Source organism: Hirundo rustica, chromosome 8, assembly GCF_015227805.2.
Source record: "Hirundo rustica isolate bHirRus1 chromosome 8, bHirRus1.pri.v3, whole genome shotgun sequence".
Taxonomy (NCBI): domain Eukaryota; kingdom Metazoa; phylum Chordata; class Aves; order Passeriformes; family Hirundinidae; genus Hirundo; species Hirundo rustica.
Genome location: NC_053457.1, coordinates 26,151,315 through 26,274,924, shown reverse-complemented (window position 1 = coordinate 26,274,924; position 123,610 = coordinate 26,151,315). Strand labels below are relative to the sequence as shown.

The 123,610-nt window shown below is 44.6% G+C and overlaps 2 protein-coding genes and 3 long non-coding RNA genes across 5 annotated transcripts; all 5 read right to left on the bottom strand.

Annotated features, from left to right (window-relative positions):
• Window positions 1-3,796: 3,796 nt before the first annotated feature.
• SMC3 (structural maintenance of chromosomes 3) lies at window positions 3,797-28,057 on the bottom strand. Its single transcript, XM_040070819.2, has 29 exons — window positions 27,819-28,057; window positions 23,897-23,972; window positions 22,301-22,339; window positions 21,430-21,497; window positions 20,990-21,061; window positions 20,724-20,803; window positions 20,090-20,168; window positions 18,618-18,735; window positions 17,894-18,069; window positions 17,202-17,282; window positions 16,774-16,938; window positions 16,496-16,617; window positions 15,932-16,145; window positions 14,228-14,331; window positions 13,913-14,012; window positions 13,310-13,470; window positions 11,871-12,012; window positions 11,417-11,567; window positions 10,217-10,369; window positions 9,159-9,310; window positions 8,783-8,941; window positions 7,998-8,105; window positions 7,493-7,601; window positions 6,753-7,000; window positions 6,420-6,632; window positions 5,527-5,718; window positions 5,187-5,364; window positions 4,576-4,682; window positions 3,797-4,270 (listed from the first exon to the last, which is right to left on the bottom strand). Exons 1-29 carry the CDS (start codon window positions 27,831-27,833, stop codon window positions 4,199-4,201), a joined length of 3,654 nt encoding a protein of 1,217 aa, XP_039926753.1. The 5' UTR covers window positions 27,834-28,057; the 3' UTR covers window positions 3,797-4,198.
• An 8,603-nt stretch (window positions 28,058-36,660) lies between these two features.
• LOC120755921 (uncharacterized) lies at window positions 36,661-39,722 on the bottom strand. Its single transcript, XR_005701935.2, has 3 exons — window positions 39,274-39,722; window positions 38,798-38,924; window positions 36,661-38,407 (listed from the first exon to the last, which is right to left on the bottom strand). It is a non-coding gene; the product is annotated as an uncharacterized LOC120755921 (long non-coding RNA).
• A 1,319-nt stretch (window positions 39,723-41,041) lies between these two features.
• Window positions 41,042-50,844, bottom strand: DUSP5 (dual specificity phosphatase 5). Its single transcript, XM_040071937.1, has 4 exons — window positions 50,339-50,844; window positions 46,065-46,207; window positions 44,463-44,682; window positions 41,042-42,677 (listed from the first exon to the last, which is right to left on the bottom strand). Exons 1-4 carry the CDS (start codon window positions 50,730-50,732, stop codon window positions 42,277-42,279), a joined length of 1,158 nt encoding a protein of 385 aa, XP_039927871.1. The 5' UTR covers window positions 50,733-50,844; the 3' UTR covers window positions 41,042-42,276.
• A 1,334-nt stretch (window positions 50,845-52,178) lies between these two features.
• Window positions 52,179-66,007, bottom strand: LOC120756139 (uncharacterized). The gene is made up of 3 exons (XR_005702033.2): window positions 65,806-66,007; window positions 56,096-56,324; window positions 52,179-53,261 (listed from the first exon to the last, which is right to left on the bottom strand). It is a non-coding gene; the product is annotated as an uncharacterized LOC120756139 (long non-coding RNA).
• Window positions 66,008-100,261: 34,254 nt separating this feature from the next.
• On the bottom strand, window positions 100,262-110,443 carry LOC120756043 (uncharacterized). The gene is made up of 3 exons (XR_005701992.2): window positions 110,344-110,443; window positions 109,250-109,332; window positions 100,262-101,647 (listed from the first exon to the last, which is right to left on the bottom strand). It is a non-coding gene; the product is annotated as an uncharacterized LOC120756043 (long non-coding RNA).
• Window positions 110,444-123,610: the final 13,167 nt, after the last annotated feature.

Sequence of the window (123,610 nt, the reverse complement as noted above, 5' to 3'; positions counted from 1 at the left end):
CATTTTGTTACTGGGAATGCTTTTATTGGCTATTAGGGAGACTGTAAAAGCGTCTATTGTGTCCAAGGAAGAAAGAAAGCAGATGCTGGAAATAAAGATCAATGTCTGAAGGCTCTCAGCTTGCAAAATCAGCAGCTATCTCCCCCCAGATGAAGAACTGTTATCCATCAGAACCTAGCGCTCCAAGTATAGAGCAGCTGCTCTTCAGCAGCGCTCTTGTGTGCCTATGGAAAAATGCACTCAAACAGGAGCAGCTGAGAGGATCCCAGCAGTTACTGACTTCAGCAGTCAGGGTAACTCACTTTGCACCTCCAATCTGACGAACGAACTTTAACAGGAGCAGCCCACCCTCTCTGATCATTGCTGCCTTGGGAATCATCACCTCCCACACCCACAAGTTCATCTGCACGAAGAGAACATGGATCTCATTCACTAGAAAGAATTGTTAGTAAATTCTCATAGAGGAACCAGAATCATGTACCTTTGTGATATTTTTTCCAGTTTTTACTTTACTTGAACAATGTTTATTTTTACATAAATTTATTTATACATTTTTCTAGACTGGCAAAGTTCTACCCAATAAGAACATTTTAGCAAATTATTAAAATCTTATAGGCTTTTATAAAATTTTTAAGCAAAAACTGTGAAATATTTCCATTTACTTACATTCATGTCCATGTAAAACTGTCTGTAACTAGTATTTCTCCATTTGTTCAGGATCCTCACAACAACTGCAAGAGTCTCTGGAACTCCAAAAAACCTCACAGAAAAGCTCTGATTTAACCCCCAACTTTAACAATAAAGCGAACTTCCATTTTGCATTTAGTCCAGTTTGGCTCCATCTCCTGCTCAAAGTTACAAACTACATATTGTAACATTTAGATAAGCTTAAAAATATGAACCTCAAAGGTGTTAATCTTACAAAGTACTTGAAGAATGTTTGCTAGAGATGAGAACTATCCTAAGATATTAGAAGTGATCAGTAACCCAGGTGTTAAGTTTCACATATTGATAATTAAGAAAGAACAACTGAACACCTATACTGGTGAAACCAGTGGCACTCTGGATATCTACCATTTCTGGGATGTCCCACATTTCTAAGCAATTGTGTAGTTCCACTTAAAATTCTGCCTTAAGTTACAGGTGGAAAAAACAGGACACTGAAGAAATTCAAGGACACAGTAACTTTCAACAAAGCTTATTTTTAAAACTCTAGGAAGAATTTCAAGTGCTGACAGACTGAAAAGGCAACTCGTAAATTCTGATGTTGTATGGAGCAGATATGAACCATCACAGAGAACACATGGTCATCCACCTTGAAAACATTACCCCAATCACTGCATTCTGGAGCAATCTGAAGCAAACAGCTACTCCTGACCTTAACAACAGGCTGGGGGAAAAAAAAACTCCTTTAGGTTATAAGTACTGGTGATTTTTTTACAATATTTTCACTTCCATATAAAGACTTCCCTTAAAAAAAAAAAATCAGCAAACAAAAGAGGTTCTACTTTTACTATGTTCATGCAGGTCTCTCCCCTGCAATTAATTCTTCAGTACAGTGGGCTGGGATGGATTTTGCTACATAATCTGCCTGACTTCCTCGCTGTTTGAGATCCTCTTTAATTCTAATCAAACTTTCTAACTTAGCAACCCAAGCTCACTATAGGGCATTCACTGCACTTTAGAGGCTGTACTCTGACATCTGGAGGAGGTGCTGTTATTTCAGCCTTTCCCATTCCACTCCCATGTGTACCAACATTCCTGCAACACACCCAGTACACCAGATGAAACAACTGGGGCCATTACTGGTGCCATTCTGTTTTTTCACACTGGCTACACAACAGAGAGGCAGCACAGCATTAAGGAGGAGCAGGTGGGAAGCAGCATGCTCACAGGGCAACAAAGTGTCAACTTAGAAAGTACGCTCACTAAAAATGCCTTTTCAAGGACAGAATGAACTTCACCAGCACCTAAACAAAAAAAACCTCACAACCCCACTCCAAACTTACCTTGAAGAGGGATTCTGAAAATCTTGAGAAATCTCCCAAATTTTGTGCAAGTAGTTCTAAACATTTTTCTTTAGCAGATAAGAAACTGAATGATAACTAAAGGCCTGCCTACTCTTCCTCTGCACCGTTAACAAAATACTGTTCAGTTGATGCCATCAGATTGCTGGTTACCCATTTTCCTACCATGCTTGTTAACCCAACTTAATGCTACACTCAACCCAGAAATTTCCTAACACAGCTGAAGTTGTTCGAGTTATCCAGCTGTATTTAGGCTTCACTATGCTGAGCATTGCAGAAAAAAAAAAAAAAAATCACCAAAACAAAACCCCTTGCTCTAATCTACTTCCACTTTAATGAGATTATGTGATAAAATTCATGATCAGTCTTAGATGGATTTAGTATAACACTTCTTAATAAGCACAGTAATAAGCTTCATGGCCTGTGAACTACTTATCTCTTCCAAAATTCAAACTAACAACTGTCACGCTGATATCCTAGCACTAGCAAGCCTAATGAGTTAGCTGAGAGCTCAGGGTGCTACTGCTTCAGCAAGTTATGTATCTGGTGGTCATGGATTACAGACACCTCAAGTGTGTCCTTACACACACTGCACCAAACTGCACCAAATCAGTAACCTGAGGTGTTAAGCTGTGGCTGCATTCTTTTGTTCCTTCTCTGAACTCACTGGCATCACCTGAGTCTGTAGCAGCCACCCTAAGGGCATATTCAGAGCTCTGTATGTAAAGGACAAACTTCAAAATCTTTAGGGTTCTCAGCTGTAGTCTATTTCCATGCTAGAAATTTTGGGGGCAGTTGGGACACTCTGTTTCACATTTTTTACTTCTCTCTTCACTGAGAGTAGTCTTCTCTGCAGCTAGTGAGTCCCTGAAACTATAGAAAGCTTTAGATCACAGCATCCTCCTCCTCCTGGCTGAAGACTTACTGCAGGCAGTACTTTCCCACATGTCCATCACTACCTGGGAAGTTGCTCCGTATCAGCTTCAGTACTCTTCTCTCACCCTGCCTTGTGATGCAAGAATAAGCACTCCTGAGCCCAGACAGCAGTTCAAGCTCTCCTTTCCTGCATGTCCTGAAGTTCTCAGTGGGGAGCAAGGGTGTGTGCAGATCAAAACCTACCAGAGAGCTTTATTCTTCTGCTTTTTGAATGTGCCCTACACAGAATAAATGTAATACACAAATCCACTGCTTCTCACTGTACTACTGAAAGTCACAAAAGGTATTCTTTAAGGTTATTATGTTTTTATAAACACCAATGGATTCTCTTTTTACAACTGCTTTGCTACCTACTAAATTCATGGTTTGTGATAAATCCTTAAGAGTTCCAGGAGAACACATCAAACTATTCAACAGCCCTTTGCCAAAACCCTAGACAGCAGGAAAAGATTTCACTTTTTGACTGGCTCAAGTTATGTTGGTCTTTCAGGCTGAAGGGATATAATGGAGGAGTTCTTACACAGGACAATGTACATGAAAAAGAAGGGGCTATGATTTGTTTTGACACAGTTCTAGGGTCTTTTCAGGATTCTGATACTTGCCTTTTTTTCAGTTCAATTACCAGAACACTATGGATTTGGACAAGCATAGATTTAGGGCAGTTTTCTTCTGACATTAGCAATGTGCAGAAGAACAAAGAAAGAAGAGTGGTTTGGAGAATTGCTTTGTCTCATTCTGAAATATGCCACTCCAATATGACCAAAGTGTTTATTCCATCTCAGTGGATTCCTCTTCAGAAAAACAATATAACCCAAAACCTTAATATATACAAGTTACAGCCATAAAACCAACCATTTTAATTGAAGCCATTTAAAAAAAAAGTGAGGCAATATAAATGATAAAACTATACTTAAGAAGAAATAGCTAGCACTTTCTGAAAAGCTTTAAAACAGCAACAAACACTTTACAAAAGATTTGAAGGACGAGAATAAAATTTCCAAACTACAGGTATTGTATAAAGGTAACATTAACAATCATCTTATAAAATACAGCAATAGAGACAAAATGGATACTCAAGCTCATCTGAAACTAAGCCTTCTGGGGTCTTGGTTAAAATGTGTGTTCAAAAACTGTTTTAAACAAGGACTAAATACTTAATCTTTTAAATGTACAGGTCCCTGGCATAAACATAGCACTATACACATCTTCCAAATATGCAGTAATTACAAGTTCCTTTAACCATGCGTGGTGTCGTCTTCTACAAAGTCTTTGGCCATTTCTGCTGTGATCACATCAATGTGACTGACCTGGTGGAACAAAGAAGCACTCAGTTTATTACAGTATCTCCTGCAGAACAAAACAGACATTTCTGAAGGCTCCAGGACTCAGCAACATGATCGATTTATAATTCCCTTCGAAGAATGTGACATGGGACATCTGCAGGTATTTAAATTTTCTTTCAAGAACGAGAGAACTTTATATAGAAGACTATGCCATAACTAGAAATTCATCAGCTGAAGTGAGTCTGATCCACTCTGAACTCTTGCTACATCTCAAATGCATAACTTATCCCCACAAGGGTATTTACCAAGAAGCCCATCATACTGCTTACCTTGTTTCTGAATTTTACACCATAGAACTTGTCAGCTGACTCAAGCAGCTCCGGCCTAAAAGTTGTTGTAATAAACTGAGCATGTTCAGCCAGTTCCATAATCATATCTAAAAAAGAACACAAAAATCCTTTATTAATGTAATATTTTCAGTAAAGTTAGACAAGAATAGCAAACTCTTTGCTTTATTCAAAATGAGGTTTTGGTTAATGAAGTAAAAACCCCACATATCAAGAAAGTATCTATACCAGTTTTATTTCCCACACAATACAAACAAATATTCTCATTAATTCCAGTATGAACTCTGACAAGTCCAGCCGCTCAGCAAACCTCGTATAGTATTAAAAACAGCATAAGCACTTTTCCATTTATGTTTAAAATCAAAGCAGACTTCAAAACAGGACTGTTCTTCAACACACTGAAGTGCAGTAAGGAGACCCTTTAAATGCAGTAACAGAACAGAGCTTCTATATAAAACCAGAAAACTTCCCTAAACACACACTGGGCTTCTCAAAAACATGTTTTTATGATTAAAAGCTTTACTCTTAAACATCAGAGATGAGAAGACAATTATCTTCAACTGCAATAAAGACTATAAAAGGCAGACAAGTACCTGACACAGCTTTTCTATGCTGGGCATCCAAGGCTTGGTCGATTTCATCAAACAAGTAAAACGGAGCTGGATCACATTTCTGGATGGCAAATATTAGGGCCAGGGCCACTAAAGACTTCTGTCCACCTGAAAGTTGTTGCATTTCTCTCATCTCACCCTGCTTCCCTGTGAATGATACCTAAAAAACCAATGCAATAGCAAGGTAATTCCAAAACACTAAACCACAACATCACTTGCTATTAAGGCAAACAGGATCAACTAAATGCTGCCTTTAAAAACATATAGTTAAAAGACAAACTTAACAAACATTCAAAGGACTAAAAAGCAAATTTTTCTTTACCCTTATGCCAACTCCAGTGAACTGATCTACAGATGGAACGCTGCTCTGAGATCCAGATCCCCTTTCGCTCTCGGTGCTGCCTTCACCTTCATCCTGGGACTGACTGCCCTCCACATCTCCTTTCTTCATCACTAATGTGGCCTTACCACCAGGTACTAACTTCTGGAATACTTCACTGAAATTTTTTGAGACCTGAAAAAGAAACAGTCAATAAACCTACTCATTTTTACAGAGTGAAATGAAATGCAGACAAATGTTTTTGCATGAACACAAAAAGTATCTGCTTCAAAGAAGAGATCCACATTCTTAAACAGAAGAGAGGAATGTATGCTGTACAAAGCTTGGCTTAAAACAAGAGCCAAAACAACTGGTTTTACAGTATGAGAAGTTACAAAATTCTTTTCAGGAAAGTGGTACAATCAAAGCATAGAACTGTAGCAAAAACATTTATTTAGTAACCTTCAGTTAAGCAAAATACCTTTAAAGAGAACAATTCACATATTTTGTAAAGATTCTTTAAAATTCTGTCCTAAAACATTAGAATTACTCTCACTGAATCTGGAGAAGGGATTTGGTGCAGTTTTTTGCCACAGTTCTTAGAAAGCGATGTACACAGTACACAGGAACTCACTTGACAGGAAGTATTTAAGAAGTTAAAGCAAAGCTAGAGTTGTATTGGAGATGGGCACATATTGAAAACAGTAGCCTTATTTATTTTTCAGTATTTAAAAAAACCTACAAGAAGTAGTTGTATGACACTGAAGTTGTATGACACTACCTTCTATTAGTATGGATATATTTAGTATTCTCCTCTTCCCATATTGCTGCTACACCATGGGACAACTTGATTGATTTCAGCACCAGAGTCTTTACAATTGTTTCCATTTTGTTACCTGTTTGAAAGTCAGCTGAATAGCCTCATATTTCCTGAGCTCAAGGACATTCATGAGCTCCATGATGGATTTGTAGCCCCTGTCCAGTTCCTCTTGTCTTTTTATCAATTTTTCCTTCTGCTCTGAGAAATTCACAAACTGATCTAAAGCTTTTTTATTAACATGACTGTATTTCTTCAGTTCAGTATTGCACTGCTCCAGCTTGCGGAATAGCTGTAAATAGAAAACATTAACACATCAAAGGGCCTGGCAATTCTAGCCACGCTGACACTCAAGATGCAGGTGACACTAATGTTTCAGGTCATAAAACATGAAACCAAGCACACTATTTACCTGCTTTAAACTTAAAGTCTGATACTTCTCAAAAGCCTCCTGTGGAAGTGAACCCAGCTCTCTTATTTTCTTCATGCATTCCTCTTTCTTCTTGAGAAGCATGCCTTGCCTATTTGTCATTTTTTCAAGTTCTTTTGTATCGTGGTTAATGGCATCCATATGCTCTTTTTCCATGTTCTTCCAGCGTTCCATGCTCTTCTGAAGTTCTTTAATTCCCGCTTCTGTTTTGTCAATAGAGTTATCCAGATCTGCAGTATTTGAGCAAGAGTACAAAATTCAAAGTTTTAAGTTTTACATGCCTGCATAAGATCAACAATTATCCAGTAAAATATTTACGAAACAAAAAGACTAAACAAGATCTATTAAGGAACAGAAGATTAAACTTCAGGCAAAAGGCTGAAAAATCCTTCTTTTCTTCCCCCAGCTTAAAAAACCCAAACAAATGTGCTACAGTCACATTGTTCAAGTCTAAGAGAAAGCAAAGGATGTTTCAAGCCATACAGATGTGACAGCCTATCTGACAGCAGCTGAGCTTTAAATGGGTTTGACAAAACTCAGGAACAGTAATACAAGATCTTGTCTGAAGGACAGTTCCCTCACAAGTACTACACCCTCAAGCTGGAAGCCCACTACCACCAACACAAGTTGATTACATTATGGTCTGTTTCTAAATCAAATATGGTATGTGTGAACTTTTAAATCCCATGGGAGTTTTCTTTCCAAAACATGATGTTACCAACCGTCTGACCGTGCCAGCGTATCCTTCACTCGTTTGTTGATAGCCTCAAGTTCTGAGGTTGTGGCAGTAAGAACTGTGCCACCTTCTGTTTCTCGAAGCTCATTCAGTTCCTATGGGATAAACAAACGTCACCAAGCTTCAGCATGAATGGGAATATAAGCCAGACAAACAAGCTGGCTTCTGCTACTCTACATATAACTTCATAGAACTATTATATACATATACTATTCAATATTTTCATGAAGTTCTAGAGAATAGTTAGATTTTCAAACAAATATGTCATTATGATAGTCCTGTTGATACACAGGCTGTGTATTTACAGTAGTTTTTGTCAAAAACTTACTGTGCTGAAATTCAAATGACCACTTAACTTAGTTTATACCTAGGGAAGCAAACCCCACCACAGATAATGCAGTGTAACAAATGAGTATTTATGATTTAATTTGTTAGCCCCAGAAATAAACCAAACCCAGACTGAAAAAGTACATTTAAAACAAAATCCTTACTTGTTCCACTTGGTCTAAGCGTTTTCTCAGATTCTCATTGAGATATGTTTCAACTCTTGTGATAATGCCTTCCAATTTAATCCTCTCATTCAAAAGCTGTCTGTTTTCCTGAAGACAGTAGAGAAGTATATTAGCTGCCTTACCTAATTAGGACTATTTTTTCCTTGTTATATTAAAAAAAAAACCACCCAACAACATAAAAACCCCTCTTTACACAATTCGTGTATTAAAATATCTCAATTCTTTGTACTGTTCCTCTAATTTTAACTGACAGAAAAAAAAAAAATTAAAAGGCGTATAGCATAAAAGTCGATTGTACAGATCAGTGAGTTTATTAATTTTTATTTGTATCTAAACCCAATTGTTAAACCTAGAAATGCTTTAGATAGTATACTTAAGAAGCAGTATTTTTCCAGCAACATGTGTATCGATCAGAAGCTTTGTCTCACCTATCACACACTTAAAGCAATTGTTTTCCTTTCTCATACTGTGCATCCTCCCTTCAGATGGTATTTATTGTTGGAAAGTCAATAGCAAGAGCAAGAAAATTGTCATGATTCCAACACAAATAGCCTTAATTCTCACACAATCAACTGGCAAAATTCACCCAGTGTTTGAGAAAAACTTGCAAACACACTCTGCTAGTGAGAGAACTTTAAACACACCTACCTACTACTGATGAAGCACTTATTTAGTGACACTAAAGCCTTTATCAACTTTTCATACAAAAGTTTATTGCTAAGAAAGGTACCACCTTTAATGCAAAGATAGTCTCATTTCCTTACTTGCTGTAGCTGTCGAATTTCATCATTAAGAGCATCCACACGTTTCTGATCTTCAAGACTGAGCTGAGACAACAAATCTGTCCCCAGTTCTGCTTTTAATGATTCTCTAGTGGACTCCATAGCATGTAAACTTGCCTCCAGGCTCTGCAAGCTACGTTGCTGTGGGACAGATATTAGACAGAATCACTCCTCAAAGCAATCTGTAGATTTATATGAAATTCACCTGTTCATACCAACATATTTTTGTAACAAGTCTCTAGTTACCTCTTCATATTTAATATTATGATGTTAACCAGAAAGGAATGCAAGTTTATCAGTAACATTACAAAACAATTAAAGTAAACCAAGTAGCAGCTTTCAATATCCCCACACCAACCTTTGGCATAAATGTCTTTTCAGACTGCTGCCTTTTCTCCTTCAGCATTTTCATCTCTGACAAAATACTGTCCCGAGAGGCTTTGAACTTTCTTTGTTGTGTTTCAATTTGCTGCATTTGGTTCATCAACTGGTCGATCTCATTATTAATCCATACTGTGGGCTAAGGAAAATTCTGTCCTTGTTTTATAAAGCATTTTATTCCTACTAGTACCTTCATTTTTTTTCCATCTGATATATTCATCTTTCATCAAAATAGAAAACAAACCAAACTCCACCATACCATAATAATCACTTGTAGAAGAAAAATCGAGAATCATGAACAAAAATAACGTGAGCATTTTATCAACCTATCAAGCACCTTATCACTACCAGGAACTAAGATGAATGAAGCTTTCCTTGCTTATTTTACAACATGACATTCAGAAGAACACAGGGGTACATCTGAACATGCAAGGAAAGCTCAAATCTTACAAAATACAGAACATATGCCTCTAATGCACTGATGCAAGTCAAAAGCAAAGGAGTTCAGTTTGAAGGACAGCATGACCTGGGTGATGTATAAGAAATACGTATAAACCTCCCTTACCCCCGAATTGTACATAATGGATCTCAAAAGGACACTGCAAAGAGACTGGAAAGACCAAACTGTCAAGCACTTCAGAGCTTTTTACAACACAGTGCTCTCCCAACTCCCCTCCACAGCATAAGTGGACTATGCAACACATCAATTCAGGACACAAGTGCTAAAAATAATGTCTGAGTCAGAAGAAGCAGTGAAGATTAACACAGATAACAAGAATATTTGGTTAAGGCAGTTACTACAACAGACTCTAAAAGGAATAGAAAGCCTCAGTCTAGGGTTTAGCCTACCTCTTAGCTTTAAAGATCAATATCAAATACAGTAACACAGAGAACCAGCCTGCACAGAAAACAGTCAAAACAAATGCCACAGATAATATGTAATAAGTCATTCTCCTGTTTGCCAATCTCTTACTGTAACCACAAAACAAAAGCTTTGTCATCACACAACCTTCCCCATTAACAACAAAAGGATATTTTCAATGTTTCTACGTAAGTTTTCATTGAGCTTTGCTTCGAGTTCACCAAGTTCTTCTTCTGCTTTTCTAACATCTTTTTGCAGTTCAAGCCGAGACTTCCTGGTGTCATAATAACCTCCAGTCAAAGCACCTCGATGGCTGACTTGATCACCTAAGAGCAGAACAGGATGAGATACAAACTGCACACTACATGCTTGCCATAAAGTCCAGCACAGTTTCTATTTAGCAGGTTATCCAGAACATTTCAACTGAGCTACAAAAGCACTGAATGTATCTGCAATCATGTATGTTTACAGTAATCAGGGAAATGTTTATTTCTGTATTCAATATAAGTGCTATTCCCTTTCTCAAGATCATCACAGACTGCTAGGAACTCCTTTAAATATTGACTTATTTCTGTTTGTTTTAATTAACTTCTGAAACCATGCAGCTTGATAGAAAAAAAAAAATACTTATAGTAAGGGAAAAATGCAAATGCCTAGCACTACCAGTTTGAAAAAAATCTCAAGTCTTCTATGAGGAAATTAATAGAGGAAGTAATTAGCAGCATCTGTGGCTTGTAGAGTATGCTGATACTGAAAAATTGATAATTTCCTCCTCAGACACCCTTAGAAGTTTTTTTTCAGATAGACTTTAAGACACAAAAAGACAACAATAAGCCTGCAGGGAATCTGCCCTCTTTAAAACAGGCAATTAACAAGATTTTTTTTTTTTTTTATTATAGATTTATTTAGAAGGGCAATTATAGATTATTTCAGATAACATAAGATGTAAACGTATCTGTTGCACAGAAGAATTCACATTGCCTTTATAAGGAATTAAGGCCATTGCTTCACACCCTAAACACTGGTTTGAGATTGGGAAAACACCATAAACACTCCAGGAAAATAAATGCCTGTTAAAAGTGGATAAAAAAACTGGATGAATGCAAACCTAATCTGTTCTGCAGTTCTCAGGATGGAGATACATTGCTACTAACATTTAGATCATAAGAAAATTCCATACCTTGTCAAGAAATCCTGTGTTTTTAAGCACTCTATTTAACCAAGTGCAACCTTGTACATACATCTCAGTCAAGTACACTATTATTTTTAATAATCTTATTTCGGCAACACTAAACAGACCATGTTTAATGAGCCCCACGTCCCCAGGAATCCCTTTTTTTACAATAAATAACTTATAAAATTGCAGTATTTACCTTCCAGAGTGATACAATCCATTGTGAAAGCTCTGGCCAGCTGGGTAGACACTTCCATGCTACGACAAATTAAAGTCTTCCCAAAAACATGTTTGAAAGCTTTATCAAATCTTGGATTGTATCTCAGTTTACTGATCATAGGAATAGCATCCTGAAGTGACAGAATTACAGTTCAGCAATTAAAGTAATTCTTGAGTATCAGGTTACAATAACAATCTACTTATTCGTATTGCATTTTAACTTGTAAAGCACAGTTAATAAAGAGCAGATACCTTGTAGGAAATAGTTTTTCTATAACACAGCTTTTTTATGTTCAGAAGTATATATTAGAAGTAGCATTTAACTGCAGACAAACAGAAAAGCAAGTGGTGGGCAACAAGCAATGCACAAAGTTCAAAACACAAGGCTTTATAGCTATGAAGCAGAGGTAGGTTCAAAAGTAATTCTAACTCACATTAGTCTCAGGATAAGCAGTATCTCTAACATCCAGCTTGTTCAGAGGGAGGAAAGTGACTTCTCCAGGAAGGTTCATTTTGTTAAATTCCATCAGGATCTTTGTGCTGACCTCATCAGAATCCACAATGTGATAAAACAACCTGTTTAACAAGCAAACAAGTAGGCAAAATTTTACTATGCTAGAAGGACAAACATATTTGTATACAAACAATATTGATGCAGATACCATTAAATAACACATCACTATAAAGCTGCATTGCATTTCCAATTCTATGCCGTAGAAAAAGCAAGTTGATATTCTTTTTACTTTGGTTAAAACAGGATTAGCCAACAACTTTACATTCCACCCTCCAGCCAGGAGCAACTCAAGACATGTACAGTGTCGCTGTGTCCACACCTCTGTCCTGCATTTCCGTTACATGACATTTTCAGCCCCCACTCTCTGTATGGATCTCCAGAGTTTGCCTCTGCTGCCTCCATACACCACACGCACAGACCACATCCACCCATCTCCCTGTGCACTATGAGGATGGCACCAGGGGGACTGAAATAAGCACTTTTCCTTTGCAAGTTGAACTGCAGCTTGCTTGCTACAGCTTCTTCCAAACTATGGAGCACAACAGGATCCAGAGAGAACTGTGAAGTGCTTGGAAGAGACACCCTCGTTCACACTGACACAAGTTTCAGAAGAGACCGCATTTCCAATTGTAGCAGCATCAACATTTCTATGTGACACTTTGCAAGGTCATGTCACCTCTGTCCTCTTTCCTGCTCTTATGCCACTATCTGCACTTCATTAGGGCAGGAACTTTTAGGACTGCTCATGAGTTGGAACTGATCACACAAAAGGATGATCTGATTTAATATGAAGGGTTAAATGTCACAGCAAGTAATGGATCACCCAACGGGCATTTACTTCTAGAAAACATTTTATAAGCAGGCTCATTAACACTCAGCATCTTTTCAGATAACTTTTAAATTGCAGCTTTTGACAGTTTAGAGGTTATTCTCAACCATGAGATTTCCTACTGCAAGTGAAATAATTCTTACTATTATTGAAACATCAGTTTTGCTTACTCTAGAATTCTACACACTGGAAGATGCAGTCCATTTTATTCAATATAATTCAATCTCACCACCAATCCCCCTGGCAAGTGTCAGGAGTGTGGGTCTGGGGCCTTTTTTGTTGGTTTATTCTTTTTTTTCCCTCTCTGGTTTTATGGTTTTTTTAGACAAAGTCAGGTACAGCTAGGATTAATATTTAAATAGGCAGAAATCTTCTTAGTTCCCTCACAAAGGAATAGCAGTTTGACCATGCTATATAGAAGGCACTTTGAGAAAAAAAGGCAAGGCATCCAAGTTCAAAAGAATAAAATTTTAGTAGCAGCTTGCAACAACAACTAAATTGTGACACTGCACTAAACAGCACATCATTACCTGTTCCCTGCAGTGACTTCAACACAGGTGTAGAATGCTGGTTCACATTCAAAGTTATTCATCACGATTCCATGATAGCCATTTAGAACATGCTGGTTTATGCCTTTTCGACGGAAGTGCTCCAAAACTTTGTTTATGCTGTCTATACCATTCAAAATGGCCTGTTAAAATACAACTAATTACTGTATTGCACTAAAAATGTGTGGGCACAATACTCATTCTAGCTTTAGCTTTGTGGCAGGCACAGCTTCCTTTTTTGCCAAATTACTGTTAACTAACCTACAGCTCTAACAGAAAATACCTAAATAAAAGTTCATCACTTTTCAGTTTCGTTTGGGTTTTTTTTAAACCAAAAGGTATCAGAGGAATTCCATTTCTGCCTAGTCTCCTCACATCAACTACCTTGAGCTTACAAAACTCATTTTCAAGTAAGTCTAGAGCTACAAATATTTGAAAAATTCAGCCCAGAATATGATTTGTCCATCTTAATTATGACAAAAAGACAGTAATTTTAAAAATAACTATCATATCTTCCAGATAAAACTGACTTGCCCTTTAAGATTGAGATTCCACAAGGAACTATCAAGAGTGAGGTTATCTTACCTTTCCTGTTGCTGCTCTGAGAAGCTGCTGTTTCTTTTCTAGATCCTCCCTCTTTGCAGCAAGAGCTTGCTGTTCTGCATTCTCTTCTCTCCATAGGTAACTGCAGAACAAAACCAGTAAAAATTTTAAGTGTGAATGCAATCTGAAGGTTTTATTATTATTTTCTTAAAGACTGCTAATCTAATGGGAAGGCAAAGCGCAGAAGTTCATACATGGCCATATTTAAAAAACATACCTACATGCCATGTTAACAACTACACAGTTGGGGTCCTTCACATTAAGTGAGATTGAGACATATTTCAATTAATTACTAACTTTCTTTCACTCTGTAGTTCATCCTTTTTATTTTTCACTTCATAGTATTTTCTGTCCAATTCTTCAACACGAGCCTTCACTTCATTAAGATCCTGGTCCAGTTTCTAACACAAAGAAAAGAACAACATGAAACTACTGCTCTCTATATTAAAAAAAAAAAACAAAAAAAAACCCCTTTATTTTATTCAATACTGAACTACTAAAAATTCAGAAAATTCCAACAAAAGTTTCAACCAGCTTACAAAAACTGCAAAAGCACTAAGAATAAAGACTGCCTTGTAAAGAAGCAGTAACAAGGTGTTGGTGCCACACAGATGACAAGGCAGGCACTGAGTTCAACTGTGCCTCTGGGCATTAAAGTGAAATGGATCCCTGTAAGTCACAGTATGAACTGGAATCAAAACAGTAACTAACATACATATAACTTCTGTGTAATCATGCTCTGAAATGACATTTGTGATAAGTACAACTAATCTTGTGTACCATGTCAACCTGCTATTAGTCAAAAGCCTTAGCCTGCTCTCCAGCAGTACGAGACTTTCAAGACAGCTGCTGTCAACAGCGTGCTGTTTAAGCCAATGCACAGACATCCCCCCTTTGCTCACTTAACACCTGCCATTTTCAAAGCAGTTCAGGGCTAGCACGACAGTGTTTACGTATTTATATGTGTACAAGGAGGAGTAACTGTTCTAAAAACACAGCCAGCTCGTTCCAAACTAACCTTGCAAGCCCTCAATCACACTCTCCCAAGACGCCTTCTCTTTCAACAACAAAAAGCCATACAGCTCTTCCCCTGAGCATAAATCAACCTTCCTTGAGGAGGAAAAGGAAGCCAAGACGTTTACAGAAAGGAATCAAAATCCACAACAAATTTAACCCTTCAATTCTACAGAATTACCACTGAGCAGTACAGTACAATTGCAGTCAGCCAGTGGTAAATGTTATTGTCTTCAATCACCAACTCAGAGAATCACAGCATTGCTAATGTGGGTGCTAGTCAAGCAGTACTTTAGCAGAACACCATCATCTTTGTACAGCTGCACTCCCAGACGGTGCCAGACTGACCCTCAATTTCAGCAGGTGTATTACACAAAGACCAAGAAGACCATCAGCATTGGCTCTGTATGTTCTCTCAATACAAAAGCATGGTTTTCACAGCTGGAGCTCCTAGCAGGAATGCTGTCTTTGTATTCTTTTTCTGCATTTGCGCTGCAAGAGCTATTTCTGAATGGAAATTAAAATCTAATTTATGCAGGTAACACATCAATCTTCTAACATGCCTAGGGATGTAACTTCTAACCAGCTGCAACCACAGTACAAGGCTGCATTGTCAAAAAAACCCTGTTGCTTGGAAAAGTGAGGGAAGTGGAAACAACTGACGCAGACTTCTCTAAGAACGTAACAAATTGTTTTCTATGACGTGGCTATGTTCAATGTAGACAGGAGCAAGGCAGATAGAAGCCTCTTCCTGATAACTCAGGCCAAACACATTGGGAAAAGTATCAGAAGGCAAAGCCAACATCCAGAGTGAAGACAGTGCAATGCTAAAAGTTTAAACTTTTATCTGCAGATGTTTTCCATAAGAATTTTTCAAAGACCACATCCAACCAGAAAGTCAAATCTTCCTTATAGGCATTGAAGTCTGTCCAAGATTGAGCATTTAACCCTTCTCCCAAAAAGACTGAGAATAAGCTGAAAACTTACACTGTACTGTTCCAAGTTTTTCTCTTTGTTTGCCTCTGTATCCTCTAAATCCTTGTGTATAGCTGCAATCTGCCGCTTCTTGTCATTGATGGCTTGATCTAAAGACTTCAGCTCTTTCTTTATCCACTTATCCCTTTCCTCTTTGGAAGTAAACTGGCTCCCTCGACCTTGCTTTGCATAAAGATCTGTTCTTTCTTGTGTAGCCTGTGCAAGTCTGTTTTGAGAAGAGAAAGACATGCTGTATTATAAAGAAATCTTGCATTAAGAGCAAACATTAAGAATTACTATTAGAATTTTCAAGAAGTCTCAAACCAGGCTCTAAAATTTGAGCACCAAATCAGTAACAGAAAGAAAAGAATCATGTTATAAACAATAAAATAATCCACAAGAAGTGGTTAAGCTTAGAAAGTCATTTTGTCAAACACTGTTGCCACCCCAACAACAAACAGGCTTTTTACAGACCATCTCCAAGTGCATGTAGCTACCCCAATCAAGCAACAAGTACAAGTTTTTGTTAACTACAGATGGACAGCATTGATAAAATTTGCATAGAATGTCACAGACCTAGCAATTCCCCTCTCTTCTTTTTCTTTTACGCTGTTAAATTTTGGCTCTGTTTCTGCCAATTCTTTCTGCTTCTCCTCGATTTTCTCAAGAAGTTTTTGCCTCTCTTTTAGCAGTCTTTTCTGAAAGTCAAGCAAAGCAGTATTTAAAGTTAGTATTTAAACTAATCTAACAAACCTTACAAAATAGTGACAGGCTCCAACTAAAACCAAAACTCCAGTGTACATGAACACCTCCTTGTGCCAGTGACATTTTAAGACTTGACTGGTGTTACGTACCCTCTGCTCACTGTTGCCAGCCAATTCATCCTGCAGATCTTTAGCCTTCAGCTCTAATTTAGTCCTCTGTTTAATCTGCTCCTGTCTTTCAGCACTCAGTTGCTCTTTCTCTTCTTTCATTGCAGAAATCTTTGTCTTCAATTCTCGAACTTGCCGTTCTATTTCCTATGGAAATTTAAGTAAGCAGTATTTTAAACACTGAATGAACTTTTCACTATTTACCAAAACTCACAAGATCATTATTCTGTAGATCACAACACACTAGACGTATGAAAAACCCCAAGTTTCCAAACAGGATGAAAGCATGCAATAGAGCTTTATATTGACACCACCAACCCTCATTCTCTCCCTCCCCACCTCCTCCAAAAATATCCCCAAAACCACAAAACAAAAACACATCTGGAGAGCCCTTTTAAAAGTATTTTTACCTCCATTTTATCTCTAGCATCTTGCTGTGCATCTCTCAGTTGCCTCGATTTTTCTCCACTTGTCTCTCGTTTAGCAGAAAGCTATATGGAAATATCACCAATAGTTTAAGTAGCCAGATTCTGCTTTAGCAGTGGTTCCAGATAGAAAAAAAGATATCTTTAGTGAAAAACAGTGATGCTGAGGAGTACGTACAGTGCAGGTAGTTTGGTGTGCAGATGGAGATTGCTGCAGATTAAGCTCTGGGTGGTGGAAGTCACAGTCTAGAGAACTAATGTGGGCACAGGAAACTGTGGCACTCAGACACAGCAGGACTTCCCTTCTACTGTGATGGGATAAAACCCCAGTTTCCTTTGCTGGGGTGCCTCCTCAAAGGCACCAGCTTGAGCCGCTCCTTTGTTATTTAGTTATTGCACCAAGATTAAATTATTTTAAGGATTGAGACATCTGAGACTCTGCTATGGGAAACCTGGTGTGACTGAGTGTGGTGCAGGGAGTCAAGCCAGGCACCTGTGCTGGGAAGGGGTTTCAGTCCTAGCGCAGGTGGTGCAGTTCTGACTGCCAGAGTGGCTCCTGGATGGCTGAACAGGAAAGTTTCCTTAGCACCGTCAGGATTCTATCAGTGTTCACAAGGAGATGGTAGCAAATACAAACCAACAGCTCATTACATTTTGTACTGGCCAAGATATTTTACCTCATCAAGCTTAGCTCGGGTTTCATTAAGTTCCTGATTATAAATGGTGTATTCTAATGCTCTCCTCATTTTATCCCATTTCTGGTATTGTGCCAGCTCTTCTTTCTCCTCTTCTAGAGTATGCAGTCGCTCTTCAATGTATTTCAACAACTCGTTGATCTTCTCTCGCTTGCCCTCTTTAGAAAACATGACAAGATTGAAATTGAGTTAAACACTGTAATATAATCCCCCATCTTTATAGACACTGAATCTACTCCAGTGGTCCAGAATTTGTCAACATACATGAAATCTAAAAAACACCCCATGTCCTGAAGCTCTCCCAAAAACCATCCCAACGGCAGAACTGTTGATACTTGTTATGTAAGGCAATACAAGCATATACTATCTTGGCTCATACACTTAATACAGACTGTACAACATGAACTCTAGTGTTTGAACAGCAGTAGGTATCCTGATTTTTGGAGCACTGCCAGCTGACATCACTCATATGTTTTGAACACTAAGTTTATCTGTATTAGCTTAGCTAAAAGGTTTTGTTACTAAAAGCACACAGAAAGTAACTTATTAAACCTTTTGAGATATTGGAAACTCAAGGAAGAAATATGACAAGCTCTGCATTGTTTAATATAACACAAACCGCATCCATCTAGCTTTACTGAAAAAGCTTGAAGTTTTAGAGTCAATTGAATTACTGTGGCATAAAGCAATAATTCTTAAAGTTTACCTGTTTCTTTCATTAGTGAAATGCTCTCCTCTTTACGTTCATCATACACTCTGGTACCAGCTACTTCTCTCAGTAACTTCAATCTTTGAGAGTCAGGAGCTGTGGCCATCTGGTTGATCTGAAAATGCAAGATCTATGACTTCAATAACCTGCTCTGGGTGTATGGCTAACCACAACAGAGCAAAGACCGCACTCTTCTGCTCCGCCTGCTCACATGGGGTTTTGGCAGGAAGATTCAGATATATAGCATATACCACACTTCTTTCCTTTTGAGACAATTACTTCAGGACAGCAAGTATTCTGCTAGTAATGAAATATGTTGCTTTTCAAATGTTACCATTTGTTGCTAAAACTCAGGATATAAGTACTGTGTACACTTAAGAAATCACAAACCACTCAAAATTATGTTTAGAGAAACTCAAGCTTTGGCTTTTAAGTCCCGGTGCTAAATCAAATAGTTTAAATGCCTCCATAAAACCGCTAAAATGCAGGGGTTATAAATCCTAGAATAATTCACGTCATGAAACACTCATTAATATGACATCAAATCAGTCATACAATTACACCCAACATAAAACTCACTTCCCTTCAATAGAATTTCAGTGGCTGCATGCTTTTCTAAGAAGGTAACTGTTTCTAATTTGTCTTATATTAAAACCAGTATGTGTATTTTGGCTGTTAAGTAGCATGCACCAATCCCCACTAGAGTGACTTTCCAGCTCAAGCTGCTTTTTTCAAATACCCACATTCAACTCTATAGGAAAATTTATCCTGATAAACATCTGGCAGACTGTACTACGGGTCATCATTCCTGACATCAAGTGCTCCTCAAGTCTTCTCCTCCTGCATTCCTCTCCAAGTATGCCTTCCAGTAACCTTAGGAGGTGACAGCTCCCAGTGTCCTTGATGATCCATCCCATGAGCCATTATGAGCAGTCTGTGCTTTGACTGCAGATGTGGGTGTCCTCTGAAAGCTGCATGGGTCTTGAAGACCAGTTAAGACAGCCCACACCATGAGCCCTTTTCCTGACGAGCGTTCATTTTCGGGACTTCTGCATTTTCCTTTCATTCTCCATTGACAGTATTTTCAACCTCTGAAAATTCTCTACCGTTACTTTGCTGCCTCATCTATAGGGCCAGAAATCTTTGAATAATTACACTGAAATAGTCACAGGAATCAAGTTTGCTTTGTATTTCAGTATATGGAAAAAAACCTGATTGTAAAGATCACCATGATAAAAACCCTCTGCTAAATATCAGCATTTACAGACATGATTTTTTTTTTCTTAGAATCAACATAAACTACTAAATCAATAATATCTGCCAAAGAAGCACCTACATACAAGAACTATTCCAAACTGAGACTGATTTAGGTTTTGCTTTACTTCTGAAATAACTGAACTAAGTTTGGCATCCAGGAAATGTGATACCCTTGACAATGATTCCTTCTACTTTGCGAAAAAGAATCTTACCTTTCCTTGTTTGACAATATAGTAGGGATTACTGCGAGAAAATCCAGCACTTTCAAGAAGATTCATGACATCATTTTTCCTGAAATGTTATTATGAATCTGTTAAAAACTTAAAGTAAAAGTGAGAGCTGTAAAAATGCAGTAAAGCATCACAACTATACACCACATAATGTAATCACTGTGTGCAATGCCTGCTCTGTTTGAACAAACTTCTTAATTTGAAAATGGCTAATTCTAAAATGAAATGAGAGAATAAAAATGGAAAATATCTAAAATACCATAGAATTGCAAAGAGACTAAGAAATAAGCACCTCAAAGCACAGAGGAGGGAAACACAGGCAAACATCACAAGGAGGGATATAAAACCACTGAGAGAAGAGTGGTGACTCTACTCTTTCAAAAAAGCCTGAAAGAAATACTATGTGAGCAGGTAAACACCATATTAATGGATGGATTAAACTGCAAATTCAAAGTCTGCTGTCTATTGCACAAGGACTGATGTTCCGGCTGTCAAACTACTGACACTCAGTATTACACAAGAGAAATAAATTATTTCACGCTAGGGATATAAACGTGTTCGCTCATTTTACAGAAATACTACTGTTCTCATTCAGGTAAGGAAAAGAAGTACCTACGTCACCATTTTCTTGTCTAAGAAATATTGGTCCTTCTTGGCTCCAATGACTCTGCGAAGTGAGACTTCCTCTTTATCAATCTGAAGAAAACAAAACCCAGTAATTACCCATTCCTCCTGCAAGCAACTGTAGCTAACCGAGATAGTTTATGGCACTTTTTACCAGAAATGACTGATAAGCAGGTGCTGTGCTGAAGCCCTCCATAAAACTGACATCCCTTGAGTCTGAAATGATAATCTATGTCCAAAGCAGTTCACTTAACTTACCGGCAACCTGTTGTCGGAATTGTCAAATATAATCTCCACAAATGCCGAAATAACACGAGGACCTGTCCCTTCCTAAGAGAGGAGATGTTTTGATTAGACAGCTGCCACCTTAGAAAAGATTTTGAACTCATTATTCTCCTCTATTCTCTGAGGACCCCACTTCCCCTTTCCTTTCAAGGACTTGAGATGCAAGAGCATCTACATAAGATCCTGCACACATATTTTTATTTCTGATAATCTTGGCTACACATTCACCGGTGTTCATTATCAATATAATGTAACACTGTGCAACAAATTCCCTTTTGCCAATGAAAACAAATGAAGTTACTTTCAAAATAATTGGCTTATAATATCCACAGCCCAGCAATTTAACGTTTTTGTTGTAGCATTCAAATGCATTAGTTTATTCTTCAGTTTTGTTGCTATACACCTCCACTTACATGCAACAAAGCCAGCCTCTGCTCCGGGCGAAGATGACTAAACTCATCACTGAGGACAAACTGAATTGCTGTAATAAAACAGTAAAGAAACAGAAAATTTATTCTTTCCTTCAGGTAGATATGCAACAGTTTCATTAACTCAAAACACACTGGTTTACTGTTGTATAATACAATCATGCTGTTGCTAAAATCTTACAATATTTCTTCATTAAAAGCCTTAATCTGCTGGATCTTTATCACTCAACCTGCTGTACAGGACTTATCTGAAGAAGTCATTGTTGCTACATTACTGGTTCACTGCATAATCATTAACAATGCTGAACAATTAGGGATTCATGAGCTTCCTTCTACAGACTCACAACACACAGGCTAGGCAAAAAATACTGTTAAAATACTTATCATTAGATAATTTATAAACACAACTGCCACAAAGCCTACTAACACCTGTAATTAGCATCTTTGCTCCTCCATTAATGCTCCCACCTCACAAAATCCCCCTCAAAACCTTGTATTAGAAGAACGTTTAAGCTGCCAAACTGCTATTTAGTAGAATTTAGCCACTAAGGAGTCTAAAACAACTGCAAATATTATAACAATCTTTCACATAGGACAGCTTTTAGAATCGGTTTCCTCCTGTAAATACCTTCGCCAGCTGAAAGTCTTAGAAGGCCCTTAGTAAGGGAAGCTGAATTCGAGGGAAAAACAGGGACTAAGTATTAAACAAGTGCATTGAGATCTGCCTTTCATCAATGTCAAGTGATTTCCAATCTGCCACTCCTTATTGAGGGGGAACATTTGCTAAATCAAGTTCTAGCAAAAACAAGCCAAGAAACCTGGTATTTTCAGCATCCCTCAGCTAATCCATGCTTACCATAAAAAAAGTTGCTTTTTCCAGATCCATTTCTTCCCACTGAAAATTAAAACACAAAGGATGACATAAGTTACAGCTGATATAGGGTAATGGTGCAATGTACCTTAAACACTACACAAAAATATTCCAGAGCAGAACCAAAAATGTAACACAGCCAAATGAAATCTCCAGGGAATGAGGTGAATTTGGTAGATGGATCACTGAGTACAGGACAGTAGCCCTTTGCCCACTCAAACCCATTACCTCGATTTACAAACTCCAGAACTATTCCACAACGAGAATAACAGTTAAACCAATCTTATTTATTGCCACCTTTTTGGTTCTTATACTGACATTCTGATGGGTAAGAACAGTAAACCTAAGTCAAATTTTCCTGGCTCCAGAACATTTATCCAGAGGAAACCACCTGCCTATACATCCAGGCTGACTATGAACTTCACATGGCACATTACCTTCTTAATACTCCACTTGTTAATCCAGCAGTATTTTTTTTAAAGACTGGAATAAGTACTACTTCTATATAGAAGAATAAAGTTGTAAGAATACAGTATTACACCAATATAATCTCAATGCTTATACCACAATGTTTCAGCAAGGCCCAGTGTCTTCTGTTTACGATCAGCACTCACTGTATCAGTTTCAAACCCACTTGTCTTCCAGCAGCAATGAACATTCCAGGCTTTTTATCCCTCCCTGCCTACATAGCATCCAGATTCACCTCATTCCAAAAACTACTTGGGATTACTATGATGTCTTTAAAAAAAAAAAAAAGTAAAAAAACTCTCAATGGAAAGAGATTTTTTAGTGTATTTTAAAAACATTAATACCTGGATAAAGTTTTAGCTCCTGCACAGATAACATTATTAAGCAAGACATTTATTCATGTCTTATGTATGGTTTTTATCCTAGTGCCAGAGTTAAATCCGGGCTAAGATTTTATGTCCAAAATTGACTGTTTGCTGTTGGGTCAGCAGTCTCAAAAGTTGCTGCACAATCACTAAAATCAATGCAAACAAAAAGGCACGGCCTGGCATCCATAGGCAGAAATAGAAGAGGCGTGAGAATGGTAGACAACAATATGCTATTAAAATAGGAATTATTCATGAAACTGCAGTTGAAAACTTTTACTTTTTGACAGTCTACAGTCCAGAAATTCATTCCTTTAAAACTGGAAGAAAGACTATCTTCTTTCTCTGCAGGAGTTTATAATTGCTGGTGTGCTTATTTATAAAAATGACAACACGTGCACAGACAAAAAAAAAATAAGAATCTCATACAAATTCTCTGCTGCAGTTCCTGCAAGGACAACCTTTAAAGGAGGTCTGGCTGATACAAAGATGTGCACCTAGGAAGGAGTTTATGAACCTCAGTTTCTGAAGACTCAGCTTGTGTCCCAGGAAAATTGAACATTAACAACTGTTTGCTGTAAGTCCCTGTGGTACGTTACAGATAGCTGTGCAGAAGTTTCCAAAACAGAAAATACAATCATCAAATGTAACCTGAATATTAAAAACTGTAAGGGAGACTAACATTAATATCATCTGAAATAAAAGTGCAATTTTAGCTAATTGATAAAAGGCAAGTATCAGAACTTACCAATGACATTGTGTTTGGAGCTGAATGGGTCCACAATGGTTTGGTCCCTGTAGCTTCGAAAGCCCTGAATGATTACCTGGTGAGAAAAGGAAGTTATTTGAACAAATTCTCTGTTCTTGAAGAGTTTTTCTACTGTAAGGTTTGATAGAATATTTATATCAATTATAATTAATTTGCCCTTCCTGCACACATTCAACTTTCCAGATCAAGATCAGAAACTTACATCAAACTTGCTCCTCACCTAAGCATTGATCTGGGGACAGATTTCTCCCCTTGAAAGAGATGCTGGTACTTGTGCAAGCCAAAGCACAGCAAGCAAGAGAGTTCCAAGAGATTTTTTGGTAACAAATTAGACAAGAACATGTATTTGCCTCAAGTATCATATACAGGAAAGAAAACTCAGTATAACAAGTACTTGTATTTAATTTTTATAATGCAATCTACTTACAGCATGAGAATTTTATTAGCAAGTTCTCCAAGAAGCGCAATTGCAGGCTGCAAAAACTGTACTAGACTGCCTATTTCACATGCAATAGTCTCACTTTAATGTGCAATCTAAAGGGAAACATAAAAAAGCAAGCTTGTCTTGGCTCCAATTCAGAGCCTAACAAGACAAATAAAAATGTACACAAATAACTTTGAGAGCTATGCAGCAAACAGTCATCTGGAAGCAGCACATCAAACTTCAACTATTGAATTTCAGCAGCATTTTGAGGTTTGCCCGGCCTGGCAATACACAAGTTACAGAGTTACAATATCCTAAAACTTCAGCTCTGCATGGCAACAAAACTGCTCCAACTTCTGGCACCATGCAACCTGTTCCGTACTTCAAAGCTGTGCTGGAAGCATAGCAGCCTTGCTCTGCTCAGTACAACACCAGAAAGGCAGCAGCCACCTGAAGGTTTGACATTTGCAGGTCTTTCAGCAAGAACACTTTAAACAGGACTACAGTTACCATTTAATAGCTGTATTCTTTGCCCAGCTCTTTCAACAGAAACAGGATACAGATAAAACACTGGCAGTGTTTCACTATGACAGCTAAAACACACTAAAAATTACTTCTTAAGAAGACACAAAACCAGCTTGCAAGATACTTATCAGTGTTATTACTGCTGAAGCTTAAGACATGAAATTACTTGAATTTTTTGTCTGTAAGGTCTATAGTCCCATCACCAATTTCTATTTCTCTGAACATGCCATTCCTTCTCTCACATCTTCAAGTATTAAAGTAGCCCATATTCCAGAATGAGCATATTACCTTTTAATTCAAGAAGTATATACAAAATTTCAGCAAAAAGCCTAGAAGTAGTACTGCAAACATTCAAGCAAGCCCTTCCTCACTACTACAAAAGCCTCTATTAAGTGTACACCCCAGCACCTCAAGAAACAACTACCTTCAGAACTGCATTCATATTCTGGTAGCGTTAAACAAACAGTGGGGAAAAAAAATCCTGCCCACAAAAAGTACTGGACAAAAGACTGGGAGAAGAAAATGCCTGTATTCATGTCAGTCTTCCATTATGTGACAAGTATTGTTATGGAAAACTCCTCTTATCACCTGTTTGTACTAATGGATTAAAACCATCTAATAGCTAATATTGAATGAAAATGTCATGTCAGACAGCAAATCAAATACTGGGATTTATAAAAATCAAAATTAAATTAAACTTTAAGGTACAAACTAACTTTTAGTCAGAACTCAAGAGAGACCTTCTCTTCCCAGGCACTATGGCTTTCTTGTCAAATTCTCTTCGCAAAATTATTTCACAATTGGAATCTGAAGCTAAGAATACAGGTAGGCAGCAAATTACTAATCCTGACCATCAAACATCTGACCAAAGAGAAGCTATTCTGGAAAAGGAATAGTGTTCTAATACAGCTTCCCTCAATATTCTGCCTACCTAAACCTCTTCTGAACTGCAATTGTCTGTGCTCCTCTCCTTATGCCAGAGAGTTTTCTTTAACCACCTGCACTGGAAGCAGTCAAGGATTTCAGAATTCAACAGACCAAAGTGCAGAAAGCAAGTTTAAGACAATGCACGGACTGAAGACAAGCCAGGCACTGTGAACGCAAACCCCCGACCTCCCCTAAGGAAATCACTCTACCTCATCTGCCAGATGGAGACTTCTGCAGCAAGCTCAGGGCCAGCAGCTTTCAAAGGAAAGGCAGGAACAGAGTATCTTACTCAGGTCTTTCTTGCCACTCACCCTAGGTAGGCCACGGCAGCCATATTCATTCACTTTAACATATTTAATAAAAAATATTTTAAAAAACCCAAACATTTTGAGACAGTGCTGCTTCCAAACTCGCTAGATGTGAAGGGGAGAAACTAAAAAATGGGAAAAAAAAAAGTTGGTCTCTACTACTTTTCGTTTTTTACATAATATATAAAGAACATCTAAATTGGAATAATTCATTTACTTGATTCTCATAAGAACCTGAAAGTCTCTACAGAATGATGAAACCAACCAATTAGTATTTCTTGAATATTTCTATAGAAGCACAAACTTTTACCACCCACATACTTGGGCACCACGGGAGTGGGATACTGGCAGACTGAACACCATCATCTCCTCTCCAAAGCTTTTCTCTAGATGGTTTATCACTTCATCCATCCTACATATTCTGAAATCTCATGACTTCTTCATTGCCTTGTATCAACTCAGACTAACACTTAAACATTTTCGATGCTCAAACTCCAGGAATAACTTCTGGAAAGCAACAAAACAGGGGATACTCATGGAATCTAATTCATTCTCGTTCTTTTTATTCTCATATCCACACATTGTTACACTTTCTTCTATAGCTCCTATAACACTATTGGTTACTGACCACCCAAAATTTCCTTTTTGTTTTCCTCAAAATGAAATATTTCCCCTGTTCTGAATTAATTTGGACTTATCCTATATATCTCTGTTACAAATGACTTTGTTTTTCACATCTCCACTACTGTTTGCTTCTGAGAAATTCAAATCTGGAGAACAAAAGCTCTTATTCAAAGTCTTTAAAGCCATGTGCCCACCTGTGATGATTAAGAGTGATTTACAAAAAGCACGATCAAAAGGCGTTTGAAACACCGCCCAGTCAGCCAAACAGTAGATGAAAACCTGGTATCTGTGTAGAACATGTACTTCCAAAGCCAGTATTCTTCTTAAGAAAGACACCCGCTGGGTGTCAGGAACAGGTCAATCTCGAGTCCACCAGGAAATGAGAATCCTGGTCGGCTTTGTATGAACACACACGTGCAGCAACACGAAAGCAGTAATAAAAATCCGCTGTTAAAGCGGCTGCAGGGAAACTGCAGAAGTAATATAATTATGACCTCGAAAACTTAAAAAAAGGTGTATACCAGAACCTTTTAAACTGAGCACCAGCCATAGATCGTTTGGCAAGGGTGAAGCATAACTGGTGAAATGATTCATGCCCGGGGACCTGAGAAAGCATCCCAAAGCAAAGAGACCCCACAACTTGAACAGCTGAAAGATGACTCCGACAGCTGAGCAGAGCCCTTTGTTTTGGGTACGAGCCTCCCGCGGCCGGGACACCGGGGCTGGCGTACAAATGGGCCCCGCGAACAAGTCTCGGGTCCATGAAAGAGAGCGCCCAGCGCCGCTTCACACCTGCAATGAATGAAAGAGGAACACAGAAGGAGGGAAAGCGCCGCCATCCCAGCCAGCGTTAGGACCTGACCCGTGGCTGGGCCGGGGGCACCACCCTCAGCCTGGACCTCGATCCGCCCCCCGGAACCTAAAAGATCGAAGCCTCCGAGCCCGCCACAAGCCTGCCGGCCCCCGGCTACGGGTCGGGCAGATGTGAAGGTGCAGAGCCCCTAGCCCCGGCGCGGGGCGGGCTGGGCCAACCCCCTCGGCCAGGCCCAGGCCGCACCGCACACTGCGGACGGCGCGAATCCCGCCGGCTCACCTGCTTGATGTACATGTTTGCCGAGGATGGGGTAGGCCCGCCACGCTGTCGCTCAGCCTGCCCTCGCCGTTTCTTTCCGGTCCGAGCGCTCGGCTTGACCGCGGGTCTCCGCCGTCGCTTCCCGCCCCCTCAGCCGCCCCCTGCTTCCCGCACAGGGCCCGCTCACCCCCTCACGCAAACAAAATGGCGGCGGGCCCTCCCCGTTCCGTCCTGGCCCGAACCATTCAGCGCCACTTGGAGGGTGAACTGCGGAGCAGAGAACGCGCTCCTGTACCGCCGAAGAAGCGACACCACGTGGAACCGCGGGAATTTCCTTTTTCCGATCTTCTCAAGTGCCTCGGTGGTCTTTTGGAGGGCGCTGCGTCGCTGGGAAGGCAGGCCACTCTGCCTCCCGGGCGCCGGGATCCCCCCAGGGAATTGGGAGAAGTGGTTTCTCCTGTCGAGGGGCGGATTGGGCGCCAAAGGCAAGTTGAGGCGAGCGGAGCGAACGGCGGCGCGCGCCTCTAGGGGGCGCTGTGGGGGACGCCCTGAGGGGCCGCTTGCGCCGGAGGTCAAATAAAGGCTCGGTCTGAAGTCCGGGCTTCCGTTCGAGGATCTAAAAATAACTTTTAAAAATAAAAATTATAATAAAAAATAGGCATCAGGAGCCTTAGGGCCTTCGCTGACGCACCCTTTGCCTCAGCACACCCGCTCCCTCAGCCACTTCCTCCTGGCTGTGTAGGGTTGGGAGCCAGGCTCCACATCCACAGGGAAAAATTCTGGGCGAAGCCAAATCAGTGCCCAGGGTGAGCTGGGCCAACAGCGATGGTGAGAGGCATCCTCAGGAAAGCAGCTTGGCTGCAGTCCGTGCCCACTCCTTCGCCTCAAAGAGCCACTCTCCAGCTCCCCGGAGGAGCTGTCAAACACGCAAAAATAAGCAAAATGGTGGGAGAGAAATATTAATTTTCACCTAACCTCTTCCACTTACGGTGATCTCAGGTGGTGTTGAGACAACAGTCGGGGTGCGACATCTCTGAGAAAACACAATTTTCAATTTGATGGTGCTCCTTCAAAACTGCAGCCGTAGCCAGCACTCCTAGACATGCAATAGTATTCCTCCACTGAGCCTCTTAACACTATTAAAAACTAGACTTAAACAGAAAGGTCTAGTTTCTACCTCTTCTAGAATAATAGATGGATGAATTACTTCTCTCCCCTAATGGGAAAATTTCTCCAGTCCCAGATATTCTTAAGTGCCATGTAATTAAATGGTTTTACTAACGGCCCTTCAAGAGGATATTGTAACAGATTTTACCAGCACCTATAAAGAAATGGTCCATTGTTTCTTCAGAAACCATAGAGCTTAAAAAACGAAAGTGCTTAATTGTTGCTCCACAAATTTCAAAATGAAAATTTCCCGCCAATCTTATTTGGCTTTTAAATTGCTTAGTTCAATGGGACTCTGGGGAAAAATATTTTCTGTATTTGCATTTTCAAAACCCCTTTCATCTTAAGATTTCAGGGAATTTTAAATCCTCAAATAAGTCTCACAGTATCTTTCTGGGATTAGTTTGTGATACTAAATTTACTCTTCTTCGCTTTTTCTGGGGTAAAGTGAGTTAGAGATGCTGGTAGTTCAAGTCCCAGATGCCTGGCCCATCCAAGGAGACTCCTGGCAAGGGGGAGAAGAGAGTTTAAGAAAATAAATAAAAGTCAGACTCCTCACTTTTCCTTACAACACAATTGAACAATCTTGTACCTGGATAAAAGAATTATTTACATCCATTTCTGTGTTAACATTATAATGTAAATAAATTGTATCCATTTACACAGCCTAGATTACACAGATTTACACGTTCTAAATAAACCTGGAATTTTCAAAACCACCTGAAAACACTCAGATAGGAGAACACAGAAACAAGTTTTGCATATGTCTTGGAGACTGTTGGCAGTCCACAGCAGGCAGTGCAGTCCAACCTCTGCTGAGAGATGGCAGCAAGGGTTTTGTCCCAACAAACAGCCAGGATATCTCCTCACTGACAATCTTCTCCTGCTAAAGACACAGGTGGATGTGGATGGACCACTCCTGTTTCTCAGGACATTAACAGGCATAGAAATGTTCAAAAATTGGCAGGTTCAGAAGTTTATTCATCTCTGTCTTCTGTTTTTAGAGGTACAGGATGCCTTGAGTTACGTTTTAGAGATTTTCTTTGCAGTTCAGAATCTTATTTTCACTTGATCAGAGACTCCCAGAGCAAGGAATTAATCTTCCTGCCTGAAAGAAAGGGTTCAGAGAAAGCAGCTGAGGAAAATTTGCCTTTTTTTCTTGACTGCTGCCATGACATTGTTGTGCCTGAATGCACCAAGTCTTCTTGAAAACCCTATGTCAAGCCAAACAGCCCACATCTGGTGTTCCAGACAGCTTCCTGTTGTTGAGGTGCACCAAGGAGTGCATCACTCTATTATGAACAAGCACAAACAAGGACTTGGGATCTCTTTTATCCCCAGGTGTTCATCGTCTCTTGAGCACTTTGGATATACAGCACACTCCGGCAGTTTGGAGAGGGCTCGTGTGCATACAAATGTGCACAGACAACACAGTATATTTATTCATAGGAATAAAATCACGTCCCACTGATATTCCATTATCAAACACTCTCACCAGCATGACGTGCTTGCAAAAATAGCAACTGTATTCATTAAGGATTAAGTGGCAAATGATTGTCTGTTGCAAAGAGTGTTTCAAATACTCAAATAAGGCCCCTGCACACAGGTTTTGCCACATAGCTTTTAGAGAAGGTACTTGAGGCAGTGGAGTGGTGGTGTAGATATTATATTTTCTGTTATTCTTTTAGTTTTTGTAGTACTTGCTGAAAATATGCTTCCAACCCAAGTGCGATGCATGTAATTTTCATTCTCTCAAGCTGCTGTGGCTGTAGGAGTGCAGAAAGCTGGCAGCTCATAAAACAGCGCTCTGTATTCAGAACCTGCAAACATATTACTTGCGACGTGAGGAATCTACCTTGCTTCAGTCGGTGCTGCAGAGATTTTTTCCACGGCCCTGCTTTATAAGCAGTATTTTTGTATAAATATGCTAGAATTAGACATTAGCACCAGAAAGGAGGAAGTGGGAACACTGTTTAAATTCATCTAGGCTTCATCAGCATAAAAAATACGTCAAACTTTTCTTTCATGAAACTTAATGGGAACATATAGATGGGATTTCAGTTCTGTAATTTTTTTTCCCTCTCTTCTCAAATAGTAGAATTTCTCTCAGAAAAAAAAAATGTTAAACCTATTGTGGGGAGGGACAAAGCACTTTAAGTGTTATTTCACCTCTTCTATTACCACTTTCAGTTGTGAACCAACACGTGTATGGGCTGCTTTCATTCATGAATAGCTGCAATCACTGAGGTATTTAGTGCCTATTTAAAATGCCTGTAGAAATCAGTAGGTTCACTGCAACATCAATCCCTTGTGCTTCATCTCTTGAAATCCTTAGGGGAGGCATACCTTCTGGAGACAGTTCTCCTTAGGGCTGGTGTTGCAACAGAATCTCAGGAGCAGAGTGGGGAACTTGGATTTTGGTTGACAATTTGATAAAACCCTGCAGGAACCAGCGCCCAATAACATTTTAAACTCACGAACAGATATTCTGATGTTTCACTTCCAGGCTGGGAAACAAAGACACTGAGAAAGTATCTTGCCCAAGGTCAAGCAGGGTAACAGTGGGACAGCCAAGAACACCTCTCGTCCTAGACCACCCAAGCCTGAATCCCAAGGCAGCAGGGCCATAATGTATCTTTCTCTCACCTTTGAACTCATTGGAGATTGCAGCAGGCAAAGTGAGAGAAACCAGTGCTTTTTTGACTGACCCCGGCACACGCATCCATCTCAATGTAGGAAACCCACCAAGCTTTTGAGGGACAAGGAGCACTCATGGTGAAAAAAAAATGCAAGCAAACCAAACATGGGCTTCCTTTCCAACAATTTCTTTTTGTTTTTAACGAATTACTGAGCTTTGTTGCTCTCAAACCCTGTGGTGACCCATGCCTTGCAATGCACAGTCTGAACCTGCAGAAATGTCTGTGATTTTGACAGTGAGCAACTGCCTGCCACAAAACTTAGGAGAGAGAGCCCTAAGCCTGCAAAAGCCTTAAAACAATCTCAGTTTGATAAGGGGTGGATGTAAATACGGGTTCAGATGCCAGCTGCACAGCACTGGCCAGCGACATCTCTGTTCCTTGGTGGGTGCCTGTTTCCACCAACTGCAGACCCTTTTCTTGCTCTTTGTTGTCTCCTGCTCCCTGCCCCTAACACACGAGGTGCTGTGTGTGGGGGAATTGGCTAGGAGGCATCTATATGAAAAATACGCATGAAAAGCACCAGACGGGGGGTTTTTGCTTCTCCTTTTCTGACTCAGTTTCTAGTCACTTAAAGAAACTCAAAACAGTCAGACAGCCTCTTTTTAAAAATAATAATAAAAAAAGTTTCTCTCGATCACTATGATCCTTTGAATGGCTAAAGATAAATAAGTTTTGTTGACTGTTAAGTATTCACCCATAAAACCTTAAATCCAACAACATTTTAAGAAAGCTAACATGTTTGTCAAGGAGAGTGGTGGGGTAAAACATCAGCATAAAACGAACAACGGAGAAAGGCTCCTTTTTGAGAAGAGCGTAGGTTATTACAAATAAATCTGCCGCAGGTTTACTGAAGAAAACAGTTATTTTGCTCATCATCCTTCAGACGAGCCTCTCTGTGAATAAAATGTGGTTGTGGCTGAATGAATTTCCCTCTCTTCACCAATTTCGTAAACGAAAGCGTTGTGCACAGGCGGAGCGAGCGCCGCGCCCGGGGCCGTGCCGGGAGCGCTGCCGGCAGATGGCGAGGGGTGACCGGGGTCACATCCTGCCCGAGGGGCGAAACCAGCCCTGCTTTGCTTTGCTGCCATGCAACAAAAAGCTTTGTTTCATTTGGGTGGGGTGCTTTTTGGTTTTTTTTTTCCCCCCCATTCTTCTTTTCTATTTTAAACTTGCATTGAGCTGTTTACGGGGTCAGCTGTGCTGGAGGGCACACATCGATGCAACTCCAGACCTGGTTTTGGATGGATCAAACACGAAGCAGAAGCATGTCCGGGACGCTGGATCCCACAGATCTGTTGCACCCAGTAGCTGCCCTAGCAGTGAGGGTGGCAGCCCACAGCATCCCTTGGCTTCAATAGGGCTTGCCCCGAGGAGAGCCTGGGTCAGCACCACCTCACAGGCATCAGGGCAACCGGGTGGCTTCTTTCAGGGGGCTGCATGACATTCCTGAGGCCAGCACCTGCCCATCCATCAGGGGGGCTCAGGGACAGCCCACGGAGATCAGGATCAACTGGTTCTCATGAAAATAAATCATAAACAAAGGTAGAAATCCAAAGATCTGTTTAATCCCAAGCTCCAGGTGAAAGATCACCAGCTCAGACAACAGTGCAAGACTAGGAAACTGGGAGGTGAATTAAAAGCAGTTAATTTTACTTCCATAAAAATCTCCTAATGTTCAAGCAAGCAGTAAATGCAATCCCAACAGCAGGGGAGCCACACAGACATAAATACCTGTCCCTTATCTGCAGGACTGGCTGCTTGCTCTGAAGGTGTGTCTGCAGGAAGACTGATTCTTGTTCTTACACAAGAGGAGATGAGGAGCCAAGGGGAAGCAGCAGTGCCTTGGCCCTGGAGGTGTTGCTGGTTTGATGACATAATTTACCAAAGGGATATTTTGCAACCTGTTCCCAGGAGTGGCAGGACACAGACTGACTGAGGGCCTTGGAGACTCCTTGGAGAAATTGGGGGATGGATGCCGAGAAATCTCCGAATGTCTCTGCACTTTGCACATGTATGAGCCAGACAGTGGGGCAGAGGCAGAGAGAGCCTGTGTAGATCTGTGACCCAGACTGCCTCATTTTGGGGCAGATTTTTCAGTCTTTGTGGCCAGTACAAACAAAATTACATTTGACAGAAACACGAGACTGGATATCTGACTTCCACAGAGCATCCTGAAATTCTGAAAAAACTCTTTTCCCTTGTCTCTGCTCCTAATTAGCACCCTGGAAAGAGGTGGCTGCAGTAAATTTTTAATTAGATTAGAACTAAAATAGTTATTTAGGCTGACCACATCCATTCAACAAAGTAATACATATCTAAACTCATCAGAATCACACTCTCTGGACTGTACTCTCTCTTTAAGCCATCTCTTTACAGACTCAGGATCCACAAACAAATGTGATTTAAGCAGAGAACCTAGAAAAGGCAGCCTCCTTTCTGCAAGGCATTTTCACACTAAGGCAGGTGAGTTGCTGACCTTATGGCATCTGACTGACTTTAACATGCTGGAGCGACTTCACCTGACACAGGGTGGCCTCCCCTGAGTGAGAAATTCCCCCCTGTGCTTTGAAGATCAAAGGAAAGCAAAGATAACTTCCAGTTTTGTCATGGAAACTAAAACCACTGCCCCAGGGACTATCTTGGGCCTCACTCCCCTTTAGCGCTCAGCATTTCTCAGGCTCTTCCCAGGCAGAGCCCGGGGACAGCAGGACATTGTCCTCTCACACCCCAGCGGGCAGGTTTCACCGGTGCAATTTTCACCCTTCGGTGCCGATAACAGATATCTTTGTTATCTTTTCCAGCCCTCCAAGGAAGTGTCTTGCTGTTTATTCTATGCGATCTCTCCTAGCCCTGGCCTGCTGTGCCGGCTGCCTCTTGTACAGAGGGAGGATGGAGAAGGAAATGAGAAGAGAACCAAGATGGGAACACTGAAGCCTCTCGGCAGCCTCCCCTGCTGTCTGCAGGCATTTCCCGTGCGTCCCCACAACCTTCCCCCGGGATCGCACAAGCCGCAGCACTGAGCACGGCAGTAGCTGGCCATGTAGAAGTTTCCCCCTTCTCCATGGCTGGAGCATATAACCATCAGATCTCACAGACAAGTCGAGAAAAACTCCGCTCGGCTGGGTTTAGTAATCAGAACTGCCAGGAGCCACTTTAACACTTAGCAGCGCAGGGAACAGCTATCCCTCCCCTTCTCTCCACTGGTGGTCCCTGATCAATTCTCTCGAGCATATCCGCCTGTGTCTGTCATGCTGACTGCCAGAAAACCAGCTGCTCTTCACAGCTGGATTTAGTAAACTGAACCATGTCGATGCTTTAGCACTCAGTAGCACACAGATTTCCTGCCACCCACCCAGGGCTCCCATCGCCTGGCAGAGTGGCTGTGGTGGCTGTCTGAAAGTGCTCCACCATTGGTTTTGTTTTTAACTAAATAATACATTATATCCTGGGGGAAAAGAACAAAAAAAAAAAAAACACCCACAAAAAAAAAAAAAAAAAAAAAAAAAAAAAAAAAAAAAAAAAAAAAAAGCAAAACCCCACAACAAACTCTCTCTTCTAATAAGGAACATATGGACTCACAAGCACAGTACAATAAATACATCACGGTAACAAGATTTTGTGCTTAGGCTAGTCTTTGTCATGGGTCTAATGTGCATTGAGAACATATGAAAAAAGCTTTATGCCTTTCTCAGAATGAGATTGATATCATTATCCCTGATGCAAGACAGGATGCAGAGACATACAGATAAGCCTGTGAGAAACATTTAGAGAGACATTCAGGTTCACTCTAGGACCAAAATGCTTCTCGCATGAGCAAAGCCACATCAGCAAAGCTCTGTTTCAGCAACAGAAATGAAATATCCTCCGCAGAAGTGAGCTGTCCTGTGGAAAACACTGTTTTGCTGCTGTAGTCCTTTTCTATATACTCAAGGGACCCATCTGGTCAGCTAGGTCAGTCCAGGTCTCACTCACTTCCTTTATGCTTTTGACAAATGTGGCTGTGCCAGCAGGAGCAGCCGCATCACTTGCCCTGGAAATCCACAGGCAGAGCCCACAAATAGATCCCAGACTGCCTGACCCCCAGGCTCTCTGTTAGCCGCAGTAATTACTCAGGGCAATGTGGGCATTGCTGGGGAGACCTCAGGCTGAAAGCATATCTAGGAGATGAGCACAGCTCTGCTCCGTCCCTGTTGGGAATCTGCTGCACCCTGGCCAGCCGCTCGGGGCCCAGCCGGATGGAAGTGAATGGTCGTGCTGGAATTCGTGTCAATTGATTTTCCAGTTAACTTGACTTTACGTGATTGGAGGCATTAGAGCAGAGAGGATATACCCCTTGTTCCAGTCGAGTCCTATAGACCTCAAATGTCATTTCAATGCAAAAGCAAGTCTTAGCTCCAATTAGAACAAATGGTTCCTTAAAATAAAGATTTAATGGAAAGATTCATCCAGGGCCTGATCCGAATCCCATTGTGCCATTGTGTTCGGGGGCCCTTCTCCCCACCGAGGCAATAGGCTTTGGTTCAGGCCCTGGAGGCAGCTCACAATGTATGGGCAATTTAATAACGAGAGATGACTCACACACTGTCTGCTTTACAAAGGAATCTCAGAAATGGAGTACCACTGTGACAGAAATAAATCACTATTCACACACAGACAACACCCCCCCACACCCTCCCCCCCCCAGAAAAAAAGAGTGCCCATAGAAACTACATTGTCATTTCCCTTGGGAAACAAAAACCTGGTCCAATTAACACTTACTCAAATGTTTAACTTTGTTAACATGATTAGCTCAGAAAACCAAATCTGGAAATATGGTTATGTCAAGGGGGTTTGAAGTTTGAATTGAGGCTTTTATCAGTTTGCCTTTCATTTCTGAGCCTCTAACAGTCCCAGAAGATCAGAAACCTTTATGTGGTGCCTGTTCTGAAGTCCTAGTCATGACTGCAGCGAGCATGGGCTGAGGCTGGGGCAGGATTTATACTAAAGGTCTTTCCCACTTCTCCTCATGCATGGCATGTCTTGTGGATCCATTGGATCTCATGCAAGCTTGTGTCCTAGAGATTCTTTCTGCCCACAATCTCCCCAGAACAAGTCATATTTTGGGATATGAGAACAATCCCTGACAGAAATATGGGAGTTCTCAGGCAATGCTGTCCCTGAGGCCCTTTAAGATTCTTTCCCCCTTTCTATCTACAGTGTTGACTCCTGATCTTGAGTTACTGCATTTATGGGTTTGTTTGGTGTCCTTCTAGGATTCCCAGAAGCTACAAAAAACAGCCAGTGACTTCCATGGGGTAGGCTAGTGCATGAAAGGGATATCCAGGGGCCACACTCTTCAATAGTTAGACAAGGCTGGAAGAAGTGCTGAGCATTTCAGCCATTGCTGCAGAAGCCATTTCTCTTGGTAACCTTTACATTGCCTGCAAGCGTTCATAAGCAGGACACATAGGAGTGTATCACCACTGCTGATGGAAAACCTGAACTGATTTGGTAAGCTTTACTTAGATGTCAGAATACCTTGAATTTTGAAGCTGAAATAAAAAGGTTGAAATGACCCTGAAATTTCTAATGCAATGGTAAAATAAAGTAGGACTTTACAACTGAGGCCCTGGTGTCAGAACTCCATTTGATTTTCTCTGATGACTCAACCTATTTCACAAGCTATTTTCATATTCCTTATTTAGCAAACTTACTCATGTCTCAGTAAAAGCCTACAGTGTGATAAAGCCAAGAAACCATAATGTGTGGTACTGGTAACACCTCCCACGTAAAAGAAAAATCCTACTTCCATATTTATGTGGCTCTGCAAATTGGTTCCTGCCTTCTTCTCCCCAGAGAGTGAGCTGGCAGTGTGTCTACTCTCCAATTAACATGAAGCTGTGAAAAGTGGAGATGGAGGGTCAAATTCACCATACCTGGGGCCTCACACATTTTTTTTTCCGTGTTACAGGCACATTTGGACCTTTGACTTCCCTGCAAGGCAAGTGTTGTTTTTAGCACACAAATGACAATGCCTGCAGAATACCTTCTTCATTTATGCTTTGCCTCCTAAAAAAAGAAGCTCCCATCAGAAGGTAAGAAGCTAAGAAGAGCTGCCCACGTTGTGGTGCACAGGGACTGCTCAGGGGATGGGCACCTTTGCACCAACTCCCCATGGAGCAGGTCAATTTTACCTGGGTTTTACTGGTAAGGATGTAATTTCTACCTATTGGAAAGCTCTTTAGGCAGGAAGAAGAAGAAGCTGGAGAAAGCCTGTGCTTTTAACGAGAATAGACTGCAAATCACACCGGCAAATGCATGGACTAAAAAGACCCTTGGGGACACTTAAGGACAACACCCACTCATCCAACTCCACCCTAGATTCCTCCCCAATCTGATTTGCAATGATGTAAAGAGATGTATTTTTTGTGGCAGTTTCTCGAATGCCTGTTTCTCTTGGAGACAGAAAGGAGAGGCAGCATGTGCAAAGCAGAGCCAGAGGCTGAGCAACTGCTCTCATACTTGCAACATAACTGCTCCTTGCAAGCCTAAAAGCAAGGGACCAAAAGCTACATGGCACGAGCCCTGTTCAGTCCCCCAGGATCTGAAACATGTCTCGAAAGGCACCAAGCTGTCCAGGACACAAGGGTGCACCATCAGAAGTGTGAATGGAGAGATGTCACATGCCAGCACAGCTCTTGCACTTCCATAGGCAACTTGCAAAGTCCTCTTTTCTCTGACATTTCCTCTCATCTTCTGTGGGTTCTGGTATCATAAGGGATAAGCTCTAATTAAAGCTTTGTCTCAGAGTATACCAGTCCTGCCATCTTTCCCTCATTTGCCTCTTCTGAAGTCTAATAGCATCCTGAGAACAGCTTCCCATTGCTGTTATAGCTACAAGGGTCTCTAATTTCCATCCAAATCTTGTTTTTGAGGCCTCTATTCCTCTGTGAAGCTTAGCTTCACAGGCTATGGACACAGGCACATTGAACCAGGTAGTTCAGCCTTCCACTCTTCAGCTCTGACAGTCCCCACACACCTGCCTGATCTGAACTTCCACCCTTAGCTGTGGTGGGCTAACAGCTGGCCTGAAGGCCTCACAATTATAAATAATCCCAGTTTTATAACTGAAAATATAACTAAATAGGTAAGTACCTTGATGGTGTAACTCGAGCAGTGTGGGCTGTTGGAGAGCAGGCTCCGTCCGCTGGGGACACGAGCGGCCATTGGCCGGGTGGCAGCTGGTTTGGGCAGTGGGGATTGACCACACAGACCTTCAGATCTACGTAAGGAAAAGAGCACTCAATAAAAGTTGTCTGTTGTGCACAAACCTTGGCGTGTTCTGTCGTGTTCCTGTCTCCAACACCAGCCACACTTAGCAATGACCCACTTGAACCCAAGCTCATCTGGGCTATAAAAACCTCCTAAATCTTGCATCCTACCAAATCTGGTGAACTTCCTCAGTGCACAAACCACAAAGCACAGGTGGACCTGTTCCTTTCCCTAAGGATGAAGGTATCTATTGAGTGTTGCTGTCTGGAGGCAGAGAACCAGGGGCCCTGCCCTGCACATGTGAATTCAAACACATTGCCTGTTCCCAAGTAGGTGCTATCCCAATCTGACACACTTACCTTCATACATTAGTGCTCAGATCCTCAGCTGCTTCTTTCCCGTGGGAGCAGCATGGCCAGGGAGGGAGGAGGGCACATACTCTCAGCCCAGAGCCCTACAGTCAGATGGCTGTGATGTCCCCTCAGAGAGGTGGGGCCTGCCAAATTAGCCAAGGGACTGAGCTGGGGGCAGAGGTCTCACACTAGTGCTGAACTAGCAGAGCAGGCACCAGCACGAACATGGGAACACAACCCATGGAAGGCAGCATTTGCATCCCACTCTGACTCGGATGCTGAGACTTCCTTTTGCCAGCAGCAAAGGTGGATTAAGACCAGCCAAGAAGAGGGGACCCCTGCCCTGAGCAGGAGCATAAACATCGCTCTCCTGTGTCCAGGCATGACAACAACTCCTCTTCAGGCTTCCACAGGGCTGTGGCTTTCTATCCTTGCTGAATCCCAGCCCAGCATCTCCCCCTGCTAACACTATCCACCAACACACTGTGCTTGAAGCCCAGGACAAGAGCTCCCTTCCAAACACAAAGCAGCTCCCTTCCCTCTCTGCCAATTACCTGGCTCCTCCACCTGGCCTGTGATCTCTTCCAGCTGTCTTGGTCAAATCTGTCGAGGTCAGCAGTCCCTCTGTTAACCCCTTCAGCCCACTGCCTTGTGCCCTGCAAATATTCCATCATTGACTCTGCATAGGGTTTCAGCTTTCCCATCCTTAAGAAACAAAGCTGGTTGTCCACCCAGAAGGGTTCAATGCGGTTTTAATGGGAAATATATGCTCTGTTTCTGTCCAGGTTAGGTCTCAGTACTCTGGACATGGACACTCTCAATAAGCTCAACAGCCTTTCTGCTTGGGTGCTGGTGAGGCTGAGAGGCAGAAAGCTCTTTCCAGAGTTCTCCAAGGGGGGCCAGTCAGGTCTTTCAGAAAATTAATTGATCTGCTCTTACTCGATCATCTGCCTTACCTCCCTGACTGCTGGTTCCCATGCTCAGCTTTCCCAGTGCCCAGGCAGGGCTCCTGACGCATCCCTCTGACATTGGAAAAGAAATCCAAGAAATCCACATCTCCAATAAGACCTTCTCATCTGTCACATTTGCTTCCCTGGGGGTAAGAAGTTACAAAGAGATGCTGCATAACCCAGATACTTGCCATAATTTTTTTTCAACTCGATAGTTTGGAATTGCAGATCATAAATGTGCTGCAGTGATGAGCCAGAAAAACCCTAGAAAATTCAAGATGAAAAGGGGCATGAAATGCATCAGACATGGTGGTACTTCTATTTTTTTTTTTTTTTTTTTAATTTAAAAAAGTGAAAAGATGAGTGTTATCCACATGCCCCGGTTCCTGGCACCCAGAGGTGCTGTGTGTCACACACAAGCTTTGCTCAGAAGACCAGGGCACGTAGCACCCCTTGTCATGGGTTGGAAGGAAGTGGGGGCCGTGCCTAGTTCAGATTTTCATCTTCAGCGAGATGGTAAATCTTATATAAAACATGCATGAATCAAAACAGAAGTGCCTGCAGGGCTGCTGGGAAGTGACGCTGCCATGACTCATGTCATTCTGTTTAAAACAATCCTCCCCCTCACCCTCTCACCTCTGTAGTGATGCACCTTGGTGGCTTTTCAGCACACAGCACCGTGATACTTTCCCATCTCTTCTGCCTTCTTACTTCACTTTTACACCACGGTGTTTTTCTCAGGTGACCTCTCCTGCCACCGAGCTCTCCCAAAGCACTCTCACAAATCACTCCAAGTAAAACAAACAGATTTATTTTCCTGGCATTTTTTTTTCCTTTATTATTTTTTTACACACCATGAAAACCATTGCAGGTTTTCTTTCACATTCACGAGATCTCCTGGAAATTATTGCCATTTCCCATACTTATCACATATTAAAAAATAATAAAAAGGTCAACAGACAGAGACACTCACTCTGAACTCCCTGTGGACACAGAAGCCAATGTGAGCAAGACAGAAATAATTTTTTTTCTGGACAAAGGCTGACTAGAGGTGACCACACATTCTAAGCAAGTCACATAACACTGAAAAAGACCGCTCGATCACGCACGATACACAATGGGAACACTTGGGAAGGGATGGAGAAAAAGTTGTCTTGGAGCTGAAAGCTTGTCAGGTTTTTTTGGTGTGAAGTCCAGCAGTTACAGTGTTTTACAGTGTTATCTGATGGGAAGTGGATGTGATGAGAATTGTGGAGACATTCAAGTATTCTAGGGCTGCTCTTAAATAACAGATGGGAGGATAATAGCTCAGCAGGGTAGCTGATAGACGTTAAGTCCCTGCTTTACTTAAAAGCATATCCAGTACAAAGGCAAATACAGGAGTACAGGAAATGCCACACCTGAATGGACCCACCGGTCGGGGTTGGTATCCAGTTACACTGTGGACAATACCCGACACTTCAGAGGCTGGAGCACAAGGGGGGATTTTCGCCTGGTTGTGCAAGTGTCCTGGGAAAGGCACTCCCTCTCCCCACTCCGGCCCTTTGCTACCTGAAACATGACACAGGAGAGGGGAGGAGGAAAGCAGGAGAAAGATTTGAACAAATATTCACTCCCACCACCTCTGTGGTTGCAAAGGTAGCGCTTTTCATTTTGCTTGCTTCCCTGCTGCTGCTGTTTATTGCTTGAAAACTTTAAATAAGGGTCTTTTCAAAAATAAGATTGGAAGCAGATGGGAACTGAGAACATACTAAATGGATTTCTCATTGTTCCCCAGGAATCTGGAAATACAGTAGTGGGTGCACGTTTTATGGTTAAAACCCTAAAAAAGCACTTTGTATTTTTTTTTTTTTTTTTAAAGGACAATAAAAGTTCAGAAAACCTGTCATGCTTAGATCACTTGCATCTTACAGTCACAGCATATGGGAAGATGACCCATGACAACCACTCCATCTCAGAGTAAGCGGATGAAGTTTCTCTATTGCACATTCATGAAATGTTCTTGTTGGGGATCACAGTTTGGATCAGGACCACAGCAGCTCCGGGCTCCCCACGCTGTTCAGCAGGACGAAGACGCCGTCATTGGGCTGAGCTTCAGCTGGTGGACAGGAGAGTGGATGGGCACAGAACTCAACACTGAGGTAGGAAAGGCAAAGCATGAGCCCTCAAAGTTTTTGCCTAAAGTCAGTTCCTCCGCAAAGAAAGATGCGGCTTCTCTTTTGCACGAGGCGACGGGGGGGCTGGGGGTGGAAGACAAGATCTCTGACTCGTATTGTAGCAACTGGCCCATGAAACCGAAGTTTGGTGAGATCAGGCTCCGGCGCTGCTTGATGTAATCGAAGGCTTCGTCCAGGCGCAGCTTCTTTGTCTTCATGAGATAGGCCATGCAGATGGTGGGGGAGCGCGAGATGCCCGCCTCGCAGTGCACCAGGACCTTGCCGCCGGTTCGCCTGACGTAATCTGGGGGGAAAAGCCATTGCAGACATCAGTCGTTGTTGGGGAGGGAGAGGACGCTGCCACGCAGCCAGCGCGCCAGAAAGGAGAGGCTTGCTCTTCTGTTGGGTACTAAGGGTGACGTGGAGGTTAAAAGACAAGGAGGACAAAATCCAGCTTGTGACAAACCTGAGCTTGGTTTCAGAATCTGTGGATCCTGATTTGGTTATTTTTGCATTTTTTAGGAAAATCCATTCCCATCTCCTTTCTTGTGCCTACTTCTCTTTTGGGACAACTGACATCGAAGAACATTGTGAGGTAGGCAATGCTGTACCTGCATTTCTCTGCCTGCAGCTCAAAATGTTGTGAAGTTCAGCCTGGCCAGCCCTCCCACTACCTGTTCACTCAAAAACTGCAGGGGCTCTCATTAACTTTGCTAGAAAAACAGGGTTTTTCTTCAAAATCCTAACTCCCTGCTTGGCCAGTTGGCAGCAAAGAGCAGTACCAGGAGGTACCCCCGGTGGAGAGGCTGAGCTCAGTCCCTGGGGCCTCACCACAAAGCACACAACCACTGGTAGGCAGTTGCTAATTACAGCCTGGTTAAAGGATGCTTGGACTTAAGTCAGGATATGAAAAGCTTATGCAAAGCACCCATTTTACACAACAGGAGCCACTGTGGTTACTCACACAACACAATGATTGTTATTAGATTAAAGAGAATGTGCTTAAAATAAGCCCTTTCCACACAAAAACGCTGTTCAAAAAATAGACTTTTCTCTGCTCTATTACCTTGAGCAACATGTTCAAGCTCCAGTTTATGGATAACTGTGAGTGTAGTGCTCAGGGAAACACACAGAGCTGAGGAAGTTATCATTTGCTTGCCTTCAATTGTCTGCCAGGGGACTGTCACCACGACCAGTTATATTTAGCTACTGCACAAAATAAGGAAGACAGGGATTTGAGTCATCCTCAGCATCTACACCACATGCCCAGTTTTAAAAGAAAGTGAAAATTAAAGTCATCCTTAAAATCTGGGAAAATTTCAAGTGGCTCGACATTATCAGAAAGGGTTGAGGATAGGACAGAAAGGTGCCATAAATTATTATTTCCCTGAAAGGTGTGAGGTGTCCCTTACTGGGAAGGGGAAGGACTCAGAGAGCACCCTCAGGCCAGGTTTTTGTAATTCTGCTTCCACTGTTGAAGGACTCAAACTCAGCTGAGCAATTAGTCCAGTGAGTCTGTAACTGTGTTTTATTCTCTTTCTCTCTTGAGTATTCCTGGAGAGCAACAGCACCAATTTCAAACATCATCTCCACTCAGGCTCAGGCTTTTCTCCACCCCACTAAACCATCTTGTGCTTCTCAGGGAGAATCCTCCTCCTGTGTTCCCTGGCACAGCTCGTGTTCACTCCCCACTCAGCCGAATGCAGGAAGATTTGAAATGGAACAGCACAAACTTCTCTAAAGGCCTCCTCATTTTTTTGCCTTGGGGTATTTGATTAAAGGGTGAGATACCAGTATGATCAAAAGGAGGGATGGAAAGAGCTCTGTGATAAGGGGGGACAATGGATTTGTAAGACCCCACCTTTGGGCTATCTCAGCACAGTAAGGCAATAAGCTGATTCTGCTTCACCTGGTTGTTACTGAGTCTGGCATGCAAGTCCAAGGAACTGGGGTTGTTTTCTTCACAAAATTTAGTAGACTTCGATGTGCATTTTATTTTAAAGTTAATTAAATTAATTTTTAATTGATTTTACATTTTAAATTAGTTTAAAATACATAAAGATCTGAAAATTTGTTCATTTGTACCTACCAATGAAGTCTATGGCTTCCTGGAAGTGAGAGCTGATGTCTGCTGTGTGGCTGTCCTCCACTGGGATCCACTTGTAGCAATACTGGTCTTTGAAGGACTCTGAGCTTTTCCTGGAGACATTTAGCAGGGCTGTGATGTGCAGGTTGGCAAGAAACTCGCACTTGGAAGCGTGATAGGCACTACCAAGGTAGAGAAAAGGCAAGATTTCCACTGGACCACCCTGGAAGAGAAGAAGCAGAAACATGTAATTCTTTTTTCAGAAGTCCTGAGACCTAAGAGTGAACAAGGGAGCCCATGTGGGTGCCTGCTCCCTCCCTCTCTGGCTTTTTTGGGCCACAGTGCTGCTGGCCAGTGAATCAGTCCCATGGCAAAGCCCATGCAGGAAAAATATTTTCGTTTTCTTGTTCACATCTGCGAAGTACAAAATCAGACCCAAGCCATCGTGTGCAGGATGTTTGTGGCATTCTCTAAAGCGCTGCCCCTTGCAGTGCACCCAAAGTGCTTTCACAGAGGCAAGGCAGGGAGCCACATCCAGCAGGGAGGAAGATTAGGATGGAGGAAGAGGCTGCTTTGGCTCAGCCAGGGCTTAGCCCCTCTGGTCACATCTCCAAAGGGGAAACAAAGCAAAAAAATCCGGGCACAGGCCCCTCATGTGCCTTCACCCCACACCTCTGTGGAGCACAGCCCCTTCTGCGTCACCCACCCTGAGACGTCATCTCAGTTCCTCCTCCCCGAGCACGAGCAAAGGCTGGATGACGAAACGGCGGAAGAAAAGCCACCGAAAAGCCACCGTCTGACACAGCTTTCTGAGCTGGCAGGTAACTTTCCATGATGCACAGGAGCTGCCGCCACCCCCCAGCTGCAAGAAAGCGCCTTTCCACTCCCCCTGAGCTGCCCGCACGGTGGGTTCCCGAGCATCAGGGACAGCTGGCAGGCAGCCAAGGTGGCAGGAGCAGGCCCGGTGTGGGAGGCGCTCCCAGGAGGGCACAGAGGCATCACAAGGGGACTCCCCTGAGCGGCAGGAAACGCACGCCCTGGCGGAAGCGTCCTGACCGCAGGGTGACATCTCGGAGCACACATAATCCCCGGGCTGGGTGGGCGCACGATGACTTCCTCTGTGGAAACCCCACTTCCCCAGTGCAGAGGTGGGTCTCTCTTCTCAGAGGCACCGGCCCCTCGCCAGCCTCAAATTCCTCCCGGGATCTCAAAGGTGTCATGGGCAAAATGTGCTCCTTTTTCTGCTGGAAGAGCGACACTCCTGGCGGCCCCTCCCCTGCCCATTCTCCATCTCCTGTGGAGGTGTGAGCTGCTGATGGCTCATGCTGTCTGGGCATGTGATAAGAGAGTTCAGAAATACAGTTTGGGGGCTCGATACGGTGTTTTTCCTCCTTCTGTTTCCTAATTTTGAAGCCAGGCAGAGGTGATGCTGATCAGCAGCACACACTTATTCAGCACACAGGCTGTCAGCCTGGGCTGTGACAATTTATTGACAGCCCACGGCAGCAGCAGGGCCACTGACACCCTGCCAGCCTCCAACAGAGCCTGGTGGCAGCAGGGAGAAGTCTCAAGGGGAGGGTCACCCACCACAGCCATGGCACACACCTGGTCATAAGCAGGTTTGTGGTTGGCACTCTGCTTCTCACAGTGGCTGGCAAGGTTTCTCTCTGCCTCCGTCCTCTCTGGGGAAATGAGTTTTCCATTCACGCAGCACTCAGGATATTGAGAGTTAAAGGTTTCATATCCCCCTGGGGAAACAAGAAAAAGAAGAAGATATGAGTATTTGCCCTGCCAAGGACTGGTTTAATTCAAGTGAAGGACAAACGAAGCTCCAGTGCTTGCAATGCAGTGGGATAGCAGTGCCCAGCCATGAGCTCCAGGGGAGGGTCAGTGAGGGACAGTGCTCCTCTGGGAAAATGGGTTTGCTTAAAAGATTTTGGGCACCCAAGGAAAAATCTCTGATACACTGACAATTATTAACTTGCCAAAACCCAGGGAATCCAGACTAAAGCTGTTAGCAAATGTAATTCTGTTGAGTCTATCAAACATTAACTCCTGCACAGAGGGGACTAAACTCCCTCCCCCCAGGTTTGATGCATGAGCACTAATTCCAGCATTTGAGGCAGAGATTTCTGTACTCAGGAGTAATCTTTTCTAAACCTGTCATTAATATATATACTGTGACAACACACAAAATATTTTATTTGCATTTTTAAATGGACACAAACATAAGAGGGGGGATGCTTGCATCTGTCTCATTAATCACCACAACGCATGAGACAGTGAAGTAATGAAGATGGTCCCACTGAAACCAATCTTCTAAATAACAGCTATAAAACTTAATGAAATCCTGTGACAGCATTTGACAACTGAATAGCCCCACATGAGCTATTCTGCACGGTTAAGTACTGCATTCACTTCATTCAGTGCACTGCTAATGAAAAGGAATTAATCCTATTATTACATTGTTACTCAAAGTTTGTTGTCAGCTAAATTGTTGCCTGTTTCCAGGCTGGGAATATTCTGCATGGAAGCACATCATCTCAGAAACGAACCTGAATAAGTCAGGTAGCAGAAGCAGCCTGGAAATGTCGGTGGTGTGCCACGTGTCTGCCACCTGTGCTTTCTCAGGGCAGAAATGAATGGCTCATGAGCAGCTACATTCAATAATCCTTCAGCGTGGCCCTCAAGTGAACAAGGCTTGGAAGGCAAAGCCTCCCCTTGTGATTCATTCACCTGCAAATGTTTCACCTTGATAAGCTGTGTCGGTGTGGGTGCTCTGGTGCAAGGAAGGATTTTGAAATGAGGGGAGTGCTGAAGACCAGAGCAGCCACAGGACCCTCACCAGCCTCACGGCCAGGGCTGCCTGGTACAGCCACCTCTGACAGTTCTGCCCCACAACAACAGTGTCTCATCTGTTTGCAGTGTTTGAGCAGATGAGTGCTCAAATTCATGACGTGGTACTGTCACCTACTCGTTCCTGCCATGGGGTTCTCGTGTTGCAAATGGTCAGCATGATCCAAAGCCCGCTGAATGTGATGAAAGTCTGTTTTCCATGACAGAGGGCAGAGGAGCTCTGCAGTAAATGGGCACTCAGCCTTGCACCTTTCCTTCTACCCCCAGGCACATTCTGCCAGCTCCTCCCAGAGCTCAGAGCATGAGACAGTTGTCAAAGCCAAGTGACCGTGGACACCATGGTGGTGGTGGGAGGTGTTTGATAAAATGATATCCACAAGAACTGGGTTGAAAAAATGATATCCCTAGCAACTCACAGTGTAAAAAAACAACAAACACAAGAAGTTCTACACAGTTCCCTGATCTCCAGCTGCCCTTCATGGGGTGAACTTTTGAATCCTCTTGTTTTGCATAGCTGACCTTATCTTCCCCCAGCCCCCCAGTCACTGCCATCACATAGGAAAAATATGTCCAATTTATAGAAATAACCATGGTCCCCATTTACGCCCTGTGTTGTTGTTGGTTTTACTCTTGAATGAGCACAGAAATCTGCCCGAGCCAAACCTGCGTGTGTTCGAACAGACATGCGTGTCTTGTGTCTCCTGGGGCAGCTAACACATGCAGCTGGTGAATGGTTAATTACAAGCCTTGGGGATCAAGATATTTGCAGGCCATTCTTACAGTGAGTCATCTGCTCATCCCATCCTCCAGCAATCTCCTCTCTTCCCCCTCCCCACTCAACCTACCTTCCCTGAGGTCATTTCTGCAAATACTCTGTTGCTCATCATGGAGAGCTGAGCTGCACTTCCGTTTTAATCAATAAGTAATAGAATCGTTATCAGCACCGAGGGAGGACCCGTTATTTTATCTTTCTTTTTCCCTGACACACAACCACTCTCACCGTGCTGAGGCTGAGCTCACCCAGAGTGAAACTGCACCTACACAGATGAAAGATGTGACCCTGCAAGCCAGAAAGTGATGGAGGGAACTGGGCCTGGCATGCAATGACTCGGTTCCAGCTGCTCTCTCTGAGACCATATCCTCAGGATCTTGATGACCTCCTCATATCTTATTGCCAGACTCCCTTACCACTTAAGTAGCCAATGCATCCTCCCAGCTCTCCATGCCTAGGGAGAACAGGAATATAAGGGGAAGCCTCAAAGAGGATTTTTCCTGGTGGTTTTACAGCCTACTATTTGCAAAGCTGGCAGTGGAGGCCTCCAAAGGACCCTTTCTCCTGATCAGAACCCAGTGTTCCAGGGTGATTTATACCCCCACTGTGCCAAGGATCTTTCCCCAGGCCACAGCAGCTTCCTGGGGGTCTGTTGCCCCACTGAATCACAAGTGCTGCCCACTGAGTCATGGGTCTGAACCTGCAGCCCCGAGCACTTCCAGCAAAGCAAAAGGAAACTGCAGCAGGAAAAGCAGGAAATATTCTCATACACTGAGAGGAAATATCTTCAGCCTCAAATCAACAGGCTTTCAAGGTAACACACTTCACAACTCACAACATGTACAAAGCAGAGCCTACACTAACCCCTCACCCCGGATAAACTGCCCACAGCCAGTCACCACTTCAAAGTGTGAGGCTGGTACACGAGGAGGAAAGGATGATCCTGTGGCTAAACAAGCAGTTTGGGAGTCAGCAGAGCTTAATTCGGGCCCTAGTTTACCGCAGACTTCCCACCGTGACCCTGAAGATATTTCTTCATCTCTAGTTTAGTGTGGTCCCTAAGGATTTGAATGACACAGCACCAGTATCTCTACCCTCCAGTAGCAGAATTTTGCTTTTGGGGTGGCTGTCAGATCCAGCAAAGGCTGATAGTGGCTGGACAGAAGCAGGGTGGTGACAAACAGCCGGGCAGCATCCCCCTGCTCCAGTTCCAGGCAATACCCAGGCTGAAGATGTCTCTGTCCCAGCGGGAGCTCATTACAGAAGGCAAAAACTGGGCACATCAGGACAAAAACTAGTGAGAGAAGGCTTATTAAAAGCGAATTAACCCTGGCCCATTAGAACACAGGAGTAGGCATTATTCAAGAAACGTCGCCTGGTTTTCCCCTCCCTTTTATGGCCTGACGGTATGGCAAGGGGGTTTTGGAGAGCGCAGCCTCGGCGCGGCGCGGCTGCGGGAGCCGCGTGTGCGGGGCTTCGGGCGGGAGCGGCCCCGCTGCCGGAGCAGGTGGGGGCTGCGCTGGGAAAGGACAGAAGGACAAAGGCGCTGCCTGAAGCGGGGGGGCGAGGCAGGGGCGGGAGGACAGGGAAAGGGCGGGCTGCTATGCTCGCTATGCTATTTATCGTTTTATTAGCCCGGGTTACACGGAAGGAAAACAAAGAACCGCAATCGAAGGGCTGTAACACACGTGAGGGGAGGAGGTATTTCTGTCCCCCGACGAGCCCCGGAATTTCGGCTCGAGGTTTCCCCTGTCAGCGTCAAAGTGCCCGACGGGGAGAAACCTCTCCGCCCTCGGTCCCAGAGTTTCGGGCGCCCAGCACGGGAGTGAGCCCCGGTGTCACCGGGCGGGGAGCGAGTAGCGGTGGCCTCGTCTCTCCTCATACCCGCAGGGCTGATTTTGTTTCCCACGCAGCGCCAATGTCATCCCCCCCTTTGATAATCTTCAACTTTTGCTGTTCTTTACTGATATTTCCTGCTTTCCCCTCAGCCTCTTAAACGCGTGGCGGGGGTGAGCGGAAAGGCATTTCGGCTCAGCCCGCAGAGTCTATCCGGGATTTATTTCCAGTAGGTGGAAAAGAAACAAAATCCCGGCGTTACCTCCCTGCCCTCCGCCAATAATCAGGTTCACTGCAGGGCGAACGAGAGGGAACGGGAGCACCTCGGAGCCGCCAGCAACCGGGGGAGGGGGGAGCTTCGATCGCACCGCTCTCCCCCGGCCCCTGTCCCTCGGATCCCCGCGACCCCTCTCACCTTTCAGGAAACAGACTCTGGTCCCGGCCTCCGGCAGGCTGGAGAGCAGGGCGTTGAGCACGATCTGGGCCGTGCTGTCCTTCTTCAGCTTCTGCCAGTGGCCCGTGTCCTGGTCCAGCACCACCACGGCCGCCAGGCGGGCGGCCCCCGCCGCCCCCTCGCCGCCCAGCAGCAGCCGGGCTCGGGCCGCCGCGTCGGGCACCACGAAGTGGAGCGGCACGGCCCCGCCGCGGGCCCGCCGCATCACCACCGAGTTGAGGTTGACGTTGAGCGAGCCGCGGAGGGAGGAGGCCGAGTAGGACAGGTAGGGCCGGCAGTCCAGCACCAGGCAGCGGGAGGGCTCCTTCCGCAGCAGCTTCCGCAGCTGGCGGCAGTCGAGGGACGTGACTTTCATGCCGGCCGAGGGTCGCGCCCCGCCGCAGCCGGGGCAGGAGAGCAGAAAGCGGCAGGAGAGCGCCCGGTGCTGGCGCGGAGCCGGCGGCGATGGGACGGGACGGGAGGGACGAAGGCACCGCGGGGCCGCACCAAGCCCGGGCAGGGAATCCCGGCCGGCGCCGCCGGGCATTTATATGAATGAGAGGCCGGGCCGTGACGACACTGCCCAAATAAGGGGAGTGACGCGCCCGCCTCCCAAACATGGACATCCCCCGCCCCGCGCACCGCCTCCTGGCGGGGATCCCCTCCCTCCCTCCCTAGCGGCGGTAGGTCAGGATCGGAGGCAGAGGAAGCTGAAAAACGCTGCAAAAATTCTCCACTCATCGACTGAGGCTCATCCCGACATCACCCCCGCCTCCTCCCCAGCGCGTCAGGAAAGTAGGGAAGCGTGCTGGGGGGTGGAGGAGAAGGAGGGAAGGGAGGAAGGAAGGAAGGAAGGGCAGCGCTGGAGCAGGCTTCTCGCACCGGGTTACGAATGGAGTTTCAGTTCCCTTTATTCTCCCCTCACTGTCTACCCTCACCCCCAGAAAAGCCTGAGCCCAGGCAGACCTGCCTGCAAGAGTTATGCTGCTCGAGGGGCGGGAGCTGCCCGCTCCTAGATCCCATCGGGAAGAGTTGGGTCCCTTACTTAGGCCATGGTTTGCATTAGGGCAGCTTCGGCAAGCGAGTGATCAGCGAGAACTGCCTGGGAAACGACTCCGAGGAGGCCACTTAGCCCAAGCTTTACAGCCTAAGGAACAAACCAAGAGTAACAGACTGGGACAAAGCAAGATGTGCCATTTCTGCAAAATTAGTGAATGCCCCGAAGCAATGGGGACAAGGATGAGAGGGCCACCTGCAACATGAAAATTGTTGGTATGGCTGTATGAGGGGAGGGTCCCTTTCCCTGTAGCTATAAGATTGTGTCTCAAGGACTTGCAAGACTTACACCACAGATCGCTGACTGTGCCTGTGTCCAGAAATCATGACACCAAGATGCACAGGAACTGGGAAATTTGGCACTTGCCCTTTCATTGTAGATAGCTGTGTAAAGAGGGTAAAACAATGAGTGGAAGTTCCTAGAAGAAGTGAAGCAAAAGGATGAACTCCAGTCAAGCTCATTACAGCCCGGGCAGATGACAGTGGAGCTATCTAAGAGCAGGGTGTCATTTATTGTGATGGTGCCCTGAAAGAATGCTCACCTCAAGAGCAGGCAGGAAGTGCCATCCCTGCCTCGAATGGCCTGCAGCTGAAACAGAGAAGCATGAAAGAGGCTGTGCAAAGAAAACGTTCAGTCTGATTGAAAGAATGGCAACTGCTGGTTTTGAAGCAACTCCTCCTCCTCTTCCTCTTTTAATCCCCCTACAGACCTCCCATCTGGCTCCTTCTAACCTGACCCCCCCTCCCCCCCTCTGAGTCAGCCAGGGTATGAGATGGAACAGAAATAGGAGTAGCTTGTGGGTAGGGGCAGATGTTCACAGCGCATTCAGCGTGGGTGTTGTCTTCACCTGGCCACTGCCATCACGGCAGCCCGGCTCCCTCCCTTTCCCTGCACCCACCCTGGGAGGCAGCTGGGCTTTGTGAGCTACATGGCTGGGTGAGACCCACGTGCCAGCACGGTTCCGGTCAGAACTGGATCACCACAACTGTGCCAAAAACCTTCACATGGACTAGATGGGAAATCTGGCATGGGTAGGGGTGCTGTGACCTAGTCCTGCTCACACAGAAAACCTGCACACCACCTGAACACAACCTGCCTTCCCTGACTCTCAGTCCCCAGCTCCAGGGGCCACCACTTCCTCTGTGAGAAGCAGCCTGCTTCCCTCGGGACTCACACCCCAGTAACAGCTCAGCTGGCAAACTGGTCCCAGTGGGGCGTAGGGAAGAGGTGCTGTGAGCAGATGCTGGTGTGCTCCTCCCTCCCGAGAGGAAGGAGGGGGCCAGCACAGTCGCAGTATCATTTCCTCTCAGGAAACCCAACTGAAATGTGAAGGGGTGAGAAACAGAGCTTTTTCTCCCTCCACACTCCTGCCAAAAGTGAAACCTCTGAAGCCGGGGCAAATTACCGCAGCCCAAAAAAATCAATTCTCTGGAGAACACCTGAAGTTTGGGCCGTGCTGGTGGCAGGGTGTATATCACCAGACCTGACCTGCAGCTGACCTTCCTCCTTTTACACGCCTAATGCTGAGCATCCAAACAACTGCCTTTCAGTAGATTACAGCTCTGCTTTTGTTTCTTAATGGAGTGAGTCATGACCACCTTTTTATTAGGAGAAAATAACAAGGCTAACAACAGCAGTACTAATGCTTCCTCCGCTGCAGGGTGCTGGATGCAGTGTCCCTGACTTCTCTGCCCACCAGCAAAATGTCTCAGCTGTACTTGGAAACAGATGAGCAATCGGGGCTGATGCTGTCAGGGCTGTGGGATGGACACGGATACTTTTTCTTGCTGGAGCACCTCCTTCATTTGTTGGGTGCTCCCAGCCAGAAGAAGGAAAGGGCCCCGATTCCTGTAAATGGAAGTGGTTGAGTAAATTAAACCACTCTCTGCCTTAGGTAGGGAACTCCCCTCCTCCCTGCAGCATTTTACATCGTTCCCACTTAAGTTCTGCCGCATCTCTCTGCTCCTCCTCCCACTTCCCCCTATAACCTCCCAGGCTCTTTCAGCCTTTGTCTTGGGCTTTTATCGGGACTTTCAGATCAGCTGGTCCTTTCCTTTTCTTCCAGGCTGTATTTCCCCTAACCTAGCTCATTCTTCCCTTCTCCCCTCCCCACCTCCTCCGGGCCCTGTGTTTCTGCCCATTCCCAGTGCTGCAAAGGGAAACTCTCGCTGCAGCTGGGGAGTGACCATCCCATCTCCCGAGGGGTGCAGCTGAACCTCCACCCTAGGCAACAGCATCCAGAAGGTATTGCCCAAGAGTAAAAAACTGCCTTTTGGAGAGAATAAAACTCAAAACGAGCTTTAAAAGGAGGCTTACATGAACAAATGAACACCATTGCTTGGGAAGGAAAAGAGACAGGCTCAGCCACATTTCTAGGGCTTGATTTGCCTCAGCTGAGACATGGGATGCCCTGTCCTGGATGTTACAAATGTGCCGGTAACTCCAAAGAGTTCAGACCAAACCTCGGCAAGACCAAAGGTGAGAGAAAGCCAGAAAGCTCCTGGAAAGGAGACTGAGGAGAAGGCAGACCAAAGATCATAAAGGAGACACATCAGGGAGGTGTTATAGAGAGTAGCCTAAATGCCATGGAGTCCTACTCTGGAGCTTGAGCTGCATCATACCCCTCCTGGGGAGCAATCCTGAACCCACATCCTCCTGTTGGTTGTGAAATGCAAGAAATTCCTCGGATGAACAAAGCATAGCACAAGGCAGCAGAGAAGATGGGTTGGCATTTCTTTAACGTTATTAAGTTTTCCATATCATCAGTTGCTAATTTTGGAGTGGATGATGTCAAAACACTTACAGGACAAGCAGTGGCAGTGAGATAAGTTTGTGCTGGTAAACGGAGAGCTGCAAGACACTTCAATTTATACCCAGGGCTAAGGTCAGCTGAGCAGTGGCACTTGGAGATTGTCAGACTGAGACCTCACTGATGTCGTGACTTGGTCACTCATGAGATGAAGTGTAGGATCTAAGATCTGATTGTGATCACTCGTCTCGTTATGAATTTCTCTCAGTCTCAACAGAACACCTGTTGCCAAAAGCTGATTCTACAGGGTGAAAAGCACTATCAGACACAGACAGGAGTTGCCTGCACTCAGCATTTCTGAAAATCAGGCTGAAAGGGAATCTGTCTTAGTCTGATTTTCACCTGACTCATGCCTACGTGACTGCGACTGCACTGACTGCTGGAAGCTGCTGTCAACAGCCAGAGTCAGGGGTGAAAGAGGAATGAAGCAAACCTCCTGCCACCTTCTAGAAGCCTCTGTTCTTTCTGTTCCACTAGCTAGTGGCTTAACCCTGCATACAGATGGAAGATAATTTTTAAAACAGGGAATCCATCTATCCACACAATCAAGTTTCAATTTCTCTGCTGCCTGATATGACCCACAGCATCATGAGCCATACTGATGGAGCACTCGCCAGACACAGTTATGAATGTAAAGAACCCGTCTTTCCATTTTCAACCACATACTATCCCTGGGGTAGCTGCAGTAATTGCTTACATGGGAAAATGATTTCTGTAGTTAGCTGCCTTTAATGTGAGACAAAGCCCTTTTGTTCTTTTATCAACTTGCCAGTTCTCATTTGTTCCTTTCTCTTCCTGCCACTGCTTCCCCACATGCATTCTAGCCTTCTCATCCTGTCTCTTCCCCTTTTCCTGGATGCATTTCCAGGAACCTGCTCCTATTCTGCATTGGCAGATCTCCCTGCACTAATACAGCTATCACCAGCCTGGCCGGGCTTTCACTCACGTCTCCCAGCTCTTCCTGCCTTTCTGTACCCAACTAACCTGTCATACTGCAAGTCCTTGCGTGTGGTTATTGCTTCTTTAGACTGCTGTGAGACACCAAGTAACATAAAATATTCCTACATATGCTGTTTAATTGGCTGTTAGGACAAGCATATCTCGAAGGAATGCTGTATCCTTCAGTCCAGATCTTCTGGAAGCAAATCTTATCGTCGCTGAATCTGATTCCCTCTGCCTTGGTCTTTCTGACTGACTCATTTCTTAAGCACCAGGTTGTTGCCTAGAGGCTATAATCACATAAGTATAATCCACTGCACAGTGTGTGTTACTATGCCCACTCCACTGAGAATGAGTACAGCTCCTGGGTACAGAAATGACTTTTTGAGCTCAAAATGGAACAGCTCATGTTTTCAGCCGAAAACGTTTTGGAGCCATTTCAGTAGGCTACACATATCTATAAGCAAACAAGCACATTCAGTAAAACCCCATACGCCTCTGTTATCTATAGCAGTGCCAGTAAGAAGAAAAATACCCAGCCCACAGCCCCTGCTTGTTTTCAGGGGTCCCCAGGCATGACACAGTCAGGACAGGGCAACCAGTGGGTCATGGTGCAGGCCACAAACCACCTCACTTACCCCAGCACGAGCATGGCATTGCACATCCCATGTCCAGAAAGCTCTCTACCCCACCTTTGCAAACAGAAACCACACATAAAGTGCTCTTGGCTTTGGGCTACCCCCCGCACATCACCCTAGATGGTGTTTCTGGTGCTGTTTGGGTCTGCTCAGGGTGTCTAAAAGGCAGCTGTGGGGAAAGGGGAAGCAGCTGGAGGCAGTGGGCTGGGGGAGGCTGTGACCACCTGGAGCTGTGGAGGGGAAGCAGATAAAGCAGAGCTGGCTTTTCCCAGCAGTAGCACAGGTAATGGGCTTACAGGAAAGCTGAGTTCTGGCACAGGGGTCGCTCCTCTGGCTGCGGTTCTCCATGGCTGAGGGCTCCAGGAACAGGCTCGGCAAATCTCTGTCCAGAAAGACTCACACGCGATTGTACCTCAGGGTACAGGTGGGCTGGATGACCTTTCAAGGCGTCCTCATACAAATCCCCGTTTTACAGGATTATGTGGGTCACGTTCAGGCACACATGCCTGTGACTTGGTAACTGTCCTAGAATTAAATGGCAAAGTAACCTGAATTAAAAACTTGATAAATTTATTTCTTTTTACTAAGTGTCCTCTCTGCTCAAGTTGCTCTGTGGTTACTTCAAGTATAGTCTCCCTCCCCTGACACTGAATCATCCAGAGAACAAAAAAAATAACTTGAATGAAATATTTTTTTTTCCAAAATAAACCCAGTGAAATAAATTTGTAAAAGACAGGAAATAATTTACTTCTTTTATGTTCCTTTCTCCTAGGTTCCTTCTTACTTAACCCCATTTAAACTTTGTATCAGCTTATTACATCCGGTGAAAGTACACTACAGCTTATTAAAATTTAAAGCTGTTACTCCAAGGGAAAACACTGAAAGCTCTTTTATGGATTAGCCAGGCTGGCAGGATGTGGCTTCGACTTTGTATCCTTTTGATGGCATAGCTCACTTGAGCATCTTTATAAAATAAACCTCCCCCATCACTTTGGGCCCATTATAGTTTTCTTTGCACCAAAGTGTGTTGTGAGAGTAGGACTACATTCCAGCCCTGCATTTCACAGGCAGAGTAAGAGGGTACCATACTTAAGGTAAGGTAAAATGGAAGTAAATACCAGCAACAATGCCATTCACTTAAAAACAGGAGAGCTAAAAATAACAGCCAATACCTGCCATGCTTTTGCTCACCTCTGTCCTGTAGGAAGAACAAGATCTGAGACCAGCAGGACGTGAGCAATAATTTGCATGGGTATTATCAAACACGCAGTTGTATCACTGCAGCATCTTGGTTTCTTTTAGGTCAACTTTGTATTGGAAACCCTTGCCAATACAATGCTGCTGCTTATAATATGAGCCCTCATCACAGTTTCCTACTGACAGAAAAGAGCCTGTGGGGTGACACAGCTGATTTCCTCTGCAGCTATGGCAAAGGGCCTCTTGCACAGGAGCTCTTGCAGCAGAAACTGCCTTGCCCATCAGTGTGCAAACTGCACCCCAGCAAGCAGCGCTTGGATCCTCAGTGCTTTGATCCCTCAGCTTCTAGCCTGTTTAATCTCACTTCCTATTACTTCCTCCCTGAAACTTGGGAGTCTGGAAGAGGCCAGTGTATCAAATTTAAAAGGGGGATTTTCAGGTTTATTAAGAGTCTCTTGTTTGTTAAAGAAAAAAAAAAACAAAACCAACCACACCTTCAAAGTCAAGCACTCCTCATCACCCTTCTGAAGTTTCTCCTGGGAAATGACCCTTCTGACAGAGACTGCTCACAGTGAAGGATCTCTAGGGCTACTTTATAGCCTACAGCTAGCAGAGGGTCCCATCCTACAAATCTGATAAAGTAACAGCCAGTCCTTCAGAGCGGAAAGAAAATGCTCCCCCTATAAACTGCGGCTTGCTCCACCCCTTTTGCACCCAGCAGATTCAGCTTTGCTTTCCTTTGTCAAGATATCAGCAGAAAGGTCCCAGCAGAGCCAGTGGTTGCCATGCTGGAGGGGCTGAACCATCCATCACCATCCCTTACTCCAGCTCTGGCATGAGGAGGGTAAGCGCTGGCTGAAGATCAGCACAAAGCCTCACATACCATATCACTGCAGCTGTTTGCTGCCTGACTGTGTGCTGGAGGTCCCGTGAAATGTGGCTTTGGGGCTGCAAGCTTTGGCACTCTTTGTTATTCATGAACTGTGAACAGGGACTTCAGTCACTCAGCATCATGCTGCTCTCTGCCCACACAGAGGAAAATCTAGAAATCCAGGGGCAGAAAATGTGCCTCAGTGCAAACTCACCATCCCATCAGTGCACCACGACGAGGGCATTCGGGCTGCTCTGGAAGCATCTGTGTAGGCAGAAGTTGACTCACAGGGAAAAAAAGGTGGGAAGAGAACGAGGCTGAGCTGGGAAACAATTTGTCACTTGCCAGAACATTTGTCCAGCATTACTTGCAGTGATACTGGAAGTCCAGCTTAGGAGTGGGTGGCAAAGTGAGCCTTCATGGCAGTTGCTCATCTCTCTTCCCACCAACCTCCTCCTCCAGGAACATGGCACAGACATGAATGTTTCCTTTCCTGCACCCCTGGGATCTCTCAGGAGCCCCTTAAGAGACAGTGCTCAGGGAAGCAGTGCTGTATGGTGAGTGTGGATTAAGGGGCAGTGCCCCAGTTGGGAGGGCTGGTCACTGGGACGTGCCACCACCAAGACCTCAGCAGCGCTGCTTTGGGAATAGGGACATCTGACACATCTGCCACTGGCTGAATCACTGACAGTTTCAGTTGTTCACAACACATCTTTTATCTACCAGGAAGGGGAAAAATATACATTTGGACTGATTTGGAAAGACCTTGAGCACCTGGAGCCAAGGGGCTTAAAGATACACAAAGCCAGGTTTTTGTAAGAAACCATTCTGCCACGGGAGGTCAGTCCTAGAGACACTGTTCACTGTGCAGACGTGGCACTCCTGTTGTACTACTCGAGCCTACAGAAAACAGGCTGCTCAAGCTGCCGCTCCTTTTTTTATCCTAACAACCCCAGGAAGTGCCTACCCGAAAGGAACAACTGAAGCTTTTCCAGGAATAAAACAAATTTGTGATATTGCAAGTCTGCTCCTGGGGCCGTGCCTGGCACCACGTTGAGCTATGAATGTGTGGTGATAGGGACTCTTTTCCACACCTACTCCACATGGATCAGAGCAGCACCCTCTGTACATTCTAGCTAGCAAGAAATACCATCAGTACATAAAGGTATCCCACCAAGAAGCACACACATGATGTGACACCTCCGAGCACAAACCTCCAGAAGCACAGAGGGAAAGCAGAGAGAGACATGCAAACAATGAAGTTTCCTGGGGCTTACCTCTGCCTAGTCCCTTCTGGTGGTGTGGCAGCAAAGGGTCCACAGAAAGGCAGTAACAGGCTGAGACAGGTCTGGAGAATCTCAGCTCAGCGTGGTCTTCCTGTATGGTGACTACTTTATCACAGGGTTAGCATGACAAGACTGCCTGTGTGTCTTCTCCGGATGTCTTTAAAGAGGGGAGAAATCACCCTCACTGCAGCAGGGAGAGCACAGAAGATCTATTTGCATATTTTGGTAATACCCCAAGTTCATTCCTGAGGGCAGGTTTAAGTATCTGCTCCCTCTCCCACTGTGGGCCCAAGCCTCTCCTCAGGGTGTCCTGGAGCAGTACAGAGCTCCCTGCAGGGGCCGTGAGCAGAAGTGTGATGAGTCCTCCCCGCCAAGTGCAGACCTACGGTAGGTTTGGGACAAGCCTGTGGAATTTCTCTTGGATTGACACAGAGAGAAAATATCTCTCTGCTGACTTTTCCAGAGGCCTCAGCTTGACCAGCTCACACTTTGGCCCTTCTTTGCCCTTTCCGTGCTGCAGCTTTAAGCCCAGAGTGATGAATTTGCTTCGTGCTGGCTATTCACCTCAGTGTGGTGTAGGTGGCTCTATTTTAAGATAATTCTCAGGTTTAAAAAAAACACACACCAGGTGAGAGGTAGATGTGTCAACTTCTGCTGCTCTTGCTGCAGGGATGGGTACTGTGGGCAATCCCTCCCTCCACGAACACTCACCTTGGCACCATTCACATCAGAGGCTGGTGCTGGAAGGTGCTGCACGCTCAGCCCCCTCCCTCCAGGCTTATTCCTTAACAAGAGAGCATTGTCCCTGCCCGAAGGAGCCCGGCCTCATGATGCTGAGCAGGACAAAGGCTCGATTTACCCTGTGAAAGAGCTGGAAACCAGGAAGGGGCCAGAGGCAGCCAAAGCCCACTCTCCCTATCCGAGACACTTTGCACTTTGGTGCGGTGGGTTGGTCAGCTGCAGGCACAAGTGCTCAGGCTTAGAGCTGCCTGCCTTCAGCAGGAAGTGCTCTGGGACAGTGTGGAAATGGGAGGTGATGGGGCCTTATTCAACAAGAGGAGCACGTCAGATGCCTCAGACATGAATATGCTCATTTTGTGTTTCACTTGGCATTTAAGTAAGTCTCCTGCATTGCATATCCACCCTAGTGCACAAGAGGAAAAGTGGGGCCTGATAGTTGGAAAAGCCACTTATGATTCTCCAGTTTTTGCTGCTGGCAATGCTCTGCCTGTTTCAGAGGAACACATACAGTGTCTTGTTCTTTACAAATGGTTTCTGCACTCCAAAAATACAGAAACTCCTGCCTCCTGTCATGCACCAAGGTAACCAAGACAGGAATTATGGGGAAGATTCAAACATCCTTCTGAATGCAGACCTTCAGAGAGGAGGAGGAAACCCATGTCCAAAGCCAAACAACTACTTCTTCCAGGGCAAGTCACACATGTTAGTCAGTGACAGAAGAAAGACTCTGACTGACTTCCAGGAGGGTGGAAAGGACCCTTTTTTTTCCACCACCTCTGGTTAAAAAAGACAAAAAGGGTTGAAATCAAGAAGATAAGGGGAAAATTGTGGCCTTGTCTAAAGAATGTGCAACCACTGATGACTTAATTCATCCTGGAGAGGGAGGAGCTCAGGGAGCTACACAGGCATCTAGCATGGAGAGTCTTGAAACTCTGTGAGAAATGCCTTCCTCCAGGCAGAAATGAAGCCGTTCTGTATCACACCAGATGGTGGTTTGGACAGGTTGATCCTGACATCCTCCAGGGGGCTGTACCTGGACACAGGAGCACAGACAAGCAGAAAAGCCTTCCCCAACCAAAAAGAAAAAAGAAATCCCAACTCCAAAGCATTTAATGGTGGCCAGTCTTTAGGACCATTTAGCACCTACCATTTTTCACAGCAGGCAATTCTATCCATTTGTTTGGCTTCAATTCTTTGTCGGCAAATTCAGCACTTAGGCAGAAGACATTTCTCCAGTCCAGTCACAACTGACAGGATCACCACAATATATGTTTCTCATTGTGTTTTGTAGCTGTCAGCCTAAATTGGATCATTTTGGACACACCAGGAGAAGGCACAGTGAAGCCTGTCACATTGGCTGCCATGCAGAAGTTGTCTGGGGAGGCAGGAGGTGATGTGACATGCTGAGCTCAGTGCAGAAGGAGGTGGCCACACAGCCACAAATAAACCCTGTCTGGTTTATTTCAGACATTCATTAAATACTTGGCTGCAAATGATTCCCAGTCCTCCCAGGCACCCTTGTCAGCTGGACACGTTGGAGAAAACCAGAAGAGCTATGGACAGGAGTTTTGACTCTGACATTTGGGTTTAGGAGATGCTATGAGAGAGGCACTGTCACATCAATATCATCCCATCAATTCTGCAGTGAGCACCGGTCAGTGGGAAATGCAGCCCATCAACAGGCAACAATTGTAGTGATATTTCCTTGCTGTTGAATGCTAATAGCTCAGGCTTGTAGGACTGCCCTGCAAAAACATCCAGATACAGAAATTCTCTCTTTCACCTCCTTAAAGTTTTGTTTGTTTGTTTTAGATTAGAGTTCAAGAAGGGCTATGGAAGTAGAGATAGATTTTATATCAGATTTTGGTTACATCAGGCTTTTGTCTACACAATTAATTGCAAGGTTGTTTTAGCTGAGATGTGCATTGCAAAAGATTTATAAAAACAACTGTAACTGAACTCCTATTGAAGCACTTTTCTCTTGCTTCCAAACACAAGAACTGGATTGCACCTCTAAATAAAGCTGCCAGCTATCTTATTCTGTGGATCTTAAAAAGGTTCCCTTGCTGTCCATTGCTGTGGGCCTGATTTTTGAAAGGTTCCTCCTAACAGTGCAATCTCAGCTTGATTAGCCAGAGTGCCCATTCCTGAAAAGGGATTTTTCTGTGTTAGTTTCCTCTTCCAGCAGGGGATTCCCTCTTAATCAGCTGCAGAAAAAGATTGGAGAACAGAGTTGGAGGCAGAGAGAGAAGAGAGTGTGGGGGTCAGTTCTTTACAGTCAGAAGGGTTATTTCTCTCCAGCTGCTGCAGAATATTTTGTCCATCACTTTCTGGAAGAAAATAAATTCCAGTCCTCTAGAAATTTAGCAAGATTATTAGAATTTGAACTTGAGATGCTCTCAGTCATCTGTCCTACTTCCACTGCACACACTGGATGAGACTGGCACGAAAGGCAGCAATGGGAAGCAAAAGTCAACCAAGTTCATGTGAGAAACGAGACTCACATTTTTTAGTAGCAAGAATTATTAACCACTGGAACAAACTCCAAAGGAAGTGGAGGAGTTTCCCTATCCTGATGTCTTCAAAACAAAAAAAATACTCTTGTCAAGTAGGAGTTACACGGTTTGGACCAGGAATTGCTGGATCAGCTCATCACACCTTAAAAAGGATGAACTGTTTGTGCTGTGCAGACGCAGGGGTCACAGGGCTGGCCCGTGATCAGACACACTGCTTTGTACCGGTCAGCAGCTGGCTGCGGTGCAGCTACAAATGAGGAGTTTGTAACAGTTCAGCCTGGCCCCTGCACCACTGCACAGAGAGGAGGCAGGAGAGCACATCCTGGGACCGGTGTGCTCACCCAGGAAAGCTGCGGCTTTACAGCTTTGAGCGTTTAGAAGCTGACCAGGGCATCTCCCTGCCTGCTTGCAACACCAGTTAGCAAGCAAATCAATATCTTTAAGGCAGACTTGAAACATGTCAACAAAGTAACTGATAACTTGCAACATCAAGGGGGAAAAAAAAAAAAGAAAAAAGTATCTGGGAACACCTGGCTTTGGCGCTGAATCCACCCAGAGATCAAAGCACTTACAGAACGGAAATAGATAAGGAAATGGACACCGTCCTGCAGAGGGAGGAGGGATCAGAGCCACCAAGTGTGATCACATGTGGGGCTGGAGTCAGTGATCCTACAGCTCCTGATGCTGGTGTCTGCACCAAGCAGCGCTAGGGGACAGTGCCACCAGTAATCTCCGGAGAAGGAGCTGACCTCCCTAGTCCTGACAGTGGGAATGGGGGTCCCTAAAGATACCACAAAGTCGGGATTCCACCTCACTATAGCCACTGTCACCTAAAAGGATGAGGTCCATATACAGCTGATAGAATATACTTGAAAACTTCTTTCAGCCTCAACATGTCTGAATGACAGAGGATTGGTTCTTGGTCCCCATGGTCCTCTACCTGCCCCTCTGCAGCCCCAGGGCCCAAACATGAGGATTGAAGTTCAGATCCTCAGACAACACAGAAAAATGGGGAGAAAGTTACATATTTATATCTCTTGTGATTATAGCCCACTTGAGACCAACAGCTGTCGAAACAGTTTCTGAAGTACAGCTCTGCTTCCACCCAAACCAAGGACTACCTTGTCCTTACAGGGAAGTCATGCTCTCAACTACTTGTTGCATCTCTTGCATCTGGGGCCAAGAGCACTCAAATGTCAGAGCACACCAGTCTCTTGCCTGTCCACGGATAGAAAGATCACCAGTACACAAACTATTAACTGAATCTATACTAATTTCCCACGTCTAAGAACTTGAGTGGGTGCAATGTAAAATCCTTCACAAGTTATTCTCTATCAAGTAGGATAAATCTCCTATTGCCATACTAGAAACAAACACAAAACCCACCTGGGTTATGTTTGCACTTCCAACCAAGCCTCAGCCAGCAGCCAGGATAACAGGGATGATACCCACCCAAAGGTCTGGCTGCCCCTGCACTTGCACCAAGACGCCTCTGCAGCTCTGCCCGCCTCCATCCCTGGTCCAAGGCCAACCTCCAACAGGAGAAGAGATTCTTAAGTGGTCCTCCAGTGCCAGCAGCTGTGAGGGCACATATTCTAATGACTGACACCTCAGTTACTTTTGATTTCACTCAGGAAAATTTAGGAGGGTTTCATTGTTCATCTAGGGCTCAGTGTTACTTACAGAGCTGTGTCAGCCTCCCAGATCATTTGAGATCATTGGTAGGGGGGTTTTTTGCAAACACCAACCCTTCTCACTTTAATTCAGGTGCCTGTCAGCAGGGCTGACATGCTCTCCTGGGCAAGGGAAATGTTTCATTTTCCCCAAGGCTCCAGCTTGCAGGAATGCTGGAGTTTGAACAGTGTGTGTAACTCATAGTTCCCATGGTTCTTTCAGTTTCCCAAATGACACCAATTCACTTTGCCTTCCTACTCTGGAAAAGAGCCAGAGAAGCTCAGCCTGCAGAGATCCAGGGCACCATGGAAAGTCCTACCAGGGCAAGGGATCAGAGACAGCAGCAATCATACAAACATTTGAATCTGTTTATCATGCCTGATAAGATTTCTTCAGCCATGTAAACTTTCAAGAATGGGATCTCAAAGGTATTGATGGAGGGGGTCTACAAACCAAGGTGATCTCCAGGACATCTTACTGCACCCCCTCCCCACATGCTGCTGCCTGGCCACATCCTCATCTGCTCCTCACCATAGATCATGCAGCAACTGCTCGCCCAGGGCAACAGCAACAAGATATTACATGGCTTTATGAATCTCCTGATGCAATTTAAATGCTGGAAACAAAGCAGAAGAGTGTTCTCCCAAAAGTTTGTGGTGTTTCCAGGGATCATATGCATATTGGAGTTCTCCAGTGGGCTCTGCTTACACTTTGTGAGCACAGAATGAAAACATCGCTAGTGGAAAGAGACGTGGCGGGAGAGAGAGAGGCAGTGCCAGAGATAAAATGATAAGAAAAGCAGGGTGTCATCATCCACCTGATCCTGCAACCATTATCTTGGATAGCAATTCCCACTGCTTTCATCAGGTACTCAGGCAAAAGGAGGAATGTGGGACCTGGCCCAGCATGTGTGATGATATCAGTGGCTCATTGTCACGGAGCTGGGAATTACTGCGAGCATGCTAACAGACCCTGCCACCCCCACTTTTATTCTGTAACATCACACTCTCTACAGAGTCCCTTGCTGCTGCTACACCCTGCTTAAAACACCATGGGAAAAAGGTTTAGTGGAGAGTCCCCGGCTTGGGGGCTCCTCCTGCCAGTCAAACCCCTTTGAGCTCCCAGCAAACCAAGCCACAGGGCTCCCATGTGCCAAAAGCCCACGGCAGGGCTCAGCAGCCAGAGGCGTGGGGAGGGGAGATTAGTCAGCAGGCAGAGTGGCTGGGCTCCCCAGCCCCTTGATTTGTTTGTCTGATTGCAAATATGATGCAACCTGACAGCAGCACAAGGGTGCAGGGGTTTCATTATACACCCACACACCACCTACATTTTCTGCCCCTGACCCACTGAGGTCCAGCACACCTGCAGCACAGACAAACATCAGCAGGTTTGGGAGCACTCAGCCCACAGCTGTGTCTCTTGGCACTACACAGATCACAGCCAGACAGCCTGATTGCCTTCTGTAAAAAAGCCTGAAGCATGTAAGAAAGAGGAAAGAGTTTTCATCATCGTTCACCATTCATACGTGGGCTTTCTATCTCTCAAGGCAGAGGTTCTTGCTCCTCCTTGCCTAGGGAACCACAGCTCTTGCTGAAAATCAACCTGGGGGTGAGGCTGGGCTCCAGTTGTGGACATATGCAAGACACTCACACAGAGAACAAACTCATGCACCACCAATTCTGCTGTTGTTATGGTTCTGGGCCTAGAAACCTCCCTCATACCTGTTAATTAAGAGGGACTGATAGCCCCTCAGCCCCCAGAACTTCAGCTCTCTTTCCAGTGAGGAGAGATGCAGCCACATCACCGGTGCAGATGCAGCCTTCCCAGCACACTGCTTCCCTCCGAACTCTTCAGTAATGCTCCCAACGACTCCACAGTGAGCAAACAGCTCTCGACGTGAAAGCAAAGAGGAAAGGACACAGCCTGACTGAACACCCTTGTGGCCAACAGCACTACCGCTCTTTATATGTAAATCAACCCTCCATTTTCTCCCCCACTCTTCCCAGGTGGCCTTCCTCATGGGTCTGATAAGAGCCTCACCCTCATTAAGGCAATCAATTAGATGGAGAAAACACACCACTAAAGAACCCAAAACCCAAATAAACTTTATATTCTCTTTCAGTGTTTCCTGTATCAGGTTTTGCTGAGATCTCTGTTTTTCTGCTGCATTTACAAGTCTCTCCTGCTGGTTTCACCCCCTGCCCACTGATCCTCAATGGATGTACTTAAACACAAGGGCAAGAAGTGGCGTTTCTTTAGGCCAGGTTCTGTGTCAGGGCTTTCTGAATGCTCTTCCAGTCAAGACCCCGTGAAGCCCTGTGTGGCGAGAGGCTGCTCCTCAGGCACTGGGGCCTCTGCTGAGGCAGAGCCCTGGTGTCTGGCATGACACATCTGCCACGGGACCCACCTTCTGCTGGCCCACCACCAGGCTGCCCAGAGTGTTTGAACTCAAACAAATGTTTTTCACCAAAACTACGCTGCCACCTGACCAGCACCCAGGCACTGCAAAGTTCAGTGCATAACTGATGCCTCTTTGGTACCTCAGTACCTTCCCAGATCTGGAGGATCTCTCCCTGGTTCCCCCTCCTCTGCGAAGCACAGTGGAGAGAGCAGAGTAACACACCATAAAAGCCACGTCCCTCCCCTCCAAGGAGAGCTCTTTCACAAAACTGCCTAAAAAAAATGAGATGTTTTGGGCCCCTTTGCATTGCATCAACAGCTCTCTGGGGCAGCACTTGGACCAGTGAGGGCAGCATGTCCATCTCCTGGGTGGTCTAGCCTTCTACATGCTCCAGTCATGTAAAGAATTAAATCAGGGGGGTGAAACCACAGATGAGAAAACATTTACTCGCCAAAAAGGATGTGGGGGAGGTTAATTGGAGACTGGACTCTGAAAGCAGATGAGACAGGGCAAATGAGTGGCTGCAGAGAAAGGGCTACCTTGGCAGAGAGGAGCACTCTGGATGGGGACAAGTATGTCACCTGGAGACTTGCAGATCAAGGTGAATGAAACACAGGCTCTCAGAGCTGAAAGAATGTGGTAGGTAAACAGAAGCTGGAAATAAGCACAAGCCACGGGTTGCCTTTTAAACCTGGTATTCAAAATGAGCAACACAGCAAAGTCAACAAGCTCCTGAGAGTACCTGGTTTCCAGGCAGTTGTGTCTACAAACTCATAACGCACTCAGGCACTGTGGGAGAGCTGAACCCAGACTGAGGTCAGTGCTGTGCAAACACTGCAGGGATCAGGTAGTGAAAAGTTCCAGAAACCAAGCCCCAGCATTTGCTTTGCACTGGAACAATGTGAACCCGCAGTTGTGGCCCTGCTCTGCCATGTGTGGGGCTTTGTAGGGGCACCTCATGCTGTCCCCTCCAAGCACATGTGACAGCAGAGTGCCTGGGCAGGGTGTGTGGGGGACAGGGAGCAGTGGTTCTCCACCAAACCCTGCCCACCACCTGAAGATAAGCAGCCTTCCACAGAGCTGTGGCTCCGAGAGGCGTTCTGCAGCCCCTGCCCAGGTGTACAGCGCCTGGCTTTCTCCTCACTCTCAGCGAGGGGAGCCAGCAACGCACTGAGCAATCACCCAGAGCAGGGCTACAACCCCTTCAGAGGAGAGGAGGTTTTCCCTGGACACTCACAGCAGGCTGAATGTGTTCCACATCTCCTGCTGGGTGAGCGCTCATCGCTCTTCCATGCAGGGAGGTTACGGCTGCCCTCTCACCGCAGCACCGCAGCAGCCCACAGCCCAGGCAGGAGCTGGTCTCATTTAAGCCCAAACCATCTCAAGGGTCCTGTCCTTTCCAGTGCTGATGGAGAGAGCCCATGGGGGCAGGCCCTCCTAGACAGGACACCACAGAAAGGACATAGTCTACTTTCTCCCTCTGCCCAGTTGAATTCCTGTTTCCTATGTTGTTTTAATACCCCTAAGGCAAACATCTAAAAAGTGGGATGATGTTTCAGCCCTCATCCACGCATGCAAGGGAAGCCCTAAGTCATGCCATTGCTTACTGATTGCATTACTGTTCAGATTGCTCCATGGCTGCTGGTGGGCTTTGACAGCTTCTTCTTGTGGCAGGGGTCCCCTCCTCCCTGTGCCCCTGCATCATACCCACACAGTCCTGAAGATGGGCAGCAAGCTTGGGAGCCTCAAACACTCACCCCAGGCCTCCACACAACCCCGTGGCTCTAACTGGCAGCAGATGAATCCAGACTGTTTCCAGAGAGACAAGAGTTTCAACAATCCCTAAAGCCTCTTAGGCAGCAGCAATATCCTAAATGGGAGCTTTATTCTCCTGCACTGCTCAACAGAGCCTGTATTCAGACATGAAATCCTGGAACATTCACTCAGGAGCCCCTCAGGACAGGAAACCTTCCCTGTAGGCACGGGGTGTCCTGGGTCATCCCTGGGGAGCTGCAGAAAACTGTCCTGCTGCTGAGCTGTAAAGGGCGGGGGGAATGGGATGCCCCAAACCAGAAAGCTCCTTGGCTTCAGAGGCCCCCCTTGAGCTCTGGACTTTCAAACCTTGCTGATTCTCCCTGTTGACGGGGGCGAGTTTTGTGCCCTGACCTGTCCCCTGCACAGGGGACAAGGGCACATGGACATATCCAGAGCTGGTGGTGAAACCCAAGAGCATGACCCTTGGTGCTTTCTAGGAAGCCAGAGGCTTCTCTACACCTGCGAACAGGGAAGAGGGAGGGCAAAGCACCCCACTGTCCCCTGTCTCACAGAGGGCTTATTGCTGAGGGAGGGGCAGGAATGAATCTGCGTTCGCTGCAGCCACCTGCTCCGAGTTTCACACACCTCATGACCCTGTTCTTGGCCTCCTCCTGGCCAGGGATGCACAGTCCCTGCTGGGAAGGGTGAAGGGTGAGTGAGCCAGCAGCTGCCAAGGGTTCACGTGAGCTCGCAGCATTCCTCCAGAAGCTCCTCTAATCTCCGTGACCTCAGTGGGTGGATGGCAGCCAATTGCCATCACTGCATCCTTAGCAGACCTTGGCTGCAAAGCCAAGGTAGTGTTACCACTGGGGGAGTTAAAGAGGGGGGAAAAAGAAAAAAAAAAAAAAGAAAAAGGAAAGAGAAGAAAAAAACAACTTGCCTGGCCAGTCTAACTGCATTTGGTTGATCTGATTTCAGGCGTCTGCTAAGACACAGCATGCCTATTTATCATAATCAGCTTAGGGCACAAGGACAGTGTTAACCAGGCTTTACTGGATTAAAACCTGCCAACTAATTCATAGCACCTACCCAACCAGTACTAGTGGGCTTGTGCACAGTCTCTGCTTTGTCTTAAACATTTAAACTGGCATTAAATAAAAGCACCTGCGTGAGGTGGAAGGGTACAATGGCCCTATTGATCCATCAGCATTATGAGCAAGAAAAGGGCTCAGGAAATAGAGTCTCATGGTCCAAGTGCAGGCAGGTTAACACAGAGCAGAGCTGTAAAAGCACGAAGCACAAAGGCTGTGTCTTGATGAGTTGCTGCCCATTCAAAGTGGTCAAGGCTCACTCTGAAATCACCAGCAATATGCCTCAGAATCAGCTGCAGGATTCAAACTAGACTGGAATTTGCAGATAAAACTTGGTTAAATCAGCCTGGAAGTGTTAATATAAATGGATACTTTGAGGATATAGCTATAAAGCATGCAATATCTATTTTAAAACCCAAAGAGCAAATGTTAACTGCAGCAGAGCCACATCAGATAATACCAGTGTGAGCAAAAAGGGAATTTCACTGTTCCTACAAAAGGAAATGTAAAAATAGAAATAATGCTTACAAAAATTCATAGGAGAAATCCCCACAGTGGTCTATGGCTGGAAACCCTCAGTGTCCATGACAACACCCTGAGCAAACCCAAGTCTCCCTGCCTGCTGGGCTGTGGAGCCTTGCACATATTATAACCTGCCCCCTCAGACTGTTTAGAGTGCCTGTAAAGCAGGAGACAGTCAATTTAAATATTTAAGTTGCTTCCTGAGAAGGTGATTACACTATAGAGAATTGCTTCATATTACAGCAAACTCCTGCTGGTCATTTACAAAGGAGTCCTTGGACCAATTGAGATAAGTTTCTGACAAGAGCCATTCCTAAGTGCTAGGATTCCTGGCCAAGAAAAAAACTCAACACCCCAAATCCAGACGCCTTCCTGCCATGGATATTATCTCATCCATCATCTTCAAGGAAGCGCTGTCCAGACCACAAAGTGGAAAGGGCTGCAGCTTTGTCAGAGTTACTCAGATGTGCTGGACCCCTACCCAACCCTCTCATCACACCTCCACTTGTACACAGGGCTTTTATCCCCAGTTTTCTTATTGCTGCAGGGTTCTGTGTATTCGACCACAACATCCCAGTAACCCTTGTGGCAGGACCTGACAAGTTTTTGACTGGCTTGTGAGATGCTCTGCAAGCCCAGCTCCTGTAATCGGACAGGTTACCTCAAGGCAGCTGCTTTGATTAAAGACAAATGCAAAGCATGTCCCCTGAAGGCTTCAACATAAAAAGGAAGCAAGAACCCCGGGGTACTCTCCTTGCATGGAAAACCCACACTGGGGGACAAGGGGAAGTGGGTTGTCTTGGGATTTTTACATGTTTGAGGTCAGCAGAGCTGGTATTTGTGCATTGACACATTAGATAATTAAATGCAGGCAGAGTCAGATGTTAGCTGTAAGCTTCTCCTTCCTCCATTTAAGCCTCCACCTCCTAAAACAGGAGATGACCTTTGATTTCCCAGCAACACCCATATCCTTATTTAAAGGTAAGAGCTGCTCCTCACTGGGGTGGTCAGGGGGTTACTGCAGCTCCTACCCACATCCTGTAACACAATGACTGGCGACTTCCCTCCACTGGGGAATGAACGGGGTGATGTTTTGCTAATGTGTTAATAAAAGTGTTTTTGTTTTGTCTTTTGCTGATGTGTCCCTGCTCCCTGAGCTACAGAAATCCCTGGATCCTGGAACAGAGAAACGAATGTAGATGAATCAAAGTAAAATGGTGCAAAATGGCAAAACAAACAAACAAGTGGCCCAGGAATGTATTAAGCCATTCTAAGGTTCTATAGGATGACCAAAGACTTAATGCATCAACATCCCTCTTTAGCCAGCTGAGTCCTTAGAGCTGTCAGTGCTGTTTGTCTTCATCCAGGCACATCCCAGCAGGAAGTGTAGGAAATGGTGAAGGGGAGGATCATAACCAGGCGCTAAGCCTGGCATTACTGACTCCGTGAATCCAATCTGCACGTTCCAGACTGTGTCCCTTGGCAAGAGCTGTCAGGAGCCAACTCAAGGACTGAACCCTATCACTTGGCTCCTTTTCTTTTCAGTGGGACTCTGCCATGGCAGATAAATCATATTTACTGCCAACTCCCCGTTTGTCCTGCTGCTTAATTTGCACACACGCAATGTACTGAGGCAAAGTGTCCAGCTGCTGCCCCTCAGCAGCAGCCAAGCAGCCTTTGCTGCAGCTGGGAGGAGCTGTGGGGAGATGATGGGGCCGGGCCAGAGCACGAGGTGGATGGCACCACCCCAAATACTTTTTCTCTCCCACACACTTATGCTGCTACTGGCACATTTACTCCTGCAAGCGCTGATCCCTTGTGACTCAAGCAACACAAAGCACACCTGGCTTCTCTGCAACATGCACATCCAACAAGAAAGTTGGTCCCTGTGTTAGGCCCCTTTCCAACAAGAAGCCTTCTCCCCCATTCCTTGGCTCCTCACATTCCCCATTGACACCTCTGCTGCCAGTGCCCCCAGTGTCTATCATCAGCGAGGGCAGTGCAGCTGCCATGTCCAGGAGAACACATCCTGCTCTCCAGCCTGCTCGCAGCGGCAGGTCAGAGCCATGTCACACACAGCTCAGGCAGCTTGCTAAACCTTACCTGGGAGGTTCCCAGGACTTAGAACACTGTGATGGGGAGCTGCAGGGCAGTCAGCATGACCTGAATAAGAATAAAGGTCTGAACAGTGGAGACCTTTTTTCCTCTCTTGCTTTCTCCCCAGCCTGCATCTCATACTAAGGGGTCAGTGGTGCTCAGAGCACAAGCCACTGAGTTGGCAAAGTGCTTCTTGTGGAAAGCTTGAGCACTGCACAGGAGACATTTACTGCACCTCAAAAGCAGCACGTGGTACCTGATGTTTAATATGCATGAAAAATGTCTGGACTTTCTGAACTGGGTTGCTCTAAAGTCACACCCTGCCAATGGATCTCCTGTATGCACCGGTACTGCAGAAGTGTGGGAGGACTCATCGCCCAGTCATGCAAGAGGCTGAGGATTGTTATGATTAATCTTTCTCTGTGATGTGGAGGTACTAAGGGACTCCAGCCTCTGACCAGACTGGCAGGAAACCAGATCCTGGATAAACACAGACCCAAAAGACCATTTTTGTCTCAAGGCATTTAAAACCTAAGATGCTCAACAGGAATCATATATGCAGCAGTGGAGAATCCAAAGGGAAGGTGTAGTAATTACATATTGAATGTGAGAAATACTCTGGGCCACTGCCAAGTCAACTTTGTATACCATGGTGGAGAATTTTGGGGCGATAAAGCCAATGGAAATTTGTAATGCCTATGTAAAATGGATCCAACCTCCTTCCCAGGCTGGGGCTATGCACTGCAGCATTCCCAGGGGTTCAGAATACAAAGCACTGGTTAGCCCTTCCAGAAACCCTGGCTAACACCTTCTGCTGGCAGAACATGCTCAGCCAGGCAATCTGCCCTCCCACCACCTCCTCCAGCACTGAGCTGAGCACAGAGCCATCCTTCCCACCCAAGAGGCTGCAGATGGAGGACACGGACACCTCAGGGGGACGTTTTGTAGCTGCACCGATTTAGCAGCCAGTGGCTTTCCCCCAGCCCCAGCACAGCATGAACTCAGAGCCAACCTCTGTGCAGCAGAGCAGAGTGAACCCAGCTCCTCTCAGCCCACAGACTGAAGCAGGTGGAAAAAGATCCTCGACAGCTTCTGCTCACACCAGCATCACATGAGCCACACTGGCAAACTAGGCAGCTACCTAGCAGAAATGAGTATGTACAGCAGTGAAATTGTACAGATGGAAAGCTCCTCTTTTACCTGTGGCACCATCCGGGCTTGTTCCAACACTAGACAGAGATCACTTTTTGTTGGGTCCTTTTTGATGTACTCTCTTAAAAAAAAAAAAAATCCCTTAATAACATCCTAAATTAGACTACAGAGAGGAAGGCTTCAAAATAGGAAAATTCAAACCACTTCTGCTTCTTAGTTGCAGAGGAACTTTTGAAGAAAAACTTAACCCCAACCCAAAAGCAGTGTACTGTCCACCTTTCATATGCGCTTGCATGGCATCTCAGGCGCTCAGGTACCAATTTCCTCTCCTAAATGTGGCTTTCCCAGGGCTGAGTAGGCAAGCTCAAAATCCAGTCAATCACTCCATCACTGCTGTGAACTTTCTGAAATCTCTTACAAGGCAGTGATTTATGAGAATAATTCTTTCACCTGATATTTGCAGAGGGGGTGGACAGGCTGTCAGATGACCAATGCTTTGGTCCTGAATCTGTTTGTGACTCCGTATAATTTTTATCTACCTGTCAGTAACCCACTTTTTACCTCTCCATTTCTGTCACCTTTCCCTAGTTTTCCTTTTTAGATGGGTTAAATGGTCTCATGCCATCTTCTCCATAATGGGGTTGAGCTGTGGTTCCTGGAAGCTGCTGTACTGCTTTCCCTTTCCAGATGAAAGGTGGAACACAATTTAATGTCCCTCCATTTAAAATGTCATAAACCCTCTTAATTCTCCTCCTTTGAGAGCTGGGTGCTATTTTCATGTCATAAAATAGGTACAGTGAGAGAATAAGTCTTTAAAAGTCATCACTAAAATCAGAGGGATGTGGGTTTGTAATGGCTCAGAAAGGCTGTGTAAGATCACTTGTCTCTCGATGAAGGGACCATACCTCTCCTAAGCAGAGATTTTAGCCATGCTCCAAACATCCTTTGTTCAGAGGAAACCCCTTTCATTAACACCTTATACAACACAAAAGCCTTTTACTTTTCTTATGGTGGTGGGGAGAACAAAAGTTATTACAGTTATATAAGCAGGATACCAAAATAACTTTTCTTTTTTTTTTTTTTTTTTTCCCCATAAGGAAACATGAGAATTGGAGGCTTTTATTTTTAATACAGAAAGAACCTCAGACTATCTAACAGAATACAGCATGAAAACAATCACCCTGAGAGAGACCAAAGACCCTTCTAACCCAATATCCTGTCTCCAGCAGCTGTTTAGGGGGAAAGTGTGAGGTGGAACAGGCAGCAAAGCTTCCCCAGCACGCTCCCCCCTTCCGTGCCCGAGGGTTTCCTGAGCCAGAGACACTGTGCTGATGTCTAACCACCCGTGAGGGACTAGTTTTGCTCTGACCCATATCCCTGCAGACCCTGGGCTGGTGAAATGTGAGATGCAGAAGGGCAGGAGCATGAGAGCCAACCCTTTGTCCCAGGAATGCTCCTACTGTGCTCGAGATGCTGCAAAGCCTCTGCTGTGATAAAACCCCTCTCATACCTGCCCTCCACCTTCTAACACGAGCCAAATCCCCATAAACCATCTGACATTTCCCTTCCTGAGGGCCTCCCTCCTCAGCCAAGCTTCAGTAGGAATAGACACAGGTCAATACAGAGAAACTACTGAAAATTCCACCCTTCATTAGCAGTTGCTTATAATATTGGCTCATCCTGAGTCATGACATAGTCCTACCCAGTAACCCACATATTGTACACAGGATATGTTTGCACTGCAATCAAAGAAATAATTATTGAGATGTTTGCTACAAGCAGACGTTATATAATAGTTGTGGCTAGTCTTACTGGCTACATTGGTCACATAATTCAGTATTTCCATGCTGATAACATAAGAGTAACAGGAAACAAACAAGCAAAACCCCCACAGAAACCCAGTCAATAAAAACCTCTCCAAACATGCTTGTACCAATGCTGCTGTTCTGCCTCCCAGCTTCCTCCTCTATATCTCACTAGAGCATCTGGAGCACTTGCTGAGACCATCTCTGACCAGATTTTGAAAATACTTCAGTGCAGAGCCAGAGCAGGATATCTAGTCAGGGCTTCTAAAGCACTGGACTTTTAAGATTAAGAAATTGATAGAGTAATTTTAAGCTTGGGTTGAGTTCCCAGAGGAGCTGTGCCATTAGGGTAGGATTCCTCTTCAGCCCATGGCTGGCACTTAGGAGTTTCATCTTTCCCTGTTGTGTAAGCTCCTAAACAAAGGTATCTCCAGAGAATGACTTATTAGTTTTTAAGATGGCAGCTAAGAGGATAATGGAACGGACTTTTTATTTCTTCTCTCCTTTAACTACAGGAGGATTTATACAACTGGTTTAAACCTCATGTTTGGGTGATTAACTGTAGCTAGGAACTCATTACTAGGTGCCCACAGTTGTGTTTTTGGATGTGATTTGAGTACTGAGGACTTCAGGTCTGCTTTTAAATAACAGGAGCTTGATTTTGAGATATTTTTGGAAACAGTCCTCTAAATATGTATTAACTATGACTGCAGTGAGGGATGGGATGCAGTCTTCTTGTTCCATCTTTTGCCCATCAGAGCATCCTGTGAGAACGCCTGCCAGCTAATTATGGGTATGTACACAGGCCCACTGCATTTGGTTTTGCCGTGTTATTACAACATTGTACCTGACAGGGTGAGCTGGGAGGTCAGGGCTGCAGATTTGTAAACAGGAACAAAACTGGGAAATCTTGAAGACAACTATAAAGCAGAGTTTTTCCACTCAAAGTTTGATCTATTATTGTAATGAATGTTGCATCCTGCAACAGGAAGGTAGAAAAATAACAGGAAGGATTCCAAGGAGAAGAGGACAAACCTGCAGTCAGAGAGAGCTGGGCAAGGAAAGTCTTTGCAAGCTCATCAGCTTTGACTGAAAAATGGCTTTCAGCTCACCCTGCATAATGTGATTTGTATTCTGTCCAGAGCAATCATTAGGCAAGGTAGTTATCTGGCTCTGCTATGTATTATACTACAAGTGCAAGGTCTGGAACCACATATAATTGCTGCATATATCTAGATTTAGCTTATCATCTTTTTTTCTGGTAGCTTTTCAAAAGAACAGAAAGAGCTTTGCAGCTGCCCAGGGCTGGGCTGGGCTGTGCAGCCAGTGTCACTCTCTCAGCAATCCCCCTGTCAGGGTAAGGAAGCACAGTGGGCTAGCAAGTCCTGAGAAGGGGATGCCCAGCTCACACCGATGGGGAGTGCTGCACTCAGCTGCAGACTTCAGCCACACCCAGTACTTTGAAGAAGAAAAAAACAATAAACAGATAAGGACCATTCACTAGCTACCCCTCTGAGTATAAATGGAGCTCCTTGTCTTTGGGTAACTCCACAGCTTCCCTACCCTCCAGACCCCCTCACAGCCAGACCCGTGTGGAGACTGATGCATGGAGAGGACATGGGGCTTGCCCAAGGTCTCGCAGAAAGCAGTGGCAGGGCTGGTACTGTACCTACGTGACGTGAACCCCTGTCCCAGGCTTTAGCCACAAAAACATCACTGTTACGTACTTAGGCCGTCTTGGCAAGGGGAGATCAGTTTTGTTTAAAAGCTGCTACGAAAGCCATGCCCTTGAGGCTTGTTTTGGCAGGCACATCCCAGGGAGATGTTTGCTGCAGCCCGTGCAAGGGGCACACGCGCCCGGCGCTCAGCCAGGCTCTCCGGCCGTGCTCCCGCTGTGCCCTGGCACAGCTCACTCTCCAGAGAAGTGCCAAATCCTGCCGGATACTGCTCGGGGCAGTGTGTCACGGCGTCCTACTAACCACAGCTCACCTGCCCTGGCAGAGTGACCCACACTGCTCTAATCTGTAAATCGTTCAGTCTAACGCAATCCCCACTGGGATGGCCAGTAATTAACACCCTGCCAACCATGGGTGGAGTGCAGGGTGGAACCTCTGGGCAGGCAAATAAAACCAGGACACTGAAACCAGGCTGGCACCCTTCTAGCAATGTCACCTCTGCAGCCAGCAGCCTGATTTCCCCATCGGGATCCATGGATACCCTGAGTTTGCAGCTGTGACAGAGGTGACTCATGTGAGCTGGACACGCTGACGTGCTTGATGTGAAGAAGGCCTGGCACAGTGCAATCTAAAGAGCACATAAATCACAGAATCATAGAATGGTTTGGGTTGGAAGGGACCCTAAAGTTCATCTGGTTCCAATTCGCTCTTGTCCTATGCTTTACTACAGGACTCTTGTGAAAAGTCCCTCCTGAACTTCCTTGCAGCCCCTTTAGGTCCTGGAAGGTGATAGAAGCCCTCCCCTGAGGCCTTCTCTTCTCCAGCCTGAACTACTCCAACTCTCTCAGCCTGTCTTCAATGACAATTTACACATGAGCAAAACATCACTCCATTCACACATGAGAGGTCAGGCTCATTGGCTACCACCTACCCAGGACCAGGTCGTGCAGAAATAGCCCACACTGTCATCCCGTAAGATTTTCCCAACCCCCAAATATCCTACTCCAATGGCATGAAGATTTCAGTGGGGGATGAACTTCCTTGCCACCACTGAGCAAAATTCTGCACTGAAAGCTTCCCCCCAAGCAGGGAACTGCAAATGATCTATGGAAAGATGGTGATTTTTGAAGTGGGGTGCTGTACCTGTGCCAGGGACAGGCTGTTCTTAGGGCAGCCAACCTGTTTGGTCATTGTAGGCAGGCGTCCTGTCTCTGACAGAAGGCTGTGACAGATGCCTTGGGAAGATGTAAATGACAGGAAAGCCTGTAGTGACACTTCCCCAGAAATACCAGAGACTTCCTGAACTAAAGATACTATCTCCATACTTAAAGTACATTTTTCATTCACCACAGTGTGCAAGACAAATTGTGTGAAAAAGCATACCCTATTGTTCTACAAACTGCTTGGATATTTTAATCTGATTCTCCCTAGTATAATGATTGCTCCCTCATCAGCATTCATCTGCTGGGCCACCCCAGATGTCACAGGGCCTGGAGACCTCCCCCAGCTGTTTGGAGCTTGCCTACTTTGTGGTTCTTTGCTCTGCTCTGCTCTCAAAGAAGCTGCTCTGGTTCTTTGCCCTTTTGTGTCTCAAATCTGGTACCCTGTGGAAGACACCCCCCAAAAGAAGTCAAGGGAGGACCATGGCTGATAATGTCTTGGACCAGGTCACAAAGCAGGAGAGGATACAGCATAGATCAATGCTTCTCAAAACTTTTTTTAATATGGCCGTGCACAGTAAATTCTCTGTTAGCACCTGAGATTGTTTTTCTATGATGACTGCAAATGAGGTTTCTGATAGTGACGCTCATGAAGGTCAGGCTCCAAAAAGACCTACCAATTTTCTACCATTATGACTGAAAGTTGGATCAAGTCACAAATTATCTGTCTGAAATGATGAAGCATCCCCCACAAGAGAAGAGCCCTGCCTGTTGCAATCACAGCACTACATGATTCAGATGCAGGTAACCATCTTTAGTTTCTTCTGACTTTGCTCAGGCCTTAAAAACATTGAGTCAGCATAATCTCTTACCATCTTTTTTTTAGTGCAGGAAGATGCAATCGCTCGGCACCAGAATGATGACATAGAAATCTGCAGCAGAGGATCAAATGTGCAATAATAAATTGATATTGGAACCACCTCCTACAATTGATAGTTGCTTAGTCATTTCTCTCTCCATCTCTGTTCGGTCCCAATGCTGCCACCCCTTCCACAGCTCCTGGGACATCCCTAACAAGGTCTAAAAACATCCGGCTGTGCTCTCAGGAAACTGGAGAAACAGGGAAAAGCTGAGCCTGCTCTGTGTGTAAGCGTTATTTTTAAACCATCATGCAGAAGGATGAGGTTCCCATCAGGCAGGGCACGTCTGAGCTTCTGTGAGACAGGGCTTTACATTTCAGAAGGCAGAAAATGTGGCATGTGCTACTGCTGTTGCTGTGGCTATGCCCATGGGCAGTGAATGATGTAGCCTAAAGCCACATGTTAAAGAAACACACAGCTACAACACAGAGTAAACTAGTCCAAAGCAGCTGTTATTTAGATTGTGGACTTTTAAAAAAATTATATGTTTTCTTTGCAATATTTCTATGAGGAGGTGGTGTGTGCAAAGTCAATCTCAGACTGATTTATTTGCTCTCTCTCCTCTGCAAGGCTGGAGGACTTGTGACCAGCTGATTCATTGAGACCGAGAGAAGCGGGGCTAGTGCTGGCACTGGCACAAAGGATCTCACCTGCTGCCCATGCTTGTACTGTCAGGGTAGTAAAAAAAGTTGGGGCACACACAGGTACATGGTTGAGTTTTATGGCAGGGAAGGAAAAGGAGGAGAGAAGGTGCAACAGGCACAGAAGATAGAATGCAGAGAATGATCCTGGATCCACTGCCTAGGCTGGTCTCCAGCCCCAGGTAATCCCACACTGTGAATCTCCAGCAAGTGGTGATCTTCTCACGGCACAGGCTCCCAGGTCAGGACTCTGGCAGCAGCCCACCTGTGAGCTCCCATTTGATATTACCACGAAGCATTTGGGTTCACAGGAGATGTGAAACCCCAACATGGCCCATCAGCTCCTGACCTTTAGGATATGTCTCACTCTTCATAAAAGATGAAGCCATCTATAATTCTCCCTGCAAAGGTCACTCAGTTGCACAGGCACTGACTGAAGTCTGTGGACTTGGTGGAAAAGAGGGAAGTACTGTACCACTGAGGAAGGGAAATCCTCTTTCACAGGGAAAAAGCATTGGGCTCAAGACCTTACACCACTAATCCTAACCCTAACCCTTACACTTCCTTCTCCAAGCTCACAGACAGCACTGGCTTCCTGTCACAGCATTATTTGTCAGTCAGCAGCTCTGCTCTCCTTCTCCTGGCATACTCCCATGGGGCCCCTCTCCAGCCATCTTATCTTGAATGGCATCCAAAAGCTCTTCCCTTCCCCTTCCTCTTCCCCTTCCCATCCCTCTTCCTCCTCCCCTGTACCTTCCCTTCCCCTTGGCCTGTTAATTTCCAGTGCCACCTACTTTCTAGCTCTACATTTCCTCTGCTTAGCACAGGGATTTTTGAGGATACCACATAGTATAAGGCATGTCTTTACAGTTCATGCAATCCCAAAGGCACCTCAGATGTCATAGCTATGCAAGCAGGTGCATGGGATAAGGCACTTGGAGCCAAACAAGTCAATCACCCGTGTGCATGTGTGTGCGTGTGTGTGAGAGCTGGTTTGCATCTTTACTTTGTATTTTATAGGGAAAAAGGAAAACACTGCTAATAGTTCCTAAAAAGAGGCCTAAATCAAACCTCAGCTTCACTTCTTCATGCCAACACAGGCATTAGGTCATCACCCTGTCCTGCCAATAATTGCTGACTGCCCACGAAGCCCTGCTGAAACAGGTTGGGGAGCTTGAGAAGCTAAATCCTCCTCCAGGGTTTTGAACAAGTTTCACAAGATGGTTCAAAGCCTCAGCAGCTGGAACAGTGATACACTGCCATGTGCTACAGATGAAGTGTTAATACTTGTCCAAAATGGATTTGCCAGGATGTGTTCCATGTTTGCTCCACCTGTTGCCCCTCTCTCTTGGAATCCTCTCTTCCCTGGGATTTCGTCTTCGTAACTTAAGATGCCTGTTTGTGGGGAAGTGGAGCTTGGATGATCTTACAGTTTTTCACCTTACCTTCTTGTTTCATTCTGACACAAGAGCTCAGCACTTTCCAGGAGCAGCATACATGGTCTGGGAGAAGGAAAGCAGGCACAGCCTTCTCTGAGGCTGTTAAGATAACCAGCTAATTAAAACCTTGCTGATTGCACTCCTAAAAAAATACAGTTAACAGAGGACACACAGCGTATATCTTCTCTGCCATAAGAGACGGCTGTAAATGAACTTAGATATTACACAAAGCAGGATTACTTGATTTGATATGTCATGTAGTTATCTGGACCAGCTGGTGGGGAGAAATCATAACAAAAATCAAGTTCCTGCTCAGCTGCAAAAATGGGATTTCTCTTCTCAGATTCCAACCTTCAGTCCTGGTCCTGACACTTTTTCTACATACACAGAGTTGGTATATTAAATGAGATGTCTTTGCTGCCTAACATACATGAACTCCAAGAAGTTTATACTTGCAGGAAGAGAAGAATAAAGTTTGCACTGTAACTAGTCAGCCATTCTTTCAAGCATATGCTCTCAGACAATTTGGAGCTCAGATCCTCTCCCCTGTTCCCTGAGAAAATTCATTTTCTGACCTCAATTTTTCCTCCTAGAACACAAAAAGGTACCTGATGCTTTGTCCAAACTGCCCATAAGCTACTCAGAACTGTCTGGGATCCTAGGTACTTAGATTAACTTGGTGAGAGTCGTACCTTAAACCACAGGTAGTCACTTAAAACCAGATTAAAATCCAAAGGCACACACCTGAGGTGACAAAGATTGTCCATGGCCAAGAAAGGATCTAAAACCAGGGCTCTAGTTAATCATAGAATCTTAGAATGGTTTGAATTGAAAGGGACCTTAAAGATTCTCTAGTTGCAAGTCTCCTGCCATGGTGAGGGACACTTTTCACTAGACTAGGCTGCTCAAAGGCCCCTATCCAACATGGCTTTGAGCAATTCCAAGGTATCCACTTTAGGGATGGGACATGCACAACTGACTTTGAAAGTAGCTGGTCTGTGCCTCCATTTCCCAAGCTATGGGGTGAAAGGGACCCCCCTCTCTTACAGGCATGAAGCAAAACTAAACATGTTTAGATATTGCAGTGATGTATAAAGGACCATGGGCTGGGAGTAGTAACAGGAATCACTAATAAGAAACTAAAATTATCTTTAATAGTGAAATAAGCCACAGTACAAGCAGGGCCAAATTTCTTCAAAGCCCAGTTGCATTAAAGCCTGAATTAAAGGTTTGTGATAGAAACATTACGGGGATATTTCATTCTGGCAACTAGCAGTGAAAAGGAAACTGAACTTGCTCCCACATCACAGCCAGAGGCCAGTGGACTAAGCCTGACCTTCTGTAAAGGTATTATGTTTAATACGTCAGTCACTGTTTCCTCTCAAGCCTTGCAGCTTAAAACTGACTGAACCACAACCTCCAGAGAGTCTCAGCTTAACTGGCTGCAGGAGAGGCAATGGTCCCAAAGGTCAGGCCCCTTCTGTACGAGTCAGGAGGTCCGGCTCAGGTCACGGCAACTGTCACTGGAGGTGGAGGAGGAGGCGACCGCCTCTATTTCCAGAGGAAATCACACGCTGGGTTCGCAGCCCGTCTCACATCGGCGCCTCCGTGGGCTCTGTCAGGGCAGCGGCGGAGGTGGCCTGGCACAGGGGGGGTGTCCCGGCACACGGGGGAAGGCCCGGCACACGGGGGAAGGCCCGGCACACGGGGGATGGCCCGGCACACGGGAGAAGGCCCGGCACACGGGGGAAGGCCCGGCACAGGGGAGAAGGCCCGGCACACGGGGGAAGGCCCGGCACAGGGGAGAAGGCCCGGCACACGGGGGAAGGCCCGGCACACGGGGGAAGGCCCGGCACACGGGAGAAGGCCCGGCACACGGGAGAAGGCCCGGCACACGGGGGAAGGCCCGGCACACGGGAGAAGGCCCGGCACACGAGGGATGGCCCGGCACACGGGAGAAGGCCCGGCACACGGGGGGAGGCCCGGCACACGGGAGAAGGCCCGGCACACGGGAGAAGGCCCGGCACACGGGTGATGGCCCGGCACATGGGAGAAGGCCCGGCACACGGGAGAAGGCCCGGCACACAGGGGATGGCCCGGCACACGGGGGGAGGCCCGGCACACGGGAGAAGGCCCGGCACACGGGAGAAGGCCCGGCACACGGGGGGTGGCCCGGCACACGGGAGAGGCCCGGCACACGGGGGGTGGCCCGACCCACGGACTGTGCAGCGGCCCCAGCACAGCGTCCGGCGGGGCCGCAGCAGCGCGGCTCCTGCGGGGCGGGCTCCGATGGGCCGGACCCTGCGGCTTCCCAGAGGAACCGCGCACGGCCCCGGCCACAGCCGGGTGGGGCTGTGAGTGCCCGCTGCTGCGGCAGGAAAGGGATCTGTACCACACGGCTGAAGTCACCTCTGACTGAGCGAGGCTGAGAAATCCACTCCCTTTCCCTTCAGCTCAGTATCCCCCCGCCCCCCCCCGCCATTGCCGTCTCACTCCCCCCTCATTGCTTCCCCCATTCCAAAATCGCTTCCTCTGCTGCGACCAGTGCAAGAAGTGGTGGAACCGTGCTCTGGAGCTGATCCAGGACCGTGCACACTGAAATCCACCCAAGCCCAAACCACAGCCTGTTTTATTTTAGCAGGGCTATTTTCAACCCCCACGGCACAACAGAGGGTGAAAATGACACGTCATGGTGGAGTTGCTGTGGCCAAAAGCGTGAAATGCTCTTCCTCCTCTCATCCCTGCTTGTCCCTGTTCCCATTCTCACTCCCGGGAGAAGTTCCCATTGCCTTCTTTGTGTTGGTTTCAGGGCTCGTAAGACCTGCTTCAGCTCATTAATCCAGCAAAAATTATCTGTTTTAGCTTGTTGGGTTATTTCTCTCACTGGGGTGCCATGTGAACCCATGTTGAGCCCCTCTTTGTACCTTCCTAAAACACCCCTCTGATGATTTCAGCAGTTGGGGTCACAGCACAGGCCGCCTACGTCTGCCCTGCGTGGGGGGAACAGCACACAGAAGTGCGTGGGCACAGCTAGAGCAGGGATGGGGAGGGGAAACCTCTCAAACCAGCCTGAAAATCTTAATGACTGGGAGCAGACTTAAATAATTTGACAAGATGGTCCGCAGGGAGGCTTGCAATACTGTGAGAAAAGGGGACCTAGATTTTTCACAATTCCCAATGCAATAGAAAGGTTTTCAGAAAGGTCAAGGTTCATGACTGACAGTAAAATAACTGACCAGGTCCTGAACAATGTTGAGTGCTTCTTTCTCCTTCTACCTAATTATACAACTCACTGATAAGATTATTAGTATCCATTTAATATCTGATTGTTATGCTTCTGTTGCTGTTGCTGTAATATTTTTGCTTTTTAAAATTCCAGAACTTGGCGTTTCATGAATGACTGAGTGTGGGGAGAGAAATCTGCATCCTTGCTAGGGGCAGAAGGGTATACTTTAGATATGGACTGCTTAAAATCTCCCTCAGCATCTTGTTGCAGCTACAATAATTTCTGTGTTGTTATTGTGTAGGACCTTCTTAGTTTAGAAATGTCCTTCTAAGATAGAGTGGTGCTACTTGCTTTCTTTTCCTGCCAGAAAACTTTGTTCAGGAACTGTAATTCAAAGGTCTCTTCTGCACTTGAGATGCATGAACTGGGACCAAATTTCCTACATAACTCAGACCAGAGAATTTCACCAAGTAGTTAACAAAAAAGAAGAGAAGATATAGGATACAAATTACTGTGGCTTTGAGGAACTCTGGTTTGGTCTTTCTTCATAACACTAGGATATAGATTTCTGTCTGGATGGTGCTGTGGCAGCATGCTTGTCCCCCTACTGAAGAGCAGTGCTGCATATGATTTGCTGTTCTGTAAGTGCTTTGATGCAAAATAAGAATATATTGAGGAGCAACATCTATAAGTGTCAGACATCAACAACCAACACAACTGTCCAGACAGGACCCTGTTTGAATTCTGTACTGGGGTGCCCATTTGTCAGTCATAATTTGATCATCTGTTGTCTCAGCAGTGTTTTCTTCACACACCAATACTAATTGTCATTAGGCTCTGCAATGGCCTTTGCTACAATGGACTCAGCTACTCCCCAGATGTCTTGGAGACAGACTGCATCACATAAAATTCCACAAAGCTCCCACAAAAATCTCATCTGAAATCATCAAAAAGCCTGCTACAAGCGTGAAGCCTTCCCAGGAATCCCTTCAGGATAGGCAATCCTCAGGAGGATTACACTAACCCACTTACTCAGCTATGCTAGACCATGGTACAGTGCTGTGCTAATCCTCACCCAGAGATAAATAACTCATACCATGGGAATGATGTGATGCAAGTGTTCTGTCAAAATGCAGTAAAAAAATGCTGCCAATGCATTATGAAGCCCAGTTATGGGTCGGTCCTACAGATGCCTCTCAGGCAGAGCTGCTAATTACAGTGATTGATTTACAGTTGAACAAGCTGCAGTCAGGCACACACAGAAGACCAGCTCAGGAGCTCTCTGATTTCTCTGTGTTCATGGCCAGTGTTCAGCACAAGCCTTCTGCTGCTGCCCCTTCTCAGTCTGTGACAGACTGTGAGACTGAGAGTCTCAGTTATGATGTCCCAAGCTGCCCAGGCACTGTAGCAGTACAGTCTCATCATATTGGGGATAAGTCGTTCTGCTCCCCCAGGCAAACTTGAAAAATCTCACCCTCATTTTAATATTCAAAATTTTCAGTTTTGTGGAGGAAGGTTAGCTGATATTTCAGAAATGTGAACTGCTTCCTGATCTTGTAACTGTGGAGCAGACAACAGCTCATTAGAAAGTGGGAAAGGATTGTGAGGGAGTTGCACAATTCCCATCTAACTCCTGTGGGCTTCGAATTACAATTCAGAAGCTTTTACAGGCTTCTACCACAGATCTTGTAATATAAGGTGTCTTCTGCGAAGCCCATCTTCTCAGGAGTTGGAGCAAGGGCTGAGACCCTCAGGAGTTATTATCCAAATTAAAAGCACAGGTTTCTACTTCACAGACTGAGAAATGTGGGCAGTAAGAAGCCTCAAAACCCAGAACAGGCACCTATCAGAAACAACCACCCTGAAATCTCAGCTTTTGCTGTTGGTTTTGAAGGGCGTAGCTAAGTGCTTTTTAATGCTTGAACTTTGACTCCCAAGCACATTGACTACTGATCAACTTCCCTGAATGCTGCCTTGGGAAAGAAAAAAGAAATTATTGTCTCACGTGGGATAAATTTAGCATGTACATCTAAAGATAATGCTTCCGGGTCTGTTTTGGAAAGCCAGGGAGAGACACAGAATTAATGTAGCCTTTCTAGTCAAGCTGTGGTTGAGGTATACAGCCCATAGCAGATCAGAGAGTCTGTCTCCTTCTCACACTAACATCAGCCTTTTGCCTGAGCAGGAGTAACAGGGCTCTTTCTTAGGCAGTGGCACCTCTTCTGGGGAAATCCCACCCATCTGTATCCGGTTCCTTGTGGCTTGCTTGGTTTTTCTTAAGAAACTTCCCATCAATTGAGAGCCAGCTCTTCTGTTGGACTCAGGCTGGTCCCTTTCAGATGGGCATAAGGCAGATTAACAAATAAATAAACAAGCAGATGATGTTTTGTGGTAGAATTCACAGTCTCCTTTCTTCCTCTTGTCTCAGCATTTTGTACAAAAAAAGTATCTGTCAGAGATCTGGTCACTCCATCCAGCGTGTACAGATCTTTTCTGTTACAATATTGTTACATTTCATCCACTCAGAGGCTTTGGAAGAACATGATACCTAAAATATTTTTGCTTGGAGCAGCAGAAATAAAGTAAATACCCCAGTTGTAGACAGCTCTTTTTCAAGTTCACTATCAGTTGGATGTGTTTTTTCCTAGGGATTTTTTTTTTTTTTTTTTTTCTTAAGGCAACTATAAGGGAAGGAGAAAAAGGCCTGTTAAGTAAACCTTTTCTATCCAACTGTTAAATTTCTCCAAGTTACAAAGCCACAGTGGGCTGGTCACAAACTCCATTATAAAGAGACAATTGTAAAGAGTCACTTTGGAAGTAATTAATCTTATCTAGGTCCTTAATCGTAAATTCATGAAATGATAATATGCTAAGCTTGAGGGTGTTTCATTTGTTGTTGAGTACTGGTAATAGGATAGGATTTGCGACACCTTACCGATCTGTGTTTACAGAACACCACCGAGGAGAAAAGCTTAAGGGAAGGACTACATTTCCTTTAGTAAAGGATATGCCAACTGCCTTCTGATGGCCTGACAACAGGGAGGAAGGGGAAGAGCTTGCTCCCTTTGATTCAGAGATACGGGCTGTGCACAAGTCTCCATTTCATTAAAGACAGAAGATTTGCAGTCAATATCCTCCTCTTTGATATTCTTCCTCAAGAATTTCTGGAGGGAACAGGGCAGACTAAGGTGCCAACTCTATCCCTATCCCTGGCCACACCTAGCTGTGTCCCTCTAGAAAAGAAGCGGACAGGGAATTAATTACTGTTTTCCTAACAGCATTACTTCTCTTCCAGCTCGGTTTCCCAGAGTCACTAATTTTCCAGCCACAATGCCAGTGCTGGCTCGAAGGAGAAAATGAGACAACAGCAGCTCTGACCTGCAACTGCACAAAGACGCTGTGATGCTGCAAGTCGCACTGCTGTGTCTATGAAGGCTGTGCCTGTTTCGGATGTGCCACGACAGAGGTGAGGAGCTCTTCAGCAGGAAGAATAATTGCCTTGCACACATGGGTGAGCCGAGCACACTGAGAGCAGCCCCAGAATTCAAATCAGAAGCCATAGCTACTCTGACTGGAATGTGGAGAGGCTGGCAGTCATTTCCAGCTGAAGAGTGGAGTCCATTCACACACACATTCTCTCTCTCTCTCTCTTCCCCTCCTTCTCCCAAGAAAGTCAAGGCCACATCTTTTGTATTTCTTAAAATATCCTTTGTTAACGTAATGAGGCCATTGACAGTAATCTCAAGTCAGCATCCTACCATGATTCTGACAATTCAGCAGCATCCTCAGTGCTCCAAGGAATTGGAAAACACAAGCAGAGCAGAAAACGCAAACATCAATGTGCAAAACAAACACATTCGATGTATCAGAACAGCAACAAAGAGCCTCTAGAGACTGCAGGGAAAGCACCTATTTGCTGGGGAGAGCAAACTCAGGGGACGTAATGAGCTGGTGAGGCACGGTTCAGCTTTGTGGGATTCAGAAGGTAATTAAACAAGGCAAAAGTCAGCAGAATAGCATATTACACCATGACTTTGTTAAAGTCATCAGCACTTACCCCCACTGAGGAATCTTCTTTTTCCCTCTACCCACAATCCCAGCACATTTTATTACCAAAACCCAGGGTCACCTCACATGAATGGGGAAGTTAATCTGAAAACTTGTTCAAAATGCAACTTGGAATCTTTGACTTTCTGTGTGGGAAACATATAGAGGAAATAAAAGAAAATCAAGTTAGAAGAAGGTTAGTCAGACAGTGAAATGAAATGAAACTACAGTGGCAAAACTTAATGGATTTTTATGTTTGGGGGAACCCAAAGCAACATTCTGGTCTCCTGCCAGCACAGGCAGCGCAAACCCCACCATAGGATTCAATCAGTACATATCTGCCACAAGGTCTACTGAAACTGGGCCTGATACCTAGCACCAACACAGCTCTGTCCTGAGTTCAAAACAAGTGCTTATTTTAACAACCAGTAAAAGAAAAAAAACCTACATTTGATTGCCATAATCTACCGATGGGAATGGGATATATCTGACACTGAAGAGCATGCAGGGCTCAAGGGCTGCTTTCAATCCCATATGGTTATATACTTCCACATTTTAAGGTCCTTGGAGATGGAGATTTGGTAGGAGACTTTGTTCCCTCTCATTTGCTCTTTCATTTTCATTCACAGCTAAATATCATCTGTGTGACTGAAAGTGGACAAAGCCTGCTGTTATGAGAAGAACTGATGCCATGGCATTTCCGAGCAGGCAGGCACCTGGGCAGTGCAGCAGCGTGCTGCCTTTACTGCGGTAACCAGAGGGACTGGAGATCTTTCCAGAATGACGCAGGGCACAGAACAGCCGGCATGCCCACGCTGCTCTGCAAGGCCGGCACCACATGGCCCAATACATCATCCCAGATGAGGCCAGACCCTCTTTGCAAGCTCACATTTCCAGAAAATGGAAAAGATCAAAGCTGTGGGAGTACTTTTAAATATAGAGAGAACTGCCTCACTCTGTTCTGCTGCATGAGAGAGGGACTTTGTTGGAGAGTTAATTGCTTTTATGTCAAGAGAGTAACTTCCACTGCTTCCACCCTATTCCCAGCTATGCTGACCTTTGTTATACCTTGACTCTTTCAGCCCATCTGGTTATAAATTAGGACAGACCTGTTACACCCTTTCCTTCTCCTGTAATGCACATGAACATCTCAGCAGTGCTATTGGCACATAAAAGCTTTTGCCCTCTGTGTTTCCCTCCCTAGATAATGAGCCATCCATTAAGTAGGCAGATGCAGCTCTATCTGGTGATATATTAAGTAATATTGTGGGTGAATAACAGACAGAGCAGAAGATGGCTGAAAAGCCAAACAGGCAGAATCTCCAGAGCCCCAAGAGCTGTAATGTCACCAGTGCTCTTCCCTTTGGTACATCCTCACTACTGGAACATGCAAGAAAATGTTTGCTGCCCACAACTCCCAAGCACCTGTATTGTATTGGAATAACTTTATATAAGCCTCAAAGTCTGGTCTACCCCAGCAGTGTCAAGTTCCTACATCAACTAGTCCAGTCATAGGCCTCTCGTCTGGGAGTTCATGCAGAGGAACAGGATTTTGTCTGAGATCTCATCAATCCCCTACTCTTAACCACCAGCCCATTAATATCTTTCCACTTGTTTGATTTCTTTGATATAATCTCCACTGTGATTTTGTGTGCTGTTCCTTAACTTGTGCCTATATCCACTAACATTCTCCACACAAAACTCATATAACTAAGGCTGCAAACAATTCTTTTTCAAGCAGTAAAAATTCCTGTTGCTTCTGAACAGAAAACAGGAATCTTGGTGTCAGATGGGAAACAAGTGTATAAAATACTGAAAGAAGTTAAAGCATTTTTCAGATCTCAAGAAATAGGGGTAGAACCGTCACAGGTTTGTGATCCCAAACATTGCTTTGCCTCAGTGCAGCTCTGATTTGTTCTAGATCAGGTTGCAAATTGACCTCGAGTCTTCCCAGCCTTCTGATCTGAATGGCAAGTTTGGCCTCGAGATGAAAAGAAAAGGTTTTGGGTTAAGTTTTGGGCAAACTGCTCCCGATCTTCTAGTTTTGTTATTTTTACTCTGGTTACTCACCCATCTCTACCCTAAAGCTGACATAAGCTTGGCTCACAGACCTTTCCTCTGGGATCTACTGGTAGCTGCCAGCCCTGCATGCGCACATTAAACCTTACCTAATGAATAATTACCAGGGGACTGGGACACTTAATTCTCCTGACAACAGCATTCACCTCAGGGAATGGAATAACGTTTCGAGGCAGGACACAAATGCACATAATACAAAGATATGGTTTACCCCACTTGACAGTTATTGCAAGGCCCACAAAGACACAACACGATGAAACAGATGGGAGAAAAAGTGCTCTATGGGGCTAGACTCGGTATATTAACCTGAGAATATGCAGGAGTACTTGGTGGCAGAGCTACAGATGCTTTTCTTCTTTGTACTTATTTCTTGATGCTTTAACTACAGTATCTTTCTTTTTAGTAGTGGTATGTGAACCAAAGTTCAGGGTGGGGAGCTCTGTTTGCACAGGCATTGCTGGAGCAGTAAAGGTCACCCAGACTTTCAAACAGAAACTGGAAATCCAGCATGGACATCCTCTCTCCAGCCAGGGGCTACATCTCAGCCCCTAGCTCCAAGAAAATAGGTGTTCTCCTGGGATACTCACTCCAGAGAGCTGTTACACTCCTTCCTCTTCTGCAGCAAAAGCAGATATGAATGTCTGCCCATTACACAGCCACAGACAGCCTTTATGTCAAATGTGGCTGCGTCTCCCTAGTCTCGTTTTTATTTCATGCTGGTGAAGAACACTTGGCTGATTGCACTGGACTCTACTTACTCACATGCCAGAGCTGTGGAATGTAATCAGCCAGTGCATGTGCACTGGGATGTACTGGGCCCAGCTTGAGGCTGGAGGGGCAGTTTGGTTCCCATTGTTTACTCCCACATTAGCCTCTCAGACAAAAATGCAGAGAAAAGATTGCCAAGTGGAAGAGGTCAGAGAGGCAGGCACACACTTGTCTAACTGGATTTACAGTGGCACTTCTCACCCACAGGCCAGCGCACTGCTGCTGGTGGTGCAGAGTTGATTTCCCTCCTGCCAAACAAACCCAGATTTGCATTCAGTAACATACTGTACTCTTTGCTTCTAATTTCTTGCATGGCTGACTCCTTTGCCCACTGTGTTACAAGGGAATTTCAGTCCAAAATGTGAAAGAGCTCTCATGCAGGAGGCAGAATGATACTGGGGAAAAGAATACAGGATCCTGTAAATAAAGACTACATGAGAGGAAGCATTCAGAAAAGGTGCTAAATTAATGTTATGGAAAACTTTAAATTTGGATGCAATTTAAATAGGTACATAGAATAGAGAAGTGAATACATTTTCCAACCTCTAAAAAGCATAGTCTATAAATAGACTTTTAAATCTATTAAAGGATCTTTTAAGACCCACTGAAACATTCAGCAAATACATCAAATTATATTTATTCCTCAAACTCACCACCAAATGGCTACAGCCTTACCCCAATTTTTTTCCTCTTTGAAAAACAGTAGGAAACAAACCGGTTTATCTTATGGCACCTGCTGCAAATACCTTTATGGCAAGGTAATTGCTAAGAGCATCGTGTTGAACAATTCATTACTTTGTTACAGGAACGTTTGTCATGCCCTTTGGAGATAGATAGCAGAAGAGAATTCTCCCGTGACCTTTGAAAAATGAAATCAATGACATTACTCAGGAGCCAAATTCAAAGTTTAAAAACAGATTTAAGAAGGGTTTCCCATGCCTCCTGAAAAAGAGACAATCTGCACTTTCACCGGGAGCCTAGCTAGATTATTCCAGTCCTTTTAGACCATTAATGATTTGTGCCTAATGAGCACTCGGAGCAGTGATTCACTGATGAAAGCGCTGCAGGGCTCCCTGTCCTGTGCACAACTCTGTTCTCGTCATCACAGCAGTACAGGACATAGCACCGTGGGCTGCCTGCACTGGAGAGAAGATCATGAGCTCGATTGTGTGCTACAAACAAAGGGAGAGCCATTATCAGACGCTGCCTTGCCAGGCTGCATGAAAAACCGCCTCTGCAAATTGCATAATGCCCCTGGATATTCCCAGCAGTGCTATGGCAGGCCCACGGGGCTGGCGCTTGGACAGGGAGGAAGCCGGATCTCCTCCCTCCCACCTTCCCTCCCAGCATGGGAAAGCTCAGGAGAGTTCTCGTGTAGTCAAAAAACCCCCTCACTTATCTCCTGGGAAAGAGCTGTGCTGCTCTGGATGACATCTGACGCACAGCGTTGTGGTCATGGATCAGAGGAAAGTCGGCACGGTGGGAGCCTTGGGAAGCACCTGGAGAGGGAAACAGGAGAGGCCTCACACTTGTTCTCCTTGAGTGGATATCACATCTCTGTCCCTCATCCTGTGCTTGTCTTGCTCATGAGACAGTGCATCCCAGTTTTGATCAGTGCCGTGCATTACAACAGGAAAGCATTTAAAGGGCAGGAGAGGGCTGTAAACGCAAAGCCTGTCCATGCTGCACAGCCCACCTGGCAGTGTGGCAGAGCTTCAGTTTAACAGCACAGAGATGCTGCTGCGATACCTTGTTCCTCGCCTGAACCAAGGAGGAACAGGGCAGGCACAGCTGGGCAGAGGGAAGGGGCTGCTTGATTGTGTGAGAGGTACTGTGAAAATGCAACATGAGGGTGAAATCTCCAAGGAGCACAAAATTCCCACTGAAACAGCAAAAATGGTGAGAACCCCCGCCGTTGTTCAGTGGGAAAGATTTCACCATGAGCGAATGTGACCACGATAAGCAGCCTGTGTGACGTACCCAGCTTCATTTCCTTTGCCTGAGAATCCATATGCTTGGAATGCTGCCCCCTCCACCTCTTCCTCCTCCTCCTCTGCCTCCTCCTCCACTCTTGCTGGTGGCACCAGGGATTTACAAGGCAGGAGGGAGCATTTCCTAATATTGGTTGGGTGTAACTTTCCAGCATGACTGATTGTGCTAGTAACTGTGGCAAGGGGAAGAGCACAAGTGAGCAGCACGGGAGAGCGCTTCAAAACCTGGAGATGAATGATAAGTGATATTAAATAGTTTTATGTATGCAAAATAAATGTTTGAAGTTTGCAAGGCTATTGTTACAGACATTGCTGGGTTTATTAGAAAAGGGAAAAGTTATAGAGAAAAGTGAAGAATATGTAGAAAAAAAATTAGATTTGTGTAAATAAGACAGAAAGGATCTGAGACTTAATGGAGTCAGAGTTTGAAGAGTTTTAAATTAAACACAGGGTAAGGGAGAGGTGGAAGAATGCACAGTTTAGCTGAAGCTTTCAAACTTCTCTGTTAAGAAAAAGGATAGGAGAGAAGGTAATGCAGATAAATGGAAACAGAAAAAAGAGGTTTCTATAAAAGAAGCCCTAATTAAGTAATATGCACGTGCACACACAGAGAAAAGCACACAGAAATAGCAGCTAGTCCACAACCACTCTTAAAACCATTTTGGTACAAATGGTAGTGATCTGAAAATAAGGGATGGTGAAGTAGAATGCTGGAATTCAAATAAGTATATGGGCAATCTACGTATCTGGGAAACTTTCTAGAAAAAACTAATTAGTAAAATACTTTTATACCAGGTTTAAACAGTATAAATGTCAGAACAGTTCATGTCAGAGAGAGAAAGATAAAAGTGACTCAAGTTTTTGTAAGATCTATAGAGATTGAATATCAAGCTAAATGTTTGGCTTTAGAAAGGGAAATCACATAGAAGTAATGAAATTCATTGAAATCAGTAGCAAAAACCAGTAAAGCACTTTTAGATGACATCAGATTGTTTAGAGACACTATACAGCAGGCTCCTCATCAAATAAAAACTATTCAAAGCAGAAAGAAAAAGTAAGCCAAAGTGCTTACATGATTAAACCATGTAACCCTTCTGAGATATAAAAATAATTTCTTTAAAAGATAAGGAGTTATGGAAGATGCAGAAGAGCACAGTCTGACAAAGTGGGTGTGAAAGAACAATAAAATGCAAGAAAATGAAAAGCAACTCACTAAAGGCATAAAATAGAATGATGGGACATTTTCAACCACAGCAGAAGCAGGAAGCTGACAGAGACTTAATGGGGTCTGTGGATGAATAGGAGCACATGAGAGAGAGGACATAGTAGAAAATCAAATTAAATTTCTTGTTTAGCTGCTCCCTCTGGAGTGCTGAATTACTCTTTAAGGGGGATCAGTCTTATAGGGCAATTTCCTGACACCTTCAACAGGACCACGCTGAGGCCACTGTGACTTGGTCAGGATCTCCTGCCCCATTCCTTGTGTTAGTGCTGGTGCTTCCCTGTTCCCATGGCTCAGGCACTGAAGGCAGACCCAAGCAAGTCACTGAGGGTAGGGGCCATACTGCACAAAGCCTGGGATTCCAGAGACACCCCACCTCAGGCTTATGAACTATCAGCTTCCCCAGGGAGAAGTCTGATGAGGATCTTCCAAGATCAGGGGGTGTGTAATGCAAAATAACCATCTGGAATCTCAGCCCAGCACACTACATCAACAGACCTTGGACTGGGTCTCTTTGCCAGAAAATGACCAGGCACTGGAGGCACCTCAGGACTGTGCCCCATCCATAGATGTGTTCACTGTTGCACACAGCAGGCGGCAAATCTCACCCTGCTGAGCACAGAGCCAGCACAACCCATCAGGTGTCCTCGCCACGCTGTGTCTGGGTGACATTCAGCAGGCAAGGAGGATGTGGATGTGACATTTCTGAGCTGTGTGGTTCAGGGACAAAGCAGGTGGACATCAGTCGCCCCACTGAGGTATTCCTAGAGGCTGCTAAGGGCTGGTATCCTTTACAGAGATGACACAAAGCTATGCTGTGCTAGCCAAAGGAAAAAGAGATATTTTGTACTTTATCCAGACCCAAGGATAGGATTCTCTGAAATCAGCCACAGAAATATAAATAGATGGCTGTCACAATATCTAATATGCTAATACTAACTAAAAAAAATAAATTAAGATAATGAGCCTTGATGATTGCCTCTTTTCCTGAAATTTGGTTATTTGGAATTTCCTAGCCACATGGATCTCCCAAACTGAAAATTCAAGTGGTTGATTTCTTTTCCAGCTGTCAGCATGTTCTATTTCAAGGCACTGCAGACTTTTCAGAGAGGTATGGTTGGAAACAGTCACCTTTCCATCCTATCCAAGCTCCTGAGCCATGCTGGTACAGAGGGAAAGGCAAGATCACAGTTCAGATTCTTCTGACTAAAGGTAGAAATCTTGGCAAATGCTTTGGATGCACTGGGTGCTTTATTCCTAGCATGTCTCCCTGAAACATCGCATGGTCCAGTCATGCCATATGGTCGAACAAACAAGCTTAGGGTTTAGGGTGTTGCTGCTTTTTCAATCAGACCTTAGGTCACCATCCATTAGGCCTTAGGCACTTTGAAGCTCATGCATGTAATTAAATCCAGATAAATAAAGGCTAAAAACCATCTTGTTTTTATACCATGTTGAGTGCTGACCTGAAACAAGCTAATGTTGTGTTTGTATTCTTCAACGATCTCCACAGTGGAGATCAAACACACCCCATTTCTCATGCTGGGATTAATAAGTGACTCCTGGCTCATAAAACCTTTCAGCTTCCATGATGCCAATACATCCAACACTCTGATTTCCAAATATTTTAGCTGCCTGCATGGTTGCCATTACTGCAGTGTCTGATCAGTCGAATGTGTCTATACCCATCACACCTCCATGAGTGACAGCTGCTCTTTTGCCAAGAGTACAGACGGACCACTCTAGGCCAGGGAAGGGAATATCCCACACCGTGGCAGACCCCCTCCAACCCCTTGCAGTCCTTGGCTGCTGACACAATCACTGCACCAACTCTTTTTTCCCATTCCCCCTCTAGCAAAAGACAAGGGCCAAATCCCACTGGCATCTATAAGCATCTTACTATGGACGTCACAAACCTTCTACTGACTACAGCAAACTTGGCTCAAACCTAATTGCTTCTGCCAGCCTTCCTATGTTCCTGGACCTTGCAGGGTAACTGCTAAGGATAGAAATAAATTCTTTGTTTACTCTGGTAACTGGAGAGCTGCTTTAACCTCTGGCTAAAAACAGGTGCATTTTCCTATCAGGTTCATGAGTCACTCGTCCCAGGAAAGACTGGTGAACTTGGAAAGCCCAGTGCTCATGGAACAACAGGAAAGATGACTTCTTAATTGAACTGTGGCAAATCTCATAATCTGGTTTTCCTGCGTAGCTTTTTCTTCTTAAGTCGTGTTAAGTCATTAGTTCAACACAGCTCAGGCCTGTTCCTTGCAAATTTCTGGTATTTAGCAGCACATCCAGTTTGGGATGGAAAACACTACTGGCGTTTGACTCCTACAGGAAACAGCAGGTGTAATGTGTGACTACATAAATGGTGCAAGCAATCAATACCTCCGTAATAGATTTTATGTATGGTCCAGCATAATCAGGTCTTTTAGCACAGGAACTTGTATTTATTTTTCTCTTCTCTTTTCTTTACAGATCTGTTTTCACAGAAAACAGTATTGCTTCTCACATACCATCTGGTCAGGAACAGCCAAGGAATTCTTAAAAGGTGACTTTCAAGGTGACTTCTTTTTGATGAATTAAAAAAAACCCAAAAACCAACAAACCAACCAATGAAAACCAAACCTGCAATATCATTCCTCTCCAATTTTAACACCAGAAATTCAAGTCTAACCACCCTATTTCCCACAACTGTAGACTTATGATGACATCCTGAGAAGCTGCTTAGGGGATATTTCTCCACTGCACACAGTTAACTCATGTTCTGACTCAAATTAAAATCAGTGTCTCTTGCCATACACAGAAGAGAAACTTCTGACGGGCTGGAGCGTGCTCCTAGTCTAGACCAGATTATGTGTTTGGCTATAGAGTGCAGAACCTGGGACTGAACCTTACCTCTTTTACCCTTTGACTGCAGACAGGAAAATGAAATAAAAATAATTTAAATTCTGGTGATTCTCCAACACACCTCCTCTGTGTCAGCCAAGGGGCTGCAAAATAAGCACACAACCTCTGAGCGCCAGAGAAGTGTGGCCAGACACACACAGATTAGCACAGCATCATCAAGGTCACAGAAATATGGGCAGGTCACTGCTTGAGATGGGGCCAGGTTAACTGTGCAGTAAAATCAAAGCATGGTGGGGGAACAAATTTTTGTGCTACATCTCTGATGACTTTGCTAAAGATGCTTCACTATGTTAAGTGTTTTTGAAATAAGGAGAAGTCACCTGGTCCCTGCATGGAAGGGATGTCCAAAAGAGTCCCCTCTTCATGTCTGTGTCCTTTGAGGACATTCAGTGCATGAATGGTAAGGAGAAGACTCAGCATTCTTGGCACCTTAAATTAAGTGGATAAGTATATCTTTGGTGTAATGGAGGAAAACATAAATAAAATCCTCTCAAGAGACATGCAGAGGAGCATGACCAAAACATCTCTCCCTTTACAAAAATCAAAGACTTTCTTTGTTTGATATAATAAGCCACAAATATTTCCAGTTCCTGCCCATCCCCACCCCATTCCTCCCCCTCCCCCTTTCCCACTTGAGGTCGCTTGGAATGACACTGACACTGCTTACAAAACCAGCAGAAAGTCAATTACTCACATATATTATTGCAGGGCTAATTTTTAACCTCTTCCAGCTGCACAGTCAGCTGGCTCATTCAGACCTGTTCCTCCAGGCAGCTACCAAGTGACAGCTTTCCTTTCCTTTCCAGTCATGCACGATTTGAAGGATCCTGCACCAAGTAGAGTCTCATAGAGCTGCACAATGTGCTCACCTCCCCAACCTGAAGCTATGCTAGGGAAAAAGAAAAAGACCAGAGGACTGCAGAAGGCACATGTGCCCAGAGAGCTGCAGGAATGGATGTCAGAGGGAAGGTGAGATGAGTGCAACACAAGTATCTGAGAACAGTGGCATTAATTTGGTATCACTGTGAGTCTTAGTGGTCTGCAGGAGAGGTGCCAATGTCACAGCCAGTGCTGATTCACCATGACCCAAGGCAGTGTTTACAGGTTCTTGGAGAGCACAGCACTGGCTAGCATCCGTCCTTGAGGTCACCAAGGAGCAGAGCACTGGCCAATGTAAGTCCATGAGCTCTCTGGGGCCCAGACTTGGAGAAGCAGACACCAGCACACACTACACTTGCTCCTTGCTGTTAGAGAGGATCTGCAAAGCAGAACCAAACCCTGGTGGGACACGTACCTCAGTTATTACTTGGTTCATGCAAGGACCCACAGCCTTGCAGTAGCAGCACCTGACACCCAAGGCACAGGGACAAGTGAGTGTCATGTGGGGCCCCACAGCATGGTCTGAGCCCAAACAGAACAGATCCTGCTCTTCTCTCAGTGCCCAGTCATATGCTCTAGTTTATCCAGCTTGCTAGCTCTGCAAGCTCAGAAAAATGTGAAAGAAAATATAATTTATAAAAAGGGAGGAGCAGATATTTTCTAGCATAACAATTTAACCAGCCCACTCAAAGCATTCAAGGAGCACTATTCGAGGAGCTGTTGGAAATGGTGGGAGAAGGTGACAAAGACCTTTGGGTGGGCTGGGGGGGAAGATTTTCTGTCTGGTGATGAGTAGTTGCTAAAATGCCTTGCCCTATGAAAAGAGCCACACACCTCTAGGCTGTATTGAGGGAACAGCCACTTGAAATTGCAGATATCTAAGACAGGTAGTGCCTGCTCTCTCCCTGGCTCCCTCCTTCAGCCTTCCCTGCAGTGGTACCCTGTGTCCCCACAGCCACAGGGCTGCACCAGGACTAATGCTGGCACAGGGGAGAACAGGTTAACACCGGATCCAAGTGTCTCTGTGCCATATGGCTGTGGCAGGAGTCTAACGGCAACAAGGAAGAAAGATTTATATCTTGCTGAGAAACATTTTTTAAAGTGTGTGAAGCTTGTCAAGCCTCTTTCTGGAGCTACATCCTTTGGACTTTTCATTTGAAAAGCAATTTTCTCCTTTTCAGTTGAAGACGTATTACCAGAGATATGATCAGCTCTGAAAAACACCCCTAACCGAGGAAAGGCTCAAGTGTAAATACTTTCCCCACAGATGTAGTTTTGAACAGAACTGGGTTTGAAAAACATAAGAAAAGAAAATCAAAACAACCAGGTTGCTAATATCTCTGAAGGCAGTGAAGTCTCAGCCTCCAGCCCCTGCTTCCAGTGGCCAAGCTCAAGCATGAGAGAAACTTTTCCAGCTAGATAAGTCTAGAAGGGCAAATTTTAACAATTAACCTGCCTAAACAATAGCCCCAGCATTGCTAGAGCAGAGTGTTTGAGAAGTCAAGAGCAAAAATCAGAAGAGCGGATGAAACAGAAGTGGCAAGGGAACCATGCTCAGACATAAAAGCAACCATATGTTCTACTTAAAAATAATTATTCTGAGCTCAGCTGTCCTCAATACCACTAGTATTGGAGCTGGTTATGTTATTATGTGTTCCTTTTATGATAAAAGAAATAAAACCACTACTGTAAATACCCTTCAGCAACAAAGTAATGAAGGTTTCTCAGTTTTTCTCCACATTCCTGAGCCCTGGGGGATTAGCCCATCTTTAAGGCAGTCAGCATAAGATGCCCTGCAAGAACAAACACAATTATTTCTAGTTGTCAGCTTTGGGGCTAGTGCACTCTGTGGCCAGCTCAGCCTGGTTTGAGTCCACCTACCCCAGACATCACACACCAGGTGTGAGAACCCACTTCTGCTTTCATCACGCTCTTTGTTAAGCCATCACCTCTCTCCTAATGGAGGAAGAGGGAAAGGGGACCTGTCAAAAGCAGGATGGAAGATGTTTCTGCCTTACCAACACTACAGACTGAAAGTTCCAGAGAACAGGAAGGTGATATTTTCACAGCAGAGAGAAGGACACCAATAATACAGAAGAATACACCCTGCAGCCCTTGTGGCCCCAGTGCTATAATATGCATTTCTGGGCCAGCTAATAATAGCACAATATTGATAAACAGAGGGCTGGGACTAAGCTGGACAGTGAGTGGGGAATGTGATGACGACAAAGGAAAAGCTGATGTGGGAGGAAGCAGGAATTTATTAATATGAGAAAATTAGGAACACGTAGCTAACTCCACTGTCAGCTGTCCACTTGTGAGTGAAGGACATACGTGGGCAGACCGGCCAAGGTGACAGCCTGGCTGCAGGAGATTTGGAGAGTTCACCACCACAGAGGTCAAGTGTCAGGTCTGGGACCACAGTTTGATGGGAGGAAACGACTTTTGTTTCTACAGGGCTCAGTTTAACCCAAAGCAAATTGAAACAGCACAGCCCCACAAACCCATCATTCCAGTGCTGGACTGCAGTGCAGACCATCGGGATGTCCTGCAGTCCAGTCCCCAAGGAGGAGAGGGAAAACAGCTTTCTCACTGCCATGTCCTCCCAACCCTGCATGATGCCCAGGGCCAGGCTTTTACACAAGTGCTGATTTAACAGGATTCTCCACCTTTTGCAGAATCCGGACCTTCAGAGATTCCCCAGGGTGAGGCCATGGCAAAGAGAAGAGAGAAAAATTCAGCAATAGGGAATCTCACCCCCAGCCAGGAGAGTCACAGTCTCTCTGCATGCCTGTTAAGTGCTCTTCCTGGGAAGTAAATTGCTAGTAAATAAAGACTTGATTTGTTTTTTCCCAATCTTTTCAAGCACTTGGTAGCTTTGAAGAGGGATGGGCTAATCTAGTTTTTGTTAGGAATTAGTGAAATCTTGCAGTTCTTGTTTACATGTCAGGCTCTGAGGAGCCAGTGCTGAGCCCAGACTGTGCACAGCCATCAGTGGGCCTCAAGCAGGCTGTGACTTAACCATTGGAGGGGAGAGAGAGTTGGAAAAAAATCCCTTGTGGATTCCTGAAATGACCACTGGCTGATTGGATCCTGAGGTGACTAATAACGATTTGGACTTATTTGACTCTGTGGCTTTACTGGAAAGTTAACTCCCCCATTGCCAGCATGAAGAGGCTCCCTTCCCTTGCTGGGTTCCAGGGAAACACAGAAGCAGTTCAAAATAACAATTTACTTCAACGCTGTAAATGTCACAGCAGGGATCATGGGAGGGGGAGTAGGGAATTTCATTTGATCTGTGCTGAAAAGTCCTAACTAGATTGTGTTCAGATCTGGCAGCTCAAAGAGGCCTCACAATAGGTGGGACCAAGATGGGAGAACAGAAACACAGTGAAGCGGAGAAATTTAAGCCAGTCTCTGTCAAAGCATAATGCAAGCTGGGCCTTAGTGCACCTTGCTCCTGCTCAGCTTTGCTAATTATCCTTCCTGAGTCAGTCAGTTGTTTGCTTGGCTTTAAAATATTATTTCCCTGCTCTCTGATTGAAACCTATTACGCTTGTTCTCCAGGCTTCACCTGAGAGGAAGGCATTATCAGCCTTCAAAACCTCCTGCATTCCTCCTTCATGCTCCTGTTCCTGCACCACATCATCTTTGGGCAGCCCAGAGGCATCAATTAGAGGATAATCCTGGGGCACTCATACGATGCCATCAAGAAGCTGCCGTGTCACCTCCTCACACCACTTCCTCGGCACTCATCCATTCCTGTGATGCCCATTTTGCTGGAAGGGAAGAGCAGGAAAACAAATGTGACCTTTGTTTTTCCAGGACCTGCTGCAACTCTTTGCAGCAGCTCTTTCTGTCAGATCAGTAAAAGGAACTGGCAGAAAGGAGCCTGTTATTCCAGTTGTGCCAGCCACCTGATGAGAGGAGCAATCGATCCCAAATGCAAATACAAATGCTACAAAATAAACAAGAGTCCTTGTCCTTAAAAGAAGTTTGCAATCAGAAAATTGCATTTTTTCCTTTCACAGTAGCAAGGTTGAAAACGGAAATAGATTTGTCAGTTGAATCATGTGAAGATGCTTAGCCTGCAGATTTCTCAAAACAATACTGGGATATTTTTTGAAAGTTGGAGAAGAGGAATACAACCAAGCTGTCTCCTTCTACTCCTTTTCTAAGCATCCTTACTTGCATTATCAGCAGAGGTATGGAAAAAAATAACAGAGGAATTCAGTAAGCTCAGAAATGCTACACTTTTTCTATCAAGTTCTTAATTTTCCAACATGAATAATTTCAAGTGGGATAAAGAAAACAATCTTTTTTTTTTCCCTTAAGAAACAAATAAACAAAGAAGCCACCCACAAAGCATAACATGACAAGTCGTCCAAATCATGATTTCAAAGTGAGCATTTCATGTAAACCTAATGTCTAGCTTTGTGAAATTGCTCCTGAAAAAAGGCTCTAAGCCACAAACAACTCAATTGTAACACTTTCAGACCTGGAGTTCTCAGGATTTGGGACTGTTTTGGGACTTTTGGGTTCTCCCCCTCCCTAATTTCCTACTTTACTACAGCAAATATTTCAGGGAAGTGTATAAATGCAAATCAAAATCTGCTTTCAGAGCCGACTGTAGTTTTCAAGTACACAGTGATGAGTACGGAGAGGAGAAGGATCTGTCTTGATTTTTTTGTAGCTTTGTCCTGAATCACAGAGAGCAGATGGGTAATTTCAAGCAGAATGATTTTTATTTCTGATTAAGAAACACACTGAACAAATGAGAGCAAAAGCCAAGTCTCCTGCATAGCAAGTCCCTCCTATGGCAGTCCTCGAAATGGACCATGAAAAGCATCCCTGCCCTTGCAGACCCCTCACAGATGGGAGACTTCAGAGCATTGCAGTGACCCTTCATAGCTATATGCACAAAACTTATAGACCTGTCCTTTCCTTCATGGACAATCAAGGATGGATGAACAGTGAAAGGCAAAGCTCTTTTTCACTCTGTTAATATAAGTGTAGCCAATTCTTCTTTTCTTGTGCAGAGACTCTGTGTTCCTGTACTCAGTGTGCAAATAAGACAGTGCAATGTTATTCTGACTTGCTCTCTACCCCTCTCCAAGTGGCTATAATAGGGAATAAACATTTCTATGAGTACATCTTGCTCTACTCTCCAGTATTTCCTTCAATCCCTTAGCCATGATTTACTTAAACAATTATTTCTACACTTATACAATCCTGATGCTAACTGACTCACCTGCACCAATTAAACCATTGTAAAGAGATTATCTCCATTTAATCCTTATTGTCCTATAGATACAAATTAGAGCAGCATTTCAAATACACACAAGCCAGCTCAACCTTTGTGTTTAACTTACAGTTTTCTTGCTTGTTGTTATGTGGCCTCTCTTGCCTTAATGAAAATATTTCTATTGTTTCCAATTCCAAAACTCAAATATTACATCTGCACCGATAGAGTTCATCTGTTCTTATCCTATGCCTCTCCATATTCCCTTCTCCACCTGTGTCTTCTCTTTTACCAGCTACCCAGACTGCACCACCCTTTTACTGTGCAAATACCTCTGAGCAGCTCAGACACAGAACCACAGGGGGGTTTGTACCTATCCACTCAGAATAATCAGAGGCTCCATGAGAGGCAGCTCTGCTGGACACCCATTTCAGCCAGGGCATGGAGAGGAAATAATTAGTTCACAATGGCAAGGACTCTTTTGACTGTTAATATTTCTTTTCAATTTGCATATTTAGGAAATAAAGACAATGACCACATCCTCTCTTCTGTAGCTCTTCCTCTTTTATCTGTTACGTCATACATTAGGCTGCAGACTCTTTGCTCTGTGCAGTGTTTCTGTTCCCAGTTTGACATGGTGAACTTCCAACCTTGATTTCAGCCTTAGTGACATGATAGTAAATAACGAGTAACAAATAAACCGTAATAAATTTCCCTCTTTTACTGAACATATCTGAAGCAAACAGGCTGCACAAGAAGCACCCTTTGTGATTATGTGAAACTGGTGGATCTAATACTCCAAGATTTCTTTAAACCTCTCCAAGGCAACACCTGTGCTCCACCCACCAACTCTACTTTCAGAAAATAATGAGCAGTGAGAGAAAATGAAAGGGTTAATTTCTCTCCGTCTCTGGCTAACCTTTCCAGGCTATTTGGTTTCCTCTCAGACTCCAGCCCATCGGAGGCATGCGAGGTGAAGGATAGAATTACACACTGGGCATGTTTCCTGTACTTAGTGGGTGGATAGAGCACAACTTCCGCACTAATAATGTCAAGGTAATTAGGACATCCTGCAAAACCTGTAACAGGGAAGAAATAACCATTGTTTATTATCATTTCTATTGCTGAGGTGGTGGGCTCCCCTCTTCTTGCCTTTTGTTTTGAGCTCATCTCTACTTCTGCAGATACACAACTAGTCCAAATACAAGAACCCCAGTATTCACCATATGGACTTGGGCTAAAATCTGTTTTCTTTTTCCAGTACCATAATTTCTCCTAGCCCTGTCTAAGGGCCTGAAGCAATCACTGAAACTGGCACCTCTGTCCCTCATAAAGTCTCTGGGCCACTGGACTGCAGAAACACAACTCTGGCTCAGGGGTGAATTAATTTATGTAGCGTGGCCATGTCTAACAAGATGGATCAAGAGCACATTTTGCACACCCCCTTCTGCAAAGCAGACTCTAGTCTGATGGTCAGGACACCTCTTGGACAGATGAGTCAGGGTTCTAGAAAGGCATCTGTCCTCTTGAGAAGACCCCAGAGTGCAACAGTTTGTTACTGGTGTTCTGTCTCCTGGATTCTGCTGGAAATAAATGTTTTTTGCTTGACTCTTGAAAGAAATGGCACCAACACTGACCTTCAAGTGTTGCAAAGCCCAGCAGGCCCCAAATGAGCCACAGGATGGGGTAAAATTTAAATTATTCTTCTCAGTTTCTTATTGACTCCCTTAAAAAGATCCTTTATTTAATGTGGACTTTTGGTAGATGCTTTTTGGAAGAGTGGAGGTCTTCATTTGCCCTTTAGGAGGGTAGATTTTGGAGAGAAGTAACAAACTTTCCTTGAGGCCATTGAATATAGCTGGGAAAAAAAGCAGGGAACTGGGAAATGGAAACTTTTTTTAGATCTCTATTTCACAAGAATTTCAGCATCAGACTACTGACCCTGTGGCTTTGCTATGAACTGCCTCTCCTCTGACTAAAAATATGCCAAGGTTGAGATGGCTGTGTACTGGGAACCAGCCAGTTCCAGTGCAGTCCCAGCTTGGTCGTGCAGCCCAGGCTCCCTGTTAGGGCTCCACAGTGACCAAGGGGAATGGATGGGAAATGAGACAACTGTGACACAATGCACGAGCCTTTGCCTCTAAAAAAGAAGGATCCTTTGCTTTTCTGGCTGCATTCACCACAGGCTGTGCCATACACAGATGCCAGCATAGCCCATCCCATACCACAGGAAGCGTCTATGTGGTCAGATGCAGACAGTCATATGGTACCTCTGCCCTGCCAGAGGGCCGGGGGCTGCTGAGCTCCTGGAGCCTTTTACATGCATCAGCAGGGACCATGCCAGGATCACTTCAGGCTGGGCAGAGAAACGTGACTGTGCAGATGTACCCTGGCCTGGCGCTGCTGGCTACACTGCCCAGCTAAACTGACCTTCTGTCCACGCTGGAATACAGATAATGATCTGTTAAATTATTGCTCTTTCCTTTCATAAGGTTCCCTGGCTGCTGAGTGCTGATGTCCATAAGCGCTTTAAGGAAAGCAACATTGATTTTTGCTCAGGTGGAGAATCTCAGGATGCCACGTGTCTCTTGTTTGCTTCAACAAACCCATTTCCAAGAGTCGTGGTTTTGCACACATTGCCGGCACAGCCTGCATCAATATCCTGGGGGGGATTGTGTTTCTAATTAATGACAGAGTCCTCCTAAAGGTGTCTCTATTAAGCTTGTACATAAGGGCACTCTGCTAGGAAATGTCCCCTCCCTCTCACATGGCATAAGCCGTTGCCATCTGCAAAATATATTGACAATAATGCTGAGCCTAAATTATTAAGTGCAGTGTTGCTGGGCTTGTGGGGACAGCCACGTGTTGTATATCCTGTCTGAAGGGCCTTGCGTGTAATGAAATTCTGCACTTGCTTTTTGGAACTGCCAGAATGCACTTGTGATTGTCAAAAAAATTCAGCCTGTAAAAGAAAGCTTTGTATTTCAGATGTGAGACAAGGAAAAATTTTCTTGGGTCCTCAAATAATTAAAGATAACTCTGGAAGAGTCTGAAAAGGGGATACTGTGAAAATAAGTTATAGAATAAAACTATACGAGATTGCTAGCAATCAGAAGATAATGGTTGTCCATAATAATGCTTTTCACCCTGCAAAATAACCCTGGTGTCTAAAAGCTGGTTTTCACTCAGAACTTACTAACATAATTATAATGCTAAAAATACTTGTATAGCTCTGCTTGGACACCCTTATTTTAAGAAAATTCATATAGGGTGGAAATACGTGTGTAACATGAAGTATAATTATTCTGGTAAAATTCCCTTCCCTCATTAATAAAAACCTCACACCTTGTCTGGTTTGTTATATGCACTGATTTTAGGAGCAATCTCTGACCTGCAGATAAAAGAAAGAGCATATCCATCTAAAAAGGCAGGTCCCACATCTGGTGAGCTTCCCTCAGATGAGAACCAAAAAGCTGAGACTTGCAGAAAAATCCACCTTTCCACAAAAGTCTGGAAGGAGGAGTTTGGTGGCCAAAGTGACTAAGTAGCAGCGATGCCTTTGGTCTAGCTCACTGTTTCCTCTCTGCTGCTACAACGTGGGAACAAAGCTGTGGGATAACTGGGGGTGGGAGAGCCGCAATGGTTGGTCTGGGTAGTGCCTTTTCCTCAGAGACTGAGAAATTCATATACACAGCAGCCTGTGCATCTCAGCCTTCTGGAGGAGTGCAGGCCAGCCGAGGTTAACAACTGACCCTAACCCTTCTGCCTGGGAGTGGGCTGAACTGAGGCAGAGGCAGCAGAAATCCCTGCTGACAACTCCAGAAGGATCACCTAGTGATAGACTTTAGCTCCACCTAGCCTCTGAAGATTGGCCCCTCTGCTTGCCAGACTTGCCAGGCCACTGAAAAGCGAGGGTTTCATGGGGCTCCAGGATTTTCCATCCAGCCACTGGACCTGGGGGTCATCAGTGAGCAGTCCATGACCATTCCCTGCCTCAGCGCTTTGCTCAACTCAGCCGACCATGACACAACTTTCATGGCTTTCAACCACTTCCTTCACAATGCTGCCTCATGGATATCCCCATGAGGAATGCCACTTCCTTTACTGAGCTTTTCATGCTATTTCTTGTCATGCCCAATTAGCTATTCTCCTGTCTGGCTTACTCAGCCTTTAAAGACAAGCAGCTCCTAAGAGAGGCAGGTGCCACAAAGCACTCTTATGAGTCCAGCATTAAGACACTTAATTGCCACAGAACTTCAAATCCCAAGCAACTATTAATAGCTATGAAAGAAATGCTATCTTTTGCCCTAGAGACTCTCCACTACTTGTTTGTAAGTGAGAGCTTTTGAAAAAAGGCAGAGCTGTCATGGCCTGGATAGAGACCAGAGTCAGTTCTGCTCATTGACTGCCTTCAGTTTCTCCCCCAGCCAAGTTTCTAACAGAGAAGCAGCTGCCCAAGACTCAGAGTTCTTCAGATGTTGATTTAATCTGTGCTTACAGGTGTGTCTTCCCACAGGAACCTGGAGATGTTGGATAGATATAGAGAAGAGCTTCTGGTGGAGGTAGTTTGGATCAACCTGACTATCTGCTCACAGCTGCTGAAGAGAGCAGGACAGGATGCAGCGAGTGAAAGAAACCTACAAAATAATGTTGGCCATAGGCCCTTTGAAAAAAATGTTGTGAATTACCAGTGGAAACCCTTCAGGAGAGAAATAAGTCACAGAGGGAGAGCCTCAAAGCAGGCTAGAGACATTCCCTCCCCAGCTGTCAGGCAGGAAACAAATGCAATTCACTGCGCAGTGCAATGCAACCAACACATCTCCATGGGGACAAGCATCATGTCAGGAAAGGATGTCCAGAAGGGATGACTGATGACAAACAAAAAAACCTGAGATGCCTTGTAAGAACCTTCTTTAGAAGTCCTCTCTGATTTTGCATGGTTTTACAGGCCATGAATGGATCATGTTGCTTTACGTGATGCTGTCTGATGAAGGAGCTCAAGCACTCAGAACCTCCACAGAGCCTCACTGAGTGGCTGAAACAGTCATAGAAAACCTGTGCAGGAGCTCAACCCAGACACATTGAGACTTTCATCAGACAATGGAAGGCCACACAAAATGTACAATCTTCTAACACCCTCAGAACAGAGGTGAAGTGTTTTCACAGTTAGTGCAGCTTTGCATAGCTTCAGTTGACGAGAAAACCTTAAAAGTGCTCTTCTCATAAAAGCAGCCACAGAAGAGATATTTCCCATTTCAGTTCTCAGTCTGCAAACAACACAGAGCTCAGACTTTGCTTATGAGACAGCCTGGATATCAGGGATGAAGTAAGTTTACTAATTCCCCTAATTCATGCCTCCCAGCTCTTCGAAGAAACCAGCAGTCTCACTAAAGACATTTACTCATGCTATCTTTCTCATGCAGAAGAGAAGCAGAGCCATTCCCCACCAAGACCATCTAAGGGACTTGCTGACAGACCCCCACCCCACCTCCACAGACACCTTGAATGATTCTGCATTTCATCAGTGCCTTGTCCCAAATATGAGGGCTTGGAAGATAGAACAAATAGCAGAGATAGTCTTTCAGCCTTGCATGGGGTACTCATGAAGTCATGTCTGCACTGAAAAAGTCTCGACTGCGTTTTTTTCACCTTCAAATCATCCTTAGGCCTGATCCTAAACAGCCCCATTCCTGCCAGGACACAAATGTGTCCCAGCGCCATCTAGCCAATGTGCCTTAGAAACACACAGCAGCACCTGGAGAGCAGACCCCAGTGCAGAAGTTATCCCTAAAAACACAAACCCCTCACCATGGAACCCAACACCCACAGCTGCATTGCCAGCTCTGGGTCCAACCTACACCTTGGCTCACCAAGTTTGCGAAAGGCCTCTTAAATTAAGTTGAACACGATGTTCAGTACCATTCAGAGACTGAGTTTCCATGCCTTCACTACCAAAAGCAAAAAGACCGCAAGGGAACTATTGTGGCTTCAACTAATTTTTGTTTCAGATTTTTTATTTCCTTTGAATGAAAAGCAAGAAGTGAAACCTTAGGGTGACAGTGCAGTGTAAATCCCCAGACAGACCAAATCAGATGAAAAACGGAGTCTCTGTTTGGCTCCATAACGTGGCATGACCTACCTCAAAGCTGGACCTTACTGAGAGGGAAGAATTTGCAATCAACTCCAAGCAGGAAATCCAGAAAGATCTCGAAGGTAGGATGGCTGTAACAGAGGTGGAAGGAGAACCAGCACTAACACAAGCTAGCAGATTTCATTATGGACTTGTTTCCATCAGTTTAAGCCACTCTGAGTCTTCTTCCTACCTGCCACAGACTGCCCTCAGCTCTCTCGTGCGGCTACTGACCATCAGAGGGTGAGGTGCAGCGCCAAAGTGGCCTGCTGATCCAGCTGAAAACCAAAATACTGGAAAGGAAAAGTCTTGGAACAGGTAGAAACTAATCTTTCTCCCCATTCTAAGTACCAGCACCAAGAATGGAGGTGGCAGGCAGACATAGCCAGGTGTTCAAGGGAGGAGAGGACAGCTGCTTTTGGCTACAGTGCAAACCTAAAACATAAATCCACACTCCAGCACTCTAGAGAGTCCATTTTAATTTGGAACAGCTTGCTAGAGTACATGTTCAGCATCCCCACTGAGCATGCTCATCTATGAGCTGAACTTCTGTGAAACAGAAGATGACATAGAGGAAACAGAAACTGAACTGCAGTAGCAACATAATAGCACCACCTGCAAGGTGACATGTTTGAATGCTGACCTGTTTTACTGAAAGTTTGTTCTGCACCTGTCAGACATAATAATAGAAATAGATATTTGCTTCATCAGCTGCAAACCACCCTGCTTTGCATGCACTGAGGGTCCTTAGCATTGATACGATACAATAAAAATAAATTCCAAGGTAGAGTGGTTTACTTATATTAACTGAGCCAATAATATTTCAGAATTAATTATGGAGGTAATTATACATTAAAATATGAGAATCATTACACTGCACAATTCCTTATGGCCTAATGTGGGTACAGGCCATTAAATTTTAGTGGAGGGAGCTGTGTGACAGCAGATTTTTCTTTTTATCAAACACTGTGCTGGATATCTGTGCATGCTGTAAAGCTGGGCTGATGTGAAGCATTGAACATCCCAGTAATGAGTTTCTGAGATTATGATTTGTGAATGTTTAATTTTAGAGAATGTGGGAGTGGCAGCCCTTTTCCACTCACCTGAGCAACATCAAATAATTTCAAGAGTGTCCTGCACTTCTGAAAAGAATATCAGCCTCAAGTTGGTCCACCTTGGTTCACTGGTCATGGAAGACTGTAGCCTAAATCTACATGTTGAAATGAGACATCCTTCCCAAATGAACACTTCCCTTTTTTAGCAGGGAAAGCTGCAAGGGAAACAAAGCATAAAGGAATACTGTAAACATCAATTTAGAGACTTAAGCTTGATGCCCTCTACCTGTGGGGTTCCCTGCAGCAGTATAAGCATCAGTTGAACGTGGGATGTACTTTTAGCAAATATCTCACCCTGAGGGGCTGGTCTCTCCCAGCAGAGAGGAGCCATTCAAACATTTCCCCCCCAGTCCCCAAACACAGATGCCAGGCAGTGCAAAGGGCACAGGCAGTTCCTGGCAGTGTGGAAACAGCTCTCAAAGGCCAAGTCATGGGAGAGTGACTTGAAATGTCTGGATTTACTTGTCCCTGGGGCCACAATTTCCTCACTGCAGCATGCAGACAAGACCGATTTTCCCAAACTTCTCTCTGGAGAGACAAGGTAACAGTTCAACTTTCACCCGTTGTCTGACTCACCCTGTCTAGAAGATTCATTGGACTGGCAAAAAGCAAAGGCATGTTATTTACATGGGTTATAACCCATCACAGGTTTAAGAATTTGGCCTTTTGATTTGTAAATGTACCTTATTTTAATTTGTAAGGATTTTAGTCCAAACTGGAATCTGTGCTTTCACAAACACCGGAAAGCAAAAGGCTAAAATTTTCAGTCCAGGCCCATCTCCAAGTCAGAACTTGGTGAAGAAACCACTGACAGGACCCAGTATTTCCATCTTTTTTTCAGATCTTAATGCTGATAACATCCTTCCACAATGTTACATGAACTTTGATACAACTGCTCAGTGGGCACAGAGAAGGTGACAGTGAATTTGCAGATCTTTGTTTCGCTCTTGCGTCACCTGTGCCTGCATTAGCCATGGCAGAATTGGACTCTTCTGTGGATTTTCAAACAGAAAACAAGGATATATAGCTGAGGAATGTGTTTTAAAAAAAGACTCCAAACAAACCCACAAAAAGAAACAAACTCAGAAGTTACTGAGCTCAGCACCAGGATGATCTTCTCTAGAAAAATATGATTCAAGTCTGAACAACAGCAGTTCATTTCTGTGTTGTAAACCAGAGGAATGGGAATACAAACGGGTTTGATTCTGAGAGTGATCCAAGTTCATGCCATTGGAGGAGAAGGTGCTGTGTTGTATCCCTGATCCTGCCATGAATATTGAGTCAATCTGGTCTGCAGCACCATGAGAGCCTGGAAATCTCTCCTGGTCAACTATTTAGTTATCAGGCTGCCCAAAACAACACTTCAGGTAGCAAAATGGCAAATGTAGGAATGATTTGGTGTCACACCATGAACCATGTAGAAATTTATATAGGAAGCACTTACATGTTTGCTATATCAGAGCAAGCCTGTTAGGGCCAGTTATTCACAAGTTACTAAGAAGATCACTGAGCTGATGCAGAGAGGGGCTGATATTTGGGTAAATTCTCTCTATTTATCAAAAAAGACAGAAGAACTGGCCTGGCAGCAGCCTCTTCTATATAATAACACCACAGTGACAGGAAATGCATGCTGTTTTCTGGCACTGAATTTCTAATTCTGGCATCTTGCTTCCCTCAAACAATTTTTGCCCTGTACGTAGCTGCACTAAAGCATTATTATTTTTTGAAAGCCTGGTTTGCAGCTTTTTGTGCTATAGTCAGGAAGGTTTTTTGGCTTTGTAAAGACTAGCACATCATTGCTTCATCAATGGGAAATATCAAGAAATTTCTTTTGAGGCAGAGAGGAGTTATGGAGGGAGACAGGGAAGAAATTGTCTGTAGCTTGTTATGGGCTTGATGGACATACTCTGCTGTTTTCGTCAGTAGCTGTACAGCCCTTATATAATTTTTGGGCAATAGCCAGCTCAGCCCCACAGAACTGTTTTGATCAATGTGTTTGTAAAGCAGGGAATGAATTGAATGGATCTGATATCCGTGGGTAACGGAACAAACCCCAAAGGTTATGATGTCAAAGCTGCAGGCCACATGCATGGCTTCTAAACACAATCCTTGAGAAAGGGATTTTGTCAGCACCACTTCCCTGGTTATGTGAGGCTAAAGTACAACTGAGTGCTGTGAAGACTAAGATACCCAGGGCACTCCTATACAGGGAGAATATATTATGCATTAGCAGTCCCCCAGTGCTGCTGGTGGAGTCTCATCTGTACCTAGCAGAGAGGTGCAGTTTGCAGAGCAGGAAGGGAATAAGTTGTGTTGTACAAAGAAATTCCTCTTAGAACAGCAGCATAGTCACAAGCAGTTTTGTAACTCTCCTGTGAAAAACAAAACAGAAGTAACCACACAACTGATCAGCATAGTTACACCAGGTACCACATCCCCCTGACACCTACAACAGAACACCAGGCAGGGTCAGATGAGCACCTGTGATTTGGCATGCCAAATAAAGCATTAGGAAATTACTGGATAGCAGGAATCCTGAGCTGGCCACCAGGGACAAAAGTATTCCTGCATTACATAATACCTGTAACATTATTATGGTGTACATATTTACCTGAGGGTAAAAGGGAATTAATTCTATTGTGAAATATTTCTCCTGCTTCAAAATTACCATGGTTTCAGTAAGTGCTGGAAGGCCACTGGAGATGTCCCTGTTGATGCCCTACCCTATCAAAGCTGTTCTGGTGAAATAATTGTCACTGTGATTACTCCCTTTGCTTGTCCATTCAGGCAAACAGAGCACACGGTACTGTAATTTTGGGCTTGCTGAGCAGATGACTGGTTTGAATAGCCTGAAGTCAGTCTCACAACTACAGCATCAATATCACATTATATTATTCCAATGATTCCAGCATACACCTAAAGCAACCAGCTGCTTTCTTGCATAGTTCCCTTCAACTGCACCTTCGACCCACTCCAGTGCACTTGCCATTGTTCCAGCTCCCCTTTTGAAGCCACAGTGGGATATGTGTGTGCAGGGTGCAGCGTCATCAGAGATTCCTGAGTCCCCAAAAGTACCAGCTGACATCAGGAAGGTGAAAGGAAGTGGTGAAAAGTCATTATTCCTGGTGGCATTAAACCATGAGATTGCATCATGTGAACAAGAATAACCTCATAAACCCCTCTGTGCCTGCCTGGAGATTTTTTATTTCAATTTTTGATTATGAGCTGTGGCCAGATTTACTTTCAACCTATGACATTCCTTTGTCATATTTGTTCCCATCTATATTCTTAGTTCATCCTAAATTAGGCCATGGCCCAATCTAGACTGTAACAGTCAAGGACTCAATTACAACTTGTGTTGCAATCAGGTCCGGGAACAAATTATTTCCGTTTTGTGGTGTTGATGGGAACTGTGCCCATGAAAACTTGAACCCAGAGAAAGCCAGATGGTCACATCAAGTCCCTTAATGGGAGAGAGGAGCAGTGCTGGCAGAGCTGCTTTTGCACTGTTGTGGTGGACTATTATGAGAGCAAATTTCTTTCTCTGTCCTTTAACCCCATCTCACATACCCTTTTTGGTGGGTAGCACATCTGGCTCTCAAACTTATTGTTTCTCTGACTGACAGTTGGCAGAGGTTGGTGGGTGATTTTCATGACAAAAGGGCTTTTGTTTGCCACTCCTTTCCAGCCGAGTAGATGAGAAGCAAAGACACACAGCAATATTCAAAGAACACAGTACAGCTTTCCAGGGATATTTTCTTTTTGAGCCTTTCCTGTAATAAAAATAGCTCCTCCACTGAAGTCTACACATTTCTGGAGATTTTTTATGTCTATCTATATATATAGATACATATACACTATTGGTGTTACTCCTCCAGAATAAACATAGATATTTTAGCCTATCTGCTGGGAAGATTTTGCAGTTTTAGCAGCCTCCCCAGGAGAATCTCAAAAATGAATGGAACAGATTGAACTCAAGTCTCAACCTCAGATTCCCCTAACCAGTCTAAGCAAATTCAGTTCAGGTCTGAATCCTATAAATGCTAACCAACTTCCTCATACTGCTCAGAAATAGGGAATGACTGCCTGCATTATATAAAAGATTATTTCAGTCTTGCACAGAAATCTGCTTGCCCAAGGTCACAAGAATATTCTGGCAGAGGGAAGAATAAAAACCTTGAGTTTTTTGTCTCCCAATCTGCCCCTTAGGCAACTAAAACCAAACAAGTACCCTTGGGAAGGAGATATGCGAGCACCATGCCAAATTGGGAAGAGGAGGGGAAAAGAATTTGACATTGTGACAGGACAAATATTCTCTTCCTCATGGGAACATGTATCCCTAAGGCCCCTTCCAGCGGATGCTGAAGCTCAAAAAAAAGGCTGATCTTTGTTCTTGTACCTCAGAAGCACTGGGAACCCATAGACAAGCAGTAAAACCAGAGCACCAACTTTTCCCATCCCTTTCCTGACATCCCAGAAGAGTTCACATCCCACACCAATCATACCACTCACTCCAGATGGTTTTCAAATACACATCAGTAAATATTTAAGGTGTGTTTTCCTTTCTCAGCAAATGCTTTTCTGTATGGCTTAAAGAAATGCCCGTGAACAAAAGGTTAAGGAATGAAAGAGTCAGAGAAGTGTGATTTTTCTTCTGTACCTCACTTCCCAAATCATTTAAAGACTTTAACTGTGAAACCATTCTTCAGCACATTAAAACACATTAAATCAAAGCTCAGTTCCATACTTTAGGTGCCAAGTGGTGCCCCTTTGGATGACTCAGCCCACTGACCCCAGAGCTGGCGCCCATCGCCCCAGGTTCTCCCACCATCTCCGGCTGGTGGCACTGCACTGACTCCCTGTGCCACCTTCCTTTCACTGCTGTCCCCTGGCTGGTGCTAAAGAGCAGGCTGCCTTCATGAGAGGGGCCAGACAAACAGAAGAGGGGTATCTCAGCTTTGACACCCTGGAAGACATGCTGTCCCCACAGCACAGCCTCCTCTGCACATCTGTCACAACCCAGCCATCCACCAGTCCATGAATCCCACTATGCAGCAGGGCTCTTGTGTGGCAGCAGGCTGCCTCCATTGCCAACACAGTCTGCAATATATACATTTTTCTGCCTCCCTCTGAGAAAACCTCCACAAAATGCCCACGTAGCACCCGGCTGCTGAGAGGAAGAGCAGGTGGTAAAGGTTCATAATGCTGTGCTCACTCAGAAGCACCCTTTGACAGAGGGCTGATGGGCTCTGGGTTTCTAGGTCTGAATTTGGAAGGGGCTAGGGGTTTGCAGTGGGATAATACAAATGTCTAAATGCAGAAAAGGCAAATGAACTCTAAGACACCACACTGTCAGGAAGGTAACCAGGATTGGCTTGCCTGGATTACCATTCTTGCAGCAATACTTAGGGAGTGGCCCTGGGCTCCTCCACATGGTGCAAACACAGAACAAAGTCCATCCTTATGCAAAGAACTTAGCACAGAATACACCAGCACCAGGGCACCACCAAAGCCACTCGCCTCCAGCTGCTGTCAGTGCAATGACTCCTTCAGATTAGGGAAAAAAAAAAAAAAAACACATTAGTATAAAAGCCTGTTGAGATAATTGGAAAAGACCCAGAGCCCCTCCTACATGACATCTGTAAGAAAAAACAGGTTATATTGCTTTGGCCTGTGAGGATAAGTCCTTATAATAAAGCCTGGGCCTGCTTAACTTAGCAGGCATTAATACTGACAAGAGTTCAAGGTTCATCAGTCAAGCTAATTTGTTCAACATTACCCTGCTGTTGCTTATCTGGGATAATCTTTCCTGCTGGAAGAGGGTAGCTGCAGGTGAATGTATTTGGTCCCCCTTTGCATGAACTAGTTTTATCTTTCAGTGTTCCTGCCAGTGTTCCTGCTCTGTTATAACATCTCCATTTAAAACTGACCATAAAGAGGAAAAAACCCCCAAACATATAGGTGTCCTTTTTCTTTCTGTTTCACCATGTGCCAAACAGATAAAGAAGGATTATTCATTACAGTCTTTACCGTTTCAGTGGCAGCACTAGAGGGCTGATAACATGAAGAGGTGAAAGAAAGGATTTAGGAACAAATCAGTTTAGAAAAGCTTCTGTGAAACTTGTTTTTGATAACCCTGATTTTAATTTATTTTCCCAATACACACTTGGGAGAAAAAGCTGTGTAGGAGATATGCCTGACTCTCATCAGGAGCTGAGAAAACTTTTACTTATTGATTCACTTGTGAAATTGCCCAGCAAAAACAACTGCCCGAAACCTTGCAAAAACATAGAATGTGCAGTACTAGAAGGAATCTGAAAATAACCCTTCTCTTCACAAAGACTTCAATGAAGGCAGAATAAATGGTGAGACCAGAGCACTTTAGCAGGGAACCATCAATGGAATGAGGCAGGGGAAGGGCTGAGAGAGCATGTGTTCACTGAAGCATATGGTTACCAATTTGCTGGACATATGTTGTATTCCCCACAGGGCACGGGAGGACTTTTGGATTAAAGGGTGTAAATCATTGGTTATCACCATAGAATTAAGCTCTATTCTAAATGTACAGAGGCTAAATATATACCTTTTTCTCCCCAGAGATTTCTTTCCCTAATCACAGCTCAAAAAATCTACCAATCACACTGTGCAGAGCTTTTAAGAAAGAAAATGAAAATAGCAGTTCACACAGAATTTCCTCCCTTTACTATAATACTTTTGGGGGGCCAGGAGGGGCAAAAAAGGGCAGAGAGAAAGTAGAAACACAGAAAAATGTCTTGGGACATTTTATCCCATTATTTCCAGAGGAAGCCATTGATCACAGATGTGCTTTCACACCACAGCAGCACCTAATTATTTTTCAGGACTGTTGCAATACATGTTGAGGAATCTCGGAATAATAGAACCATATGATAACATTGTCAGAAGGAGAAAAAAGAACCCAGTAGGCTGAGGGGAGGGAGAAGGCATTAAAATGTGCTGGCTGTAAATAGAAAACAATTTGTCAAAAAAAGGCTGAGGAAAAAACAGGCATGTGAATTGTCAAAGATAAAAATTTTCTTCACATTCTCGGGAGAAGATTCCAAGAGCCTCATTCTTTGTCATTCCCGGAACATCTGTCCTATGAGACTGAGTACAGAGCTGTCACAAAACCTTTGGAGAACTGCAGAGGAGCTTGGACAGTAGCTGAACACCAAGGCAGGAGACCTGGACGTGACATGTAGTTCTGGATGTGCCATCAGTTATGTGAGGATAGGTGCTCCTCTGAAAGCTTCTCCTGGTGTCCTGAAAGGTGTTGAAGTAGCTGCAGAAATACAAGAGGCTTTGCCATGGAGCCTTTTGCTTGGGGCCATCTCCAGCTTCACAACCATATGAACAGAGACTTGAGGCACCACACTCTTTCCTGAAGAAGCTGAGCCAGGAACCACCAAGGGTTTGGCTCTCACAGGCACACAGAAAGAGTTCCTTATAGGCCCAAGAATATGCACTTTTTCACAGGGCACCTCAGAGGGAAGTAGATATCTATGTAAAGGATCACATGAGGAGTGGGTAGTCTGATATGTCCATGATGGTGTCAACTCTGTTTTATGTACACTGTAGTTACAGTTCACCCAGAGCCCTGGACCTTCTTATGCTCTGCACTTGCAGATGGACTGTGAGATATCCTAAAATCCCAAACCAGAATGCAAAATCCTCAAAATCCACCTGGTCAAAATGCTCACTTAGAAAGAAGAGAGCTGCCTGGGGAATACACATGTCCAGTAACTGGTAGGAGCATGCTGGAACATTACAACAACTGATCTCCTTTCCCCTGATTTAATCTACAGCCTCCTGCAGTGTGGGCAGGTCAGAGCTCACCTTCAAACACAGCCTGGGCCCTAATCTGCCTCACCAGATGGACAAGAACACCCAGGCCAACAGTGTGTGTGCACTGGCACAAGGACTCCTGGCCTAAGCTTTCTAGCGTCTGGAGCTGGGGTAAGTTTCCAGGATAAAGCAGCACTGAGCACTGAAGGGATGTGCACACATGCAGGAGGAGGCTTTTTCCACCACGCAGCTTGAGGTGCAGTGACTCCACATGCTGCTCATGCCAGTGGGTGTCTGGAAGGGCAGGAAACCCTTCCATCTGAGACAAGGCATCAGAAGGTGCCTGGGGCTGTGCACGGTGCTGAAAGGAGCCCCTCCTGAACAAATGGATGCCACTGCAGTGATCACAATGTTCCCAGCATGAGGCAGGGATGGCTGTAAGTGTGCAAAGTGCTTTTTATTCATTAACCTTCACTGAAGCTGTGTTTCTGAGTGAACCTCTCCAAAAAACTTCAGGGCCACTTCTTTCTTGTCCTCAGCAAGATGCAATTTCCTTTCTCCTCCTGGAGAGTACATTTAATCGTCCTACAAGGGACTAACAAGTTTAATTGGCCCAAGGAACTAATTTTAGATCTTCATTCCTGACTTCAGATTCACTTCAAATACACTTTAAGAACAAGAAATAGAAACGCTACCAACTTTAGGATCACATTTTTCCAAGGGGCCCAGAAATCTTCACCACAGGTGTATTCTTTTCCACATATGAATAACTAAAATCACAAATGGTAATTGTAAATTATCTGCCGAATGTGCAGAAAGCGTCAGGTAGTCAGATCTCCTGAGGGCTTTCACTGCAACCGCAGTTGATTGCAGGAACAAAATTGGAAACTGCTTCCCATGCACAGGCCCATAATGTCACTGAAGGATTGCAAAGGGGAAGGAAATATGAAGACTTCTGTTCCTTCCCTCAAAAAACCCCAAGCCTAAAGAACCTGAAGGAAAGCCAAGAGAAGTACCCAGCCTTTGACAAAACCAGAAATGACTACCAGTGTATTCAAAATAACTATAGATGATATTAAGATATGTTGCCATCATGCTTGCTTAAATAAGAGTTTCAAAGAAATAAGAATGAACTCTTAATTTTTTTTTTTTTTTTTTTTTTTTTTTTTTTTTTTTTTTTTCCCTAACTATAAAGGAGCTAGTCTGGGCACACAATCTCCCTGCACACCAGGAAACTCTCTACAGGCTGCCAAGACTCAGTTTACTGCTGATAATTAAAGCAATGTAACATTTTGTATTGACCTGTTATTAATTTTGGCCCACATAAACCCGTCTGGGTTGCCTCAGGTGCTGGCTAAGGAAGGCAGTGACCATGTGTTAGTCAGGTCTAGACTAAGCTGTTTCTCCTGATCAAGACCCAGATCTTCCACTCTTCCAAACACTTTCCAATCTGACATTCTTGCTGCTTTTGCCCAATCTCCCTGTCCCTTCTGGCTTTCTTTAGCACTTATAATTTTCTAGATTTTTCTTTTGCACAATATGAATTTTTAATTATTTTCTTCTCAGAATTAGAAGACGAATAGAGCCTAAACTCCATATTAATTCTGCTCACATTTTTAATCCTCTGACGTCAATTTGTACTGTATTTGTCAATGGTGGTTGTCACAAAACATCTCTCAAATCTTGCCATGACAAGCTTTCAAGCATTTTGTTAACCTTTTTTGCTCCTGGTAGAGGAGGAATATTTTAAATTTCCAGCTTGGCACTAGAAGATCCTGGCACACTGCTCAGGGGCCAAGGCATTGCACAGGAAATATGTTCCCTATAGACATTCCTAGACGACAGAGTGGAAGTTGCATGTGACAGACAAAACTGTTTTCTTAGTGATTCATACAAGATTTGCATGCACAACAGACACCCAACATGACAATAATTACATGTCCAAATCCTTAACAAACCACACTACTCTGCTGGGAAAGATTTCACAGATGCACTTATCAGAAAAACCTTCAAGTGATAGTTTCTTCTGCTGCTGTGCTTGTGCATCTGAACACAAACACTGCTTCCAGGCTAAGAGTAGAGTTTTAGTTTTCAAGGCTCACGTCACCACTACTTAACACTTATTCTTTTATTAGTGAATCACAGCAAGTGGCAACAAAGAGGATATTTCTGTAGATGTCCATGGGAACAAAACCCAGAGCATCTTATAAAAGAAATTAAATACATGAAAAAAGACTTGTTGCTCCAGACACAATGGGGCAAAACCCCAACAGTGTAGGCTGTAGGTGAAAAAAATCCTTGGGTACTTTGTCTTATTTATGCTTGCAGAGATAGCCTTGTTCTCTGAATAGCCAATACACACAAAATTGCTTTAAGCATAACACCTTAGATAAATATAAATCTTTTTGGTTGGACAGCAGTCAGTCAGGGGAATCCTCTTAATGATGACATGAATTTGAAAGCACATATTTCTTAAAAATCATGAAGATGACAAGTGAATTCAATAATTCAGCCTGTGGTCTATTAGCTGCCTTGGCCTACACCTGCTATCAAAATCTTCTGGGCAAGAACAGGCTCCATGGAGCTAAGGCTGGAGGCTTGTACACTCTAAGGATGCCAGGCTTGGAGTGTAATCACACCTGAGCCCACTCTTGTCCAGCTCCTTTTGTGACTCAGGAAGAAAATTTGAGGCTTAACTGTAAAAATGGCCACATAGAGGATGGCTGTATTTTCAGACTCTGCCATAACATGAGTTATAACATGGGTATGTAGCAACAGATTCACATTTCCAGCTCGTCCAGATCGCTGGGCATCCTTTCAGTTGCTTTTTTCTACCCTGACAGAGACTAACACAGCATGAAGCAAGGTGATTCAAGAGCTTGAGAGATATTAAACCGAACACATTACAATGAAATTTGTATCATTCTGACTGCTTTCTTTTCCTTTTCTTGAGAAGAGCACAGGTGGGGAGAAATGTGGTTGTTGGGGAGGCTTCCTACACGTGGTACTTAGAACCAGAAAAGGCCCCAAAAGCAATTCCTGGGAATCCTTCCAAGTCCAGTAACTTGAAAGCTTGCCTTTACTTAAGAAAGTTCCCAGCAAGTTTGCTGTTTTGGAAATTTGAGGACGAGCAAACCAGCAAGTAAGGAGGGAGGAGAAGAGAGAGGGCCTCAGTGCTAACCAGGACATTCCCTGTCATGACAATGTGGCACTGCCATGGTTCAGTGGAGAAATCCCCAGATGACTCAAGGAGAAAAACAACATGTATTTGTTACAACCTCAATTTTCTGCCCTTTATACCAAATCTGAATCCACTCTCTGTTTATGATATATTTCTGGTTTAAGTTACTTCAGTTTTCTTACTAGACCTTTTGCTGAGAAATTCCCAATTCCTCCAACTTTAGTATAAAAATGACACAGTCTTCCTGAAAGAAAGAAGCCAATGAAAGACAGAAAGGACAAAAAGAAGAAATAGAATAAAAACAACTTTCATAGCAGTACTACCAAGTTGTACTTCAAAACCACGTATTTGTTCCTAAACCCCTGCACCAAAATCTAGCTATGATTAACTGAAACAAAGCTCATGTATCATTATTAATGACAATAAAATTACAATCAAGTTTCCACTGATTCCACAGTACTGCAGCTCCATTACATGGGCATCTTATAAAAAAAACAACTTTAGGCATCTATTTAAAATTATTTTTTCCACATAAATATTCTTATGGGATGTCCATAAAATTATAAATAATTTTCACAATGTGATATTACTACTCCTTTGCTTTCACCAAAAAGGGGCCTCCAATATCTGTTGAGACATGGAAAATATCAGATTTTGAAATGAGCACACCTTCTCATTTTTGTCTCTTTAAGAAGTGATTTTCTAACTTAAGCTAACTTAACATCTTTCTACTTCTTACTTTCTAGTTTTTAATTTTTAATTCTTGACTGGATGTGTCTTCTTTTTACATTCCTTTTCAACCTTTTACACCCCTGATACTTCTGACTCTTTCCACAGTGTAAAAAATACTTTTTTTTTTTTTTTTTTTTTTTTTTTTTTGGTCATTCAGAACATCTTCTGGTGTTCATATTTTTCATCCACCTCTCAGCACTGACTCATCTCTGTGATGTCCACTATTATCTCTCCTGTCATTTCTAATTCATGCCTTACAGTATTATGACGCATTTTCTCTTCTACACTGATGGACAGATACGGCACAAGAGAGAGAAGTGATATGGAAAAAAAAGGACTTTCCAACTGATCTCATGTCAGCTGGTTACTCCACAATGACACATTTTTCATTAAATCCCCACCAGCACAGGAGGAAACCGCTATTCCCCCAAAATAACAGCCTTTCTTGAGCTGGATGCCATTAATCACCAATTGTTAATTCACTATATTCCCGCTCAGTGCTGTTTTATGAATGTATTTGCACTTGTGTAACTAGAGGTTAAAGATGAACCATTTCTCTGGGAAATGTCTACCAAACATAAGCTTTAAAAAGGTGCTTATATGTCAGAAATAAGTTCTACTGATGTAGGGACCTCTCTTCTCATTTAACTGCTCCAGTTAGCAGATGGCCCATGGCATGCAGACAAGCCCACATTTGGAGTCACATTGGCACAGACCAGGCACAAAGGCGTGTCACACGCCGCCTCTGGCCCTGGAGCCCCCTGTGATGGTCACCAAAGGTGGTTTAACCCACTCAGGGATGGAGGATTTAAGGGGAATTGACCTAATCAAAGAACACAACAAATAGCTACACTGACACATTTAATGGAACCTATTATGCCCGTCATTGTCCTTGGCATTTTCATGGGTTTTGGCAGAAATCGCATTAATGCCCATACTTGTGTGGCATCACCACAAGCCAGACTAACCCAATAAGCTCTGCTTTAAGGAACAGGAATGCACTAACACAGAAGGTTTCTTCACATGAAAAAGATGAGTAGATAACAGGTGGTACTTAACAGCCCAAATGAGTAGTGAGAGAGTAGGATGTGATAAAAAGGCGTTATTTAGGGAGACAGAAAAGAGACAAATCAATTCATTGGCCACAGCAGTCTGAGGACAGATAGCCTGCCCAGGAAATAGCAACGGGAAAACTACATTTTATGTTGTCACCTCCTGTTGTCCTGCAATCACCTTATGGCCTCATCTGACGGCCATCAGCAGTGGCCCATGCAGCAATTAGCACTGCTCCCAGCCCAGCACTCTGCTCCCTGATTTCCCACTTCAGTGCAACAAGCGCTTCATACTCTGATCACAACTCTCGTGTTGATCCCACCAACACTTCTGATGGAGAGGTCTTTCACAGTTCTCCTGGAAATCACATCTGTGAAAAATATCCTGAATATTATACCCATAGGCATAATATTAGAATAATTCCTGATAAAAACCAAGTGAATCATGGTGGCCTACGAAGAAGGCTGGAGGTCATCACCCTCACTT

Bases quoted from the DNA above. Each gene is read 5' to 3' on its own strand.
- SMC3 (XM_040070819.2), bottom strand. The intron at 20,169-20,723 runs GTAGGTACTTCT...ATAACATTTCAG, and splicing joins TTAGACAAGAAAATGGTGAC to GAAAAATGATGTCATGAATC. The intron at 7,602-7,997 runs GTAAGGATTTTG...TTTATCCCATAG, and splicing joins GCTTAGACCAAGTGGAACAA to GAACTGAATGAGCTTCGAGA.
- DUSP5 (XM_040071937.1), bottom strand. From the start codon at position 50,732: ATGAAAGTCACGTCCCTCGACTGCCGCCAGCTGCGGAAGCTGCTGCGG. The intron at 46,208-50,338 runs GTGAGAGGGGTC...TTGTTTCCCCAG, and splicing joins CAGAGTCTGTTTCCTGAAAG to GGGGATATGAAACCTTTAAC. The intron at 42,678-44,462 runs GTAGGTACAAAT...TTTTCCCCCCAG, and splicing joins GGAAGCCATAGACTTCATTG to ATTACGTCAGGCGAACCGGC.